Below are 110,775 nucleotides of genomic sequence, written 5' to 3'. Positions count from 1 at the left end.
CCCGGCCCCGCAGGCTGACACGGGGATCGGGGTGAAGCGGGGACCTGAGTGGCATCCCCGCTCCAATCTCCCGGCCCCGCGGGCTGACACGGGGATCGGGGTGAAGCGGGGACCTGAGGGACTGTCACGGGGGGGAGCGCTGGGGACAGGAGAACACCCCCGCTACCACCTCCATAACTGCGGGCAGCGGGAGCGCCGGGGACAGGGGGAAGGCACAGATAATACTTACTGTGTCCTCCATGGGGAAAGAATGGCTGCTCGTTGGGGGCGGGCTCATATAGAGCCTGGCCGCGCGCCCACAAAGCCTGGGAGCGCGCGCCAATCAGCTGTCAGGTAGGGGGAGTTTTTTTTTTTCCAGCCCGAGCAGGGAAATTTATAAAAAAACAAACACGTGTGCTGCTTGGGCCAATATTTACTCGCCCGGAGGTTAAATCCAACCGCCCCGGGCGTGTAAATGTATATGATTGTCGAACACTGTATATGTATGTATATATATATATATGTGCACATATAGTGCAGAATAAATGAGTTCTTCAGTATTAGGTGATACCTTTTTTATTGGACTAACAATTTGTCTTCCCTCTCTCTACCCTGTTTTAGCCATTGAATCCTTTGTATATCAGTATTGCTTGACCTGAAGAAGAGAGGAAAACTCTCGAAAGCTTGTCCTATGACATAAATTGTTAGACCAATAAAAAAGGTATCACCTAATACTGAAGAACTCATTTATTCTGCACTATCGCAACTGGACTAACACGGCTATTTTCTGCTTTGTGCATATATATGTATAGTAAGATAGAAAGTGGCCAGTCTTATCTTTTAACAGATGTGAGGAGCCAAAGCTTTGTGATCCCTATATATAGGTATACGTTACCAGCAGGAATGATGGCACAAAGACGACAGCACTCAAAAGTATAATCCAAAGTAATTGCATTAAAGAAATAAACAGCACAAAATACAACGTTTCAATCCGCACAGAGGGATCTTCATTGGGGGTGTGCAGGGATATCCTGAAAACCTGACCTTTGTGGGGGGGCGGGGGGGGGGCTTGAGGACTGCAGCGGAGACCCCCTTCCCTAACCGAGAAGATTTGCCTGTGCTTGTTGCCCATTCTCTCCCGATTTGTTCTTTTCTGTTTTTTTACATATATATTTCCTCCCATCCGGTAACAAAGTCAATGTGTGTTCTCTGCTCACTTCTGATTATCAACCTCATTAGATATTAAATAAATAACGCATTACGCTGGGGAACAAATAATTGTCCATTAGGTCTCATCAACGCAAATCAATCTCTTCCACAAGCTACCGGCGGCATCCGCGCTCTCTTCCCCCCCCGACCTGCTTAATTATTCCTTTTTTTCTCTTGAGGGAATAAGAAAAATGTTTATATTGACACTGGGATATTAATGATGTTTTCAGTAATTGGTGCTTGCCTTTAATTTGCCATATGTTTTAATGAAGAACTGTTAGTAATCAGTTTCGATATTCCCCGTGAAAGCTTGCCTCGTGCCATCTCCGCCCGCAGGCGTGTAATTTATTGGAATACCCGTTACCGTATTGCACTCCAAATCATAAATCATATTGAACAAGAAAAGCACAACAAGCTTGTCCTGCTCCAAAACAGTTTGACTTTAAACATGATGTACTGTCTTGTTCCAAGTAGTAACTGGAGACTTAACATCTGCATTGCCAGAGGGTGGACTAATGATGGTTTAAAGCCAAGCAAATTGCGGTAAGTATTTTCGGTTCTGACGAAACCTGCCAGCTGTAAATGTTAAGTAATCTCCGATGGGATTGATTTATTGTGCAGACAATGGTGGCCTCGTTGATTAACTTTCACTTACTGGATTTCAGTCTTTTTTTTTTATCAGGCTGCTCTGATGATACTAAAGTAGGTTTGTATTCTTTCTCCCTGCTTGAAGTTCCCGTTTCCCACAATAAACGTGAAAGGAAAATGAGGGAGATCTCTTATTTTTTATTTTTTTTGCCCTAACGTGGGGCAGTATGTGATTCAACAACAATGCCAATCTGAGAATTGGGCATTATTCTGTTCTGCAGCTGCTTGTTACCCGTGAATACAGTGCGTGCACAGTAATAGCGAGCTTGTGAAACGTGCAAAATGTGCGGTTTTCCCACCGCGAAAAATGTTGCACAATTTTCAACATTTGCAAGTCCACCCTCACACAGATGAGACCCAAAAGGTTAAAACGGCTGTCTCTGAGTAGGGTTACTTCTGAGTAGGGTTACTGGCTCTGCACATCTTTAACCCGGGCTGTGCTGAAGAAGCTTTGGAACACGGCAGGCATAAGCTTATCCATGTAAAATGGACAAGAAGCAAAAAGTGACACTCATTTGCATGTTATTACCCAGAATCCCTGGCTGCACTGGAAGCATTGTATGCTAAGATATAATGGGGAAGGGAAAGTTAGCAGACCTATCTGAGACGTGTGGCTGTGCTCATGAGCAGTATTATTATTTGTTGTACACAAGTAGTTCACCAAATAAAAGTTTTTTCTGCCCCAGAGACAGATAGAGGATTAGAATGGACTCTTTTGGAGGGTATATATAGTTAATTAATCCTCAACAAAATTGGTCTTTCCCTCTCTCCTCTCTGGCTCTCTCCCTGGTCCCTCTCTCCCCCTATCTTCTCTCTGGCTCTCTCCCTGGTCCCTCTGCCCCCCTCTCTCCTCTCTGGCTCTCTCCCTGCTCCCTCTCTCCTCTCTGGCACTCTCCCTGCTCACTCTCTCCCCCCATCTTCTCTCTGGCTCTTTCCCTGCTCCCTCTCCCCCAATCTTCTCTCTGGCTCTCTCCCTGGTCCCTCTCTCCCCCTATCTTCTCTCTGGATCTCTTCCTGCTCCCTCTCTCCACAAATCTTCTCTCTGGCTCTCTCCCTGGTCCCTCTCTCCCCCTATTTTCTCTCTTGCTCTCTCCCTGCTCCCTCTCTCTTTCCCTCTCCCCCAATCTCCTCTTTTTTTCAGCTCCCTCTCTCCCTCTCTCTCTTTTTCCATCTCTCTCTCACTCTCTCTCTCTGTTCCTCTATCACTCTCTCTATCTCTCTACCTGCTCTTCTCTCTTTCTCTTCTCAATAAAACTCCCTATTTCAGGGTTTGGTTATTGTTTGAATATAAATTTGCCAATTTCGCTAGAATTTAGACAAGATTCAGCAACATTTTTTTTAGAACTTTTTTTTGCCTAAACTTTTCACAAGTATCCCAAACTTTTTGAAAAGTTTGAGTGAAAGAGCAGTGAAGCGGATCTGGGCAAAGTCGGCACATGTCTACCCAGTAACTATATTCCCAGATTGACTGATAGATGTTAATCTGAAGACTCAGTCACAAATCCACATACAATGCAAGAAATGTGATTGAAACTGGGACTTACAAGGGATAAACTGATTAAATCCAGTGATCCATTCAGTCCTGTTAACACCAAAGGAAATCAAGTTAGAGCAAGACACCTGCACTTCTCTCTAAATTTCCAAAAATCTTCCCTCCAACCCCCACCTAATTACTACAAAATGATATGAAATAATTCCATGACTTTGGCCAGAGAGAGATTGCCTCTTATCTTTTAATGAAGGTGTTTTACATGGGATCGAAGGCCTGGGATCACAAAACTTTGGCTCCTCACATCTATTAAAAGATAAGACTGGCCACTTTCTGTCTTACTATACCTGTTAATAGCACGGAGAAGTAGGATGCTACGAATTAGTACAGTATGGGAGATTGCTTTGCGCTGTAACCCCTTCGGATGGGAAAGAACTTGCAAAGTTCGTTGCTGGTACTTCCAGTACTGAATGGGTTAAAGTAATAGAGAAAAAAATAGCCGTTTGAAAGCACAAAATTAATTATTATCAGGTGTTCTCACTTATCTCCTGAGAGAGGCAGCTTGGCTGGTACCTTAACATTTCACCATCACAGGAGTTTCTTCATTCTTATTGCCATTCTGGCGGGTCTCCTGCACACTCCTACACTGACAACTGGGAGATTCACCCAGCCATGACTTTGATGTAAAGACAATGGCATTCCATCTGTAACTCTGCTATACACATTTAATTAGAGGGCATCAAGGAGTGGAGGTGACAGTGTGACATGTGTGGAGGACGGGTTACCATCTATTGCCAAAGAGAGGCATATTGCGATGAAGGAATATTAAATCTGTGTCAAGACGAAAATGGCTACGCCTGGAATTAACCCATTCACCGCCAGCTGCTCCTCTCAACAGAGAGCATTTGAAGGAAACCACTAGTAAGCAATACGCAGAGGTCAACAGGAAGTATCCCAGTGCCATTTTGTAATCGTCGCAGGAGCTCAGGGATCTTTTGAGGGATCTTGTGTCCATCTGTTTAACTCTGGTAGTTGGTGAATGTGAACGAACTGAGGTGTTTTCCTGCCTCTTGTTGCTTAGTACCCGGTAGGGGGTAACCTTTCCTATAATAAAGTATCAGTTGAAGAATTAAGCGATGCTAAGCCATAAGACACATTCAGTTGCCAAAAGACCCTTTCCGACCTTATGGCAAAGTACTGGTTAGTAAATAAGGGACTTCAAGTTTTTTTTTTTAATAGGTTTGAAGCAGGGGTTCTCCGGGGCTGAACCGCATTTATTTCAGCTCCAGGGACCCCATGTTTCCTGAGATATTTACCCCAGTAGGTGCTCGTACGTCACATGGGCCAATAGGAAGACACAAGGGGTGACATCACAGCTTCCTATTGGCCTACTGAACACAGGACTTTTAAACCACCAGCCGGAGCTCCTACTTTTTCGCAACTCTTTATTTTGTAATACCGTCGATTGAAAAGCGCCTTTAATATATTGCTTTTACCCTGTAGTTATACATTGGACTAGGCAGTTGAGGAAATATGTTCAAGACATTGATAAACTCCACGTGCATCTTTTTATAAAGGCACAGCAAGTCACAACATTGGACCTCGATAATATCCAACCTCTGAACACTTCCCCAGGTTCCAGGCTATGGAGCATTGCAGAACAATCTGAATCGCTCAGTGAAGGGTTAAGGAACATGATGGGAAAGTTAATTGGTACCAAAGATTCCAAGAAGTGAGTAGCATCCAGGGCCAGGTAAATATATTAGATAGTACTTTATGTACATTTGTTAATAGCTTAAAGATATACAAGTGAATTAGGCATTACTCGCTTTTCTGTCTATAAATATATTCATCAGAACAACTTGTATATACTTTATCTGCATCATAATGCTCCATTAATTATCATGCATTCTATTAAATGGCAAAAAAACATGAAAGGTGGTGTTTAAAAAACGGAACTGTCTTACCCGCATTAGGAAATATTCATTAGGAAATATTCCCAGAATTTACTTACATCGTTTCTGAATTGATGTGAAATGATTTCAGGGGGAAAAAAACCCCTGAGGTGCGTTTAATAATATTCAACATATTGATTTATTTAATTTTCCTTTTATAATACCGCATGCATATAAAAGAAATCAGAATCGATTTCTCCTACTAAACAATGCATTATTTTGCGGCCATGAGTCACGATGGAGGGTATCCCACAGGATAACTCCGGATCAAGGGGCGCAGCTTCACGAAACTCCCCATTAAGGTGCTTATATTCTAAACTGCTTTCCACAATGGGAGGTATCCCTCAGCCGAGGCGCAACCTTCTGCCCTCCCTGGGGGCCCCCACTTTTAAATTAGCTGTTGCATCATCTCCCAGAAGTAATAGAAATGAAAGCTATGTAAATTAAATGCTGAATTCTAACAAAAATTGGTTAGGAAAAAAGATGACAACGTGGCAGATTTATGAAGCCCGCAGTATCTCACATAATCTTACATTAACTTCCATTGACTTTAAAAGCAAATAAAAATCCAACTTGTGAGCACATTCACGTCTCGGAAAAGTCCACAAATCCGGTCTGGGACGTTTGGCCGCGACCAAATCGCCACCGGCACTCCGCCGCCAGGACTACTCACCACAGGTCGCCTCACCGCCAGTCACCTCGCCGTCCTTCCACCATCTTTAAATGTCTTTGGATCTCCCCAGCCGCAGGGCACCTTACGCGGCCGCCGCTCCGACTTGGCTGTTGGGGGCCGCTCTGAGTGTCGTGGGGGTGGGGCGCGCTCACAAATGCAGTCAGAGTGGCATGAGGTGCCCGGCGGCTGTGGAGATCTGAGGACATTTAAAGATGGCGGAAGGTGGCGAGGTGACCTGCGGTGAGTAGTCCTGGTCGCGGAGTGCCACTGGCAATTACACTGCGGTCAAACGTTCTACTCCGCCACAACCCTGACCTTTCCCCATTATCTCTTAGCATAAAACACTTTCACTGCAGCTAGGGATTCTGGGTAATCACATACAAATGAGCACACCTTTTGCTTTTTGTCCATTTTAACATGGACCCCTATAAGGTTATGTCTGCCGAATTACACAGCTTCTTCAGCACAGCCTGGGTTAAAGAAATGCAGAGACAGTAACTCAACTTGACTTCAATGGGACTTAACGCCGGAACGGTTGCCCATAAAGTGTATATGAGAGAGCCTTATCTGGTTTGCATTATTACTAGCCGGATCGCTTCTTTTAAAATCCCAAAGAGTACAATACACAGAAGTTTCATAGGGAGAGTGTGGGATCTTCCCGAGCTAACGACGCAGCACCCACAGTGAGAGTGACTAAGGCTGATGGCTAAAACAATTAACAATTGCAGTGGCTGATAACCAAGCAAAGTAATATACGTATAAACAGTCGGAGGGCTGGCAATAAAAAGTAATGAACCAGGACATACTTGGGAACGAGAGGTAACTCTCAATGTACTTTTTCCTGGTAAAATATGTTAGAAATAATCTTAAAACCATTGGTGGTCTCCCGGGGGCTGGGGTCCGGCACATTGCAGAGCCGGAAGGTAAATTGTTGGGAACGGTTGGGAATGGCAACACATTGGTACCAAATATAAAATTAAAGGGCGATTAGGGGGTCCGCTAGCATAAGGCAAGGACCTCTAAGGTATTATGTTCACGAATGCTACCAGTGCCGTGTGCTACCCCAGGGAGGCAGTTGGAGCTTAGGTGGTAAATGCATGGCTATGAATTTAATGTAGCGTAATACTACAGTTTGTACTCTGCTATCTCTCTCCTATCCATGGGAGGGGTTTGCCCAAGGTTGGGCATATTGCCTTGATGGTGGATCACCAATGTAGTGCAGCAGGGAAGACTAAGCACCACACAAAGTGTGACGTCCGCCGCAGGAAGTACTTGGAGAGTACTCTGGTTATACTTAGTGTCAGTATATCGTGCACACTGGTTATACTGCTTGTCAATGTATAGCGCAGTTTCAGACTATGAGCAGACTGCACTATACACCGACCCTGAGTATAACCTACACTATACACTGACACTGAGTATAACCTGCACTATACACTAACTCGGAGTATAACCTGCATTATACACTGATGTTGAGGGCAGAAGGGGTGAAAGGGCAGGAGGTGGGTGGCTAGGAAGAGTTTATTCCAAATATATATATATAATATGCATGTAATCACCAGCAAAGTGATAAAAAAAGACAGCACTCACCAGGTAAAGTCCAAATAAGCTGTATTCAGAGTGTTCACACAAATTCCAACGTTTCGATCCTCTTCAAGGGATCTTTCTCAAGGTGGGAGACAAGGGCTAGAGATGGTAATGAAGAGAGAGAGAGAGAGAATCCACTCCAGCAGGAGCAGACACAAGACAGCACTCAAAGGTAACGAGGACCGAAACGTTGGTCATGTTTGTGCTATGTTTATTTTTGAATACAAGTTTTCTTACTTACCTTTGAGTGCTGTCTTGTGTCTGCTCCTGCTGGAGTGGATTACTTTTCTCTTACTATTGGTATAGGACATGCACCGCAAACTGTTTATGGTATTGGGAGTGCCAGCTGCCGCATTTGTTTTATATATATATACTAGCTGAGAGACCCGGCGTTGCCCGGGATGTAAATGCGTAATAGGTAGTATTATTTATAAATCGTGGAACAATAGGTGAGTATTTGTTGGAAAGGTTGGATAATAATGTTGAAAAGAAAGATGGAATAAAATGTAATACGATGTTGTTTAAAAATGGTTTATTGTAAACACACCACAGTACAATGTATATTTTGGTGACATAACAGATGTCAAAATGTGAGGCGTGTGTCCTGCTAGGGTGTGAGGCGGCAGGTGGCGCGTGGGTTGTGAGTGCTGTCTGTGAGTGGGGGTCCTGCTAGGGTGTGAGGCGGCAGGTGGCGTGTGGGTTGTGAGTGGGGGTCCTGCTAGGGTGTGAGGCGGCAGGTGGCGCGTGGGTTGTGAGTGCTGTCTGTGAGTGGGGGTCCTGCTAGGGTGTGAGGCGGCGGGTGGCACATGGGTTGTGAGTGCTGTCTGTGAGTGGGGTCCTGCTAGGGTGTGAGGCGGCAGGTGTCGCGTGGGTTGTGAGTGCTCTCTGTGAGTGGGGGTCCTGCTAGGGTGTGAGGCGGTGGGTCAGTGATGTCGGTGCGTAGGGGCGGGAGGCAGCAGGTGTGTGTGGCGGCAGGTATGTGTCGAGTGTGGCGGGAGTCTGTTGAGTGCATGCAGCGGCTGTGAGGCGGTGGGTGAAAGGCAGAGGCGGGCGGAGTAAGGGCGGGTGAAAGGCAGAGGCGGGTGGGCGCGAAAGCAGAGGCGGGGAGGCAGGAAGGCGAAGATTGGTGGGAAGGGGGGAAGGGGGTAGGATGTGGGAGGGGGGGAGGGGGGAAGGGTGTGGGAGAGGGGAAGGGTGTGGGAGGGGGAGGGGGGAAGGGGGAGGGGGAGGGGGGAAGGGGGAGGGGGGGAGGGGGTGGGAAAGGGGAGGAGGGGGGAGGGAAAGGGGAGGAGGGGGAGGGAAAGGGGAGGAGGGTGGAGGGAAAGGGGAGGGAAAGGGGAGGAGGGTGGAGGGAAAGGGGAGGGAAAGGGGAGGGGGAGGGAAAGGGGAGGGGGAGGGAAAGGGGGGGAGGGAAAGGGGAAGAGGGGGAGGGAAAGGGGAAGAGGGGGAGGGAAAGGGGAGGAGGGGGAGGGAAAGGGGAGGAGGGGGAGGGAAAGGGGAGGAGGGGGAGGGAAAGGGGAGGAGGGGGAGGGAAAGGGGAGGAGGGGGAGGGAAAGGGGAGGGGGAGGGAAAGGGGAGGGGGAGGGAAAGGGGAGGAGGGGGAGGAGGGGGAGGGAAAGGGGAGGGGGAGGGAAAGGGGAGGGGGAGGGAAAGGGGAGGGGGGGGGGAGGGGGGAGGGAAAGGGGAGGGGGGAGGAGGGGTGAGGGGAGAAGGGGGGAGGGGGGGAGGGGAGGAGGGGGGAGGGGAGAAGGGAGGAGGGGAGGAGGGAGGAGGGGAGGAGGGGGGAGGGGAGGAGGGGGGAGGGGAGGGGGGGAGAAGGGAGGAGAAGGGGGGAGGGGAGGAGGGGGGAGGGGAGGAGGGGAGAAGGGAGGGGAGGGGAGGGGAGAAGGGAGGGGGGGGAGGGGAGAAAGGGGAGGGGAGAAGGGAGGGGAGAAAGGGGAGCGGGGGGGAGGGGGGGAGGGGAGAAAGGTGAGCGGGGGGGGGAGAAAGGGGAGGGGGGGGAGGGGAGAAAGGGGAGCGGGGGGGAGGGGAGAAAGGGGAGCGGGGGGAGGGGAGAAAGGGGAGCGGGGGGGAGGGGAGAAAGGGGAGCGGGGGGAGGGGAGAAAGGGGAGCGGGGGGGGGAGGGGAGAAAGGGGAGCGGGGGGGGAGCGGGGGGGGGAGAAAGGGGAGCGGGGGGGGAGCGGGGGGGGAGAAAGGGGAGCGGGGGGGGGAGAAAGGGGAGCGGGGGGGGGAGAAAGGGGAGCGGGGGGGAGAAAGGGGAGCGGGGGGGAGAAAGGGGAGCGGGGGGGGAGAAAGGGGAGCGGGGGGGGGAGAAAGGGGAGCGGGGGGGGAGAGAAAGGGGAGCGGGGGGGGAGAGAAAGGGGAGCGGGGGGGAGGGGAGAAAGGGGAGCGGGGGGGAGGGGAGAAAGGGGAGCGGGGGGAAGGGGAGCGGGGGGGAGGGGAGAAAGGGGAGCGGGGGGAAGGGGAGCGGGGGGGAGGGGAGGGAAGGGGAGCGGGGGGAGGGGAGAAAGGGGAGCAGGGGGGGAGGGAAGAAAGGGGAGCAGGGGGGGAGGGGAGAAAGGGGAGCGGGGGGGGAGAAAGGGGAGCAGGGGGGGAGAAAGGGGAGCGGGGGGGGGAGAAAGGGGAGTGGGGGGGGGAGAAAGGGGAGTGGGGGGGGGGAGAAAGGGGAGCGGGGGGGGAGAAAGGGGAGCAGGGGGGGAGAAAGGGGAGCGGGGGGGGGAGAAAGGGGAGTGGGGGGGGGAGAAAGGGGAGTGGGGGGGGGGAGAAAGGGGAGCGGGGGGGGGAGAAAGGGGAGCGGGGGGGGGAGAAAGGGGAGCGGGGGGGGAGTAAGGGGAGCGGGGGGGGAGAAAGGGAGCGGGGGGGGGAGAAAGGGGAGCGGGGGGGGGGAGAAAGGGGAGCGGGGGGGGGAGAAAGGGGAGCGGGGGGGGGAGAAAGGGGAGCGGGGGGGGAGCGGGGGGGGAGAGAGGGGAGCGGGGGGGGAGAGAGGGGAGCGGGGGGGGAGAGAGGGGAGCGGGGGGGGGGAGAGAGGGGAGCGGGGGGGGGGAGAGAGGGGAGCGGGGGGGAGAGAGGGGAGCGGGGGGGGGGGACAAAGGGGAGCGGGGGGGGGGAGAAAGGGGAGCGGGGGGGGGGAGAAAGGGGAGCGGGGGGGGAGAGAGGGGAGCGGGGGGGGAGAGAGGGGAGCGGGGGGGAGAGAGGGGAGCGGGGGGGGGAGAGAGGGGAGCGGGGGGGGGAGAGAGGGGAGCGGGGGGGGAGAGAGGGGAGCGGGGGGGGGAGAAGGGAGCGGGGGGGGGAGAGGGGAGCGGGGGGGGAGAGGGGAGCGGGGGGGGGGAGAGGGGAGCGGGGGGGGGGGAGAGGGGAGCGGGGGGGAGAGAAAGGGGAGCGGGGGGGGGAAAGGGGAGCGGGGGGGAGGAGAAAGGGGAGCGGGGGAGGAGAAAGGGGAGCGGGGGGGAGAAAGGGGAGCGGGGGGGGGAGAAAGGGGAGCGGGGGGGAAAAAGGGGAGCGGGGGGGGGAAAAGGGGAGCGGGGGGGGGGAGAAAGGGGAGCGGGGGGGGAGAAAGGGGAGCGGGGGGGAGAAAGGGGAGCGGGGGGGGAGAAAGGGGAGCGGGGGGGGGAGAGAAAGGGGAGCGGGGGGGGAGAGAAAGGGGAGTGGGGGGGGAGAAAGGGGAGCCGGGGGGGGAGAAAGGGGAGCGGGGGGGGGGAGAAAGGGGAGCGGGGGGGGGGGAGAAAGGGGAGCGGGGGGGGGGGAGAAAGGGCAGCGGGGGGGAGGGGAGAAAGGGGAGCGGGGGGGAGGGGAGAAAGGGGAGCGGGTGGGAGGGGAGAAAGGGGAGCGGGGGGAAGGGGAGCGGGGGGGAGGGGAGGGAAGGGGAGGGGAGGGAAGGGGAGCGGGGGGAGGGGAGAAAGGGGAGCAGGGAGGGAGGGGAGGAAAGGGGAGCGGGGGGAGGGGAGGGAAGGGGAGCGGGGGGAGGGGAGGGAAGGGGAGCGGGGAGAGGGGAGAAAGGGGAGCAGGGGGGGAGGGGAGAAAGGGGAGCAGGGGGGGAGGGGAGAAAGGGGAGCAGGGGGGGAGGGGAGAAAGGGGAGCGGGGGGGGAGAAAGGGGAGCGGGGGGGGAGAAAGGGGAGCGGGGGGGGGGGAGAAAGGGGAGCGGGGGGGGAGAAAGAGGAGCGGGGGGGAGAAAGAGGAGCGGGGGGGGGAGAAAGAGGAGCGGGGGGGGGAGAAAGGGGAGCGGGGGGGGGAGAAAGGGGAGCGGGGGGGGAGAAAGGGGAGCGGGGGGGAGTAAGGGGAGCGGGGGGGAGTAAGGGGAGCGGGGGGGGAGAAAGGGGAGCGGGGGGGGAGAAAGGGGAGCGGGGGGGGGAGAAAGGGGAGTGGGGGGGGAGAAAGGGGAGCGGGGGGGGAGAAAGGGGAGCGGGGGGGGGAGAAAGGGGAGCGGGGGGGAGAGAGGGGAGCGGGGGGGGGAGAGAGGGGAGCGGGGGGGGAGAGGGGAGCGGGGGGGGGAGAGGGGAGCGGGGGGGGAGAGGGGAGCGGGGGGGAGAGGGGAGCGGGGGGGGAGAAAGGGGAGCGGGGGGGAGAGAGGGGAGCGGGGGGGGAGAAAGGGGAGCGGGGGGGAGAAAGGGGAGCGGGGGGGGGGAGAAAGGGGAGCGGGGGGGAAAAAGGGGAGCGGCGGGGGGAGAAAGGGGAGCGGGGGGGGAGAAAGGGGAGCGGGGGGGGAGAAAGGGGAGCGGGGGAGGAGAAAGGGGAGCGGGGGGGAGAAAGGGGAGCGGGGGGGGAGAAAGGGGAGCGGGGGGGGAGAAAAGGGAGCGGCGGGGGGGAGGAGAAAGGGGAGCGGGGGGGAGAAAGGGGAGCGGGGGGGGGAGAAAAGGGAGCGGCAGGGGGGGGGGAGAAAGGGGAGCGGGGGGGAGAAAGGGGAGCGGGGGGGAGAAAGGGGAGCGGGGGGGGAGAAAAGGGAGCGGCAGGGGGGGGGAGAAAGGGGAGCGGGGGGGAGAAAGGGGAGCGGGGGGGGGAGAAAAGGGAGCGGCGGGGGGGGAGAAAGGGGAGCGGGGGGGGAGAAAGGGGAGCGGGGGGGGGAGAAAGGGGAGCAGGGGGGAGAGAAAGGGGAGCGGGGGGGAGAAAGGGGAGCGGGGGGGGAGAAAGGGGAGCGGGGGGGGAGAAAGGGGAGCGGGGGGGGAGAAAGGGGAGCGGGGGCGGGAGAAAAGGGAGCGGGGGCGGGAGAAAAGGGAGCGGGGGGGAGAAAGGGGAGCGGGGGGGGTAGAAAGGGGAGCGGGGGGGAGAAAGGGGAGCGGGGGGGGGGGAGAGCCGGCGTTGGCCGTGAGTTACATGTAGCGCTAGGAAAAGGGGCTGGGAGAGGGGGGGAAAATGGGGGAGGGGGACGGGGGAAAAGGAGGGGAGGGGGACGGGGGAAAAGGAGGGGGGGGGACAGTGGACAGGAGGGGGGGACAGTGGACAGGAGGGGGGGGACAGTGGCTGGGGGGAGGGGGGGACAGTGGGCGGGTTGGAGGGGGGGGACAGTGGACAGGGGGGGGGACAGGTGAAAGGACAGTGGACAGGAGGGGATGGGAGGGGGGGAGAGTGGACTGGAGGGGGGGGAGAGTGGACAGGAGGGGGGGGAGAGTGGACAGGAGGGGGGGGGAGAGTGGACAGGGGGGGGAGAGTGGACAGGAGGGGGGGTGACAGTGGACAGGAGGGGGGTGATAGTGGACAGGAGGGGAGGTGACAGTGGACAGGAGGGGGGGAGAGTGGACAGGAGGCGGGGTGACAGTGGACAGGAGGGGGGCAGTGGACAGGAGGGGGGGGCAGTGGACAGGAGGGAGGGGGCAGTGGACAGGAGGGGGGGGCAGTGGTTTGCTTTAAATTGACGGGTCCCTCCTCTCTACTCCCCCTGTATCTTTCTCCGCTCCTGACCCCCCCCCACCCCCCTCCATGTGTAGCTCCGGTCCCCACTCTACAGTGTCTGAGACACAGTGTAACACACACACGCACACAGACACACAGACACACACACACACACACACACACTCACACACACTCACCTCTCCTTCTGGCCGTCGCCATGTTAGGTAGTCCGCTAGGGAGGAAGGGGTCCTTCCCTCCGCCGCCATCTTAGGTGCCGCGTGGCAGCGGTAGGCTGCCCTGGCCAATGCCTGTCCCCGCGCCAGGGAGGTGAGCGGGAGGGAGGTGAGGGGAGGTGAGCGGGAGGTGAGGTGAGCGGGAGGTGAGTGGAGGGAGCGGGAGGTGAGCGGGAGGTGAGTGGAGAGAGCGGGAGGTGAGTGGAGGCAGCGGCAGGCTGCCCTGCCCACTGCCTGTCCCTGCGCCGGGGAGGGAGTTGAGCGGGAGGGAGGTGAGTGGAGAGGGAGGTGAGTGGAGCGGGAGGTGGAGGGAGGTGAGTGGAGCGGGAGGTGGAGGGAGGTGAGTGGAGCGGGAGGTGGAGGTGAGTGGAGAAGGAGGTGAGTGGAGAGGGAGGTGAGTGGAGCGGGAGGTGGAGGGAGGTGAGTGGAGCGGGAGGTGGAGGTGAGTGGAGAGGGAGGTGAGTGGAGCGGGAGGTGGAGGTGAGTGGAGAGGGAGGTGAGTGTGATGGGGGGGAGAGGACAGAGAGAGCGGTGTGTGTGTGTGTGTGTGTGTGTGTGTGTGTGTGTGTGTGTGTGTCCCTGTGTGTCCTTTGGCCCGTCACTCCGCCTCAGGCCAATGAGAGGTGTGCGGGGGCTGGCCAAGGGACCAATGAGATTGCCGCTAGGGACGCAGACATACAGTGCTTTCAGAAATATATAGTATATATATATATAGTACACACACAAAAATATATGTACATGAAATAAAAAGAACAGGCACACTCCTAGTGTATTACCGATACACAATTTAATGGGCTGGATTATATATATATATACATATATATATATATATATATATATGTATATATATATATATATATATATATATATATATATATATATATATATATATATATATGTATATATATATAATCCAGCCCATTAATTTGTAAAAGAAAGAAAAAGAAAAGAAATTATAAAAGAAAGAGAAAGAAAAGAAAAAGCGCCTGATCCTGTGTGATACCGTTGAAAAAAATGTAATAATCTTGAACATAGACAAATAAAAACTCACAAACATCACGCTCCGGCATCAAACCGGAAACTGCGACACTTGTATCGCTCTGCTCCCACGATCATCTCGTCACGTGTCCTCCCGAATGGGTGTTGCCACTTGGAGAGTCCTCCGGCAACCAGAAGCAGGCCCGCAGTGCCCAGTTCCCAAACACTAGAGCAGAGTACACCCTCTCCGGCGCAGCGATTTGAATGATTTCCACTCTACTTCTCAGGAGGACGTCACCCGACGCGTTTCCTCAGTAAAGCTGATTTCATCAGGGGGTGGTTTCTGGGTACATACAACCATACTATATACCCTCTATATACTCATAACCCTAAAAGATACAGCTTGTTCTTTATCTTTTTCCTCCGTTTATCTAGCATAATATTATGTAATTGTATGCAATATATATGCTTTGATTATAGATTAATGTGTTTGTATTGCAACATTTTAATCCATTGTATCAACTTTCTGCTATGTTTATAACATTTGGAATGCAAGTGAAATTCAATTAACATACACACAGGTGGAGATCGGGCACTTGTTCTTCTTTTCCATTCAGGTTGTGTGAAGGGAGGTCATTGTGCCCACGAAGAAGGCTGCCAGCATCCTAGTGTTCCCAGATGTATATTTTATGGTTTTTCTAAACTTTTCATGGACATTTTATTTAAATATTTTATGGATATATTCATTAACTTCTCTTTAAGCATAAAGCATTGGTACTTGTATATATCCCAGTTATTCATCTACAATATTGTTTCATTAGTATATACATTTATTGTTGTGCATTTATATATGTTGTATATTTTTCATATTGACTAGTACAGTAGAATTATATTGCTTTAAATTTATTGGTCATATCCCCAATTGAGGGTTTTGGTATATTTGCACATATTGCCAAAAAACAGTTATAGGCGCAGTCTAATTCTGTTTTTGAGATATATATATATAGTCCTATAACATGTAAACACACACACATACACACGTATAAATATATATATATATACATATATATATATATAACAAACAAAGAATAGACTGCGCTCCTCAGGTGTAAAATCAGACTAATTACCAAATGATTGTATTAAATGGATATAGCAAAGGTGAATGGCAAAAGTGAATGCAACAGTATTATGGATGATTGACTCACACTAATAAAAATCTCCTGATGAAATCACTTTATGTGAAGAAACGCGTAGAGAAGAGCGTTTTTTAGCTGCTGTCACACTGTGATATATATTTTGACTCTATCCTCACTGCCCACCTCATTACGGACTGCCTTTGGGAGTGCAGAGAGACTTCTCTGATCAGCCCCTGCATCGCGGGGTCACGGACTACAGACCTCATATCCGGATACACTAACATTGTGGAGGACTTCCGGGTCACATTGTGGTGAGCTTTTTCCTGTATCCCCTGCTGGATGTCGGTTCAGCAGAGCTGAGAAAACCCAGACAGAGAGAGGGCGCGCCATCCAAGGCACAACGTGGGCGGTTGGCGAATGAGTATACTCATTATATGCATTTATTTATCCTGTGTTTGTGAGTTCGCATTTGTTGGTTTTATTCATATTCATTTTTATTAAATTGTATTTTTTCATGCTGCACTAGGATCGGGCGCTTTCTTTTCTTGTTGTTCATATATATATATATATATATATATATATATATATATATATAGATATAAAACGGAAATACAGTAGCCGTGTAAGTCTAGTTGCGATATGTATGTATGTGTGTATATATATATACATATATATATATATATATATATATATATATATATATATATATATATATATATATATATATATAAAGCAACTGTAAATATTACTGTATATTCATTTGCATGTCTTAGACAGGTCTGCAACCCTGTCTTTCACCATTATTGCCCAGCACACAGCACTTCCACTGCAGCAAGGGATTCTGGGAAATTACATGCAAATGAGCACACAGTGCCACCTTTTATCTCAAGCTCACATTACATGAACAACCCTTAGCCAATGCATGCTGCTTTAGACACAGCTTTTAAGCAAGGGCTTGGGAGATGCAAAGCCAGTAAACCCACTCACAGACATGTTTCAACCTTGATGGGTATCATCAGTGTGAGGCTGGTTGCTGGCATTTGCTCATTTTAGATTAAGTGTAGGTAATCACCACACATTAAGGTTATGGTGGGCAAAAAAAAGTGACAAAAACCCTCCACAGTAAAGCATAAAGCAACTGTAAATATTACTGTATATTCATTTGCATGTCATTTCCCAGAATCCCTTGCTGCAGTGGAAGTGCTGTGTGCTGGGCGATAATGGTGAAAGACAGGGTTGCAGACCTGTCTAAGACATGCAAATGAATATACAGTAATATTTACATTTGCTTTATGCTTTACTGTGGAGGGTTTTTGTCACTTTTTTTACCCACCATAACCTTAATATGTATATATACATATATATAGTGTGTGTGTTTACATGTTATAGGACTACAAAGGTGGAACTGCTTTGCACTCAATTTGAGACTCCTCTGGCGCTGAAAGGGTGAAATATATTTATTTGCAATAATAAAATGTAAACACACACATTCTATTCTCAAAAAAATAAATAAAAAGAAGTCCATCGTGGGGTGAAGATGCATCATTCCAGAACTGCCTGGTCTGTTTTTAGCAGCAGTTCATTAGCAGCACTCGGTCACATTCCTGAGCGTCCTACACACACAGTGACCTCTGCATCATTTGAGTATTTTTTGAGAAGTTGAAACTCGGCCTCCCTTCTAATTGGCAGATAATGTTTGGCTTCTGCCAATACTAAATGTTCTTGTTTTCAAACACAGATGACAGCTGGAAGGTAAACATTCATCCTGATTACTTGTCACCCGAGCAGGGCAGGGTACATGAGGAGGTCTCTGTGAGGGGCATTAATGCTTTTTTAACAAGAACTCCTGGGACTGCACACCTCCTGCTCTACAATCAGTGGGTCAGTGTCCCCATCGTCTGTCCTTTTGTCACTTCCCTGCAGCCACTTATCACTTTCCCCAGGGGTGGATATTGCAGCATACTCTGCCAATTTAAGACAAAGCATAAAGTGCCATCATCTAGGACACTGAACCCTCAAGCACTAATTGGAAGTGCAATTGTCAGACTTCCTAAAGGGTTCATGGGAACCTTTACCCACAGAGAAGCGGGAATCCCAAAATACTCTACTGTAGGGTTCCAGGGTCCTTGTGTGCTGGGTCTTTAAGTGTTACTATGGGGTCTATGCCCTAAGCGTTCATAAAACAAAATTGCAGGGCCATTTAAATCGCCGGTTTTTTAGCGTTGCTATCACGGTATTCAGAAAGTCTTGATTACCTGTGATAGCAAAATTATCTAAATGGGCGAGTAGCCAGTGGCGTGAAGATCGCCTCTCTGAAAAGGCCTTACCCGGCGATTCCTTTCTGCTGCAGAGAGAGCTGCTCAGAGAGAGCCGCCTCTCCCTGCGCAAATCTCACCCAAAATTATTGTTTTTTAATATACATTTTATTACTAGTGTAGATGAGCAGGGGGTCTCTGGAGCACAACCGCGTTGATTTCAGGTCCGGGGACCACCTGCTTCCTGAGATACAGGCCCCGTTATGGGGTGCCGGTATCCCCTATGCATTTATTTTCCATGGTAACGTGATGCGGGACATTTAAATGCATATGATATACCGGCACCCCATAACGGGGTCTGTATCTCGGGAAGTAGGGGGTCGCTGAACCTCCCATCAATGCGATTCTGCACCGGAGACCCCCTGCTCATCTACACTAGTAATAAAATTTATATTAAAACAGCTGCTACCCACAATAAACATTAAAAACACAACAACACTAATACCCACCTCCTCTACCCCCACATGATTGATACCAGAGGCGGGTGTCTGGGGGCCCTCGGGCCGCTATAGCTAACCGCTATAGTAATTAAGGGGTTAACTCACCTGCTACCCACCCGGGAGGCCTAACCACCGACCCCACTATACCCACCCTGTACCCATTGATTGGCATAGTGGTACATCATACCCATATAATATGGGCACGATAAGCCAGTATAGCAGTCAATGGTTACCCTAATGAAAAAGCATGAAGCCCAAAAATGCACAATAATAAAAGATATACAGAAGCACCAAAGCACCCCAATTAAATAAATGAAAGCATTAGCCAACCAATCAATTAAATACATAAAAGCACTAGCCAACCAATCAATTAAATACATAAAAGCACTAGCCAACCATTTAAATAAATACATAAAAGCACTAGCCAACCAATTAAATAAATAAAAGCACTAGCCAACCAATTAAATAAATAAAAGCACTAGCCAACCAATCCATTAAATACATAAAAGCACTAGCCAACCATTTAAATAAATACATAAAAGCACTAGCCAACCAATTAAATAAATAAAAGCACTAGCCAACCAATCCATTAAATACATAAAAGCACTAGCCAACCAATTAAATAAATAAAAGCGTTAGCCAACCAATTAAATAAATAAAAGCACTAGCCAACCAATCAATTAGTCCATTTTAAATACTAGCCAACAAAACAATTAAATAATTTAAACCACTCGACAACAAATCAATTAATTAATAAAAAACACTAGCCAACACATGAATTAAAATCAGTAGCCAACAAAAGAAATCATTAATTAAAAACACTAAACAATCGGAAAATGAAATAAAAACAAGCCATCCAAATTACAAACAATTTAAGACAAACAATAAACATAAAAATACAAAACAACAATCAATAGAAAAAAAGCCTTTGCCAAAAAAATGCATTGGCTGTCACTGTATTTATCTGTACATAAACGGACACAAATGAGTACATTATCAGTCAATGGGCAATGAAAAACATAAAAATAAAAAAATACAATAAAAAACCTGTAAAAATACAATTACATACATTCAATATTTTTCTTACGTTTAGAAGCGCTGACGATCCGAATCCCGGCATTTCATGAAGCTCTCATACTGCGACGTCATCAAAGTCAATCCAACGTCATCCACCTTGAAGATCCGAAACAGGTAACAAAATTCTTCTTTCTTTTATCTTCTATCACCTTCTATCTTCATCTGTCATTATTTCTTTGTTATCTTTAATGTTCTATCTTCTGTCTTCATCTGTCAATCCAACCCCATGGTAAGTCCAGAACAGGATGTTCTCTTGTCGTCTTCCTCATATATAAGGCCTGTGACGTCGCATTTTCAGGTCAGATGGTACAGCTTCAAACTGATTGGATGCTGTATCATGTGTCCACCTCTTTTTTTGTTTGTTTTTTTTTGTTTCAATCTTTTTATTGTTTTTTGAGAGAATGACATCATATAACATGTTTTAACATACATCTGTTACAACTTCACAGTGTATAAAAAGAAAAAATATTAAACATTATATTACAACATAAATAATACTCTTGTTGTCTTCTTTTCTTATATATTAACTTACATCTGTTGAGTTCTGCAAAACATTTGTTATATTTTTTATTTTTTGAGATTTTAACAACCTATTGAGGAAGCAGCCGCTTCCGGACATCTCTCTCGTCTTTTTTTGTTTTTTAAGGATGTGACGTCATCTCCAAGGGAGGTACGTCACATCCTTCAAACCACATGCCTATATCACATATTATTAGAGCCAATGGGATTGAAGACAATCCCATTGGTTGTTGTTCCATGTGATAGGTTACATTAGTTCAAAAGGATGTACAGAAACCAATGGGATTGTCTCAGGACCATCCGAGGGCCCCCAAACACCCGGGGGGACCACCTGAGAACACCCACGGGGACCACCTGAGGGTCTACAGACACCTGTGGGTACCATATGAGAATCCTCGGACACCACCTAAGAGCCCCCAGACACCCGCGGGGACCACCAGAGGATCCCCAGACACCCGCGGCCTCTGGTATCAATCATGAGGGGGTAGAGGAGGTGGGTATTAGTGTTTATTGTGGGTAGCGGGGGTGGGTCAAGGGGGTATTTGGCCCTTGGTGGGTAGTGGGAAGGGTTAACCCCTTCATTGCCTTAGCGGTTAGCTGGTAATGGGTATCAGCTCCAGAGACTCCCGGCATCAATCCCATGCAGAAAAAAGGCGTTTTTTTTTTTCTAAGTCCTGTCTCGCCGCTTCTCAGCAGGTTCTCACCACCTTCACGCCAACTTTTCCTGGCGAAATAAGTTAATCACGACTACTAGAATTGCACGAGTTTCAGAACCTGCCGAGAAGTGGCTTATCGCCGGTCACTCAGTGACTTTTTTTTGAAGGCCCAAAATGTTGGCGATTCAGTCTTTTATCGCCCACTTATCGACGCTTACAGGATTGTAGTAGGCATTTTGCCCGATAAGTGCTCGATAAGTGGCTTATGAACGCTTATAGCACAGGTCCCTATGTGTTCACCTTTCACCATCTACTGTGCGTTCAGCTACAAACAAGAAAAGACCTGAATGTGTCCAATACTAACAGCTGCATCTGCTGCTAACCTTCCTCATAATGTGTATGAGATATCGATCTTTCTATATCTGTCTCTATCGCTTGTCCGTGCATCCATCCATCTATTCTACCTACCCTTAAAGCAGAACCTGAGAGTTGGATAGAACTTTAGGAGGAAACAACGACGCTAAAAGGTTTAAGGAAATGACATTTCCACTGAGAAACCATCCTGGGACAATGCTCTGTGTAAAGGGGGTTAGCGTTATCTCAGTATTTTCGTCTTTAATTAATGCAGAAATAGCACCTGTAAGAAGGCGTTATGTTCTCACATTTCCTGCATTTTGCCAAAACTAATTAAATGAAGTATTTAGAAAATATATAACCCATTTATTCCCACCTGCCGTGGGACATTCCGTGGCTGAAGGATGCGTTCTGATTGCAGTGGCTTATGGCGTTGAAGAGGTTAAAAAGACTGTAGGAAGATTTCTTCCGCAGTATAGTAGGATAAAGAGATCAGAAAGCAGTGTTTTGCTGGTTATTTGCTTTATGCAGAGTGACACCCACAGTGAAAATCCTCGCTGTAGTTTGTCATTAGAACAGGCCCCAGGGGACGTTGCTTTGAAAATGATTGAATGCCGCTCTCCACTTATATATTAATATTATCTCCAAACCTACATCATCTGGGGGATGTGTCAGAACCCAAGGGCTTTGATACATTAAAAACATTCACCAGGACTTATCTTATTTAGATTTGGTGAGCTGCCTCCATGTGAAGATATTCTGAATATCAGAGCGATGAAGTGCTATGTTTGTTCCAAGCTGTAAATCTGCATTTCTGCCACCTGAGGGCCCCGGATTTAGTTTTTTTTATTTAGTTTATTTCCTTTCAATATGCCATCGCTTTCCTTTGATATATAGTTTGCTGGAAGGATCTTTTGAGCAGTTCACAAACACAAGTAGGTTTTAACCCCTTTGCTACTGGAGAGATGTGCAAGACATTGCAAAGCAACTGCAATATCTGTAGTAATGACGGGTAAACCAGCCTTACTAATGACTGTTAAGGCCGAGCTCATGGTTGCGGCGCGGGCGCGCGCTACCGTGCGTGCCACCGCGCGCACTCCTGCAGCCCCAGCGATGTGTGCACTAGGCTTTAGGAGTTTGGGGAGGCGATCGGGGGCGTGGCGAATGCATCACGGACGCGTCACGGAGCTGGTTCGCCCTCATTGGCTGAAATATCAAATTGACTTGTCTTGGCAAAATGTAGCAGCGTCGACGCGCTCAGCGCTGCGGGCTCTTGAGGAACTGCAATAGGAAATCAGGTAAGAGTCCCGAAAGTGTGCGCGTAATCAGCAATGCCCCCACCATGAGCGCGGCCGAAACCTGCCTGCCAGGCTCCTCGGGAGTTTACATGCCTCTTATCTTGCCTTGCTCAGTGTTGGTTACCATGTCAGGGTGCTGGATCCGTGCAGGCCGGGTGTTGGTTCCATTATCAGGGTGTTGGATCCGTGCGGGCCGGGCGTTGGTTACCCTGTCAGGGTGCTGAATCCATGCGGGCCGGGCGTTGGGTGCTGAATCCATGCGGGCCGGGCGTTGGGTGCTGGATCCGTGCAGGCCAGGCGTTGGGTGCTGGATCCATGCAGGCCGGGCGTTTGGTGCTGGATCCGTGCGGGCCGGGCGTTGGGTGCTGGATCCGTGCGGGCCGGGCGTTGGGTGCTGGATCCGTGCGGGCCGGGCGTTGGGTGCTGGATCCGTGCGGGCCGGGCGTTGGGTGCTGGATCCGTGCGGGCCGGGCGTTGGGTGCTGGATCCGTGCGGGCCGGGCGTTGGGTGCTGGATCCGTGCGGGCCGGGCGTTTGGTGCTGGATCCGTGCGGGCCGGGCGTTGGGTGCTGGATCCGTGCGGGCCGGGCGTTGGGTGCTGGATCCGTGCAGGCCGGGCGTTGGGTGCTGGATCCGTGCGGGCCGGGCGTTGGGTGCTGGATCCGTGCAGGCCGGGCGTTGGGTGCTGGATCCGTGCGGGCCGGGCGTTGGGTGCTGGATTCGTGCGGGCCGGGCGTTGGGTGCTGGATCCGTGCGGGCCGGGCGTTGGGTGCTGTATCCGTGCGGGCCGGGCGTTGGGTGCTGGATCCGTGCGGGCCGGGCGTTGGTTACCTTGTCACGGTGCTGGATCCTTGTGAGCCAGGTGTTGGTTCCATTATCAGGGTGTTGGATCCGTACGGACCGGGCATTGGTAATGAAGACAATACTTGCCGGTACCGGTAGTAGAGGAGGAGTAGTTATTGCCGTTGCCAAGATCAGGGATAGGAGAGTTGCGGATGATCGAAGGTATAAGCCGTGTTACAGGGATGGCAGAAGTCACGAAGTCCAAGTAGAGCCGAAGTCGAGAGCCAGAGGGGGTAGTCGTCCAATCCGCGTCAATACCTGCGGAGTCACTGAGAGAGTAGTCAAATGCTTCCATACAGAACTATGTCGAGCGACGAGTGATGGGAAGCACAGGCGTAATAAAGCTGGGCAGGCCAATGGGAAAAGGGGGCAGGCCTGGAGGACTGCAAGGAGTCCTCCCTGATAGGAGGGATGTGTTACAGCCCAGCTGAGTGTAATCCTTGATATGCATGGAATGTGTGATGCTTGGGGGCGACGCCTCACTGCAGGAGCAGTGGTTAAAAGTGCTCTGTTAGGCGTGTGCTCTGTAAGCTGGGAATGCATGCACATAACGTCTGAGGCTGGCGTGCGTGCAGGAGGGCGTGGGCGCGCCCGGTGCTGAGCAGAGGAATCGCCGAGGGGAGTGATCCCGCGACGGCGGCAGGGGCGAGGAGCCGTGGAGGACGGTAAGGCAGGATTGTTTTGTGGGTCCAGGGGCTCCCTGCGGAGAGAGGGATTGCTCTGTGTGGGAAGCGAGGAGAACGCCGATTCCTGACAGTACCCCCCTTTTCAGGAACGGCCTCAGGACGGTCCAAGAACGGTTTCTCTGGAAACTTCTTCCTAAAGGACTTAAGAAGGGCCGGGGCATGAATGTCCTTTGAAGGTACAAGGGATCTCTCTTCAGGGCCAAAGCCCTACCACTGCACCAAGAACTGGAGCTGACCCCTGGATAGGCGAGAATCCAAAAGAGAGTGAACTTCGTATTCCTCGTTATTTTGTACCGTAATGGGATCCGGTTTACGAGTCTGATCCGGAAAGAAGTGACTGGAGATAAATGGTTTTAAGAGAGACACATGAAAGACATTGGGAATCTTCATACTGGGTGGTAGTTGGAGCCGGAATGCCACAGGATTGATTTGTTCACAAATAGGGAAGGGTCCCAGGAACTTAGGTGCCAGTTTAGGAGATGGTACCTTGAGGTGGATATTCCTAGAGGAGAGCCATACCAAATCCCCTGGTTTGTAACTGGGCGCCGAATGACGACGACGATCGGCCTGTAATTTCAATCTGCGGGAGGAGTTGAGAAGCGTAGACTGAATCCTGGACCATGCGGTTTGGAGGGAAGAAATGCGTTCATCTACGGCTGGTACTCCAGAAGGAATGTTGGGGATGGGAAGACAGGGAGGGTGGAACCCATAATTTATAAAGAAGGGTGACTCCCGGGTGGACTCGTTTTTTGCAGAATTGACGGCATACTCTGCCCAAGAGAGGAGTTGAGCCCAATCATCCTGGAAATCGGATATAAAACATCTCAGGTACTTCTCCAGGGATTGATTGATTCTCTCACTTGTCCATTGGACTGAGAATGATAGGCGTAAGAGAAGGAAGAAGAGATGCCCAATCTCTTCGTGAAAGCTCTCCAAAATTTGGATACGAACTGAGAACCTCTGTCAGACACAATGGACGAAGGGATCCCATGAATCCGGAAAATCTGCTCCGTAAAGATATCAGCAAGGGCGGGGGAGGTGGGTAATCCTTTAAGTGGAATGAAATGGGACATCTTCGAGAACCTGTCCACGACCACCAAGATAGTGTTCATTCTACTGGACCTGGGCAACTCCACGATGAAGTCCATAGAAATGTGGGACCAGGGGCGGTCAGGAACTGGAAGGGGTAACAGAAAACCCTGAGGCTTTTGACGGAGAGTCTTGCTTTGAGCGCACGTGGGGCATGCGCGGGTAAACTCCAGAATATCTTGAGACATCCTTGGCCACCAGAAATTCCGACGAATGAGATCAGTAGTCTTCTTAAAACCTGGATGACCTGCAGATTTAGAGGAGTGACCCCAAGACAGGACCTCTGGAACAAATTTGGATGGAACAAAGAGCTTGTTGTCGGGAACGACCAAGTCCTTGGGAATGCGTCTCTGGGAGTGCAAAATCTTGTCAAGATTCTTGAAAGTAGACGTGGCGAGAATCCTCTCATGTGGAAGGATAGTCTCCAACGATTCCTCTGGCCTCTCTTCAGAAGAATGTATACGGGAGAGTGCGTCTGCCTTTACGTTCTTGGTCCCGGGAATATAGGACAGGTGAAAATCGAATCGAGAAAAAAAAAGAGCCCAACGAGCCTGTCGTGGACCAAGGCGTCGGGCGTTCTCTATGTAAAGAAGGTTCTTGTGGTCCGTGAGAATAGTAAACGGCTCTTTTGACCCCTCCAGCAGGTGTCTCCACTCTTGAAGAGCCATCTTCACGGCCAGAAGTTCCCTGTTACCCACGTCATACACTGGCGACACACTTTATTCGAGCTCGGCTAGTCCCACGAATTCGGGTATACCCAGGTGTATTGAGGTTTGTGACTGTTTTCTGCCCGAGTGCATTGGGTTATTTTCCAGGCAGGGATTGAAGCATTTTATTCCCGCTGGCTGCAATACTGCACAGTATATATATATATACTGCATTACAATTCATGAATTTATGCCATCTGGTAGACACGCGAAGCATTGCAGCCTATTAAATCCTAATCATTATCATTTAACAGATCAGCCACCCGTCAGCCAGGCATGAACCCAGGCTGGGAAGGCAAACGCAACGGGGCTTGTCAGAGGTGAGGAGCGGCGCATTCCAGGTATCTGCCAGGTACATACTGGGTATTTGCTCGAATAAAGTGTGTCGGTGCAGTAGTTCCTCTCGGCAGACGAGAATTTCTTGGAAAAATATGCACAGGGATGTAACTTATCTTGGGGCGTGGGTCTCTGGGAAAGAACGGCACCAGCGCCGCAATCAGAAGCGTCGACCTCCAGGACGAAGGGAAGTTCGATGTTGGGATGACGGAGAATAGGTGCGGATATAAAGGCTTCCTTGAGTGTCTCGAAGGCGGAGATGGCCTCGGGTGACCAAGCAGAAGGATCAGCTCCTTTTTTGGTGAGCGCAGTGTGGGGTGCCACAATGGTGGAAAAACTCCGTATAAACTTACGATAGTAATTAGCGAGCCCTAAAAAACGTTGTATGGCCTTGAGAGAGTTGGGTCTTTGCCATTCAGTGACTGCTTGAAGTTTACCGGAGTCCATCATAAACCCCTCATCGGAAATGATATACCCCAGGAACGGAGTAGAGGTCGTATGAAAGGTGCACTTCTCCAGTTTGGCGTACAAATGGTGTTCACAGAGATGGGAAAGGACGTAGGAGGTGTGGCGTATATGGTCCTGGAGATCTTTGGAAAAAATCAGGATATCATCCAAGTATACAATAACAAAAATATTGAGTACCTTACGAAAGACGTCGTTGATGAAATCCTGGAAGACAGCGGGAGCATTACATAAGCCGAAAGGCATTACTAGATATTCGTAGTGTCCACTACGCGTGTTGAAGGCCGTCTTCCATTCATCCCCCTTCCTGATGCGCACCAGGATATATGCACCACGTAGATCCAACTTGGAAAAAATCTTGGCCCCCTGTAATTTATCGAACAGTTCGGTAATAAGGGGAAGGGGGTAACAATTTTTAATAGTGATGTGGTTTAAACCCCTGTAGTCGATGCAAGGCCTCAATGACCCGTCCTTTTTCTTGACGAAGAAAAACCCAGCCTCTGCTGGGGAATTGGAGTGACGAATAAAGCCTTTCTTGAGATTCCCCTGGATATATTCATCCATAGCGTGAGATTCTGGTAACGACAAGGGGTAGGTCTTGGACTTGGGTAGGGAGTAACCTGGAACTAGATCGATCGGACAATCGTAAGTCCTGTGCGGCGGCAAGAGGTCTGACTGTACCTTATTGAAAACGTCCCGGAATTGATGGTAAACGGAAGGTAGAATAACTTCGGGAACAGAGGTATTGGCCAGCAGTTGATGAGTCTCGCCTGACCTCGGCTTCCAGTAAATGGGGGCAGAGGAAGTCCAGTCAATGAGAGGATTGTTAAGCTGTAGCCAAGGAAGACCAAGGGTGATGGGTATCCCAGGAGCGTGAATGGCATCGAGAACTAAGATCTCCTTGTGCAGATGTGAAGACAGAAGAAAGGGAGCCGTCTCTAAGGAGATGTGGGCCGGGGTAAGAGGACGTCCATCGATACCGACGAGTGCGATGGGAACCTTCTTTCTCACGAGTTGTATGCGGTTTAACCTGGCGAATTCAAGATCCACAAAGTTTCCTCCAGCTCCTGAGTCAATGAAAGCGGCGGTAGAAGTCTTGAACTTATCGCCTGAAAGGGAGACTGGAAATGTAAGTTTCTTAGGGAGTTCACCTTTAGAAAGAGGACGTGGAGGCATTACACCCAGAGAGAGCCCCTCTGTACTCACTGGGTGTTCCCGTCCCGGACGCAGTGGACACTCCCGAACCAGATGTTCCATGGATCCGCAGTAGAAACACAATCCCCCGGCGTGGCGGAACTGCCGTATCGGTGTGCGGATGCGTTGTACCCCCAATTGCATTGGCTCTGGCAACTCCAGTGCAGGAGTGTTGCTGGGAGTACTGGAGAACGGAACTTGAAAGTTATGGACGCGAGTGCGCTGACGCTCTTAGCGGCGTACCTGGATACGTTGATCCACTCGGACAGCCAAATCAATGAGGACCTCCAATTGATCCGGCCTGGATTGGCGAGAGAGTTCATCCTTGATGGGATCTGCCAGGCCTTGCCAGAACACGGAGACGAGAGCCTCTTGTCCCCAGTTAGTCTCAGCTGCTAGAGTCCGGAATTCCACAGCATACTGCGTCACCATTCGCCGTCCCTGAGTGATCTGGAGGAGGGAAACAGATGCCATCTCCCGACGAGCGGAAGAATCGAATACTTGTTGAAACTCGGCTTTAAATGCCGGGTAATCTTGGGTAAGGTCAGAACGTCACTCTCAAACCGGGGAAGCCCAAGCCAGGGCGCTGCCAGTGAGGAGGTTATAAATGTAGGCTACCTTCTTGCGATCAGTATTGTAGAGATGGGGAGCCATTTCAAACTGCACCTCACACTGGTTTGGGAAACCCCTACAATCTTGCGGTTCACCTGCATAAGGCTTGGGGGGAGGAATCCTTACATCTGAGCTGATAACTGCGCTTGCGGAGTGGGGGCTTACATCTGGCGGGGTCGCGGTCGGTTCCCTGTCTGAGAGTACTGCGCCCTGGCGTGGAAGTGTCACAATTTGATCCGCCATGGCCTGGTTATGCTGAAGCAGATTAGAGAGAAACTGTTGAAGTTCGGTCTGGTCTGCGTCTTGTGGGCTCGACATAATGTTACGCCGGTGCTGCCCGCAGACCAGACCCGTCCCCTGTGCTGAGGTGGGACGTAGGGATACACGCACCCGCAGCAAAGGGAGCGCGTCCGGAGTGTGGTGTTAGTGTTGCCAGGCCAGGTATAGTAATGAAGACAATACTTGCCGGTACCGGTAGTAGAGGAGGAGTAGTTATTGCCGTTGCCAAGATCAGGGATTGGAGAGTTGCGGATGATCGAAGGTATAAGCCGTGTATCAGGGATGCCAGAAGTCACGAAGTCCAAGTAGAGCCGAAGTCGAGAGCCAGAGGGGGTAGTCGTCCAATCCGCGTCAATACCTGAGGAGTCACTGAGAGAGTAGTCAAATGCTTCCATACAGAACTATGTCGAGCGACGAGTGATGGGAAGCACAGGCATAATAAGGCTGGGCAGGCCAATGGGAAAAGGGGGCAGGCCTGGAGGACTGCAAGGAGTCCTCCCTGATAGGAGGGAGGTGTTACAGCCCAGCTGAGTGTAATCCTTGATTTGCATGGAACTGTGTGATGCTTGGGGGCGACGCCTCACTGCAGGAGCAGTGGTTAAAAGTGCTCTGTTAGGCGTGTGCTCTGTAAGCTGGGAATGCATGCACATAACGTCTGAGGCTGGCGTGCGTGTAGGTGTGTGTGCAGGAGGGCGTGGGCGCGCCCGGCACTGAGCAGAGGAATCGCCGAAGGGAGTGATCCTGCGACGGCGGCAGGGGCGAGGAGCCGTGGAGGACGGTAAGGCAGGATTATTTTGTGGGTCCAGGGGCTCCCTGCGGAGAGAGGGTGCTCTGTGTGGGAAGCGAGGAGAACGCCGATTCCTGACAGTTACCTTATCAGGGTGCTGGATCCGTGTAGGCCGGGCGTTGGTTACCTTATCAGGGTGCTGGATCCGTGTAGGCCGGGCGTTGATTTCCTTGTCTGGGTGCTGGATTCGTGCGGTCTGGGTGTTGGTTACCTTGTCCGGGTGCTGGATCGGTGCGGGCCGGGCGTTGGTTACCTTGTCAGGGTGCTGGATCCGTGCAGGCCGGGCGTTGGTTACATTGTCAGGGTGCTGGATCCATATGGGCCGACATTGGTTACCCTGTCGGGGTGCTGGATCCGTGCGGGCCGGGCATTGATTACTTTGTCAAGGTGCTGGATCCGTGCGGGCCGGGCATTGGTTTCCCTGTCAGGTGCTGGATCCGTGCGGGCCGGGCATTGGTTTCCCTGGTCGTGGTGCTGGATCCAGGCAGGCCGGGCGTTGATAATGCAATGATGGGCGCCAGGAACTTTATTCATACAAACAGCATCTTTATTCATCACCATCAATAAAGTCTCAGTTACACGGTACACATCACTTTGTGTATTGTCATCATTATTCTCTGTGTGCTGTCTGTATACTCACCCCTAGCGGGCCCAGCGGGTGCTGAGGCTTAAATTAATTCCTGTTACCTAAGTGATCCCTCTGCTGTGTAGCGTCGATAGGGCTCCATCTTCTCTGGGCTCCTGCGGGGCATGGTACTGCTCTCCCTGTCTGTGATCAGTAACCCTGTAGCTCGTACTGAATCACGTGGCCTTCTGGGAGCTATGGACCCTCCGATGCGGCTGGTCCAACTATGCCTCGGGCTGCAGCTTGGTGAGCCCCCTCTGGGCATACGCTTCTTCTCTGTGATTCATGATTGTATTATGGAGCCTTTCCTGGGAATGCTATCTAAATAAGTCCTCATCCCTGTAAGAGACTCGTGCAGAGGTACACAATGGAGACCGGTTAAACTGAAACTAGAATGAGGTTTTATTGCGCCTGTCCCTTTAACACAGCAAAACATTCAAAATAAACAAAAGAAAGGCCTACTCCGCGTTGGAGAATATCTACACATTTAGTCCAGCCCTGTCTAACTGGGTGGATAGCTAAGCTACTTACCAACCCCAAAGATACAGTATATATATACAGATATACAACAGTCCCATAAGGAAGTCTCTTATCTGTTTCTTGTAGCTGTAGGGGAAGGTCTTTCTGCTCTCCTGGGTCCGCACCCTTGTGTGCTATGGCAATGTCTGTGTGCAGGTATAGAGGTCGTGTCCCCATAGTCTTGCTGTCAGCCTGCAGTCCCTCTGCAGCTCAAGACATCTGTTGTTCCCCAGGTCAGTCCAGTTGTGGACTAAGGACTCTTTGCAGTCTTTTTCCATGGTCAGCTCCCTTGTGAGCTAAGGAATCTCTGCAGTCTTTCTTGCCTTGGTCAGCTCACTTGTGAGCTAAGGAATCCTCTTCCTGTGTTTCAGATGACACTATTTCACAGAGCTGTGATTAGGCAGGTGGAGTCTGGTTGATTGCCTGTTGCACTTACCCAGCTCCCTGCTGGATTTAGAAGCCTTTTCTTTTACAGTCCCTAACTAGAAAATAATAAAGGGGATCCTTACATTATATTAGACATATTAACCTAGAGACACTATTCACAGTGAGATCCCTCTTCTTCAATGCTTCCTGGGATCTGGTCTTCTAACAACCTCTCCCCTCTATATATATATTTATATTGTGCCATGACATCACTATGACACTATAGCAGAAGACGGTGGAGCTATGATTCTGACTAGTCACCCAGCAGCATGTGATGGGGAAGGGGCGTTACTCTGTGGGTTGGTGCAGTTAACCCCTTAAGGCCATCGTAAGCCCAAAGGATGACAGTATATCACCCATAACCACCATTAGGTACCCGGAGCGGCCAGGCCTACCCTTCAAAATGAAAGCACTGTGTTTTCTGCTGTTTTGTCCTTCGTAATGCTTTGTCTATATATGTAAAACCACACAAATGTAATTCATATATCTTCTACTCCTGTTAACAGTTGCAATGTTTTTTTTTAGAGCAGAAGCATGCAACTAAATTCCTGGTTGAGCACCCCCAAAACCAGGCAGTTTTTCTTCAGCAAATAGTTATTTGTCACGCTGACACGGTTCTGGAAGTTTCCGCCAGGGAACGTTTTATACCAGCCAGCAAATATGCTGGAAATATAGTAAGAAGCTGCTGTGAAATGTTACCTGTCTTTCTTTATTTCAAAGATAAAAATGTGGTGATCTGAACAAGGCTCTGTGTGTTCCGGCTGCAGTAATTAATCCTGAGAAGTCGCTGCTTTTATTAAAAATTATCATTTACATGCAATGTGCCAACATATACCACAGGGCAGTACAAGGAACTGTGAGACAAGACAATGAAAGTGTCAGCACTGGTACAGAAGGTATGGAGAGCTGGGTAATTCCGGACTGTCGGGGCACATGTGTGGGCTTCAGACATTGTGTTTGCATGTTCTCAGTTAAAGGGACGTTGCTCTTGCTGGGAGCAAAGAGAAAACACTTTGGTGCACCCTAATAATACAAAAACATTTTAGTAACTAATTCATCTTTTTAGCGGACATTTTAAAGAGACCCTGCAGGAAATGTATTTACGTTCATGTTTTACCTAAGTGGAGACGTGTGTGATTTTTAAAAAAAATTAAGTTTACGATCAGAATAAAACGGGAAAGTAAAGGTGATTTTGTATATATTTTTACCGCCTACAAGTAAATGTAACATAGGTTGAACTTGATGGACATATGTCTTTTTTCAACCTCATCATCAACTGTGTAAAATCACATAATAATCATATGTATCAAACCAGGAATGAGATCCCCATCTACCCCTCCAAGAATATCACTCTCCTGGCTGCAGCCAAGGACTCATTTTAAAGTCCCGTCAGGTTTTTTTTTAAGTGTAGAACAGTTACAGACTGGGAGGCGTGACCTGCCTACAGAGTACCAGCACTAACTCCCAGCCACACGACACAGGAGCCTCGGAACAAAGATACAGCCAGGCAGAACAGCTCTGGGGACCAGACAGACACACACACAAAGGAGATACAAGGCAGAAAACAGCACAGGCTGCCAGCATGAGGTTAGTAATGACAGCACAAACTGCCAAGGTGATGGGCAAACTTTACACGCGCAGGAGAAGAGAAGGCGTTCTGATTCTCTGCGCTTGTTACTGCTCTGCTGGGACTCTGGGTAGCTGCAGATAACATAGTTTTATGTTGCTCTGAGGTATTAAAACCAGAGCCTGTGCTGAAATTACAGCAAGCGACCAATAATTTAACCCCGGTGCTGCCGGATGTGCCTGGACCACATTGCTTTGCATCAGGCAGCACCGGGGTTAAATTAGCTGCTTTTCCATCATTTTCTCGACATCCAAAGCAGCCCATATTAGGATAGTTACATAGTAGATGAGGTTGAAAAAAGATATATGTCCATCGAGTACAACCTATATTTGTCACTGTTTGGATAACGGGTGGAAATACATGTTGGATCCATTCAGGTTTCTCCAGCACTGAAGGGGTTAGAACGACGGTCTTTACATTGTCCCAAGTTTTGCCGCACCCTTTGAAGTTAGCGCCTTTGCAGCAATGTATTCTGATTGGTAATTACAGCCCCGGGCCCCTAAATGCTGCTAATCATTAACAGACGTTAAACCTTATTCTATAGCACCCATCAACTCTATAGTAAAGGAGGAATTCATCTGCAACTGACAACTTTGAAACGATCAGAGCACTTTTCTGTGCGCTGCGCGCGTCACTTCTTCAGAGAGAATTCACAGCTCGGCTCCTTTTCCTGCGCCCGATAATAAAATGAAACAACTGGGAAAACCAAGAGAACTTTCCTGTTTAAAACCAACTTCCCAAATTCCTGCACAAGTGCGACCTGCAACTGCACACATAGCAACGCTTAAAATGTTCCCAAAAAAGTTACCAACCTCCATGTTTTCCTTTGCATCATGCTACCGTGTGATAGCGGTGGTTCACATAGACAACATTACCTTGAGCGGGGCTTTCGGGTCAGAATCACCATATCCGCATACTAATACTTTATACTTTACTAATACTTTATACTTTACTAATACTTTATACTTTACTAATACTTTATACTTTACTAGTACTTTATGGAGTTTTGCTGCTGAAATGTGTCAGTTTATTTCTCTGCATTATTCCCCCCTCTTATGCCCGGGTCTGAGCTGGCGTAACTACCTCTAACGATGAAATACACAACGCACTTATCGGACGTATAAAATGCACACCGAGGCCTATATTTATTAATCAGTGCTATTCCGAAAAACAGCTTCCAGCGCCAGAATACCCCTTATGACTTGTTCAGGTGAATGCGTCTTATGGAAAGCGCTGATTAGTACGTGCGCGAAATCCTTCACTTTGTACAAACGTGACAACTAATTGCTAGTGTTTCATACTTTATGTATGCTTCTAATTATCATGTAAGTGTGTTATACTGTATACAAATGTAAATCTAAATCATTTATGGCACTGCTAAAACAAAGATGAATAATCTCATTTACATAAGAATTGTATTGGAGAACACTGACGTTCATAGAAAGAATGTAAGTGAAAATTATTCTTGCAAATGTCTTGAACTTGCTTAGAAATACTCTTTGAAATGCTAAATGCGGTGGAAATGTAATTTCAGGGTTATACCATTCCTGTCATTATACTTATACATTATACACTGGCATTGGAAGCCTCTAGTCCCACTTTCCGAACCTTTTTGAATTTGCAGTAACGTGGAAGCAGTCTGCCAGCAACATCTTGTATAACAGTTTCATGTTTCTTTCATTATTACTCTAATATAAAAATGCAGAATAAATTATATAATACAACTAGTTGAGTGATTGTTTCTAAATCAGACACTGATACAGTACCCACATAGAAACAAACACACACTAATACACAGAGACACTGATACACACACACACACACACACACACACACACACACACACTAATACACACACACACAGATACCGATACACACACACACATACACTAATACACAGAGACCCTGATACACATACACTAATACACAGAGACACTGATTCACACACAGACACACACTCACTGACACACACATTCACTAATACATAGAGACACTGATACACACACACACACACACTGATACACACATACACTAATACACACGCACAGATACCGATACACACACATACACTAACACACAGAGACACTGATACACACATACACACACAGATATTGATACACACATACATTAATACACAGACACTGATATATACACAAACACTAATACACAGAGACACTGATACACATACACAGATATTGATACACACATACATTAATAAACAGACACTAATACACACACACACACACACTAATACACAGAGACACTGATACACATACACACACAGATATTGATACACACATACATTAATACACAGAGACACTGATACACACATAGACTAATATACTCACACAGATACTGATACACACATACACTAATACACAGGCACTAATACACCATCTAAATACAGCCTCACTGATGTATACACCGTTATATAAGATTGTACATGCACACACATGTAGGAAGATACTCACAGACTTGCATGTGCTGTATAGTGTTATGTAAGGCTGTGATTGTGTGTTTGTGTGCTGTATAGTGTTATATAATGCTGTGATTGTGCGTTTGTGTGCTGTATAGTGTTATATAATGCTGTGATTGTGCGTTTGTGTGCTGTATAGTGTTATATAATGCTGTGATTGTGCGTTTGTGTGCTGCATAGTGTTATATAATGCTGTGATTGTGCGTTTGTGTGCTGTATAGTGTTATATAATGCTGTGATTGTGCGTTTGTGTGCTGTATAGTGTTATATAATGCTGTGATTGTGCGTTTGTGTGTTGTATAGTGTTATATAATGCTGTGTTTGTGTGTTTGTGTGCTGTATAGTGTTATATAATGCTGTGATTGTGCGTTTGTGTGCTGTATTGTGTTATATAATGCTGTGATTGTGTGTTTGTGTGTTGTATAGTGTTATATAATGCTGTGATTGTGCGTTTGTGTGCTGTATAGTGTTATATAATGCTGTGATTGTGCGTTTGTGTGTTGTATAGTGTTATATAATGCTGTGTTTGTGTGTTTGTGTGCTGTATAGTGTTATATAATGCTGTGATTGTGCGTTTGTGTGCTGTATTGTGTTATATAATGCTGTGATTGTGCGTTTGTGTGCTGTATAGTGTTATATAATGCTGTGATTGTGCGTTTGTGTGCTGTACTCACACTGGATAAAGACGTGGGTCTTTCAAATCAAATATTATGGGCCCTATCTTAACCACTTAACTGCCAGATACCGTTGCAAAGCAATATTTTGCTGGCCCCTCTCGGAGCAATAGGGCAAACGCCACCTTCAGTGTATATTCTGCTGAAGATAACAGCGCGTGATACATTATCTCACTGTCTCCTTCTCATAGCTCTGACTTGGTCTTTCCTGTCAAAGCCTCTGCACAAAGTCTCAGAAAACATAAAACTTCTCAAACTGACCGCCCGCCAGACTGTGCTTGTTCTTTTGTGTGTCCTATTTGCCTGGGATGTAATTCTTAGCTGTTTTACATAACTTTCAGACAGCGGGGAATCTTTCGAGTAATATCAGCTCGGAACACTATGGTCAGTTTGTTGGATCTGCTCTCCGAGGATCAGTCGTTAAAGTTCAGTTTCACAACATGGTTTTTATTTCTGAAAAACATCCTTTACTTTTCCTTATTTATTCTGGTCACGTGACTCATCGCTAAATTGTCAAGAATGTTTTCTGCTTCAATGAAATATTGAAAACATATTTTTTTTTTTAGCGGTAACTTCACCACAATGCGATGCTCTAAAAACAGCCCCTGCTATTTCTGCTGCAAATAATTAAACACATATTATGATTTGTACAAATGGGTAACACGTGTGTAACATGTACAGATTATTTGTCAGAGATATTTTTACCTCCCGAGGATATTTTACATAGTGAAAGGGAGAAGTAATTTGGTGCAGAGAGATTTGACACATTTGTGGAGCACAGCTGTGTCACATGTCAGGAGAAGTTTCCCACATCTGGGGCAGATTGTTAAATTATTGCATCACCTTCAATTTAGCAGATTTTTTTGACTGGGATTAAAGGGAGATGTTCTGCACAGAGGCTCTGAATTTTATACATTTTATAATCTGTGTGTCATATAAAAATTGCCTTAGTACAATGCTCTCCAACCTATTTTTGGTTAAGGAACCCTAAGTCAAATTCTGAGGAAATCCCAACCCTCTCTAATAGCAACTCTGAGATCAGATGCATTGTAAGGAACCCAAACCCTCTCTAATAGCGTGTGAGATCAGATGCATTGTAAGGAACCCCAACCCTCTCTAATAGCGTGTGAGATCAGATGCATTGTAAGGAACCCCAACCCTCTCTAATAGCGCGTCTGAGATCAGATGCATTGTAAGGAACTCCAACCCTCTCTAATAGCGTGTCTGGGATCAGATGCATTGTAAGGAACCCCAACCCTCTCTAATAGCTTGTGAGATCAGATGCATTGTAAGGAACCCCAACCCTCTCTAATAGCGCGTCTGAGATCAGATGCATTGCAAGGAACCCCAACCCTCTCTAATAGCGCGTCTGAGATCAGATGCATTGTAAGGAACCCCAACCCTCTCTAATAGTGTGTCTGAGATCAGATGCATTGTAAGGAACCCCAACCCTCTCTAATAGTGCGCCTTGTACATTCTTCTGTATTGGATACAATTGTCAAATAATCAGAAAATTGCAGGGAACCTTTTAGGGATGTCTGGGGAACCCAAAGGTTCCTAGGAACCCTGGTTGAAAAACACTGCCTTAATATTTATACAGTAGCTCCCATCATTTGATACATCCGATTATATAATGAGAACCTCAAAACGTCTTCATAACGCCTCCAACGTACACGTCCTACAGCACAAACTGGAGCGCAGTACTGTACCTCCATATACATTGTATCCCTCTCCTGCTTGTCCCTTAGGCTCGTGCTGCCCTTCTCTACCTTCCTGTGGCTGCTCTCGGACGCTCACGTCACGCTGCTGACCGGAATGTTTGGTGAGATTCAAACACCGAATTTTCCAGAATCTTATCCCAGTGACTCGGAGAGGACCTGGAACATCACGGTCCCCGAGGGATTCCGACTCAAACTCTACTTCATGCACTTTGACCTGGAGCCCTCGTACCTCTGCGAGTATGATTATGCCAAGGTAACACATTAGCACGTTATAATAATAAGTCGGTGTGATAATGGGGGTATCAAAGGGGCCACAGGGAAAAACACATTGTAATGGCCATTAAGGACAAAAGGATTGTGATAGGACTTGCACACATATATACACAGTCTCAGGTATACATTCCCCTGGGAAACTGTAAATAAATGCATACGTACAATCATACACATACTGCACATATCTGAAGAAGCTCCTCACCCCTACCACACGCAGCACTTATCACCTGAGATCTGACTCCAAAAGACTGTTCATGGTCTCAAGGTTCAGCAAAGTATCCGGCCGCTCCTCCTCTTACCGTGCACCCCAAAACTGGAACAGTCTACCGGAGACTCACAGCCGAAACCAGTCTAAATTCTTTCAAAACTAAAGCTGTCACACATTTTAATCTGGTCTGTAAGTGTTACATACGCCTATAATATATATTATCTCTAACTGTGCATGCAATGTCTTGTATATAATGTATACCCCTGTTCACTTATGTAACTATGTATTATTTGTTATCATAACTCTGTGCCCAGGACATACATGAAGACGAGAGGTAACTCTCAATGTATTACTTCTGGTAAAACATTTTATAAATAACATACAGATGTAGCTGGGGGGGGAGGAGGGAGGGGGAGGGGGTGCTTTGCCTCTCTGGTCAAATCAGACATAGAACCACAGTTCAATTGCACTTTAACCTCTGCCTAGAGATAGGTTACAGCTGGGGTGGCCAACTCCAGTCCTCAACGGCCACCAACAGGTCAGGTGTTCAGGATGAACCTGCTTCAGCATAATTGTCTTAGTCGTTGACTGAGCCACCTGTGCTGAAGCAGGGATACCCTGTAAACCTGACCTGTTGGTACATCGAAGACTGGACTTGGGAACCTCTGGGTTACAGTAACAATGAATATTTAAGTTGGACAAGTGGTGTCCAACTCCAGTCTTCAAGGGCCACCAACAGGTCAGGTTTTCAGGATATCCCTGCTACAGCATACGTGGCTCAATCATAATGACTGAGTCACTGATTGAACCACTTGTGCTGAAGCAGGGATATCCTGAAAACCTGACCTGTTGGTGGAGTTGACCACCCCCGAGTTAGACTATTTTGAGAGTTGTCAGAGGGGCACTCGTTGTTACTCTGGTTCTCAAGGAGTTATATATTAGTACAGACACAAAATATACCAAGTGCAACAGAATTATAATATAAGGACATTGTCATTGCAATGTTTCAGTGCAAACAAGGCATTTATTATTTATTAGAACCCCATACATGCAAAATAAAGATTTCACTACAGTGTACGTGGGAAGTCAGGAAATCCATGGCCGTTTATTTACAGTGTCTGGGTACTTATCTCTCGCAAGGTCCGTTCCAGGGAATGTGGCACAGAGAGATGTCCTCAGCCCTGGAATAAACACAAAGGTCTCCGGGCTCAGTTAATATTTGCTCTTTCTTGCTCACTGATTGATGTTCTGTCCGGAGAGGAGGCCGCTAATGAAATGTTTTTTCTTGGGGTGGATAACGGTGTAAACATTTTTCGTATAATTGACAGCTTTACGAAATCACTTCTGGAAGACTGTCCTGTCCTGCAAACTGAAAGAGAGGGTCAGAGAGAGTGAGGGAGAGGGTCAGGGAGAAGGTCAGGGTGAGGGAGAGAGGGTCAGAGAGAGGGTCAGAGAGAGAGTCAGAGAGAGAGTCAGAGAGGGAGTCAGAGAGAGGGTCAGAGAGGGAGTCAGAGAGGGATCAGAAAGGGTCAGAGAGAGAGTCAGAAAGGGTCAGAGAGAGGGTCAGAGAGAGGGTCAGAGAGAGGGTCAGAAAGGGTCAGAGAGAGGGTCAGAGAGGGAGTCAGAGAGGGATCAGAAAGGGTCAGAGAGAGAGTCAGAAAGGGTCAGAGAGAGGGTCAGAGAGAGGGTCAGAGAAAGGGTCAGAGAGAGAGTCAGAGAGGGTCAGAGAGAGAGTGAGAGAGGGTCAGAGACAGAGTGAGAGAGGGTCAGAGAGAGAGAATATAGGCAATACTGAATTACTTCATATAGGTACAGCACACTGGCAATCTTAAAATAGTTTGCCTAACATTACTTGGGACATTTAATGCTAAATATCAATGTAACCCTTTAAATGACAGATTATCCTCACTGCGCATGTCCCTTATCTGTATAGTTTATTTGCACCATTAATACCTCTTCATACTGTCACTCTCCCTCTCACAAACCGTCTGCAATCACCACAATAGTATTCGGCATAACATTTTCGCTAGATAACAGCTAAATTTAGTGACTTCTGCCCGAATTTAGCAAACATGGCAGTACAGTATATAACGGGTCATGTGACACACCGCCATGTGCTTCTGTGTTGGTGTTGGGTGGGTTAGGAAGCAAAAGGGCATAGGAGAGAGTGTCAGAGAGAGAGAGTCTGAGACACAGAGAGAGTCAGAGAGAGTGAGTGTCAGAGAGAGAGAGTCTGTGACAGAGTCAGAGAGAGAGAGAGTCTGAGACACAGAGAGAGTCAGAGAGAGTGAGAGTGTCAGAGAGAGTGAGAGTGTCAGAGAGAGTGAGTGTCAGAGAGAGTGAGAGTGTCAGAGAGAGTGAGAGTGTCAGAGAGAGTGAGAGTGTCAGAGAGAGTGAGAGTGTCAGAGAGAGTGAGAGTGTCAGAGAGAGTGAGAGTGTCAGAGAGAGTGAGAGTGTCAGAGAGAGTGAGAGTGTCAGAGAGAGTGAGAGTGTCAGAGAGAGTGAGAGTGTCAGAGAGAGTGAGAGTGTCAGAGAGAGTGAGAGTGTCAGAGAGAGTGAGAGTGTCAGAGAGATTGAGAGTGTCAGAGAGAGTGTGAGTGTCAGAGAGAGAGTGAGTGTCAGAGAGAGAGTGAGTGTAAGAGAGAGAGAGTGAGTGAGTGTCAGAGAGTGAGAGAGTCAGTGAGAGAGAGAGCTTGTTAGAGAGAGAGCGCATCAGAGAGAGCACCTGCGAGAGAGAGCGTCAGAGAGTGTGAGCATCAGAGAGAGCATCAGAGAGAGAGAAAGCGAGAGTGTCAGAGAGTCACGATGAGAGGCTTATGAGTGTGCCTAAGAGACTAATTGCCCCTAACTTGATGAGATTGGGGTAGATGTTGCTGTGCTAAGTGCCACTCTAGGAGATGTCCTGCTCCTCCCCTATTGGTGCTATCTATGCTGCACCACCCACCAAATATTGTCACCTTCGCCATGGTACTCCTCTCACACCTGTCCCTAGGGTATGTGCCGACATCATATGCAGCTTCCTATTGGCCCATGTGACCCGGGGGCTTTAAACCCTAAGGTTGTGCCTCAGTTGTTGACTGAACCCCTGATTGCGTCTCCTGTGCTGAAGCAGGGATATCCTTAAAACCTGACCTGTTGGTGACCCTTGAGGACTGCATTTGGCCACCTGTGAAGTAGTGTTTCTAGTGTGGGACTCGGGAGTACATCCAGCGATAGGTTCTTCCCTCTCACTTACGAGGTGCCAGTAACACACAGTTCTTTCTGGACAACCTGTTCTGCCCTTGTGCCCTGATTTTCACACAACCTCCCCCCCCCCCCCCAAACCCCCCACCCCCCAACAACATCATGACTACTTTTGGGAGCAGAGAGGGGGATGCAGACGATGATAATAAAATCTCACTTTGAGTTTAATTTCTCTCAGGTCTAGAAGGCTGCTGGTGTCCACCTAACACGGCTGATTTATTAGTTGTAGCAGAATGTTTTCGCTAGGCTCCCACTAGAGTCCTTTTCTGTCATGGCTAGAGATGGGCGAATTTTTGGGGCGCAGTTGGATCTGCAGCGGATTGGCCGGTTGCTTTGGTCCGATGATTTCAGCAGATCCATTTCAAAAACGGTGATTTTTGTTTTGCGACTTTTTTTAATGATTATTACCAATACACTCCGTGGATTCTACAGATACGTCCACGGGTTGTATCCAATGGCGGATTCTGATGACTCCACGTGGTTTACAACCGACCACGTCCGTTCGTGGTTCTTACTCCGCAAAACGGATTTTGGGGGGAAAAATGCGAGAATATCCGGGTAACTGATTTGACGGATTCATCCTTCTCTAGTCATCACCATCAATACCACCGCCACCACGCCCACCACGCCCATGCCACCTTCCCAACTCTCCCCTTTTGCCAGTATCTGTATTAATACCCCCAACCCGAATGGTGTGTGCCCCCAATGCAGTAAGATAAATTGATGCAAAATGTGAAGAAGAAACAACCGCTGGATAATTTAAGAGCGGATCTGGTAATGTGTAATAATGGACGATGACTTTTTTATGCTTGGTGATCTTTTTGTGACTTGTACATTTTCTGAATTATTTTTGTGAAAAGTGATCAGGGAATTTCGCCTGATTTGCTAAATCCCGCAAAAGATCACACATAAACTCGCTAACCCACAGCTGCGCACACCCTTATAAACGGACCTCTTTAGCCTTTTAACTCGGAGTCCCCGTGCAGAGAAACCAATGGAAACTGTAAACGGTTTCCTGCTGAGCTCTGACAATACTCCGGGCTTAGTCCTGCCGGAATGGAGCCCCCCTCCAAAGCAAAGCTCTATTATTCTCTTTATGTCTCTCTCTCTCACAGCTTGTATAACCCTTGCCCTTAAAACATTAGTTGGGCCTATGTATATCAAGCCGGGCTGTATAATTTCTGTGATAACAAGTTCCCATAGAAGCAAAACAGGCTCAATATCAGCCGGCTCCCTTTGTCTGCCTCTGCTCTCTCTGCCTTGGGAGAGACCTGTAAATCCATCCTTTGTCCCACTGAGAGATATTAGCTTTATTGGCTCTCCCCGGCCAAGCCTTGGATTTCTTTGCAGGTCTTTGTGGAACGTGCTTGAAGCTAAAGCCTTCATTTCATTTTATGGATAATATTGTGGGAATTTTTCTCCCAGGGTTTGGGAAAGATTTGAGGAGCCAGTAACAGAGGCTAATAGAGCATGGAATAATACCCTGAAGGAGTGGCTGGGTGCTGGTGACGCTGCCTTTAAAGAGAGTGAGACCAGTTGGAAACCTAGGGTCAGCTCCTTGTGACCAAAAGTAGATTTTAAACTGTATGGGGCAGGGACTCCCTAGTACAATTCTATGTACTGAGCTGCGTATATTGCCAAGAGGGCCACCAACAGAGATCTTGGGGTCCAGGACAAATAAAAGGGAGCATGACCACCCCACTGTTAATCCCTCCACCCTATGGTAAATTCGGGTCCCATGGGGGGTAGTTATAGACCTGGGGTATGGGGGTAGTTATAGACCTGAGTGTGATCCTCACAGAGGCTCAGGAACCCACTATACTGCCTGGAATCCACCATTACATATTTATTTTGGTGAACCCCTTAGAAAACACTGCTATAGACACATACTGTAGCATCGGGCGAGGTGAGACACTTTCTACAATAAATACCTTTTTCTTTAAAATAACCCGAAATTCCGCGGACCATTTTGACAAAACCAATCCCATACTAAACATTCACATGCAGATTGCATACTTAAAAACCAGGGCGGATTTATTCAAAGCAGTCATTGAATACAACCCATGAAGAAAGAAAAACTGGGCACCGCTGGTGCTAGAGAAGGAGGCTGGTCTGGAGTAAAATCAATAAACTTTATTGGGCATGTATGCCAAGGTTAAAACAGCACATAAATGTTCCCTGACGCGTTTCCCACATCTATTTATCTTATTTCCCCCTCTTCTCTTCTCTCACACATGCTATTCTCTTTATTTACTCCCCCATGTATTTATCCCCCCCCCCCCTTCGACAGCCTTGCTTGCAGATATACTGTTAGTAGGCAGTGTGCACTGCAACCCATCAGCTGGTTTGGCTCACACTGATAGAGCTGTTATACTGAGTAACGGAGATTGTGTGGGGTTCAACTTCTGATCCTGTTGGGTCTAACACCATACCTTATTCCTCATATGTGCTGGGAGAAGCCAGCGGAATCACTTCCTGCAGTTAGTACAGTTTTATTTATTGTAAAACTAGCTGATATACCCGGCGTTGCCCGGAGGCCGTGAGGGGGGGTGTGAAAGGCAGGGGGGGGGCGTGAAAGGCAGGGGGGGGCGTGAAAGGCAGGGGGGGGCGTGAAAGGCAGGGGGGGGGCGTGAAAGGCAGGGGGGGCGTGAAAGGCGGGGTGGGGGCATGAAAGGCAGGGGGGGGCGACACACACACAGTGTGACACACACACACACACAGTGTCACACACACACACACACACACAGTGTCACACACACACACACAGTGTCACACACACACACACACACACAGTGTCACACACACACACACACACACAGTGTCACACACACACACAGTGTCACACACACACAGTGTCACACACACACACAGTCACACAGACACACAGTGACACACACACACACACACGTCACCTAGAGCGACACACACGCGACACCTACCTCTACTTCCGGCCGCTGCCATCTTCTCACTCGGCGCCGCGAGGGAAGAAAGGTGTCCTTCCGGTTGCGCCGCCATCTTAGGTGCCGCGAGGGAGGAAGGGGGTCCGCTGCCTGTTCCCCCGCCGGGGATGGAGATGAGGCGCCGCGAGGGAGGAAGGGGGTCCGCTGCCTGTTCCCCCGCCGGGGATGGAGATGAGGCGCCGCGAGGGAGGAAGGGGGTCCGCTGCCTGTTCCCCCGCCGGGATGGAGATGAGGCGCCGCGAGGGAGGAAGGGGGTCCGCTGCCTGTTCCCCCGCCGGGGATGGAGATGAGGCGCCGCGAGGGAGGAAGGGGGTCCGCTGCCTGTTCCCCCGCCGGGGATGGAGATGAGGGGAGCACCGGGAGAGGTGAGCGGAGGGGGTGTAATGTGCGCGCGTGTGCACAGGGACAATAAAGGTAATGGACGCGTGCGGGCGGTGTAATGTGCGCGGCGGCGGGCATATATGAGCGGTTTACACGGGTATGTGGCCAGAGAGCGGGATGAAAAGAGATGATGTGCACAGGGACAATAAAGGTAATGGGTGAGTGTGAATGTGTGGAATGTGTAAGATGTGTGTGTGTGTACACAGGGGTGAGAGTGTGTGTGTGTGTGTGTGTGTACACAGGGGTGAGAGTGTGTGTGTGTGTGTGTGTACACAGGCCTGACAGTGTGTGTGTGTACACAGGGCTGACAGTGTGTGTGTGTGTGTGTGTGTGTGTGTGTGTGTGTGTGTGTGTGTGTGTGTGTGTGTGTGTGTGTACAGGTTGTTGTTTCACAGGGGTGAGTGTGAATGTGTGTGTACACAGGGGTGACAGTGTGTGTGTGTGTGTGTGTGTGTGTACAGGGTTGAGTGTGAGTGTGTGTACAGTGTTGAGTGTGACACTGAGTGTGTGAGTGTGAGGGGGTGACTGTGTGTACAGGGTTGTGTGTGAGTGTGGGGGGTGACAGTGTGATATGTCAACTTACCAAAGAGTCCTCAGAGGTTCTGGGCGTGTGGTGTGACTGCATGTGTGTGAGAGTGAAGGAGGTGATGTCACAGTGGGGCGTACCTCTTGGCCAATGAGAGTCACGGACCAATCAGATTCACCGCAGATAGCACTAACCTCACTAACCATTCGATTTTATATATTGTAAAATAAAGTATTTTAATTCAGTATGTGTGTGGCAGATGGCACAGTGAATATTTTTGTCCCTGTTCTGTTATACCGTAGCCAACTTTGTGCATATCCTTCATGTAGCACCAGCGTGAGTGCTCATACCTGTAGTAGCTCCCTCCCCATGGCTTCCTTTAAAAGCAGGCCACTTCCACTTCCTGGGTGACAGGTTACTGTTCCTTGTGGAGCACACCTGAGATACCTGTGAGATACGCTAATAGCTGGATTAGTTACCTGTGTGCGCAGTGAGCAGCTCAAAAATTTGATGTGACAAAATACTACCCAGCAGCTTTTTTAGCTCACACTGCTAGAGCTGTGGTCTAGGAAATGCTGTGACTGTGGGTTCTAGTCCTGCTGGGTCTGACACCATTCCAGTCATTAGGTTGGTGCCTTAGGCTTATTATCGACTCTATCTAGTTGGTATGGAAATCCTTTTAGGACGGGTGGGACGGGACTCATTTAAATATACTTTGCATAGTCATTAGCATATCTCCCAGGGTACCTCAGGTGTGCTCCTTTTTCAGCACAGACATCTCTCCCTAACAGATTCTTAAACATCCGTCTGGAACGGATTGTTCTTTGTCACTGATTTTTTTTTTTAAATGCGGGTTGCTCTTTTGGAGAGTGATTCGTGGATCCAAAGGAACCGGCGGATCCAAAGGAACCAGCTGATTTGAGGCGGATCCTAATCCGCAAAAAAAAAATCACCCTTCTCTAGTGGAGAACATAAATTGACAAGAGTTGTCATTTTCATTCTCCTCTCACATTCTCCCCAGAGGTGGCTGCTGACATCATTGTAAAGTGTGTTGGATGTGAAAGATCCTTTATGGTATTTAATAGGATGCTGTCCACATGTGTAAGGACTACAATTGTATTTGAATATATATGCTGGGTGATAATGGTGAAAGGCGGGGTTGCAGACCTGTCTAAGACATGCAAATGAGCACACAGTAATATTTCCATTTTCTATATATATACACACACACACACACACACACACACACACACATATTGTGATGTCTCCATCACAGCATAGGATCTTGTGTCCCAGATTAAGGCAGGAAACATAGTATTTCTCTATATGGCGTTTATTTACAAGGATTAAATAATACACTAACAGGCCCACATCCCTTTAAGTCAAAACAAAATCATAAAACAAACGCCTACTCCTCTTAGGAGACTAACTACACATTCAGCTTCAACCCTTACTAACTGGATGGACAGCTAACCTGGTTACCACCCCAAAACAGGTACTATTACAGTTAACCATATATATAGTCTCTGCACACAGCAATATAGGGTTTCTCTTATCTGTTATTCCAACGTTTGGAGCAGACATCTCCGCTTCAGCACAGTCTCACATCCTTCCTTTCTAGGGGAGCTTGGCCCCACGAGAGCTCAGAGAATCTCTCCTCTGTAAATCCAATGTTAAGGACAGGACATCCGCTTAAGCACAGTCTTGCATCCTTCCTTCTTCTTCCTGGGATTAACAACCCAGGCAGTCCAAGAGGACAGTGATGGTATCACATATACCCCTACCCATCATACCATTGTCCTGTGACGCGGCCCGTGCACTATTCCCGTGCACCAGCCTCTTGGTTAGAGACGTCTGACATCATCTCTTCTTTTTCCTTGCCTTCCAGTTGAAGAGTTTTTCCTTCAGGGCAAGAACTGGGTCTTCTGGGCCTGCAGACTGGTACTTCGATACTTTCTTGTCTTTCACTTGTTTGATTTTAGCGTTGAAGCGCTGCTTTTGATGTGTTACTTTTTGGAAAAGTTCCTGAGCATCCTGCAGTCTGTTGGCTATCTCTGCAAGCACAGCCCGGATTCTATCCCGCTCTGTGACCTTGATCTGCAAATCCTGAAGATGCATCTCCGTCTTCTTCCTCCTGTGCTCAGAGTCTCCCTTACCCTGCAGAAGAGCCTTGAACTCATTGGTCAGCTCATTGCGTTCTCTCGCCAGTGACTGTTTGACCTTCTCTTGTAAAGACAGTAACAGTCAGCATTGTTTAGCGGCGATGGCTTTTGGACCTTTCTCCATCAGCGTACCTTCAGCGTTTGAGACTAGAGACCGGTCATTCACCACAAGTTCTGTGTTTGGTTCCACACTATTTATCTTCAGCACTTCAACTTGGGCGGGATTCTTATTAACCCCAAGTGCCTCCCATCACTTGTCCCATCTGGCCTTTTGTTAGAATAAACTGCACTCACAACTCTCTGTTCCTCGATGGGTCATCAGGATGTTATTGATGCCGATACACGGAAACTCTCCTCCTCCTTTGCACCACGCTGATGAATGAATGATAACTGACTGACCGTTCTGTTCTGACTGAAGAATGATAACTCCTCTTAGCTTCAGCATTTATAGCTCCCTAACACTCTGTGCATTATGATGTCCTGATGAGCTCATGTGACCTGACAATGCTGTGATCAGTTGCCTAGCTATCTAAAGGCAGCCTGTATTCTGACCAATGAATACTTCTGATCCAGGCAAATGGCAGCAGCTGAAACTTAGCCACACCCTCCCATTCTGATGTCACTGATGACCTCATTGTGTTCGGGCCATAATGTTCCGCTCAGTTGCACGTAAACTAGCTAAAGTACCCGGCTTCTCACGTTGACTTGAAACTGTGACTCAATCGATAATTGTGTCCTCTTTAACCTGATCAATAATTCCACCTTCCAATAAGTGAGGCTGCACCCCCAACCCCCAGTCACTGAAACTCCCACCCCAAATGATAGTGACATACACTCTCTTCACTGACACTCCCTCAGTGACCTTCCCTCTCAGTGACACTCACACCCCTTCAGTGACCTTTCTCCCTCCCCCTGTTTCTCACTCCCCCTTTTCCCCTCTTTAACTCTTCCTCCCCCCTTACACCCTCACCTCTCCCCCCTCACTCCCTTATACCCCCACCTCTCCCCCTCACACTCTTACACCTCCACCTTTCACCCTTCCTCTTACACCCCCATCTCTCTCCCCTCTTATACCACCGCCCGGTCTCTCCCCGATAGGAATGTTCGGAAGGCCGCTGGCTCAGCGCGGTGACCAAATACATGCTTCACTGCAAAGCAAAAGTCAATCAGCTGCCTCCCAAAATAAAAAAATAACCCTCAGGTGCATGCCCCTAGGGTGTCCTTAGTACGCATGCATCATTTCGGGTCTCTAGGTTTCATGGTTTTGGAGGTATGGTGCTGACAGACAGACAGACAGACAGGCTCTTTTATTACAGATAGAAATAGCCGTGTTAGTCCAGTTGCCATAGTGCAGAATAAGTGGAGTACTTTAGTATTAGGTGATTATTATATCATACAATATCAATTGTTAGCCCAGATAAAAAAGGTATCACCTAATAGCAGGGCTGCCACCTTCTACTGAAGGCCAACCCGGAGAAAATGTAAAAAAAAAATCCCTTACTTGGTGCGGAGTGCTGCGCGTGGTGCGGAGTGCTGCGGCTTGGTGCGGAGTGCTGCGGCTTGGTGCGGAGTGCTGCGGCGTGGTGCGGAGTGCTGCGGCTTGGTGCGGAGTGCTGCGCGTGGTGCGGAGTGCTGCGGAGTGCTGCGGCGTGGTGCGGAGTGCTGCGGCTTGGTGCGGAGTGCTGCGGCGTGGTGCGGCGTGGTGCGGAGTGCTGCGGCGTGGTGCGGAGTGCTGCGGCTTGGTGCGGAGTGCTGCGGCTTGGTGCGGAGTGCTGCGGAGTGCTGCGGCGTGGTGCGGAGTGCTGCGGCTTGGTGCGGAGTGCTGCGGCGTGGTGCGGCGTGCTGCGGCGTGGTGCGGTGTGGCGTGGTGCGGTGTGGTGTGGCGTGGTGCGGTGTGGTGTGGCGTGGTGCGGCGTGGTGCGGCGTGCTGCGGCGTGGTGCGGTGTGGTGTGGCGTGGTGCGGTGTGGTGTGGCGTGGTGTGGCGTGGTGCGGTGTGGTGTGGCGTGGTGCGGCGTGCTGCGGCGGCGCATCTCGGCATCCTGCTGGAACTCCCCCTCCAACTGCAGTGAACATGGCTGCGCGGCATTGCCACGACAACAGGACACTATGTGACGTCGTGACACTACACGGCGTCACGTAGATTCATGATGTCACGTAGCGTCCCGTTGTCATGGCAACGCGGCGTCAAAAGCCATGTTCACTGCAGTTGGAGGGGGAATTGCAAAAGAATACCAGAGAATGCCGGAGACGCCGCCACAGCACGCCACACCCCGCCGCCACTCGGAGATTGACAGGCTAAACCCAGTGCCCGAATGTTAAATGTCCTTAAATTCGCTTTTTCTGTAGATTCACATCAGTATAACAGAATTCAGCATTCTTGTCGTTTGCACACAAAAACAAAACGTTTATTTTGAAAATAATTACTTACATACAAAAATAGTAAGAATGACGATGGTGATGTTTCAAATAGATTGATATTCTTAAGAATAGTTGCACATAGTAACCTTCTTTCTGTTAATATTCTCTTCAGGTATTAACATGTCCTTTTCTCCTCTTCATGGTATTATCAATCTGGCCTGGTCTTTCTGCGTCTGGCCTATCTTCTCTCCATCCTTCCTTTCTAAACTCACTAAGCTCACTGCTGTATTTATCCATAAAGACCCACCCAGTCAGCCATTTTAACCTTTAAGATGTTATATCCCAACATGGTATTCACCTACATTACTGATGTCATATGAACTACTTCTGAACATATAAGTAGTTTCAAACTTACTGAATTGAAAAGTCTTATGCAGCATTTTTCCCAGTTAGGACTTGCAGCTGTTCAACAACTTGAGGCCACGAATTGACCTTTTGGGTCAATTCTGTCTGTCAGAATAGATCTGACCTTTCACTTAGAATACTGCACATGTAACAATAACTGAATACACAATCAGATAATATATAGATATGAAGGAAAGTCCAGACTATTATACTGTATACTTTAACATTCTGCCTTTGATAACAGATTCATTCATTACAATATAATTATTGCTAAATTGGATTTCTTACACCGAAACCCGGAGTTTCCAGGTCAATCCCGGTGAGGTGGCAGCCCTGCCTAATACTGAAGTACTCCTTCACTCTGCACTATTCCTCCCTTAATAGCACGGAGCCTGGGGCAGCTCGTGAAGGCTTCTTTATAAAAGATTTCTCAATAGACTCTAGGTGGCAAGTTATGAGATAAATGAGTGTAGGATAAAATAGTATTATTACCACAAATCTCATTGGCTGAGGCCCTGTCCATCACAAGTCACATCCTCCTGTATGGGAAGTGTCCCCCTGCTGCAGCACAGCATGCTGGGAGTTGTAGTTTCCTATTGCAGCCAAGAGACGGTGTATGTGTGTCAGCTGCCTGCACTTACCAGGGGGTTACAGTTAGCATCCATGCATTGCTTTAAAACACATAGGATGAAGTGGCTGGCCCTTAGTTTGGCCACCATTGCTACAGGGACAGATCTATGGGAATATGGGGATTGGTTCTATGGCTGTTGCAGAGGAAGATGGTGACGGGATCAGTTTCCAAGTGAGCAGCTGATAGGCTTTATCTACATTTGACTCCCAGTGTTTGCAGTAAATGACAATGACCTGAAGGTTGATTCCCTTCCAGGAAGAGCACACTGTGAACCAATCGAACTCTTTGGGATTAACCTCTTGCTGCCAAAATATCTTTTAGGGGTTGTGTAGGAGGTTGTTGCACGGGTTTTTTTTCTTTCACTTTGCACATCATAACCACATGTCATTTATAGTGTGACGTCCTGACACATTGTATCGATGCGTGATATATACTTTAACGAAGGCTGGTCTGGACACCATGGACAGATCGAGTTTAGACATAATCGCAAATATAACGGTGGTAACATTTTAGCACCATCGCTACTTCTGGAATTAGGAGACGATTTGGAGTTAGCCACTCTACAGAGTCATTAGCAGCTAATAAGATAATAAAGTCTTAGATTAGTTTAATTGGCTATGTGCAGTCATACAGCTATGCTGAATAATTATATCTGGATAATGTTTGTACTTAATTGCTTCAGCACATGCCCTTAAAAACTTGACTTTTGGGGGACTGACCTTAGTCTGCATCAACTGAGCTTAGATCATTGGAGAGAGAGCTGTTCTAATGTATATTTTAGGCTCTAGATAAGCCTGAGTAAACTCCAAAATATCCGTGATGATGTGAGGAGTTAGGCTGTACCTCCACAGCACCTTATCATTAGGCATTCCAAATATATTACCTCTAGCCCCATAAATGACTTCCCTTCATCTCCAGAGTCTTGGTCTATACTGAAGAATATCCTGCTAGCGGGTACCAGGCAGTGTCAGGGCATCAATAGAGCAGCAATTGCATCCATGGTCACTGAATATGTGTGCTGCAAATGCTGGTTTCTTTTAGTGTATTCTGATTAGCACCTGGTCCCTATAGGTACATAATTGAGAAGGGCTTTCCTTAAATACAGAACATCTGTTAATCCAACGCTAAATAGGATGCTAAAACAAGACAGGTGTTATTTGAAGTGAGTCTGCGTATGCTCATGTTGAGCTCATTTAAATAAATGAGTATTACAGTAGGCATGCCTCCCCTCGGCCTGTCAAGTCATTATGTGAATGACCCTCATGTAAATTGGCTTTTGAGCCAATATTTGGCCAACTCTAAATTGAGATCTTATATTTACAAGTCACAAACCGTCCATCTGCCCCATGAAATGAGTTTGTGCTGCGATTCTGCTGTTGTCAGCCAACTCTAAATTGGCCCTATTGTATCCAGAAGAAGTTGCACACCTCGTTGTAGATACTGTATCCATGTGTGTTTTATACTGTCAAGAAAATGACTCTGACACTTTATATCCATTTGTGCTGTATACAGGTGGAGACTGATGAGCAGGTATTGGGCACTTTCTGTGGGAAGGACAGCACAGACACTGAGCAGGCCCCCGGGCAGCGGGTAATTCTGTCCCCCGGTAACTGCCTGAGTATCACCTTCAGATCAGACTTCTCCAACGAAGAGCGTTTCACCGGCTTTGATGCGCATTACAGCGCAGTGGGTGAGTGCCGCCCCGTTTCATGTGTGTAGATGAACACATTGTTGAAGTTTGACAAACAGGCTCCGGTTTCTGCATGAATAAAACCTGGTCTGGAATGTACAGGTAGTGGAATTTTTCTTTATTATGATTGTTCACGTATTATTCAGTGCTACATGCAAAATATACATACAACTCTGAGACAGAAACTGTCTGCAGATAACGACTAACTGGCCCATCTGCTCATATTCTTATCTGTAGTGACATTAGATTCTATTTGCTCCCTGGATATTTTCTTTGTGTCTATCTAAAGCAGCTTGAAATGCCTTTCCTTCATTAATCTCTACAGATGATCACACAGAGGCAGGTCCCGGCTGTGTGTATAGGTGATCTCACAGAGGCAGGTCATGGCTGTGTGTGTGTACAGGTGATCACACAGAGGCAGGTCCCGGCTGTGTGTATAGGTGATCTCACAGAGGCAGGTCATGGCTGTGTGTGTACAGGTGATCACACAGAGGCAGGTCCTGGCTGTGTGTGTGCAGGTGATCACACAGAGGCAGGTCCTGGCTGTGTGTGTACAGGTGATCACACAGAGGCAGGTCTTGGCTGTGTGTGTACAGGTGATCACATAGAGGCAGGTAATGACTGTGTGTGTACAGGTGATCACACAGAGGCAGGTCCTGGCTGTGTGTGTGTACAGGTGATCACACAGAGATAGGTCCTGGCTGTGTGTGTGTACAGGTGATCACACAGAGACAGGTACTGGCTGTGTGTGTACAGGTGATCACACAGAGGCAGGTCCTGGCTGTGTGTGTACAGGTGATCAGACAGAGGCAGGTAATGGCTGTGTGTGTACAGGTGTCACACAGAGGCAGGTCCTGGCTGTGTGTACAGGTGATCACACCGAGGCAGGTCCTGGCTGTGTGTGTACTGGTGATCACACAGAGGCAGGTCCTGGCTGTGTGTGTACAGGTGATCACACAGAGACAGATCATGGCTGTGTGTGTACAGGTGATCACACAGAGGCAGGTCCTGGCTGTGTGTGTGTACATGTGATCACACAGAGGCAGGTCAGGCTGTGTGTGTACAGGTGATCACACAGAGGCAGGTCCTGGCTGTGTGTGTACAGGTGTTACACAGAGGCAGGTCCTGGCTGTGTGTGTATAGGTGATCACATAGAGGCAGGTAATGACTGTGTGTGTACAGGTGATCACACAGAGGCAGGTCCTGGCTGTGTGTGTGTGTACAGGTGATCACACAGAGGCAGGTCCTTGCTGTGTGTATAGGTGATCACACAGAGGCAGGTCCTGGCTGTGTGTGTACAGGTGATCACACAGAGACAGGTCCTTGCTGTGTGTACAGGTGATCACACAGAGACACGTAATGGCTGTGTGTGTACAGGTGATCACACAGAGGCAGGTAATGGCTGTGTGTGTGTACAGGTGATCACACAGAGGCAGGTAATGGCTGTGTGTGTACAGGTGATCACACAGAGGCGGGTAATGGCTGTGTGTGTACAGGTGATCACACAGAGACAGGTCCTTGCTGTGTGTACAGGTGATCACACAGAGACACGTAATGGCTGTGTGTGTACAGGTGATCACACAGAGGCAGGTAATGGCTGTGTGTGTGTACAGGTGATCACACAGAGGCAGGTCCTGGCTGTGTGTGTACAGGTGATCAGACAGAGGCAGGTAATGGCTGTGTGTGCTCTGTGTCTCCGCAGATATAGATGAATGTGCAGACAGGAGCGATGAGGACCTGGTGTGCGATCATTACTGCCACAATTACATCGGGGGCTTCTACTGTTCCTGCAGATTCGGCTATCTGCTCCACACAGATAACAGGACATGCAAAGGTGCTTCATCAGGTCTAGCATTGCAGAGCAATTTGGTAGCAAACAGGCAAAAGGTGCAGCTCCCCTGGCAAGTCCATTTGCTTTATTATTTTATGGATTTTTTACCCATACTTACAATATTGCAGCTGGTTTTCCCTCTTTTTTTCCCTGCTCACTGAATTTTAATTGTGCATTTTATTTCAACAAAAATGAGCTAAACACCTAAATTAAGATGGCTGCTAATCCACTCTGATTTAGTGGCATCATTCAACTTCAAACAACTTGATTAACAAGCTCAGGATAACACAGCTTCTCTGATAGGCATCCTTGTAGTCTGCGTGGAAAACAGCTCTGTGCTGCCTGTTGGATCGGATCACGTAAGTATATACAGCAGGCGGTTACCATGGGAACACTTTATTGCAGGCTTTGTGCCTTTACAAATAATGATACAACTACAAAAAAAAATAAGGTTGCTAATCTGCTGTATGGGCCTCAGATTGAGCTCACTTTCATGACCGGTAATTTTTAGTGAGAGCTGCACCTTTTAAGGCCTCTATTCCTCACACTACATTCTAGCATCTCATGCCTCTCTCCATGGTCCTGCTTTCCAGTGGAGTGCAGTGATAATCTTTTCACTCAGCGGAGCGGGTTGATTTCCAGTGCAGACTTCCCCAATCCGTATCCCAAGAGCTCAGACTGCCTGTACAGGATTGAGCTGGAGGAGGGCTTTGTAATCAACCTTCAGTTTGAAGACAGCTTTGATGTTGAAGACCACCCGGATGTGTCATGCCCCTACGATTACATAAAGGTACCTTGGTGTCCATCAATAGATTATTGGAGGTAACATAGTAATATTTAATGTAACCATGTATTATCCTGACTCTGTGCCCAGGACATGCGTGAGAACGAGAGGTAACGCTCAATGTATTACTTCCTGGTAAAACATTTTATAAATAAATAAATAATAGGGAGATCTATTAGCAAAAGACGTGTTTCTTACATGTGACGCAAATTGTTAGACAGGAAAGATTACGCCGCCTTAGTCCTGGCAGATTAATTTTATTCACACACAAGATATTTTAGTGGCGCACGGAAGCGCAGAGTTTGCTACATCTCATTACAATCTGTGCGTCATATAACTCCTCCCTAACTCCTCCTACTGTAATGTTACTCCCCAAATCGCAAAGTGATGCAAAACAGTGCAAAACGTGGAGCAAACACCATGATACATTGATGCAAAGAGACGCAAGGTGTAAATAATGCAATTTGCATCCATTTTGCTTACATTTTTCTATGATACTCCCACCTCCCTCCCAAAGACTTTAAGCCAGGCATTGATAGCAAATTTCTTTGAAAGTTGTATCATAGGAATATAAATGGTAGAGAAGGACCATTACAATGTATACCCTGCTCACTTAATGTAACTATGTGTAACCATGTATCTGTCATCATAACTCTGTGCCCAGGGCATACGTGAGAACGAGAGGAAACTCGCAATGTATTACTTCCTGGTAAAACATTTTATACTGTAAATACATAACATTATACCCCATCTGTTGAAATATATCATTAATATTGTTATTATGACAATATGAAGCCAAACTAATGAGATATTGGGAAATAATTCAGTAAGAAAGCCAATGTATATCTATGAACAAGTCAGCAGCGGTGGAACTAAATGTATAACAAGCTCTCTTATCAGATGGAATTCCTCTGTTCTCCCAATATAAATACAGCATAAGCCCATGAAATGGCCACTGCAGTTTGGGATGGAATTTGTGTCTGTTCTTTGTCAGATCAAAGCTGGAAGAAGAGAATTTGGTCCTCTGTGTGGGGAGAAGTCTCCGGGAAGAATAGAAACGGGAAGCAGCAGTGTTCAGATTCTGTTCCACAGTGACAATTCCGGGGAGAACGGAGGGTGGAGGCTGTCTTTCACTGTCACAGGTGAACCATGCCAACGACCTTGATATTCAACTGCCTTAGACACTGATTCAATGAGAGGATTTATATAGAAATGGGGATCATCTTCAAAGACCCGAGCTCTCTGTCCTAACAGAAAGACCTGAGACAAGGGAAAATTCTGGGAAGAAATCCCAAATCTCCGTTTTATATATTGGATTCAGATCCATCCAACTCTCTCATGTTGGGTTCACATGGCGCCAATAACGGGAACCAGAGCTTAATCGCAAGTAACTGCCATTGACTTGAATAGCCGTTAACTCCAATTAATCTCTGATATTCTTTCTCTGAGCTACGTGAATCCCTCTCTCAGTATTATCAATCATTGTTTTTATTGTACTGTATTTCACAATAAAGCAATTAATCAGTAAGTAAGGGAGGCTTGGAATAAGTGTGATAAACACAAACAAGTCAGGTTCCATTTGTATGTGGGAAACCAACTCTTTAGTCTTCTTTTCTCACAATTGGACAGTTCACAGCAGAAATAAATATATAATTGTAGTTGTTAAGTTACACTCATTAGAATTAGCTATTCATGGAAGGTTTCAAGGTACACAAGAGAGCAGCACAGAACAAATCTTTGCAACAAATGGGATATTTTTCTTTAATAAATCTGGTGCTGTGTTTGGGACCAGGCTGTAAAACATAACCTTCCTGTGGGTTTACAATGAAGCTTTAACTAGCACAGAGAATTCGTTCAGTGGAGCGTAATGGGGTTTGTTCTCAAAGCCTTGCTAACTGTAACATGCCCATCGGTCCTGATCTGTTGTGAAGAAGACCCCAAATCTGAAACTGTTACAATCTAACGGTAATAGAGTCAGTCAAGCAGGCAGCAAATATTTGTGCAATACAGTTAGACAGAACCCATAGATTCTTTCATTTTTCCTTTTATTGCGTTCTCGGTATCCCTAAACCACTTACTTTTGATTGCTGTGAAAAGAGAAACCGTTTAGAATCTCAGAATTACCTTGGGGAGAATAACGCTGTATCGTGATGTGTGAATACAGGAAGTTTAGGTGGTGGAATGAAACTGTTCTAATATGGGTTAATTTATCCAAGTTCAGGTTTATTGTCATTTTTAATAACAAAATACAAATTCACATAACTGAACAAGTAAAGATTTAGGGAATGGAAAGTGACTTATCTTCTTTCCTATTTCAGGAACCTCATGCCCAGATCTACAGGCTCCACTCAATGGGAAAATAGAACCCACCCAACTCAAGTACACATTTAAAGATCAGGCTGTAATTAGCTGCAACCCTGGGTACCATGTGCTGAAGGTGAGTAGTATATTTATACACAGTATATAACACTGCCAGTAAACTCAGCACTTCCCAATGTAACACCCAGCATTACAACAATAAGGTATCTATACAGCTTGGCAGTATTAACCTATTGGTGGGATCCAACAATATTGATAAGGTTTCCAAGATAGGTAAAGATGGGTGAGTAACCGTGCTGGTCCTTTTTCCCATCTGGTAAAATAACCGAGGATGGAGAAGTAGTAGGTAGTGTGAAAGTTTTTATTGGACTATTGGATTTATGTTACCAGCTTTCCAACCTTTTAGGGTTCTTCATCAGGTCAATGGGTATCCCGCTACCTACTCCTTCTCCCTCCTTTATTATTTCACCATGAGGTTTCCAGTCATTATTAACAGCTACATGCGTGTGTTAATATACCACGTGTTGCCTTACAATGCAGCGCGTTGCTTATCTGGGGGGTGGCTTTGATGACATCAGATATACAAAGTAGCAGGGTACAAGTTTTTCCACTGCTTCCGCTCCCTTTGTCAGCATATTAAGGGTAGGAATATGTGTAGCATCTTAAGTAAGCTGAATGCTGTTATACTTTACTAGGACAATGTGGAGATGAACAGTTTCCAAATTGAATGTCGAAAAGACGGAACATGGAGTAACCAGATCCCGCCGTGCCAAAGTAAGAGACCACATGCCATGGTGTGATTTTGTATGACGTCTCTAAAAACTTGAGTTTTACTTTCCTCGTACAGTTTGAATGTATTATATCCAATGGAGGAGTTGTGTAGAAGATTCAATAGGTCCTGGATTGCATGATTGCAGTGTATGTGTATGTGGGGTCATGCCATAGGAACGATCATCGTCTATGAACCATGCCGCTGGGCTTCTCATGTTCTTATTGTTAACCAACCAAGGAACATCTCTGGAATAGGGTACATATTTACGGCCTAGGACCTTTAGTTGTGGCCGTCCCGCCCAACCAAGTCACCGCCAGCGTTTAGCCATAACTCACCTCCCCGCAGGGACATCTCGCTGCCGGCCGCATCATCGCCAAGGTAAGCCACTAATCTTAGCCCTTACCCTAAAGTTAACCCCTAATACTAATAAATGCTAGTGCACTTACCTAAGCGGTGGCGATTAAATGGCTGCGACGGGGTGACTGCGGCGAGATGTCCCATTCCGACTTATTCTTATGACTTGTACTCTTTGAGAAAATGTAACAGTCTTCCCAAGTCTTTTGATGTAAAGTTTCAGGCCACCATTGTTGCTTTCTTTAATGTTGTTTCTTGTTCCTGCGTTTCTCATGACCCCGCTCTCCTGGTTTCTCTTCCTTCGGTGAGGTCCTTCATCCCTCTCTTCTGCCTTAAACAAACATTGGAACTGAAATTCTCTGTTTTCTTGACATTTGTTTCTTTTCCCTGCCATTCCCTGGCAATTTACCTTACTATTGTTTCAAAAACATTTTTTTACAATTAGTTTATAACCCTCGCCAGCCCGTCTGGCAGCAAAGGGGTTAATTAAATCTGTGTGCCGGTAGTGGGTTTTCTGCATGAAATCTATTTGCATGAAAACTAATTTCCTCCTTTCCTTTTCTCTCTTCCTCCTTTTGCCTTTATCTCTCTCCCCACCTGTCCCTGCCTCTCTCCCTCCCTCGCTTTTATTAAGCTGCAGAAAAGGATGTCAGGATGAGCGGAAGATTGGAGTCAGAACGCGTGAATCAATGAGCTGTTAATCTTACAAAGGACTGACCGTACTTGTGCATATTAGCGGCAGGAGCCGGATGTGTGTGAAACACGACTAGAAACTACACGCGGTTTCAGTGTAAACATAGTATGGACAGGAGCAGGAGAATAAGGGATCGGCCATAATCATACAGTCCAGTTTGTTGCGGTTATTTGCCAGAGGAAAGAAATCCTAAATTATTACACAGATTGGACGGCATTTCCGCGGACTGCTTGCGCTGCGTTCTCTACTGAACTGTCATCTGCATACGCCTAGCATTGCTTTTGTTTTATATATACATATATATATATATTCAAGTATCATTCTTTCCAATAAAAAAACAAATCTTTTTTTAACCGGGCATTTTAAACGAAAACTCGATTCTTAACATTTCATACGTGTGGTTTCAGAAATGGTTTTACCCTCAGGTTCTGAACGCCAGTCCACAACACCCCGCACGGGTCCGGTTTTAAGGATATCCCAGATTCAGCACAGTCGACTCAATGAGTGGCTTAGTCTTCAACTGAACCACCTGTGCTGAAGCAGGGAGCCACTGACTGAGCCACCTGTGCTGAAGCAGAGATATCCTGAAAAACTGACCCGTTGGGGGTTCGCTGGAGCTGAGAACCCCAGGTTTAACACCTTCCCTGCCAGAGGGGTCTGCAAACCATGCATGGACCCTATAGCAGTGGAACGTTTACTTAACAAATATATGTACAGCTAACCATAAACCAAAATCCTACGTTTACTAGTATTATTGTGGTACTGTAAGTATCAAGGGGGCAGCGATTTTGTAAAACCTACAGTCAGAAAACGAAAGAATGCACCTTATTCTAAACCAAAGAACAAAGCCGATAAAAACTAGTATTTCTCGTCCATGGGCTGATTTATCAAAGTCTCCCAGCTGCAAAAGTGAGGCAAAAAAGGGCATAAATGTATCAAATAAAGAAATCATTTGGGAACGATGGGAGTTTTGTATTGATAAATTTAGTGCACTTTTTTTGCCCCACATTTCTGGCTCTGCTTTTATTACACAGTATGACCCCTTATTGCATTCTTACTTATAGTATTGCTTGATGCACTGCATCTTCGTTCTACATTATACTGTATTATATAGGTAAGGGTGCACAGGTTGATATATATCTGAACCTCTGTTACAATGTTGCTAGGCAACATACAAGTAGTAGTTAGGCTACTATTGGCTTTTCTTATTGTGTCTCCCAGGGTGAGAGAGACGTATTCTCTGTGTGATCTCTCCAGCAGTCTCAGGGTGTCTCCCTGGGTGAGAGAGAAATAGTCCCTGTGTGATCTCTCCGGCAGTCCCAGGGTGTCTCCCTGGGTGAGAGAGAAATAGTCCCTGTGTGATCTCTCCAGCAGTCTCAGGGTGTCTCCCTGGGTGAGAGAGAAATAGTCCCTGTGTGATCTCTCCAGCAGTCTCAGGGTGTCTCCCTGGGTGAGAGAGAAATAGTCCCTGTGTGATCTCTCCGGCAGTCTCAGGGTGTCTCCCTGGGTGAGAGAGAAATAGTCCCTGTGTGATCTCTCCAGCAGTCCCAGGTTGTCTCCCTGGGTGAGAGAGAAATAGTCCCTGTGTGATCTCTCCAGCAGTCTCAGGGTGTCTCCCTGGGTGAGAGAGAAATAGTCCCTGTGTGATCTCTCCGGCAGTCTCAGGGTGTCTCCCTGGGTGAGAGAGAAATAGTCCCTGTGTGATCTCTCCAGCAGTCCCAGGTTGTCTCCCTGGGTGAGAGAGAAATAGTCCCTGTGTGATCTCTCCGGCAGTCTCAGGGTGTCTCCCTGAGTAAGAGAGAAATAGTCCCTGTGTGATCTCTCCGGCAGTCTCAGGGTGTCTCCCTGGGTGAGAGAGACGTAGTTCCTGTGTGATCTCTCCGGCAGTCCCAGGTTGTCTCCCCGGGTGAGAGAGAAATAGTCCCTGTGTGATCTCTCCAGCAGTCTCAGGGTGTCTCCCTGGGTGAGAGAGACGTAGTTCCTGTGTGATCTCTCCGGCAGTCTCAGGGTGTCTTCCTGGGTGAGAGAGACGTAGTTCCTGTGTGATCTCTCCGGCAGTCTCGGTGTCTCCCTGGGTGAGAGAGAAATAGTCCCTGTGTGATCTCTCCGGCAGTCCCAGGGTGTCTCCCAGGGTGAGAGAGAAATAGTCCCTGTGTGATCTCTCCGGCAGTCTCAGGGTGTCTCCCCGGGTGAGAGAGACGTAGTCTCTGTGATCTCTCCTGCAGTCTCAGGGTGTCTCCCTGAGTGAGAGAGACGTAGTCTCCGTGTGATCTCTCCAGCAGTCTCAGGGTGTCTCCCTGGGTGAGAGAGACGTAGTTCCTGTGTGATCTCTCCGGCAGTCTCAGGGTGTCTCCCAGGGTGAGAGAGAAATAGTCCCTGTGTGATCTCTCCGGCAGTCTCAGGGTGTCTCCCTGAGTGAGAGAGAAATAGTCCCTGTGTGATCTCTCCAGCAGTCTCAGGGTGTCTCCCTGGGCGAGAGAGAAATAGTCCCTGTGTGATCTCTCCAGCAGTCTCAGGGTGTCTCCCCGGGTGAGAGAGACGTAGTCTCTGTGATCTCTCCAGCAGTCTCAGGGTGTCTCCCTGGGTGAGAGAGACGTAGTTCCTGTGTGATCTCTCCGGCAGTCTCGGTGTCTCCCTGGGTGAGAGAGACGTAGTTCCTGTGTGATCTCTCCGGCAGTCTCGGTGTCTCCCTGGGTGAGAGAGAAATAGTCCCTGTGTGATCTCTCCGGCAGTCTCAGGGTGTCTCCCTGGGCGAGAGAGAAATAGTCCCTGTGTGATCTCTCCGGCAGTCTCAGGGTGTCTCCCTGGGCGAGAGAGAAATAGTCCCTGTGTGATCTCTCCGGCAGTCTCAGGGTGTCTCCCTGGGTGAGAGAGAAATAGTCCCTGTGTGATCTCTCCAGCAGTCTCAGGGTGTCTCCCTGAGTGAGAGAGAAATAGTCCCTGTGTGATCTCTCCGGCAGTCTCAGGGTGTCTCCCTGAGTGAGAGAGAAATAGTCCCTGTGTGATCTCTCCGGCAGTCTCAGGGTGTCTCCCTGTGTGAGAGAGACGTAGTCTCTGTGTGATCTCTCCAGCAGTCTCAGGGTGTCTCCCTGAGTGAGAGAGAAATAGTCCCTGTGTGATCTCTCCGGCAGTCCCAGGGTGTCTCCCAGGGTGAGAGAGAAATAGTCCCTGTGTGATCTCTCCAGCAGTCTCAGGGTGTCTCCCTGGGCGAGAGAGAAATAGTCCCTGTGTGATCTCTCCAGCAGTCTCAGGGTGTCTCCCTGGGTGAGAGAGAAATAGTCCCTGTGTGATCTCTCCGACAGTCTCAGGGTGTCTCCCTGGGTGAGAGAGAAATAGTCCCTGTGTGATCTCTCCAGCAGTCCCAGGGTGTCTCCCTGGGTGAGAGAGAAATAGTCCCTGTGTGATCTCTCCAGCAGTCTCAGGGTGTCTCCCTGGGTGAGAGAGAAATAGTCCCTGTGTGATCTCTCTGGCAGTTCCAGGGTGTCTCCCTGAGTAAAAGAGAAATAGTCCCTGTGTGATTGTGACGGGAGACGCATTTAATAACACATTTATATTTCGTGGATCCTGATTGAGCAGAACAGGTTGAGCAAAATAAACTGCGATTTATTCCCTTGATAGGCAAACACACGACAACTGCAGAATAAACTTAATAATTACACTTACGGGTAGAGAAACAGAGGATAATGTCCAGAAAGGTGCAAAGCACCAGAAGATTGTCTTTTAAAATGTAGTCCTTTTGCAAATTGCCAAATAGCCAGTCCAATCCTTCTGTGAATGTGCAAAGTCTTTTCTGGTAGTTTTAAATGCTTGAAGAAATCAGGTAACAACAGCAACAACAACCGCACAGCACCAACACAGGAATGAGGGGTACAGGTCACATGGGCAAATCCTACAGCCAACCCAGGTAACTCTGAGCATGCTCAGTAAGCAGCTTGGTAGCACTGCTAAGTAAAAAGGGGCCACTCATTTCTGGGGACGCAATGTCTGGAGTTTGGTCCCAAGGTGTGAAATATCTAGGATGAGTAACAGGATCTGCTACTCAGAAACATCCTGATTAAGTGACACTTTAAGAATCTGGGGTCTTTCATCTATGCATAACATTTGTTCCTTAATGCATTACAAAGGCAGGCAGAAAAAAATAGTATCCTGCCAGTACATTTTAAAACTGCACAGAAAGGCACTTTATCAAAAATATATGTTTCCCTTATGACAAAGTTATATTTTTAATATGTGTGTGCTTGGGGTGTTACACTTAGGCTGCACACCAAAAATCAGGGTGCTGGCTCACTCCGTTCCTAAATTAGCAGTCTTAATGGAACGGCTCCTGTTATTCAGCACGGCAGGTAGTGACTAGCCTGCAAAAAGTGGACAACAATGCATATAGGGGAGAATGGTACAGGGGAACAGCATATAAAATTAACCCCTTCATTCCCAATACGAAATAGGGGTAACCAGCCGAGCCCACTGCCTTTATTAATGCGCTGATTACCCCCATTTTCACCACAGTGATCTCTCCAGCAGTCCCAGGGTGTCTCCCTGAGTAAGAGAGAAATAGTCCCAGTGTGATCTCTCCAGCAGTCCCAGGGTGTCTCCCTGAACTAGAGATCTCCCTGCAGTGGATGCTACAGGCTTTGCAAAGGAGTAACGAGCCAGCTAAGCAGGTTAATTAGGACAGTCTGCTCTGATTTAACTGACTTAGTGCTGGGCTCAAGCTCTGCCCACAGGTTTTCCTGCAAAGCTATTTATATAGGGAAGGCACCCTGTTACATTGACCCAATATAAAGCATTCAATATAATTCAAAGGTAAGTCCAGGTAAAACGACTGCACAAGCAAAATACTTATATTTCCTTGTGTCATTATAGAGAAAAATGGATGCATCTTTTATCTTTTCATATTGGTTTTCGAGTGCTTCACAGTGTATCCAATAATATACATTGCCAAAATAATTTATGGAAGAAGACCTACCAGTTGGACTATACAATGACATGCATGTGAGGGTGGGCTGTGTCAGAAAGAGTGATGTTCCCTTGCAGTGGGAGTAATATTGAGGGGCATGTAGAGTGCTCCTCTAACAATGAACAATTCTGATTTTCTAGTTGTTGACTGCAAGTTGCCGAAGGAACTAGAGAATGGGTTCATCGCCTTCTCTACGGTGAACAATTTCACCACGTACCAGTCAAGCTTCCAATATTCCTGCCGGCAACCTTACTACACAATGATTCCCAACATTACCAGTAAGATTTTGCTATATCATGAATATTATCTAACAACTGTTTGGCTATTAACAGATAAGTGTGGGTTACGTGGCTATGTTTAAAGCATTGGTTGTAAATTTACAAGCTTAAGAATATGATGCCTGCCTCTTCCACTTTGGTACGCAGCTAATTCTGTACTTCTCCCTTCTTTAATTCACAACAAAAACTCCACCAGGTTTTATTTAGATGCTGTCAATTCATCTTCTCAATATTCAACGTCAAGTTTTTTGGGCCCCCTGTAGGTTTTTTTAAAGCCCCCCCCCAAAAAAATGCTAAATAAATCCAGTTTCCACCGGGGTGCCCTTTGCATGCCCCCTCCTCCCTTTTCTCTCACACTGCCCCCTCTATTTCTCTCCCCTACTCACTGTCCCCCTATCTCCACCCCATCCCTTTCTCACTGTTCCTTCCTCTCTCTCACTCCTCCACCCCTCTCTCTTACACCCCCTCCTCTCTCTTCCTTTATCCTCTCTCTATTCCTCCTCTATCACTCTTCCCCCACCTCTATTACCCACCCTCCTCTCTCATTATCTCTATTTCTTTCTCAATTCCCTGCTCATCTCACACTCAATCCTCCCCTCCTCACATTCCACCCCCCCTCTCACATAGCCCCCCCTTCCCTCACATTGAATCCTCCCCACCACACTCAATTCCCCCTCACCCCACTCTCAATTCTCCTCCCCCCACACACTGGGGGAGTTGGGAGCTAGCTGCAAACAGTGTTGGCCAGTGACGGATGGCCATGTGGGCGGAAGACTGGGCCTGACTGACTTCCGGGGACGGGGATAACAGACAGGGGGAGGGAGAATTGCCCCCCACAGAAAGCAGAGGACCCAGCACCAGCAGCTGGGTGTGGAAGAGATGGACCTCTGACCACCACTAAGCCCAACTTCCTGCACCAACCGAATGGACCACCCAAGCTCTCAGTTGGCATATGGCAGAAGACTGCTTAGTAAACATGGCCTAATGTGCATAGTAACCGTGAATGGAGGCTGCTATATTTTCTCCTATGCGAAAGATCTTTCAAAAGTATCACAGCCTACGGGACATCTACACAGGACCAAAGTGACTACTAGAACTTTGACCTAAAGTACCATCGTAATCTATCATTAAAATATATGTAAAATAAAATGTACAGAATATCCTCTTTCCAATGATAACTCATGTACATATTTGTATTTTAGGTGTGTATACCTGTGATGGAAGTGGAGAGTGGACCAACCAAGAGATGGGAGCCAAACTTCCAGTTTGCCAGCCAGGTAGAGCTTTTTTCCTGTATTAGGGAAGCCCCTTGATATTGTCACATTGTGTTGCGGGTTCATCGAGCAGTGAAAGCAAGAAAATAGCTATTTTAATTTAATTAAAATTAAGCATACTGTTTTTTTGGGGGGGTCTGGCAAGAAAACGTCAATTTGCTATTATTTAAAGTGTAGAAAAAATATTGACAGTTCTAAAAAGTCCAGAATATAAATAATTATACCAACATTTTCTTTGCTGCAGCTCAAGCCTGAAATCGCAGTAATGAACAAGTGTATTAATTTTCTAAATTATTTTATTGCTGTGCGCAAAAGTGTTTAACGTATTCACTCTTATAATGAAAATCCTATAGCTCACACGAATATAGAAATGCGAGAAGTATACGTATGGTAATTTAACATGCTGATGTGTTTATGTGAAATAAACTATAAACCATCATAAAATATATGAGCTCACAGAGTGCAAGTTACATATATTTTCTCTGAACTGGCTTCTATCATTGTAAGCTGCAGACCAAGCAATATCCCACATGTGTTTTTTTTTTGTTTTTTTTTTAAATAAATCAGTTCTGTAATACGAGGAAATACTTGAAGCCTTTAAAAAAAAAACAGAATGACATTTTTAATGTATTATAATGTAACAAGCATTTTTTGTTTCTATAGGAACCATTTATAAAGTCACATCCCCTTCCTCTTCTGAAACCGGCTCTGGCACAACCCTGTTTGAGCCCTGCCCTCTTTTTAACAGTGCACCAATTGTATCTAGGGACTGCCTGGTCACATGATCTTCCCCACAGAAATGTGCATCTTTGGTCCTCTTCCGCTGCACTGACAGCCATTTAGTGAACCTTGAGCCAAATCTTCGCCGATCGATCGGCAACTTAGCTAATTACTTATCATTGTGTGGATTATACTGATGCACATATTAAAGGGAAATAAAATTAAAAAATTATAAAAAACGGCAGTTTGGATTGCTGCTTATAATAGTTTCCAATAGATACAATAGATACAAATGTATTTAGTGCCTTTGTTTCAAGTAAATGGCCGATGTGGCAGTGAATGCACCATCCTTTTCTTTGGTATTGAGCTAATATGAGGGATATTTTTGGTCTCTGCTGGTGTAAGTCTTACACAATAAATCAGAGAGAAATTCAGAGTATCTGTATATAGCAGCAGCCGCCGCGGTGACAATCTGGAATACTGTGATAATTCTTCAAAGGGCTGATTTCATGTGAGTAACATGGAATTGCTTAATGCAAATGGTCTATGAATAAAATAAAGCAGCATGTCCTTAATAACTATCCATGGATACAGGTGAAGCAGCAGTACTAAAAGCCACAATCCCTTTATAACATTGTAGCATGTGGTCTGCTGATTTTTTATCCACCACTACCTGTAATTCAATAAATATTTTATCATTTAGAAAATGCTTCGAGCTACGCATTATACTTTTCATGAGTTCATTAGATACATATTATATTTTTACTTATTTACTTTGTGTCGTGTGTGTGCGCGTGCGCAATACTCATTTTCTCTTCCAGAAGCCAAAGTGCGGTATATATGAAGCGTCAGTGTGAGTGTTGTGCGGTATGTATGAAGCGGCAGTGTGAGTGTTGTGCAGTATGTACGAAGCGTCAGTGTGAGTGTTCTGCAGTGTTTATGAAGCGTCAGTGTGAGTGTTGTGCGGTGTGTATGGAGCATCACTGTGAGTGTTGTGTGGTGTGTATGAAGCGTCACTGAGTGTTGTGCGGTGTGTGTCACATAGAAGATGGGGAATAATACAGAGTTTAGGTGTTTGTGGTGCACATATGTACATGATATGTAATATTAAACGCCAGGCGTGCACCACTATTGTATGTCAAAATTCAGTCGTTTTTCCTGTTGCAAAAAAACAAATGTAAGTTGACGCAAACAATGAATAATGTATACATACATATATATATATATATATATATATATATATATATATATATATATATATATGAACATGACGCAAACAATGAATAATGTATACATACATATATATATATATACACACATATATATGAACATGACACACGCCATACAAAGAATAGGAAAGCGTGTGCCAAATGTAAGAACATAATGACATATCAACATACTTAGCTAATGATCTAAGGTGGGAAATTGCTTTTTTTTATAGGCAAAACACCCTTTTAATTTGCTATAAAAAATAATCCTTTACACATAGCCCCATAGTTCTCCTTAAGGGCAACCGATCATTTTTTGCCAAGAACAGTATTTCAGTACTCACTGCAGAAGCATTTTAGTGGTCTTAAACCACGAAGTAATGTACAGTAATAATAATGTCTAATAATGTCTGACAGTATAAGGTACCCTGAGACATCCAAGAAAGTCTCTACCCCAGGCAACTTCAGGACCACTTTTCCCAATAATTCACTGTTTCCTCGGTAACCTCTGTGTTTATGAGTGACCCTCGGTCCAGGAATGCTGGAACATAGCTGTGGCTGCAATGGATGTTCCAGCGGTGAATGTGCGGTTCTTGCTTTCCTTAGCAGTGGGTGCAGATCACGCTCAGATTACTTGGAGGCACCGCTGCCCTTTTGTGACTGCGGTTTCATTCTCTTGCTGCTGTTGTCTCTCTGTGGGCCAATTCCTTTGGTGCAAGTGGAGCGTAGGGAACATAATCCATGAATATCATCCCTTCATCACTGAGCGTGGGCTTCAGACACTGATTTTGAAGATCTTCTTTTACTTGGGCATGTTGCTCTTCTCCTGGAGCTGTGAACCATTTCAGTAAAAATGAGGTTTCTTGGTGGAATGGACCATGCTCTCCGCTGGAAGGTATTTTAGGATCTTAATATGCAATGATGGATTATGCCGATGGGCACAGATGCATCATTGCTGGTAGATTATGCCATTAGCCATTTCTGTGATAGCTTTCAGTTTCTTGAAGAAGAGCCCTGTGAGGTCTCCAAATATTGTCTATGTATACTGTATAATGCCCTTTAATTCTCTAAACCTATTAAGCAAGCTGACATATTCCTACAATTCTCAGGACAAATAAAATAGAACCCTGTATTACTGATTTGGGTTATTGGTTTATATATTTGTTCACTCAAAGTCACTACATTGTAGAATAAATATGCACGCTAATTCTGTCTGTGAGTCAGCTAGATAGCCCAGACACAGGCATTTCCTCTGGTAATTTATATTAAATAGCACATTACATTTTGATTATGGAAAGAGTTTGATTCATTAAATGCTACTGGCATAATCTATAAGGTAATACTTTATTTCAGTTTTTCTTTTCAAATGCAGTTTATTGATGTAATTGTGTTTCCTTTTCCTTCTTTGCTCTGACAGTATGTGGGAAGCCAACCCGCCTGCTCCCCGGAATAATCAAGCGTATCATTGGAGGGCGTAATGCAGAGCCCGGATTCTTTCCCTGGCAGGTCCTGATCGTGGTGGAGGATATGTCCCGCGTACCCAAAGACAAGTGGTTTGGCAGCGGGGCCCTACTCTCAGACTCCTGGGTCCTGACAGTTGCTCACGTCTTAAGATCCCAGCGTCGCGACAACACAGTGATATCCGTCTCCAAAGAACATGTCACCGTCTACTTGGGGTTACATGACGTGAGAAGCAAGACAGGTGCCGTGAATAGAACCATAGAGAAGATTATATTGCACGAAGGGTTTGACCCCAAGATTTATAACCATGACATAGCATTGGTGAAGTTGAAGGAGAAAGTCACCATGAATCAGTATGTAATGCCGGTCTGTCTACCTGAGCTTGAGTATGAGTTGGAAGGTGCTCCAGCCAACACTCTTGGCCTTGTGGCAGGTTGGGGCATCTCCAATCCTAACATCACTGTGGGTGAAGGGATAAGCTCAGGGATGAGAACACTTTCTGATGTTCTTCAGTATGTCAAGCTGCCAGTGGTGCTTCATGCAGAGTGTAAGACGAGCTACGAGTCCCGCTCAGGGAATTACAGTGTTACAGAAAACATGTTCTGCGCTGGGTATTATGAAGGTGGGAAAGACACTTGCTTGGGAGACAGTGGAGGTGCGTTTATTATACAAGATGCTGACACCAAGCAGTGGGTGGCCCAAGGTCTTGTGTCGTGGGCTGGACCTGAAGAATGTGGAAGCAAACAGGTGTATGGAGTGTATACCAAAGTATCTAACTATGTGAACTGGTTGGATGATAAACTCAGGTCCTGAACAGGTTCACTTTCTTACCACTATAGCTCAAGTGATCCATGTAAACTATCACTCCAGTAACAGCTTGCAACGCTTCGATTCCTAATCGATGATGTCCAAGGTATACCCTTTCCAGTAGGTTGAAAGGTAGAGACGGTATAATCCACACCACCAAAAAGCAGCCTCAACATATGTATTAAAAAAAGGCTTCCTCAACCAGTATGCAACACATGTCATTCTTTTACTTACATTTTTAGTGACGCATCATATTATTGTATAATTTTAATAAGAAAATGATATATTTTCCATACTGGTTGAACACACGATTTTTCAGTAGTATGCAAAAGTACATAACTATTTCCAGACGTGGCATATATCATTTTACTTTTCTTTCTCTCTTCAGATCAGTCCAAGAAGAAATATTCCCTTTTCATATATCAGCTGTGAGTTCACTAAGCAACAACAAGGCCTGTCTGTACAGAGAATGGCCTGGCGCTCATTCCTCGCTCATGTATTGCTTGTTAACTAAGGCAAAACATAAAAGTAAAAGCACAGACTGAAAGTCAAGTGAACTGCAAATTAAATACAATTAGACGATCATTGGCAGGGGCCGTAGCTAATACGTGCATGCTAATATGTATGAATTTATGAATGTCCTAAATTCAATGTTTTTCCGCTCACTGCTGGAAGAAACAAAGCTGAATATAGCGGGAGATTCTAGATGGGGTCAGTATGGCTTCTACTCCAGGCAGCTCTCAAAATAAATAGCTGTCCTTATAGAGGGGCAAGGTATAGCATTGGGATGAGTATGTCGAATGCTGTCTGATCTCTCAGATGTTGTCCTGGGTTTAACCTTGACTGTTATTTTTGTATACTGTACTTAAGACAAAAAGCACAATGTTGCAGTCACAAGTTTCCCAGTCATTTCAAGGCGTGTCCAATGTGAATTTACAGCACACCTTGACATGATGCGGTTTTGTAATGGTATTTTTGTTTAGATGTGTAAATATCTTTAGAACGCTGCAAAGATGCTATTTCCTGCTACAATGTAACATACTTGTAAAGTACACACCTGAGGCACTCAGCCACACCTGTTGTCAGCTTCTTATGTCCTCACAGCAGGTATCTTCTACTGGAAAATGTTTTAATTTTGTCACACACTCCGTTTTACCCTTTGTGAATTTGTGAAAAATCTACAGTCGTTAAACTTGAATAAATCCACTTTTTTTTTTACCTTTAATCTCAATCAAAAGATTTTAATCCATCCAATAGTTACTGATACTATTAATATTAATACTAAGCAGTCCAACAGTACTGAAACCATTTGCAGTATTGTCTTTGTAGGGGACAAAATATCCAGAACCCTACACAAAGCAAAACATATGTACTGAATATTCGAAACGACAATAAATTATCCAGGCTTAAAAATTGAAATGTACCAGTGAGTTGTAGGGGGTGCCACCTCAGGGGTGTCCCTGAGAAAGTCCCACTATGGGACCAAAACGTTGGATTTGTGTACTAACATCATCAATACATTTTGATTTGTTCATCAACTCTGAGTGCTGTCTCTTCATTACCTCCAGGTAATATATATTAATACAGATGTCATCCACCTTATCACCCACATTAATAAGGAGATGTGAGTATGATTGTTCTTAGATACAGTCTTTCTCCCCTTTCCGATCCTTACCTGTGATCATGCGATATTGTAAGAGGCATACAAGGTCTCTGCATGTAATTCCAGCAATACGGAACTAATGCTGCAGTATGGAATGTTACCCAAGTGTTTCATTGCTTATACCTTTTAAAATGTCATGCTCTGATTTTAAGAGAAGTTTTTGGCACCTACAAAAGAGAGATTCGGTTTATTTTATTACACAGTGTTCAGACAGTTTTATGTTATTTAAGCTGAAAATCAAATTCCCGTGCACTGTAACAGTATATTTCTGGCAAAGAGAACAAGAACAGACACACCAGCACAGGAAAATGTGGCAGATATTTCCAGACGGACAGTATATCCTGTACTAGAACGTAGGAACAAATGGTCTATTTATATATTAGAAGGACTAGACCCCATTTGAGGTTAATACTAACATGCTATGTTAATCTAATACTAACATGCTATGTTAATCTAATACTAACTATTTATGCATCATAAAGGGCTTCTAGAATTCTTTTTGTTGTGGTGAAGTGCAGCTAATATTTACTGAGCATTACTAACCCATAGAACATATTACAACCTATTGAGGGCTTCGCACTAGTTGGTAGATATGGCCCATTGGGGTTATTGATCAAATTCTCTCAATTGCAACAGATTTGTCAGAGGAGAAATTCCCATTGATTGCTGAAGGAATCCTTTTCTTCGGTAAGGGGGGCAGCTTTGTATTATGCTGATTCTGATTATTAACCCTTTTTGTGTCCAGCAGTTGGATCCGCAGATCCTATGGTCCAGACTGGCTTTATACAGAATATTTCCCTCTGTTTCACATTATGCAGAGTTGTAGCTTTTATTCCTAACACACTCCCCGAGGGTTATTCACTAAACTCTGGGTCAGTGTCTGTGCAAAATAATTGCACCAGATTTAGCAAAGAAATAATTGCCATTGCTTTCAATTGGGATTTAATCTTTGATGAGCAGGGCTCTGCTTATTGCGCTGCTTCTGCCCGACGCTTACAGCCGGGAGACTTTACTATATACAGTACATGCCCTTGTGTCTTCCTTTTTACAGTATACTGCAGGACACGCTCGGTGTGCCTAATAACTGTGAAGCTGCTTCCCAGTGCTGGAGAAGTGTTCAGCTCTAGTCACATTAATGAGAAACGGTTGTGCAGCACATGGACTTAGGGCCCCAGACTCGGGATAACCACGGTTTCTACACCATGTTGTTTGAGAGACTGGAACTGTTGGCTCCCATTCAGTGTGCTACGGCTAGAGCTGCATGTCATTGTCCGTTCATATGATTGGAGCTTAGAGCTTCCCTGACATGGAAAAGCAGCTACATAGTATATTGCGCAGAGCCTTTATGAGATGTGTGACACTTGTTATTTTTTGCTCTGTAATCCCCCCCTCTCCCCCCAAAGGAAGTGACTCCGATCATTGCAGTCCAGCATGCAAGCCAAGCCTTGAGCCCTGCATGGAATGGCTCGTACAATCTGTTGTGATGGGACAATGATACCAGGTGGCCAATGCCAGAACTTACCTCTTTTGCACACATGCAGCATTCTCTAGAGAGGGGGGTGGGGGGCAACTTCAGTCATTAAGAGCCACCAAGAGGTCAGGTTTTAAGGATATCCCTGCTTCAGAACAGGTGGCTCAGTCAACGACTGAGCCACTGATTGAGCCACCTGTGCTGAAGCAGAGATCTTTAAACCTGAGCTGTTGTTGGCCATTGAAGAATGAAGTTGACCACCACTGCTTTAGAGGATAGATTGAGCCACCTGTGCTGAAACAGGGATATCTTTCAAACCTGACCTGTTTGTGTCCCTTGAGGACTGGAGTTGGCCAACTCTGCTCTAGTCTAGAGGATAGATCGGCTTATTTCTGCATGATTACAATTCCCCATTGGCACACATCTTCTATAAAACAGAAGTAGCCTCCTCTTTTTTTATCAGGAATTAGGGTTGTGTTCCCTGAAAACCAGTGCCACTGCTTTATAAAGCATTTTAACCAAGGACTGTTTAGGTATCTAAAGTGTATTTTCCTGCACAAGTGCAATGGTTACCTTCCAACTGGGAAGAGCAGCTTGTTCTGCGCTAATGCAACACAGTATCTCCTAATATATTATTACTGTAACTGTATTTTCTGTCCTGATCCTTTTGTGTGATGTTATGTGATATATTTTTGCATTTTATCCTTACCATGTAAAAGATGTACTGATGAAATAAAGTATAATATGATCAGAAAAATGAATCAGGGTTTAAAATCATTTCTCCAAAGGATTTGAAATCTAACATAGCAAATGTAAGTACTGTATGTATTTTATTATTTCTACATAAAACCTACTGTACCCCGGAGAAATCCTTTGCATGAGATTGTGTTTTACAACTGTGTTGTGATGTGTGGGTTTGATACACATACTGTAAGATGTTGGTGTTATAAGAAGTCTTTGCCCACTCTGTATTACTGTATGTTGTTCTCTAGTTTGCACAATACAAGAGGTACTTTACCAGAATGGCTTTGCTCACATCTGTAATGCTGCTTCCATGACATCTGCTGGTCACACTGAATATGTGCAGTCACATCTCAAAGTGTGGCTCTTATTCACTAAACCTCAATATCGTGGGGGGGTCTGAGGTTTGGGAAGGAGGTGCAGCTGTGGGGGGGAGGGGGCTGTCCTGGTGGTGAGGATAGGAGGTGCAGCAGTGGGGGGGGGGGCAGTCCTGGGGGTGGGGATAGGAGGTACAGCTGTGGGGGGTTTGTGGGGTTCAGGATAGGGGGTGAATACGTGGGTGGGGGGCTCTGAGATTTGGGATTTCTTATATTTATTTATTTATAAAATATTTTACCAGGAAGTAATATATTGAGAGTTACCTCTCGTTTTCAAGTATGTCCTGGGCATACAGTTACGATTACAAATACATGGTTACAAACACAGTTACGTAAGTGAACAGGGTACTGTATACATTATATACAAGACATAGCATGCACAGTAAGAGATAATAGATGTTATAGGCATATGTGACAGTTACAGACCAGATTAAAATGTGAGACAGCTTTAGTTTTGAAAGAACTTAAACTGGTGGTGGATGTGAGTCTCAGGTAGATTGTTCCAGTTTTGGGGTGCACGGTAAGAGAAGGAGGAGTGGCCGGATACTTTGTTGAACCTTGGGACCATGAACAGTCTTTTGGAGTCAGATCTCAGATGATAAGTGCTGCATGTGGTAGGGGTGAGGAGCTTGTTCAGGTACACGGGTAGCTTGCCCAGAAAGTATTTGAAGGCAAGACAGGAAAGATGAACTCTGCGCCTAGACTCTAGTGATGACCAATCTAGTTCTGTGAGCATTTCGCAGTGATGTGTGTTGTAGTTGCATTGGAGAACAAAACGGCATTTTGAATTGTAGAGGGTGTCAAGTTTGTTAAGGTGGGTTTGGGGTGTCGAGCCGTATACCTTGTCTCCATAGTCGATAATTGGCATTAGCATCTGCTGTGCGATACGCTTTCTGACCAGCAATTAGGGAGGATTTGTTCCTGTAAAATACACCTAGGTTTGGCAAAGGTTTTGGATGTCAGGGTATCAATGTGCATTCCGAATGTTAAGTGGGAGTCAAACCATATGCCCAAGTATTTAAAACTAGTAACAGGAGTTAGGGTGGTATTGGCGTTGATTCTGATCTGGAGCTCAATCATTGGAAGCTTTAAAATGTTAGCCTTAGTCCCAAATACCATTGTTACAGCCTTGTCAGTGTTTAAAAACAGTTTGTTTTGGGAAATCCAATTTTCAAGTCTCAAAAAGTCAGATTGAAGTATGGATAGGAGGTGCAGCTTTGGGGGGGGGGGGGTCTGAGGTTTGGGATAGGAGGTTTCAGCTGTGGGGGTGGGGTTCTGAGGTTCGGAATGGGAGGTGTAGCTGGGCGGTCTGAAGTTCAGGATAGGAGGTGCAGCTTTGGGGGGGGTTCTGAGGTTTGGGATAGGAGGTGCAGCTGTGGGTGGGAGGTCCTGAAGTTCGGGATCGGAGGTGCAACCTTGGGAGGTTCTGAAGTTCGGGACAGATGTGCTGCTTTGGGAAATGGCTCCACAGCTTGCTTATTCTATATACAGTAACTGCAATTTGGCAATTTACTAAGGAACATCTTTGTGTTTAAAGACTCGTCATTAAGGATCAGCTCATTTTCACCTGGCATTTTAAATATCTTTCCAATTCCAAGAACTGTGGTCTACATCTGATATTCACAAAGCCCACTGTGCAAGTGAAAGGGGCAGCGCCTTGTACCAGCTCCATGACGCAATATGGGCTCACACTCGCCACGCAGAACACAAATACTGTTTAACCCCGTTGCAACGCATTGCTTACTTGCAAATTCCTGTTTGATTTGGGCATCCACGTCTTAATAAATCTACTGATTTTTGGATGTATTTTATTTTTAGTGTGCGGGCTGCCACGTTTTTCGAGGACTGCGCAGCCGAGAATATCCCGCGGAAGCTCTGCACAGAAAGGGATCTCCCCCTGGATCGCAATGTTTTCCTTTTCCCAAAGTGGGCGCCCTTTCTGCGGAGGGTCACTGATCGGTAAGAAGGACAAAATTCATACAACTGTCTCCCCGCTCAGAATGGACGTTCAATAAGGAAGGGTGGGCTTTTTGTGTGTGTTTTCCAGAATCAATATGGACATTATACACGGTGTCCGCACTAAAAGTTGTGCATTTCCTTTCATGTCCGCGCCTCTTTTAGTGTGTACACCCTGTATTATATGTTGGAGGTAATGGGATATTTTCTGGCAGCAATATTGGAGTTTCTCCATGTGTCTAATTCAGGAGTGGTCAACTCAAGTACTCAAGAGTCACCAACAGGTCAGGTATAAAGGATATCCCAGCGCCAGCACAGGTGGTGCAGTCTTCGACTGAGCCACCTGTACTGAAGCAGGGATATCCTTAAAACCTGACCTGTTGGTGGCCCTTGAGGACTGGAGTTGGCCTCTTCTGGTCTAATTTATAGGTAACCGATGGATTGTCACCGCTGCCCACTGCCTGCACCAAGAGTTGGATCAGGAAAACCCTGTGCTGAACTCTTCCAGCATGTTCAACCCCTCATCCTTCAAAGTCATTTTAGGTAAGTGCTTTTCGCAGGATGCCAGCCTGCCACACACGTACAGCAGCACCTAACACCAGCATTACAACGTGTGCCAGTGCTTTCATGGGTCAATGATGTCTGCGTAGATATGCACAGACCCTACGGATAATGATTACAGTATCAAACTTAGCTGATCAAACACAGTCTCAGCTATACACTTGTTCAGTGACTTACTCGCCAGTCGTACAGAGTTGCTCTTTGACCTTTTAAGCCAGGTGGGTTTGCATTGTTAAGCTAAGCGTTGTATGTTTTTGTTCACTTTGGCAGTGGATGGGTTAAGTGGGTAGCTATTGTACAGATTATCATGAAGTAATTCCACTTTCTGGGTACGTTTGATCTGGATTCCTGTAAATCAGCCTTCTGAGGCCCGCACGCCTCCTGATCTGGCCTGCTTGTTTTTATCTGTGTCTGGGTGAGAAGTCAAAATAACTTAGAATTGGAAGAGGAAAGGGAGTTTGTTTTGGGAAACACCTGTGGGAAGCATGTAAAATACCTGTGGGAAGCATGTAAAACACCTGTGAGAAGCATGTAAAACACCTGTGAGAAGCATGTAAAACACCTGTGGGAAGCATGTAAAACACCTGTGAGAAGCATGTAAAACACCTGTGGGAAGCATGTAAAACACCTGTGAGAAGCATGTAAAACACCTGTGGGAAGCATGTAAAACACCTGTGAGAAGCATGTAAAACACCTGTGAGAAGCATGTAAAACACCTGTGAGAAGCATGTAAAACACCTGTGAGAAGCATGTAAAACACCTGTGAGAAGTATGTGAAACACCTGTGAGAAGCATGTAAAACACCTGTGGGAAGCATGTAAAACACCTGTGAGAAGCATGTGAAACACCTGTGAGAAGCATGTAAAACACCTGTGAGAAGCGTGTAAAACACCTGTGAGAAGCATGTAAAACACCTGTGAGAAGCATGTGAAACACCTGTGAGAAGCATGTAAAACACCTGTGAGAAGCATGTGAAACACCTGTGAGAAGTATGTGAAACACATCACCTGTGGGAAGCATGTAAAACACCTGTGGGAAGCGTGTAAAACACCTGTGGGAAGCGTGTAAAACACCTGTGAGAAGCGTGTAAAACACCTGTGGTGAAGCGTGTAAAACACCTGTGAGAAGCGTGTAAAACACCTGTGAGAAGCGTGTAAAACACCTGTGAGAAGCCTGTAGAACACCTGTGAGAAGCATGTAGAACACCTGTGAGAAGCATGTAAAACACCTGTGAGAAGCATGTAAAACACCTGTGAGAAGCATGTAAAACACCTGTGAGAAGCCTGTAGAACACCTGTGAGAAACCTGTAGAACACCTGTGAGAAGCGTGTAAAACACCTGTGAGAAGCCTGTAGAACACCTGTGAGAAGCGTGTAAAACACCTGTGAGAAGCCTGTAGAACACCTATGAGAAGCATGTAAAACACCTGTGAGAAGCATGTAAAACACATGTGAGAAGCCTGTAGAACACCTGTGAGAAGCATGTAGAACACCTGTGGGAAGCATGTAGAACACCTGTGAGAAGCGTGTAAAACACCTGTGATAAGCGTGTATAGAACACCTGTGAGAAGCATGTAAAACACCTGTGAGAAGCATGTAAAACACCTGTGATAAGCGTGTAAAACACCTGTGAGAAGCGTGTAGAACACCTGTGGGAAGCCTGTAGAACACCTGTGAGAAGCATGTAAAACACCTGTGATAAGCATGTAAAACACCTGTGTGAAGCATGTAAAACACCTGTGTGAAGCATGTAAAACACCTGTGATAAGCATGTAAAACACCTGTGTGAAGCATGTAAAACACCTGTGTGAAGCGTGTAAAACACCTGTGAGAAGCGTGTAGAACACCTGTGAGAATCGTGTAGAACACCTGTGAGAAGCATGTAGAACACCTGTGAGAAGCGTGTAGAACACCTGTGAGAAGCGTGTAGAACACCTGTGAGAAGCATGTAAAACACCTGTGAGAAGCCTTTAGAACACCTGTGAGAAGCCTGTAGAACACCTGTGAGAAGCCTTTAGAACACCTGTGAGAAGCCTTTAGAACACCTGTGAGAAGCCTTTAGAACACCTGTGAGAAGCGTGTAGAACACCTGTGAGAAGCCTCTAGAACACCTGTGAGAAGCCTTTAGAACACCTGTGAGAAGCGTGTAGAACACCTGTGAGAAGCCTTTAGAACACCTGTGAGAAGCCTTTAGAACACCTGTGAGAAGCGTGTAGAACACCTGTGAGAAGCCTTTAGAACACCTGTGAGAAGCCTTTAGAACACCTGTGAGAAGCGTGTAGAACACCTGTGAGAAGCCTTTAGAACACCTGTGAGAAGCGTGTAGAACACCTGTGAGAAGCGTGTAGAACACCTGTGAGAAGCGTGTAGAACACCTGTGAGAAGCGTGTAGAACACCTGTGAGAAGCGTGTAGAACACCTGTGAGAAGCGTGTAGAACACCTGTGAGAAGCCTCTAGAACACCTGTGAGAAGCCTTTAGAACACCTGTGAGAAGCGTGTAGAACACCTGTGAGAAGCCTTTAGAACACCTGTGAGAAGCCTTTAGAACACCTGTGAGAAGCGTGTAGAACACCTGTGAGAAGCCTTTAGAACACCTGTGAGAAGCGTGTAGAACACCTGTGAGAAGCGTGTAGAACACCTGTGAGAAGCGTGTAGAACACCTGTGAGAAGCCTTTAGAACACCTGTGAGAAGCGTGTAGAACACCTGTGAGAAGCGTGTAGAACACCTGTGAGAAGCGTGTAGAACACCTGTGAGAAGCGTGTAGAACACCTGTGAGAAGCATGTAGAACACCTGGCCCTTTTAGTTCTAGGCATGAAACAGGACATCTAGGGAGCTGACCTGTGTTAATTTCAGCTCCTGGGACGCCCTGCTTCCGGTTGCCTTGGGCCCCGCGCTCCCTCCTCTCCCTTCTTCTGTTGGGCCCCGCGCTCCCTCCTCTCCCTTCTTCTGTTGGGCCCCGCGCTCCCTCCTCTCCCTTCTTCTGTTGGGCCCCGCGCTCCCTCCTCTCCCTTCTTCTGTTGGGCCCCGCGCTCCCTCCTCTCCCTTCTTCCGTTGGGGCCGGGCTTCAACTTCCGCCCGACCGGAGGAGGGAGCTGGGGAGTCCCTGGGCTGGCGCAGGTCCGCTCCTCGCCCCGTGGTGAGAAAGTGTGTGTGTGGTCTTACCTTCTCTGGAGCGGCCTCCTCCTGCAGCGTTGCGTTGTCATGGCGACCCGTTGTCAATTGACGCTGCGACGTCACATGACAATGCATCATGACACCGCAACGCTGCAGGAGGAGGACCGCTTTTCAAGGTAAGTACCCCCGCTACTTCCACCGGAGGGCCCGCTGCCAGCGGAACGCGTTAGGCCCTGAAAAAGCTAAGGTCGGCCCTGATATTTCCTCCAAAGTGGATGCTGATATCTCTGTGGAATTTAAATGTTCAGGTCATGCGGGCCAATAGGAAGCCACACGGGATGATGTCACGGCTTCCTATTGGCCAGCATGATGCGGGATAGTTACTGTAAGCCACCATTTCATTAGGACCACAAGCTCCCTGGCTGCAGAGATACTGGCACCCCTTCCGAAGTATGTATCTATGGAAGTTGGGGGTCCCCAGAGATGGAATTAACACCGTTCAGCTCCGGAGACCCCCTGAATCAATCCTAGAGCTAACAGAGAACAAAAAATGTAGTGGACGGTGTTTTGCTGCTTTAAGTTTCTTGCCAGATCTGAGTCTGCTTTTGTTGTTACATAATACCTGCCCCACATGACCCAATGGTTGTTTTTTACTTACCTTTTCACGACCTGTTTATTCTGCCCGTGCCCACGTATGAATGTGAAACTCGAGCCCTAACTGCAAAGATAATTCAGAAGCTTCAGAAAACACAAAGGAGCACGGAGAGATGCATGCTGGGTATTACCCAAAGAGACAGGAAAGAAAGCAACGGGCTTTGAAAGCAAGCAAAAGTCTGTGACATCATCACAAGAGAGAAAAATTAAAATGGCGGTGGGCATATCACAAGAAGAAATAGCCATTGTTGGATGCTCACCTGCATTCCAAGTGATATCAAAAGATTAGGACGACAACCAAAAGTTAGATGGGAGCATGAAATGATAACATTTGTTAGAGCAGTGGATCAATAAGAGCTAAAGATTTTATATATATCTATATCCATTATATATAATATAATATAGTACTGTGATATATAATAGATGGATATAATAGTTCAAAGGAAACACAAATTGAATTGAAAATGTATTTATTTTTTACAAATTCAAGACCAAAAGCGATCAAGTTTTCTCAAAAACAAAAAAACAAAACCAATGAGAGAAAATAGATTGTCCCGCACTCACACTCCTGTGTAGTATGGAATTATGGTTTCCCGCACTCACACTCCTGTGTAGTATGGAATTATGGTTACCCGCACTCACACTCCTGTGTAGTATGGAATTATGGTTACCCACACTCACACTCCTGTGTAGTATGGAATTATGGTTACCCGCACTCACACTCCTGTGTAGTATGGAATTATGGTTACCCGCACTCACGCTCCTGTGTAGTATGGAATTATGGTTACCCGCACTCACGCTCCTGTGTAGTATGGAATTATGGATACCCGCACTCACGCTCCTGTGTAGTATGGATTTATGGTTACCCGCACTCACGCTCCTGTGTAGTATGGATTTATGGTTACCCGCACTCACGCTCCTGTGTAGTATGGAATTATGGCTACCCGCACTCACGCTCCTGTGTAGTATGGAATTAGGGTTACCCGCACTCACGCTCCTGTGTAGTATGGAATTATGGTTACCCGCACTCACGCTCCTGTGTAGTATGGATTTATGGTTACCCGCACTCACGCTCCTGTGTAGTATGGAATTATGGTTACCCGCACTTACGCTCCTGTGTAGTATGGAATTATGGATACCCGCACTCACACTCCTGTGTAGTATGGAATTATGGTTACCCGCACTCACGCTCCTGTGTAGTATGGATTTATGGTTACCCGCACACACGCTCCTGTGTAGTATGGAATTATTGTTACCCGCACTCACACTCCTGTGTAGTATGGAATTATGGTTACCCGCACTCACGCTCCTGTGTAGTATGGAATTATGGCTACCCGCACTCACGCTCCTGTGTAGTATGGAAAGATGGTTACCCGCACTCACACTCCTGTGTAGTATGGAATTATGGCTACCCGCACTCACACTCCTGTGTAGTATGGATTTATAGTTATCCGCACTCACGCTCCTGTGTAGTATGGAATTATGGTTACCCGCACTCACACTCCTGTGTAGTATGGATTTATAGTTACCCGCACTCACGCTCCTGTGTAGTATGGAATTATGGCTACCCGCACTCACACTCCTGTGTAGTATGGAATTATGGTTACCTGCACTCACACTCCTGTGTAGTATGGATTTATGGTTACCCGCACTCACGCTCCTGTGTAGTATGGATTTATGGTTACCCGCACTCACGCTCCTGTGTAGTATGGATTTATGGTTACCCGCACTCATAACTCAAAGGTTCTTAATGGTACAAGTACAGGAATGGCCAACTCCAGTCCTCAAGGGCAACCAACAGGTCAGGTTTTAAGAATAGCCCTGCTTCAGCACAGGTGGCTCAGTCATTCTGACTGAGCCACTGATTGAGCCATTTGTGCTCAAGCTGGGATATACTTAAAACGTGGCCTGTTGGTGGCTCTTGAGGACTGGATTGGCCACCACTGTACAAGTACATAGTGAAGAGGGTTACGTGCAGGATGATGATTCTGGCCATCCTTGGAAAGGGCTGCATTTACAGCCGACACATTGTCACATTATAAAACAGAGACTGTTGTGCCCTACTCTCTTCACAATGTGCTAAAAGCAAAACAGGAACACTTTTTAGATCCGAATTACCACTTGCTAGTGACACCCTTACATGATACATATGCCCTATGAAAACTATCCTGCCACTGCTCTGACTTGGTTTCTGTCTGTCCAGCGAACACCCCGTACACAACTTCATCTTGTGTGTTTTCTAACTGGGTTCTTTTCTTCCTCCGGGCAGGTAAACACAGGACAATGAGAAAGGATGATACTGAGCAGGCCTTCCAAGCCAAACATCTCCTCGTCCATCCTGACTATAACAGCAAGACCTTTCAGTACGACATCGCCCTGGTGGAGCTGTCAGACAAAGCTTTCCTCAATGACTATGTGATGCCCATTTGTCTGCCGGAGGAACCAGTGCAAACAGGTTCTTTGTCTTCTTTATTCTACGTACCGTGAATACTTGTTCTGTCTGAGAAACCAACTGCTCAGTGGCCTTGTGTGTCGAGGGAACAACCAATAAAAGGTGGAACAGTTAAAAACAGGAGAGAGAAAAACACCGGCCCCAAAATAAAAGAAGAAAGAAACCCCTAGGTGAAACACCCCAAGAGTTTCCCTTTAGTATGAATACAACGTTTCAGGTGTCTAGGCTTCATGATCTTGGAGCTATGGCTGTGACAGACAGACAGACAGATAGACACACCGGCTCTTTTATTATCATAGGTACATAACGCTGTACTCCCTTTGTACCGCGCTGTGGAATATGTTGGCACCGTACAAATAAACAATAATGATAATTCAAATAAATTGGCCATAAGGTGTCTTCCATCACAGAAAGGGTCTTCTGGGGTAGCATTTCTTCTTAAATAGAGCCCAACGTCCTCCATTCTTCACCATTTACCTAATAATTTGCATTGTCTCTTTTAGAGGACTCTGTGCTTGTCAGTGGATGGGGAAAGCAATTCCTGACAAGGTTACCCGAAGTCCTCATGGAGGTAAATATTACAATTTCATTTAAGCCTTATCCGCTTTGGTGCTATAAGGCACATCTTTAACAACTTGAAAACGAGCAAAATCCTGACATTTTTTCCTGCACTTGTCAAAAATAATTCACTAATAATAGCATGTTCTTGTATAGCGCTGCTAGTTTTAGGTTGCGCTTTACAGAGACATTTTGCAGACACAGTACCTGCCCCGTAGAGCTTACAATCTATGTTTTTGGTGCCTGAGGCACAGGGAGATAAAGTGACTTGCCCAAGGTCACAAGGAGCCGACACCGGGAATTGAACCAGGTTCCCCTGCTTCTAAACTCTGTGCCAGTCAGTGTAATCACTCACTGAGCCACTCTTCTCCCAATGAGATCCCGCTTAGTTTTCACATGTAAAAATAAGTGTTGTATGAGCGAGTGCTTTCGCTGTATTGCAGAATGTACTGAAGATTTGATGGGCTAGCTCATTGTGGAACCTAATCAGAAATACATAAGGAGTCCCTGGCTCTACGTCACCACTTCAGCATTACATTACTGATTAAATATTGCTTTGTGACGTCATTAGCTGCCCACATCAGCACCGAGGAGGCTTCCATATTCATTGGCTTTCTGTTTCGATTGAGTTAAATTCGTACATTTAAAAAGGTAGAAAGCCCAAATTAAATGGAAGGTGTTTCAATACAGGAGCCACCGAAAATGTAACAGAGTCTCCCCGCTGGTGCAAGATCCCCCCAAAAAGAATAGAAAAGGAAGCGAATGCCAATGGGAAATGTGTAATTACTGGTGTATAAAACCAAGGGCAAAGAAAGGGAATCCTTCAACTTGTGCCATTTTTCTGTTGCACCCTTTTCCATGTTTTTGCAGCTGAGATACGTTGGGGGTTTTTCATCAAGGGGCAATAGTGGCGATTTGGCATTACTGCCTGGTATCTCACATGACATTTAAGTCCATGGATGTTTTTGTGCAGTAACGTGGAATTATCGCAGCCCAATAAATTAATCCTAGTAGTGGCCAACTCCAGTTCTCAAGAACTACAAAGAGGTCAGGTTTTCAGGATATCCTTGGTTCAGCACAGGTGGCTCAATCAGTGGCTCAGTCTTCAGCTGCACTACCTGTGCTGAACCAGGGATATCCTGAAAACCCGACCTGTTGGTAGTCCTTGAGGACTGGAGTTGGCTACCCCAGAATGATCCCATTTGATACACGGGAGTCAGAATGATGCGTCTCTGTTCATTGCGTGTCTCATCGGGTTTCAGATGAAGGAAGAAGGCAGTGCACTGCCTGAAAAAACAGGAGGAGGCTCACGGATGCAAAAGAAAAAACACTTTATTCCATTGAAAGGATCAGACAAAGCCCCCCATAGCTACAGCAGGTGTCCCACCTACGCATTTCGGGCCGGGTGCCCTTTATCAAGGTGACACCGTGAGCCTCCTCCTGTTTCTTCAGGCAGTGCACTGCCTTTTTCCTTCATCTGTTCCTGCTGTTCGCCTGGGTGGATTGCACGCCATTGAACTCTGCTGTGGACTACTCCTATGGATCTTGGGACACCAACAGTGAGTTGTATCTGTGGGTTTCCATACCCTTATTCCTCACTTTATGGGACAATGTTTGTACTGTTTATTGGTGCTGTATAGCATTAGGTACTAGTCCCTTACCATATTAGGGCAACCATACTATATACATACAGTTTATGGGGAGTGATCCGATTGCAGACCCTTATATATTCAAGGGACTTGTTTATTCTGATGCGCTGGTAGTCTGCAAATCCTCATCTGGTTTCAGGTTGAAATCCCCGTGGTGGATCACGCTGTGTGCCAAGCTGGCTACGTAGCGATGAACAGACTGGTGACTGAGGACATGCTGTGTGCAGGAGAAAAGGAAGGTATGCATTTATGGACAGAGATAAGAATGACTAATAATGCTAGTTTCTTTCTTTCTGTAATGTATTTGTTTGTGGATTTTGGCACTAATAAGCATTTAAACACAGATGCCCCTACGTATTTAATGAGAAATGGTACAATTCTGGGGCAAAGAGTTGCACTCAGAGTATGAAAGCAAAATTCCTATTGCTTTTTATTTCTTGGGGGGTTTCCCTCACTACTTCATCGATTTTGCCTTGACCCATACACACCAGATTAATACATGGAATAATATAATTTGCTGAGATAAAAATAGGCCTAATAGAAGCTTCTGCCAATATGGGAGTTTTACCCAAATCCCATATTACTTGGTGTATGTAACACGTTTGTAATTCACACAGATTACTGTCATATTATATCTCATATTAGATCTATCGTATAATCATTATAAAATTCTGTTATATAAAAGCTTTGAATAGCAGAATCAAAGTCCCTTCTGATTTGATGTTTGTAAAACGTTGTGGTCTTGACTAAGGAAATTTACAGGCTTTAAAAATATACAGATATTCATTCTATCAAAAGTGTTCGGCTCATGCAAGAATAAAGTAGTTTTCTCTTGGACGAATACAGCATTTTATCTCCCTACTTCATTGTAATGTCACATTGGCAAAAGGACCAGTGAGACATCAATCTGGTCTAACAGAGTCCTAAACAACATTATGGTAACACTTTCAGTTCCTGGACAGCTCCGCAGTGGTCCATGGTCTGCACTGAAGATTTTAGGAAGAATACTGTATGGGAGACGCTGATATTGTAGCTGTAATTCAGCTGCTGATTCAATAATATACTAAAGATAATAGCAGAAACTCCTTGCTGTTGGGTGGGCTGTGAGTGAGTTAATTGGGGGGAGTCCTGTGTTCGTGTGCTCCTGTCCTGGGGGACACTTTTGTCTGGGAACTTGGTTGGTCCTGTACCATCAGGATTAGAGTATACAACTCCATACAACCTCTTTAAAAGAAGTATACATGTAACTAATATCTTTACTTAGGCCGGGAAGGAGATAGTAACAACGCGCAGGGCTTTCAGCAGGTTTTGCATACATACCGTACAAGATATTTAGAAATGACTCCTGTTTTTTTACAAATAACTCCCATTAAGCACATTCCTCACATTAACTATTCTCCAATGAGCTGAATTCGGTGAGGTATTTCTGTTAGAATAATTAGTCGAGGCGCATTCCTTGTTTGATTAATGTAGCGTTTTCACGGGTTTATCGCTGCTTAGTGAATCTGGGCCTCAGTGAATTAAACTAAATGTCGACTTTAACTGATACATGTATTTTCTCCACCTCCGTCTCTGCTGCTTTGTTCCTTTCCTTGATGTTTGACTCTGTTTTCCTCTAGGAGGGAAGGACGCCTGTTCTGGTGATTCTGGAGGTCCAATGGCTACTCTGAGCCAGCACAAAAAGCGCTGGTATCTGGCTGGGGTGGTCTCGTGGGGTGTGGGGTGTGGGGAGAATGATCGGTATGGAGTATATTCAAATGTTTACAAGAGCCTGGCTTGGATCAAAGAGAAAAGCGGGGTGTTATATTAATGCTGGGGGCTTCTCCTCAAACATAAAGGGCTATTTGTAAAATCTCCTGGGGGGGGGGGGAGAAACGGTGCCAGATTTATCAGAGGAAGAACTCTGCTTTTAATCGGATGACTTTTTTGGATGATTCTGGTGCTGTTTCTCACACCGGTTTTGTACTCGGGGGACTTTAGTAAATAGACCCCATACTTCTAGACCAGGGCTGGGCAACTCCAGTCCTCAGGGGCCACCAACAGGTCAGGTATTCAGGATATCAATGCTTCAGCACAGGTGGCTCAATCAGTGGCTCAGTCAATGACTGCACCTGTGCTGAAGCAGGGATATCCTGAACATCTGACCTGTTGGTGGCCCATGAGGACTGGAGTTGCCCACCCCTATTCTAGAAGGTAACATTAACCCCTTTGCTGCCAGAAGTTATTGCTGGTCCTTTGGCAGTGACGGGGTTGTTTTATTGCTGCTTGGTCATCGCCTGAGCCTCTACTTAACCCATTCCATGCCGCAGTGTGCAGCAATGCATTCCCAAGCAGCACCGTGCTGCCCTTTAGCAAATTCAAATTCAAGCCTTAGTCCCACTTAGCAACATCTATGGGATATACAATGAAACGAAAGCACTCAGGGATGTGACGCCTCATCTACATTTTTTTTATTGCGTGTTTACAAAAAAAACAACAACAAAATGATTTCATGCCAATACTTCTCAGGAATTAAAACTTTGCTGGAGGACAGTGACGTGTGGGATTTAGATAAACAGGGAAAGGTAAAGGGAAGTCGCAGAAGGAGAATATGTTAAAACCTTCTCAGCAGCGAGAGATCTGCCCCAGATTCTGAGCAGACTTCATTCTAATCTATGAAATTGGCCCCATCGGTGTATATAGAATTATAGAAGTTTTGCCTCTGGTTCAACCCTATGGTACCAGAGCAGAACTCATACAAGCAAGTACCATTTGTTACTGCAGGCTGGGAAATCCCACATGGGTACTCGGATCAGACTCGGATCAGACTCGGAGTGAGACAGGCCTCCCAGCTGAACGTTCTTTACCCTTACACTTTCCTAAAGCACAATCACCTTTAAAGTCCCGCCCGCAGGGAAGGGGTTAAGAAGCCTTATTCTTCGCACTTCCTATATCAGTGATAAATGTGTTGCAAATAAGATTGAATCTTGAAAAAAAAAAAAACTGGATATGGTAATTATGCTGATTATTTATGTAAATGATTTGACTTTTTGATTGTTGGTGTTATTAAAATGGGAACCTTGCTTAAAAGTGTATTATGTGTTATTGTATGCTGCTGACCCCCCATCCCCACATAACCCCTTCGCCCCAAGCAATGAAGATGTTAAAGCTAGTCCAAAAGTTGGCCATTATTATACCGTAGCATGTAGTATATACCGTATTTCCTCGATTTCCCCTCCCCCCCCCCCATCCGTCTTAGAATCGATGTTTAAAAAAAAAAAGTCTGCAAGTGGGCGCTGCTGGAGCAGCCACAGCGGGGGATGTTTTCAGCGCCCCACAGCAGCTTGGCAGTATTACCCGGCTCCAACCCCGGCCCCCCCATTCCGCCCCCCCCCCCAGCGACTCTCAGCCTGGTTAACGGGACCAGAACTTGTCCTCACCCGTCGGAGGTAGTGGGAGGAAGAAGTGCGCAGAGGTGCAGAGGGAGCCACTAGATCGTGGCAGATCCGTTACACAACGTAAGTATAACATGGCAGCAGAAAGCAGTACTGTAGTGTAGTGTAAAACAATGTATGCTATTGTCTGCTAGTAAAAACATTTTTTTCTGAACATTTAATGTAGTGTTTTTATTTTTTTTCCAAAATGTTTTTTATTAAATCAAGGGTGTGTCTTAGAATCGAGGAAATACAGTATATATTTTTTTTTTATATATATATATATATATATATATATATATATATATATATATATATATATATTATATATATATTATATATATATATATATATATATATATATATATATATATATATATATATATATACACACATACACACACACAAACACATTTTCCTCATACTGTATATATAGTCTTCTCCCCAACTTTTAATAATGACTTTATTTATTGTGATTTTACAAACCCCAATATATATTATCCACCCTAATTCATAATTTAAACCCTCAAATAAAAAGTGATATTTTAACACCTTGTATACCAAAGGGAGCTTTGGCACTGTATGGGGTTAAGTTCTTGATTTGTACATGGTTGCCCCTGGAAAGTAACCCCCCACCCCCTAACATGGGCAGTTACATCATTGTTAATCCGATGTGTGCTGTCACTTTCTGGTCATAATGACATGTCCTGCTCCTGCCCTGCTTGTTCCTCTGAGAAGGAGGAGCGCTAACTACATAATAATAACCAAGGAAACCGCTTCCTGACAACCGGCCAACATTGCAGATTTCCCGCTGTAACGGGAATGTTCAAAGAAACAAGAGAAAGTAAATGTTAACCCTTTTAGAGATGGTTATTTCCAAATATTGTTACCCTCTATCCTGTCCCTTGCAACGAAGCCAAGAATACTACAGGGTTAATTCTATATACGGTATGCCTCCAATGGGGAATTTCGGCTGGAAACATCCCGATCGGCTGCTTCGGCAAAAATAGAATCGGCCCCAAAATGTACAATCAGCCCCAACATATACAATCAGCCCCTAAATATACAATCAGCCCCAAAATGTACAATCAGCCCCTAAATATACAATCAGCCCCTAAATATACAATCAGCCCCAAAATATACAATCAGCCCCTAAATATACAATCAGCCCCAGCATATACAATCAGCATAGTTAAGCGGCAGAATACTGCGCTCTTCAAACATGGTTACTAAGAACCCTCCCTGCTACATTTGCCCAACTTGCAGGCTTCACACAGAGAGGCCTCGTGAGGTTTGGTCACATGTTAAGGACATGATGATGATCGTTTCCCATGTCCTCGTTATAACAGTTCTTCCTGATCTTGGAGATTAGCCTCATCAGGACCTCCCTCCGCTTGTCTTCTTCAAACGCTGCCGTCAGCAGAACCTCCGGCTTCTTACAGTTTCGGCATATCTGTCTGTAGGTTCTCAGGTGGACCTTCCCTTCCGTGGAATGTACACGGCGGTAGTGAAAGGTGAGAGAGACACGAGCCGAGTTCCAAGAATGGCGGCAGTCCGGGCAGGTGAACCTAAACAAGGACCAGAGTGAGCGTGAGACAAACAGCCGTTCATGTAATGTCAGTGATGTGGTTTCATTTCAATTCAAATCCCAAATGTTCGGATTTGTTGCAGGTTGTTATAACTTTTAGCCAGTGCTCAAAGTGGCTTACAAAAGTAGTAGCACTGTGCCTTATTTAAAAAAAATATTTACATTTACTAAAGATTGGGGGAACGCTATTTGGGCTGTGAGAGGCTTTCAAAGGGAAAGTGGAATTGTAACTCTTCTTTAAATAAGACTGTTAGTGGTACTCTTGGTGTGAAGTAATGGTTTACACCAAGGGCGGCCAACTCCAGTCCTCAAAGGCCACCATCAGGCCAGGTATTTGGGATATCCCTGCTTCAGCACAGATGGCTCAATCAGTGGCTCAGTAAGAATGACTGCACCATCTGTGCTGAAGCAGGGATATCCCTAATACCAGGCCTGTTGGTGGCCCTTGAGTACTGGAGTTGGCCGCTCTTGGTTTACATACTCCTAGTATCCATCAGATACTGAGCACCATTATTAATGGACCAATATGAGGGTGCGTTATATCTGTAGTACAATTCTTCAGAAGTGGGGGTTCCTGGCACATGGCTCAGCAACTGGACCCTACTGTCCAGTGGCTTCTAGTTCTCAGGTTGCTGCAGATGAAAAGAGGGAAGCGAAGAGTAAAACAAATAGAATGGGATTCCATTTTGTTTTCTCTTTAAATCTGGTGCCGGTGTTGCAGTGGGGTAGGCCCAGCTCCGGCCGCCAGGGGACTTTAGTAAATAAAGCTCAAGGTTCACACTAAATGTATTTTTATGCTTACACTGCAATGATTAACTAGCAGCAGAGGGATAGATAGGTCTGATACAACTGTACGGTAAAGTATAGATTATGTGACACCGTTGCAAACAGCAGGTTTAAATAAGGCTGGTGGCTTGTTCTTACAGTATGGAAGCGTGCCTACATCTACACCTGCACCTCTCATATTGGCCCATTCAAAGATAATACAATCTGCCCCAAACATAAACTGGCGGCCAGATCGCCCTCCCCTGAATATTCAGTGCTCTGTTCTTATCCTGCTCTCTCCTAGATACACATCACCTTGTGCCCATCACTTTCATTCAAATCCTTTGAGTTTCAAGCTATTAGTCTCTTCTCTCCTTTCTCCCTCCTTGCTGCTGTCATTTGTCGCCCCCCTGTGCCAGCCGCTCAGTCCCTTTATAACTTTGCTGCCGGCATTCCCTTTCCTCTCATATCCCAACCCTTGTTTTAGGGGATTTTTACATATATATTGGCAACCCTTATGTCTCTGCTGCCTCACACCAACTCCCGCTTAACCTCCTCCTTTGTTCTTTCTCAGTGGACCAGCTCTTCTACCCATCGTGATAAAACCTCCCTTGACATTGTATGCACTATCCCTACAAACCACATTCTCTGTAAATATTAATGATTCCACCAATACCCAAGACCGATGTCTAGGAGTCATTTTCGATTCCTTCCTCTCCTTCGTCCCACACATAGTCTTTCACTAAATCCTGCCACTTTCACCTCTTCAATATTCCCAGAATCCACCCCTTTCATACCTCTGTGTCCACCTCCAATCTATGCCCTCATAATATCCCGCCTTGACTACTGTAACCTCTTAGCTAGTCTTCCTCTCTGGAGTCTTCTCCCCTCTATGCAAGTACCTACACTGGCTACGAGTACCGTCCAGAAACATATGTAATATCTTAGTCCTCGCATATAAATCTCTCCCACAATGTGGCCCGTCCATTCATTTCCAAAATCATCTCAACATACTCCCCCACATTGCCTTTTTCCTTTGCTCTTTCCTCCCTCCCCCATCGGATTACCTGCCAAACGAGGAGGATATATAAACCTTCCAACCCTCTTGCCTCTGGTTAGATGTCAGCTCGTCCTCTAAATCGCTCTTAATCTGCAGAGTCCAGTTGTTGCCATGCCGCTGCTGGAGCTCTACCTCTTGGAGGGGCTGGAATACAGCTGTCCAGCTGTGGTTGCTTTGTGTATCTGCCATGTGTCCTGGGAGAAATGGTTAAGCGTTTAGTAGAGGTGGGAGAAATGGTTAGGCGTTTAGTAGAGGTGGGAGAAATGGTTAGGCGTTTAGTAGAGGTGGGAGAAATGGTTAGGCGTTTAGTAGAGGTGGGAGAAATGGTTAGGCGTTTAGTAGAGGTGGGAGAAATGGTTAGGCGTTTAGTAGAGGTGGGAGAAATGGTTAGGCGTTTAGTAGAGGTGGGAGAAATGGTTAGGCGTTTAGTAGAGGTGGGAGAAATGGTTAGTCGTTTAGTAGAGGTGGGAGAAATGGTTAGGCGTTTAGTAGAGGTGGGAGAAATGGTTAGGCGTTTAGTAGAGGTGGGAGAAATGGTTAGGCGTTTAGTAGAGGTGGGAGAAATGGTCAGGCGTTTAGTAGAGGTGGGAGAAATGGTTAGGCGTTTAGTAGAGGTGGGAGAAATGGTTAGGCGTTTAGTAGAGGTGGGAGAAATGGTTAGGCGTTTAGTAGAGGTGGGAGAAATGGTTAGGCGTTTAGTAGAGGTGGGAGAAATGGTTAGGCGTTTAGTAGAGGTGGGAGAAATGGTTAGGCGTTTAGTAGAGGTGGGAGAAATGGTTAGTCGTTTAGTAGAGGTGGGAGAAATGGTTAGGCGTTTAGTAGAGGTGGGAGAAATGGTTAGGCGTTTAGTAGAGGTGGGAGAAATGGTCAGGCGTTTAGTAGAGGTGGGAGAAATGGTTAGGCGTTTAGTAGAGGTGGGAGAAATGGTTAGGCGTTTAGTAGAGGTGGGAGAAATGGTTAGGCGTTTAGTAGAGGTGGGAGAAATGGTTAGGCGTTTAGTAGAGGTGGGAGAAATGGTTAGGCGTTTAGTAGAGGTGGGAGAAATGGTTAGGCGTTTAGTAGAGGTGGGAGAAATGGTTAGGCGTTTAGTAGAGGTGGGAGAAATGGTTAGGCGTTTAGTAGAGGTGGGAGAAATGGTTAGGCGTTTAGTAGAGGTGGGAGAAATGGTTAGGCGTTTAGTAGAGGTGGGAGAAATGGTTAGGCGTTTAGTAGAGGTGGGAGAAATGGTTAGGCGTTTAGTAGAGGTGGGAGAAATGGTTAGGCATTTAGTAGAGGTGGGAGAAATGGTTAGGCGTTTAGTAGAGGTGGGAGAAACTGTTCAAATCCGTTTAGCGGATTAATCAAAAACCGCCATTGGATACAATCCGTGGATTCCGCAATCCGCTGGTGGAGTTTAAGATTGGATTGTCAATAATATAAAAACAAATCTGGAAAAGGTGAATCAGCGTTTTTTTAATCGATTCGTGGGAAATCCAAGTCCGCCTAAAAAGTTCACCCATCTCTAGTATTTAGGTTAAAATACTCGTAGGGGGGAAAAGAACATGCATTTTCAGTGTGATGCCTTCATATTTGGGGGGAGGGGTTATTGGGGGTTGCTTGGTATATAACACATGGCATATTATGCAGGCAGCAGTTTACTTTAACTTTACTCCCCTATAGTCAAAGTACAAACATTTCAATAAGCACAAGAAAAGAGAAAGTCACTCACAAAGTTTCTCTGCCTATTAAGAATATGTGATAAGTGGCTAATTTATAATCCCCCCCCTCCCCCCTCCCCATGTGGTGAATGTTGCTTCTTTACCCAATTTCATACGGTAAAAAGTAACAGCAGCAACTTATGTGTAGGAAAGAATTGACACGTGCACCAATGGCAGCAAAGTGGCCAAATTTCCAGAGACAATGTGCTATTCTGTAACGGAATTCAGAACCCACAGTTACAGTACAGTATTTTCTCACCTGTTTGTGGTCCAGTGGTACAGCGCCGCGTTCACAACCAGTCAGACCAAGATGATAACTGCAGCTGGTTATATTGATGCAGAGTGCTTCCTCGTATACAGTATCAGCGTGATGAGGATGAGCCTGTGTAAATAGCCTGCTCTTCTCTGTCACTGCATGTCCTGTTATATAGTGTAGCTCAGGCCCACACCCAGAGCAGACTGTGTGTGACTTATCTCCTCCTCCTCCCATTTCCCAGCTGATCTGCAGGAGAATTGAAACTGAACTTGTCCGAGGTTGAAGAATAGAAACAGCTACTTTTCTATTTACAAACAGGCAGTGCTATGTTACATCTTAAATAAGGGTTCGTTTTCAAGAACAAGGTTTCCTTCTGTCACGCAATGAGGGTCTCCTGGCACAATGAGGGTCTCCTGGCACAATGAGGGTCTCCTGGCACAATGAGGGTCTCCTGGCACAATGAGGGTCTCCTGGCACAATGAGGGTCTCCTGGCGCAACCAGGGTCTCCTGGCACAATGAGTGTCTCCTGGCACAACCAGGGTCTCCTGGCACAATGAGGGTCTCCTGGCACAACCAGGGTCTCCTGGCACAACCAGGGTCTCCTGGTACAATGAGGGTCTCCTGGCACAATGAATGTCTCCTGGCACAATGAGGGTCTCCTGGCACAATGAGGTCTCCTGGCACAATGAGGGTCTCCTGGCACAACCAGGGTCTCCTGACACAATGAGGGTCTCCTGGAACAATGAGGGTCTCCTGGCACAACCAGGGTCTCCTGACACAATGAGGGTCTCCTGGAACAATGAGGGCCTCCTGGCACAATGAGGTCTCCTGGCACAATGAGGGTCTCCTGTCACAATGTGGGTCTCCTGGCACAATGAGGGTCACGTGGCACAATGTGGGTCTCCTGGCACAATGAGGGTCTCCTGGCACAACCAGGTTCTCCTGACACAATGAGGGTCTCCTGACACAATGAGGGTCTCCTGGCACAATGAGGGTCTCCTGGCACAATGTGGGTCTCCTGGCACAATGAGGGTCTAATGGCACAATGAGGGTCTCCTGGCACAATGAGGGTCTCCTGGCACAATGAGGGTCTCCTGGCACAATGAGGTCTCCTAGCACAATGAGGGTCTCCTGGCACAATGAGGGTCTCCTGGCACAATGTGGGTCTCCTAGCACAATGAGGGTCTCCTGGCACAATGTGGGTCTCCTGGCACAATGAGGGTCTCCTGGCACAATGAGGGTCTCCTGGCACAATGAGGGTCTCCTGGCACAACCAGGGTCTCCTGGCACAATGAGGGTCTCCTGGCACAATGAGGTCTCCTGGTACAATGAGGGTCTCCTGGCACAATGAGTGTCTCGCATCCAGCACAGTACAACTACTTTAAGAATGGCACTATGGCCTAGATTCAGTGACATTGACTTCAATGGAAGTTGATGCTGGATCAGGGTGCGATACTCCGCATTGGCGCTTAGTAAATCTCCCCCTATGATCTAGTAGAAGGGTGACCCTGCCCCCTATACTGACCGACCCTTCCTATTGATCCCTGAATTTTAACTGAAACGTGTATCTTATTTATTCGTCCGCCCAGATAAATGTTCCCACATCCCAATTGCTTTTATTTCTCACATGCCCTGTAGGGTTTCCTTCTGTGTGCCCCAATCATTCTTGACTTCTTTAGCTGTACTTGCCTTCACCACTTCTGCTGGGAGGCTGTTCCATGGCATATACTACTCTTTCAGTAGAGAAGAAATTCCTCACATTTCCCCTGAGTCTGTTGCTCTTCGCCTTCAATCCCAAAGTTCACTTTGCTGCATTATTCCTCCCATATTTCCATTTGTTTGCAGACTGTGATCCTTTTTAACCCGTTGGCTTCCAGAGGGGAGGAGTATCTCATTGTTTCCGTTCTGTGCTATGTGCTAGCTCCCCAGATTTCTGCTGCCCGGTGGATTTCAGGGGGTAACAGTTGGAGGGAGAGATATCTGCCAGTGTCATCTTTTACTAGATTGACTGAGATGGCAAATTGCACTGCCCCATTAGCAGTTAAAAAGGCCTATCCCTCCAAGAACAAAGGGAGCTGAGCCTGGTGACACGTTTAACACTTTAAATGCCGCTCACGATCAGACTAGCAGGTATTTTTAAATCTTTTTTGTTTTTGTTTTTTGCTTGTAACATTTCCAGGGAAAACAAGAGCTTCGGGTTTTTGGTGGTGGGTTTTGTTATCTTTATCTCATTTGTTTTGGTGATAAGACTGTTTGTAAGTCCTTGTAGCTCCAGGTAAATAGTTATCTGTGCGTGGTCGTCACGGTATCAGCATTATATAAATAGATAAACATCGATAGCCTTTCTGTACAAGAAATTGGACGTGTGTTTGTGTTTGCTGCATTTGTTTATTCCTTTACGTTCTCAGCAGTGGCCGGTAACTGAGTTAGAACGGTGTGTACGCACACAGGCCCACGCACACAGGCCCACGCACACCGGCCCACGCATACAGGCTCACGCACACAGGCCCACGCACACAGGCCAACGCACACCGGCCCACGCACACCGGCCCACGCATACAGGCTCACGCAAACAGGCCCACGCACACAGGCCCACGCAAACAGGCCCACGCACACAGGCCCATGCACACAGGCCCACGCACACAGGCCCACGCACACCGGCCCACGCACACAGGCTCACGCAAACAGGCCCACGCATACAGGCCCACGCACACAGGCTCACGCAAACAGGCCCACGCACACAGGCCCATGCACACAGGCCCACGCACACAGGCCCATGCACACCGGCCCACGCACACAGGCTCACGCACACAGGCCCACGCACACCGGCCCACGCACACAGGCCCACGCACACAGGCTCACGCAAACAGGCCCACGCACACAGGCCCACGCACACAGGCCCACGCACACAGGCCCACGCACACCGGCCCACGCACACAGGCTCACGCAAACAGGCCCACGCACACAGGCCCACGCACACAGGCTCACGCAAACAGGCCCACGCACACAGGCCCACGCACACAGGCCCACGCACACAGGCCCATGCACACCGGCCCACGCACACAGGCTCACGCAAACAGGCCCACGCACACAGGCCCACGCACACAGGCCCACGCATCCCACAGGGATGGGAACATAAACTACATTTACATCATACTTTTGGGGTCTTGGGATCATCCTCTGTACCGCTGCGAGTGGCTCTGCCTCCGGGGGTAACTCTTCTGTAAATGTATTGATGGAATTGTTCGCATCTTACCCGATGGCAGCATTCCTCTCTCCGTCTGGGCATAGTTACGCTGCAATGGGATCGTTTATCTAGAGCAGGGTTGGCCAAACTCCAGTGCTGACGGACCACCAACAGGTGGCTCAATCACCTTGTGCTGAAACAGGGATATCCTGAAAACCTGACCTGTTGGTGGCCCTTGAGGACTGGTGTTGACCACCCCAGCACTAGAACCATCACTCTCCGATTACCGACTTCCCCTAATGGTCTGATTCCCCTTTAGTGCCAATGCAATGTGTTGCAGGACCCTCTGGCCCTGTGGGGGCTGGAGCTCTGACCTGGGGCCCCAGGTGCACCTCGGTTTTAAACACTTTCTATAACTTATATTTAACTGAATTTGACAGCCCTGTACGTACGTAGATTTTACTGGCAAGGTCATTTCCAGTGATGAAGAGCTTGCCGTCTAATTGTCTTTTGCACTAGTTGCAAAACCATGCTCCACCAGTATAACGGTGTTATTGGTCTCTCCCATCCCACCGCTATACTTGATTGATACCATTTACAGGACTAGGGAGCTGGGATTAAGTCAGGAAGCTTGTGATCGGGTTTTGACCCGCAAAGGAAAGAAATTCAAAGGTACAAATCATGGACGGCCCGTCCATTAGGCGAACCTAGGCGGACGCCTGGGCGCAAAGGTCCTAGGGGCTCATTAATAATACATTTTCCTCGGACAGCTGGCGGCAGTAGAAGACCATGTCAGCCGAGGGAAGAAGTTAAAACCGCGGGCAGCGGTGGCATGGCGGCAGCGGCAGGGGAAGACATGCAATCGTACCAGGAGCAGAGCAGCACAGGAGTCGGCAGGGAAGGAGCGCTCTGTAACACCGGAAGTTGACCAGAGTCTGACTTCCAGTGCCGGCACAGGAAGTCAGACGCCAATCAACTTCCGGTGTTACAGCGCGTTCCTCCCCTGCCGACTCCTGTGCTGCTCTGCTCCTGGTACGATTGCATGTCTTCCCCTGCCGCCGCCGCCGCCGCCGCCGCCGCCACCACCACCGCTGTTTCAACTTCTTCGCTCCGCTGACATGGTCTTCTACTGCCGCTAGCTGTCTGACTACTGTGCCACTCTGCTGTGCCGCTCCGCTCCTGCTGTGGCGCCAGTAAGCGAGAAGGTGGTGTGGGGGGGGGAGCCTTTTTGGGTCGCAAATTTAAAGTTTCGCCTAGGGCACATGAAATCCTTGCGTCGGCCCAGGGTTCACGACGTGATATAAGAATGACGCGGGAGACAGAAGAAGAATCTGAAATGATACGGAATTAACAATCTTTATTTTTATTCTCTGTGCCAGACATTGTGCATCTTTACTTGTTAGGATAACTCAATCTGCAGAGAAGACCTTGAGTTATGGGAGTGACGATTTATCGAATGCTTCGTACTGGAGAGTGTGGTGCATTAGGAGACCTCCCGGTCTCTGTTACATATGCCTTCCATGCAGGCCTCACACAGCTCCTTCTCATGAGGTTTGGTTCTGAACACTGGTTGGTTTGGACCCGGGACATCTGAGTCTATGTCCTCTTTGTAACAGTTCTTTCTAATTTTTAAGATGAGTCTGTTCAGGATTGTCTCTACGTTATCCTCCTTGAATCTTGGCTTCACGTAGAAATCATTGTCTCACTCTCGGCAACGCTGTTCAAATGGGCGCAGGAAGACGATGCCTTTCTTAGGTCTCCTGAGGCAGTAGTGAAAGATCAGGGCAACTCGGGCAGAGTTCCAAAAATGGGAGCACTGCTCGCAGGTAAAACTAGAGAGAAGAGAGGACAGAGGGAACTTGAGATAAAGATATACAGTACATGTCTGCACTTTGTTTAATGATAACATTGCACACAAAGTGATTGACTCATTTCCACAGCACAGGTGGGTTATACTGTAACTCACTGTGATGTTATCAAATCAAGATTGTCCTTTTTAGCGGAAAACACTCATTCATGTTATCTGGAGGGGTTACTGGAAATGAAGTATGTCTCCTATGTGTCTTTCCTCCGTGTTTGAATATTATTGGGAGGACTTCCATGTTACGAGCAGAGAGCCCTTGTACCTGGATTTTGTCTCAGGTTACCTGGCACGGTGAGAGGCTTGTGAGATCTTCCAGCCCTTCTGTTTCATATCTGGAGGTAGTATGTCCTTTATCTGGTAGTTAAACTGCAGAGTCCAGATGTGGCCATATCTCTCTCCCAGCTCTGTCCTTTGCAGGTCATGGAATGTATCTATCCAGATGTTGTTGGATGGTGCCATCTCTCCTGCAAGAAATGGTCTGTTTTTAGCACACTTTGACCACAGATACCCCCCTGCCCCCCACCCTCACACCTGGCTCACATAGGGGGTTATGCACAAAGCAGTGATAACTGTTTTTAAGTGAGATAAAGGCCTTTATGGTGCAATATTGCGTGCAGCGCAATTCACAAAGCAACGATAACACGGCAGTATCGCACTTTAACGGCTTTTTATCATCAAAACACAGTCATTGCTAAAAAAAAATGCGCCATAAAGCATTTATCTCACTTAAAAACACTTATCACTGCTTTGTGCACAGCCCCCATAGAATCAGAAACACAGCCTTGAACAACTGCTGACCCCAAATTCTCCCCAATAAACAATCCAATCGTGTTTCCTCCGGGGCTAGTGAAGGATTAGACCAGAACAGTGTAAGGATTCTGCACAAAATGTAATTATTTAATAGGAATAATGCAAATAATTTGTTAACATTTTTATTATTATTTCTTATTTGTACGGCACCAACAGGTAAAACGTTAACATTGTTTCAATTGTAATGGTAAATAAGTGGGATCATCTAACAATATCGTTTTCCGAGCTTTTTATGGCTCCGTATGAGTAAAGGGAGGCCCATCTCTAAAAGAAAATATTGTTTTATTTTGTGCTGTTATCATTTTAACATTCTCATTGGTTTTACCTCACTTTTGTTAACCTGGGACCTGAGAAAGGGTTAAATGCATTAGTGAGAGAGGTTAAGCGAAGAGTTGCGTGATACACAAAATATCAATGAATTTAGCGATTCGAGCACCAGCCATTTTTGTGGGTTTAAGTAACTGATCGGTCTCGGCATTAAACCTGTAAAAATCAATGTTTCTCAAAGTTATATAGGCTGGAAGCCCAAGTTATTATTCCTGCGGTATGTTATGTCAGTGCCGTGTCTCCTCCTCCCAGGGAGGACCAGCTGTTTGTACAGGAACAGAAACTGCCTGCATCTGTTTCGCTCTGTGACTCAGGCTGCAGACATGGGACTGTTACTAATTACTATCCACACACGAGAAGGGAACTTTGGAGACCAAACATATCCAGAAACATCTACAGTTTGTTTTTAAAATCTGTTGCTGGGGACATAATCATGTGACAGGTGTCACTTAGATTGTAAGCTCTTCGGGGCAGGGACTCGTTTTCCACTTTCTTTACTAATATGTTTTGAAGCGTTTTTCCCCAGTATATATTACACCCCATGTTATTTTAATGTGAGGCACTATGTACATGGATAGATACATGGGGGGACACACACTGAACCCAGGCATCGCAGAATGAATACTGCACTTTAATAGTTTATTGTGGACATGAATGTTTACAGTCTATTCTATCATTAGTGGCTCAGTGACCTAGATCAGTGTTTTTAAACGGGGGTTCCCCAGGCACCCCTAAAGGGTTCCCTGCAATTTTCAGGTCATTTGAAAATTGTACCAAATACAGAAGAATTTACAATGCATCTGATCCCAGACGCGCTATTAGAGAGGGTTGGGGTTCCTTACAATGCATCTGATCCCAGACGCGCTATTAGAGAGGGTTTGGGTTCCTTACAATACATCTGATCTCAGACACGCTATTAGAGAGGGGGTTCCTTACTATTCATCTGATCTCAGATGCGCTATTAGAGGGGGTTGGGGTTCCTTAAAATGCATCTGATCTCAGACGCTCTATTAGAGAGGGTTGGGGTTCCTTACAATGCATCTGATCCCAGTAATGCTATTAGAGAGGGTTGGGGTTCCTTACAATGCATCTGATCTCAGACGCGCTATTAGAGAGGGTTGGGGTTCCTTACAATGCATCTGATCTCAGACGCGCTATTAGAGAGGGTTGGGGTTCCTTACAATGCATCTGATCTCTGACGCACTATTAGAGAGGGTTGGGGTTCCTTACAATGCATCTGATCTCAGACACGCTATTAGAGAGGGTTGGGGTTCTTTACAATGCATCTGATCTCAGACGCGCTATTAGAGAGGGTTGGGGTTCCTTACAATGCTACATCCAATGTGACAAAATATATAGTAAATAGTATATAGTTAAATACTTCAATAATAATATTCTCATGAATAAGGGTAATTTAGTTCAACCCTTTGGCCAAAGCGTTATAAGCCTCCAAGCCGTATCAAGGCATAACCAAATTTTGCAGGTCCTAACACTAAACTGTTGAAACTTCTCTTTTACCTCTGTTCTGATTGAGCCACCTGTGCTGAAGCAGGGAATGATTGAGCCACATGTGCTGAAGCAGGAATATCCTTAAAACCTGACCTGTTGGGGGTCTTGATGACTGGAGTTGAGTCCCCCTGTGTTAAGTGATAAATTAAGCTATTTACATATTTTTTTTAAATTGACAAATTGTAGCAAATGTGTTACATGTCTGCGTGCTTTCCCTTGTTTAGGTGCAGGGAGGGACAGGACTGATGCAGCAATATCTATAAAAAAAACACAGGACATCAAAGTGCACAGTATTCAGCAATGGGGTTTTGTTTTGTTATATATTTTTTCCTTACAAATCACATGGAATCCGTGTATTCTGCAGAGAAGCGATCGTCTGTGTGATTCACTCGTTCCAATGTCTGACACTTACTGACGTCCTCTGTAATGTGCTTTTATGTGAAAACTCTCAGATTAAAAGTTTTTTAACGCAAATGATTTGAAGTTATATAAGCATTAAACATAAGGATGATAATTTTGTAAATCAGAGTTTAATAAGAAGCCAGAGAGGGATTTCAGCAGGGGATATGCTGAGACAGATTTAGGAAAGAGTAGAGTGATTCTGGCAGCAGTGTTTAGGATATGTTGTAGGGGAGACAGGTGAGAGGCAGGAAGGCCGGACAGCAGGAGGTTACAGTAATCGAGACGGGAGAGAATGAGGGCCTGTGTCAGAGTTTTAGCAGTAGAGCAACAGAGGAAAGGGCGTATCTTTGTAATGTTATGGAGGTTTTGGCTACATTATGAATGTGAGGGAGTAGAGTGTGACCCCTAGGCAGCGTGCTTGTGCTACTGGGCATATGATAGTGCTGCCAACCAGTAATATAGAAGGAGGTAGTAGGGCCAGGTTTGGGAGGAAGTATGAAGATCTCTGGCTTTGCCATGTTAAGTTAAAGTCGGCGGAGGAACATCCAGGATGATATAGCAGAGAGACATTCAGAAACTTTGGTCTGTACAGCAGGTGTAAGGTCAGGGGCTGAAAAGTCCATTTACATAGTGATTGTCACTTCCCCAACAAAAACCAAAGCTCCAGAAAGTCTGGCGACCGCAGGAAGATTCCGGACTCTAGTTTCCATTTCCCGGTCTTCCTGCACAGGAATTGAAACTGATACTAGGTCTGATTTATCCCTCCCTCCCATCTCTCTCCCTCTCTCCCATCTCTCTCCCTCCCTCCCATCTCTCTCCCTCCCTCCTATCTCTCTCCCTCCCTCCCATCTCTCTCCCTCCCTCCCATCTTTCTCCCTCCCTCTTTCTCTCTCTCCCTCTCTCTAATCTCTCTCCTATCTTCTCTCCCCCTCCCTCCCATCTCTCTCCCTCCCTCCCATCTCTCTCCCTAACTCCCTCCCTCCCATCTCTCTCCCTCCCTCCCTCCCTCCCATCTCTCTCCCTCCCTCCCTCCCTCCATCTCTCTCCCTCCCTCCCATCTCTCTCTCTCCCTCCCATCTCTCTCCCTCCGTCCTATCTCTCTCCCTCCCTCCCATCTCTCTCCCTCCCTCCTATCTCTCTCCCTCCCTCTTTCTCTCTCTCCCTCTCTCCAATCTCTCTCCTATCTTTCTCTCCCCCTCCCTCTTCTTTCTCTCTCCCTCTCCACCTATCTCTCCCTCTCTCTCTCCCCCTCCCTCTCTCCCCCCTTCTCTCTCCCCCTTCTCTCTCTCCCCCTTCTCTCTCTACCCCTTTTCTCTCTCATCTCCCTCTCTCAATGCAGTATTTATTTCTTACAAGAAACAGTCCATCACACATTAACCCCTCTGCTACCAGAGTGGGTCATACCTCCATTTTTTCTTTCACAAATGTGATGCAGTGCTAGTTAACATGGGTGTCACATATACCGACTACCTGTGTGCACGTGTGTATGTCACGGGTGGCCAACTCCAGTCCTCAAGGGCCACAAACAGGTCAGGTTTACAGGATATCCCCGCTTCAGCACAGGTGACTGGTGAGCCACCAGTGCTGTAGCGGGTATATTCTGTAAACCTGACCTGTTGGTGGCCCTTGAGGACCGGAGTTAGCCCCCCCCCCCTGGTGCATGTGGAAGGGGTTATTAACACCCAGCTATCTCACTCGCCTCCCCGCAATAATTCCCCAAAACCCGTCACACAACCTCAATTACACTGCAGCCACCTCCAAGGATCATTAAGGCCTTAATCTCAGGAATTCTTGTTCCCCTGTTTCCTATTGTAGCCTAGTGCCCCTGGCTATAGCCTTCTACTGGCCTCAGCACTATAAGTCCTGATAGGAACAGGCAGTGTTGGGGTTAAACTCATCCTGTTCATCGCTCTATCGTGACAAGGGGTCAGGGTACCTGTTTGGAGGTGAGAAGGCGTGGGCCCTGCTCAATATGCCGCCAGGGGTGTAACAAGCAGTATATTCCAGTGTTTAATCCTAAGAGCAGGGCCTCCGACAGGGGGGGACAGAAGGGACAGGTGTACCGCGCCCGGGGACTGCGGGGGAACCGCCCGGCGCTGCAAGTTGGCCGATACATATTAAAAGACCCCCACTCCATACGGGGAGGCTGAGGGATCTGGAAGGCATAAGCACTATTCAAACATTCACGCAAATTCAGGCCGACAAAGGCATCCCCAACACAGAATTTTTTAGATACCTCCAGATCCGGGCATTTTACACAAATACAAGACCGTCCTAAAATGACGAATTTCGAATCGCTCTGTGCACGTGGGCACAACATCTCGGGACTTACATCTAGACTGTATAGAGAAGTAATCGATCATGGGTTTGGACCCAAGCCACGTCTTGACTACATGACCCACTGGGAGAGGGACTTAGGGAGACTTTAGAGGACGAGGACTGGACAGACATACTTGAGGCAACAGCAAAAACCTCGATCTGTATGACGTTGAAGGAGGACTCATATAAGGTGTTAATGAGGTGGTATCTCACCCCAGTTAGGTTCTCGAAATTTGTCACGGGTTACTCCCCCTTGTGCCCTAGACAATGTGGAGAGCCTGGGGACCTGCTGCACATGCTGTGGTCTTGCCCTCGACTGCGCCCAACATGGGAACAGGTTCAGAATTGGCTGGAGAGGATCTTGGGCCTCGAAATTCCTCTGGATCCCTGGCTATTTCTCCTGAATCGGCCACTAGAGGGCCTGTCGAGAGCAGGAAACAAATTGGTCGCTCATTTCGCGACGGCGGTGCGGTGTGAGACGGCGGCATTGTGGAAGCAAAATACAACTCCATCGTTAGAAAAGATTCGGAACAGAATTTGGTTTGTCTGCCAGATGGAGAAATTGACAAGTTTGGTCAATGACACTGGCTCAAATTTTCAAAAAGTCTGGTTCCCCTGGCTGGCACAGACTGACATTGTAGGGGTGAGCAATGCCACCATTTGCTATAATAGTGGAAGGTGAGTTCTCCTATAACGCGTTCCATAGTATAAAACTGTATATTTAATGATGTATTGCGTAATAACGCTCCCTGACGAGAAAGTCGCCCGAGTGTGACGAAACGCGTCAGGGAGCGTCATTACGCAATACGTCACGTACGGACATTACGTCATCACGTGTGCGCATGAACAGGCAGGTTCGTGCGTCTAACAGCTTGAGGCCATCCAGCAAGGAGATTCTCTGAGGACTCCAACACGATTCCGGTATTACTTCTTCCACGCTCTGAAACATCCTGATGATCACGGATCCTCCATCATCCAGAGACTGACGGACATCAGAGTCAAGTAAAGATACGGATGGTGGTGATTTAATCACGACATGCTTTTAACTCTTTTACCCTTGTGAGTGATATTCTTCCCCCCCCTCCCCCTTCCCATCATTAAATATACAGTTTAATACTATTGGGCGTGCGCTCTCTTCTCTTTCTCTATATATATATATATATATATATATATATATATATATAGACGAACAAAAAGAAAAGGGACTGAGCTGCGCCTCTGCAAATGGTTGCTGATATACAGTGTGACTCACTAGGAGTAAAGCTCTGTGAATTAGGTGTACATAAACAAATTGAAATATAACAATAAAAATGAAAAAAATATATAAAAATGAAAAATATATATGAAAATCAAAATGAATGATAAATCAATTATAATAGGACAAAACCTAAAACCAAGCTTACAATAAAAACAAAATATAAATACTCATACAGCAAATGAATATCTCCACAAATAGGGAAAAAAGAGGTATAAAAACCAGTCCTCAAATAGTCCAATGAATCCAATAAGTTCTGGTATAGAGGGTCTCCGGCTGCTCTCAAAGTGGACAAACCACATCCACAGGGAATCTAGAGAAAAGGGGGAAGAGAGAGCGCACACCCATAGCGTAAAATTGTAAAATTTAATGAGGGGAAGGGAGGGTGGGGAATAAGAATTGCACTTACAAAGGTACAATGTAAAAAAGCATTCTGTGATATATAATCACCACCATCCGGTTTAGAACTGCAGCCTCATGGTCTGTGCAGTCCCAGGGTGACGTCCCAATCCAAAGCCAGGATAGTAGTTCTTCTCTGCATCAATGGGGGAGTCCTGTGGAGTGGTTCCAAGCTGGGAAGCCTCTGCAACAATCGCGCGGGTCAGTGAGTCCCAGCGCGCGGTGATGATGTCAGTGTCATGCGTCTGACGTAATGACGCTCCCTGACGCGTTTCGTCACACCACGGGTGACTCTCAAAGGGAAGTCAGGAGAGGGGAAAGGTCCGGTATGGTGGTGATTTAATCACGACATGCTTTTAACTCTTTTACCCTTGTGAGTGATATTCTTCCCCCCCCTCCCCCTTCCCATCATTAAATATACAGTTTTATACTATGGGGCGTGCGCGCTCTCTCTCTCTCTCTCTCTCTCTCTCTCTCTCTCTCTCTCTCTCTCTCTCTCTATACACACACACACACACACACACACACACACACACACACACACACACACACACACACACACACACACACACACACACACACACACACACAAACTCGGTGTGTGAAAAAGAAAATACACCCTCTTTGAATTCTATGGTTTGTTTCTTAGCAGGTCTTAAAATTAGGTAAATACAACCTCAGATGAACAACAACACATGACATATTACACCGTGTCATGATTTATTTAACAAAAATAAAGCCAAAATGGAGAAGCAATGTGTGCAAAACTAAGTACACCTTATGATTTAATAGCTTGTAGAACCACCTTTAGCAGCAATAACTTGAAGTAATCATTTTCTGTATGACTTTATCGGTCTCTCACATCGCTGTGGAGGAATTTTGGCCCACTCTTCTTTACAACGTTGCTTCAGTTCATGGAGTTTTGTGGGCGTTTGTTTATGCACAGCAATCGTAAGGTCCAGCCACAGCAATTTCAATCGGGTTGAGGTCTGGACTTTGACTGTGCCATTGCAACCCCTTGATTCTTTTCTTTTTCAGCCATTCTGTTGTAGATTTGCTGGTGTGCTTGGGATCATATGTCATATGTTGTTGTTCATCTGAGGTTGTATTTACCTAATTTTAAGACCTGCTAAGGAACAGATGATTGTATTATGTCCTGATATGTAAGACCATAGAATTCAAAGAGGGTGCACTTCATTTTCACACCACTGGGATATATGGGGTGTTCCCCCCTGGTTCCCCCTTCCCCTCGGTCCCCGTGGCTGCTCGCATAGGGCGGGAGATGGTAGCGGGGGTGTTCCCTCCCATATTCCCCCCCTCACCCCCCACGGTCTCTGTGGCTGCTCGCGCGGAGTGGGAGATGGTAGCGGGGGTGTTTCCCCCCCCCAATCCCCGCTTTCCCCCCCAATCCCCGCTTTCCCCCCCAATCCCAGCTTTCCCCCCCGGTCCCGTGGCTGCTCAGGCGGAAGATGGTAGCGGGGGAGTTTCCCCCTCTTCCCCCCCCCCCCGGTTCCCGCCTCCCTCCCCTGGTCGACGCTTACCCACCCCCAATCAACGCTTTCCCCCCCGGTCCCCACTTCCCTCCCAGTCCCCGTGGCTGCCCGCACGGGGGGGAGCGGGGCTGTGGTGGTGGTGCTCGGTCACGGCCTATTCTCTCTTCCCCCCTCCTCCCCCCGTCCCGTGTGAGACAGTGTGTATGTATGGGAGAGAGAGTGTGTGTATGGAAGAGTGTGTGTATGTGCAGGACATCAGAAGTACCCCCCCAATCAGTCACACCCACCCCCCCACCCAGTCAGTCACCCTGTCAGTCACCCTGTCAGTCACCCAGTCAGTCACCCCACCCCCCACCCAATAACCCAGTCAGTCACCCCATAATCACCCACCCAACCCCCCACCCAATCAGGCACTGATCACCCCCCCCATCCAATCACCACACCCCAAAATAACCCCACCCCCCCCACCCAATCACCCTGCCAGTCACCCCACCCAATCACCCCACCACCCTTTCTCTGTCTCTCACCCTCTCATCCTCTCTGTCTCTCACCCTCTCTCTTTCCCTCATCCTCTCTCTGTCCCTCACCCTCTCTCTGTCCCTCACCCTCTCACCCTCTCTCTGTCTCTCACCCTCTCTCTTTTCCTCATCCTCTCTCTTTTCCTCATCCTCTCTCTGTCCCTCACCCTCTCTCTGTCCCTCACTCTCTCTCAATCTCTCTGTCTCTCACCCTCTCTCTGTCTCTCACCCTCTCTCTGTCTCTCACCCTCTCTATGTCTCTCACCCTCTCTATGTCCCTCACCCTCTCTCTGTCCCTCACCCTCTCTCTGTCCCTCACCCTCTCTCTGTCCCTCACCCTCTCTCTGTCCCTCACCCTCTGTCTCTCTCACCCTCTCTCTGTCTCTCTCTCTGTCCCTCTCCCCCTCTCTCTGTCTCTCTCACCCGCTCTCTCTCTCTCACCCGCTCTGTCTCTCTCACCCGCTCTCTCTCTCTCACCCGCTCTCTCTCTCTCACCCGCTCTCTCTCTCTCACGCGCTCTCTCTCTCTCACCCGCTCTCTCTCTCTATCACCCGCTCTCTCTCTCTCTCACCCGCTCTCTCTCTCTCTCACCCGCTCTCTCTCTCTCTCTCACCCGCTCTCTCTCTCTCTCTCACCCGCTCTCTCTCTCTCTCTCTCTCACCCGCTCTCTCTCTCTCTCTCTCACCCGCTCTCTCTCTCTCTCACCCGCTCTCTCTCTCTCTCTCACCCGCTCTCTCACCCGCTCTCTCTCTCTCTCTCACCCGCTCTCTCTCTCTCACCCGCTCTCTCTCTCTCACCCGCTCTCTCTCTCTCACCCGCTCTCTCTCTCTCCACCCCGCTCTCTCTCTCTCACCCGCTCTCTCTCACCCGCTCTCTCTCTCTCTCACCCGCTCTCTCTCTCTCTCACCCGCTCTCTCTCTCTCTCACCCGCTCTCTCTCTCTCTCACCCGCTCTCTCTCTCTCTCACCCGCTCCTCTCTCTCTCTCCCCGCTCTCTCTCTCTCTCACCCGCTCTCTCTCTCTCTCACCCGCTCTCTCTCTCTCACCCGCTCTCTCTCTCTCACCCGCTCTCTCTCTCTCACCCCGCTCTCTCTCTCTCTCACCCGCTCTCTCTCTCACCCGCTCTCTCTCTCTCTCACCCGCTCTCTCTCTCACCCGCTCTCTCTCTCTCACCCGCTCTCTCTCTCTCACCCGCTCTCTCTCTCTCACCCGCTCTCTCTCTCACCCGCTCTCTCTCTCACCCGCTCTCTGTCTCACCCGCTCTCTGTCTCTCTCTCACCCTTTATCTGTCTCTCACCTCTCCCTGTCTCTCACCCTCTCTCTGTCTCTCACCCTCTCTCTGTCTCTCACCCTCTCTCTGTCTCTCACCCTCTCTCTGTCTCTCACCCTCTCTCTGTCTCTCACCCTCTCTCTGTCTCTCACCCTCTCTCTGTCTCTCACCCTCTCTCTGTCTCTCACCCTCTCTCTGTCTCTCACCCTCTCTCTGTCTCTCACCCTCTCTCTGTCCATCACCCTCTCTCTGTCCATCACCCTCTCTCTGTCTCTCTCTGTCTCTCTCTGTCTCTCTCTGTCTCTCTCTGTCTCTCTCTGTCTCTCTCTGTCTCTCTCTGTCTCTCTCTGTCTCTCTCTCTCTGTCTGTCTGTCTCTCTCTCTCTCTCTGTCTCTCTCTCTCTCTGTGTGTGTCTCTCTCATCCTCTGTCTCTCTCTCTCTGTCTCTCTCACCCTGTCTCTGTCTCTCTCTCTCTGTCTCTCACCCTCTCTCTGTCTCTCTCACCCTCTCTCTCTCTGTCTATCTCACTCTCTCTCTGTCTCTCTCTCTCTCTCTCACACCCTCTCTCTCTGTGTGTCTCTCTCTCATCCTATCTCTGTGTGTATCTCTCTCTGTGTCTCACCCACACTCTCTCTGTCTGTCTCTCACCCCACACTCTCTCTCTGTCTCACACTCTGGATCTGGATATCTTATTTACCATGTATATCTTAACTGCCTTATACTACACCGAAATAACCTATACTGGTTACTTCCATATCTGACTCAAGCTTCACACGGGAGACATCGGAATCCCCCCTAACCCAGAAGACAGGTAAGGAACACCTCCCCTCCAATGTATAACATTGCGGGAATGAGGGTACCTGGACATTGAGGGACTGCGGATCAGGTAAGATCCCAGGTGGGATTGCTGCTTTAGATATTGTGAAGCGGGGACGTCCAGACACTGGTTAAGGGGTTCAGGAAACTAGTCATTCACACCTGGCTTTTATTTCTAGATCCAGCATTCACACACACACACACACACACACACACACACACACACACACACACACACACACACACACACACACACACACACACACACACACACACACACACACACACACACACACACACACACACGTAACAAGGACTAATTGTAGTATAATGTAATACAATAAATACATTTATGTCAAAAACTAATGTTGTTCTTACTAAGAATTTATTCAATTTATTTTATTTATGTATTTTTTTTAAAGCGGGGCTGGGGGTGGGACTAGGGAGGGTTGGGGTGGGGACTAGGGGAGGTTGGGGTGGGACTAGGGGAGGGTTTGTGGTGGGACTAGGGGAGGAGTTGGGGGCGTGACTAGGTGGCGAGTAGATTTTTTGGTTCGGCGAGTAGATTTTTGGTGATTTGTCAAGCACTATATATTGTGACAAACGCCCCTCTTTTGTAGTGCTGACGTCTGTCTGGGTTCTTCCGACACAGTCTTCTAGGGTTAATTATACAACAAACAGGATCATGCAAAGTATTATGCTGCTTAACTCAGGCTTCTGCCTGCTTTATTTTCATCCAAGTAAGGTACTGCAGCTTTAACATGTGAAGGTTAGAGGTACTCAGATACTTTCATTCAGCAGTTCACATATTTCAGTGTTACAATATTTCCCACACTGTTATTTCAAGAAATAAAACCAAAATCATATAAGCAAAATCCTATCCCTTTCAGGGATCTA

At 47.0% G+C, this 110,775-nt stretch overlaps 3 protein-coding genes across 5 annotated transcripts in view; 1 reads left to right on the top strand and 2 right to left on the bottom strand.

The window, feature by feature from the left end:
- Positions 1-32,370: 32,370 nt before the first annotated feature.
- Positions 32,371-87,999, top strand: MASP1 (MBL associated serine protease 1). 3 transcript variants are annotated; one of them, XM_075571022.1, is made up of 16 exons: positions 32,371-32,524; positions 37,463-37,688; positions 52,096-52,273; positions 53,976-54,107; positions 54,698-54,894; positions 55,883-56,030; positions 57,207-57,325; positions 57,903-57,981; positions 64,125-64,262; positions 65,465-65,539; positions 75,803-75,943; positions 76,370-76,483; positions 82,541-82,726; positions 83,227-83,294; positions 85,070-85,169; positions 86,550-87,999. In XM_075571022.1, exons 1-16 carry the CDS (start codon positions 32,520-32,522, stop codon positions 86,738-86,740), a joined length of 2,097 nt encoding a protein of 698 aa, XP_075427137.1. In that variant the 5' UTR covers positions 32,371-32,519; the 3' UTR covers positions 86,741-87,999. The 3 variants fall into 3 exon arrangements, with proteins under 3 accessions (XP_075427137.1, XP_075427136.1, XP_075427138.1); XM_075571021.1 differs by lacking the exons at positions 75,803-75,943; positions 76,370-76,483; positions 82,541-82,726; ... (1 more) ...; positions 85,070-85,169; positions 86,550-87,999 and adding an exon at positions 68,882-73,627; XM_075571023.1 differs by lacking the exons at positions 64,125-64,262; positions 65,465-65,539; positions 75,803-75,943; ... (3 more) ...; positions 85,070-85,169; positions 86,550-87,999 and adding an exon at positions 58,974-59,293.
- A 708-nt stretch (positions 88,000-88,707) lies between these two features.
- On the bottom strand, positions 88,708-93,879 carry RTP2 (receptor transporter protein 2). The gene is made up of 3 exons (XM_075571024.1): positions 93,713-93,879; positions 91,764-91,950; positions 88,708-89,911 (listed from the first exon to the last, which is right to left on the bottom strand). Exons 2-3 carry the CDS (start codon positions 91,943-91,945, stop codon positions 89,641-89,643), a joined length of 453 nt encoding a protein of 150 aa, XP_075427139.1. The 5' UTR covers positions 91,946-91,950; positions 93,713-93,879; the 3' UTR covers positions 88,708-89,640.
- A 4,394-nt stretch (positions 93,880-98,273) lies between these two features.
- The window catches only part of LOC142465509 (receptor-transporting protein 3-like), an 18,465-nt gene continuing 5,963 nt past the window's right edge, over positions 98,274-110,775 (bottom strand). The window contains exons 2-3 of the mRNA XM_075569461.1: positions 99,045-99,225; positions 98,274-98,729 (exon numbers count right to left, since the gene is read on the bottom strand). Coding sequence (XP_075425576.1) covers positions 98,600-98,729; positions 99,045-99,225 — 311 coding nt within the window. The 3' untranslated portion in view covers positions 98,274-98,599. The remainder of the gene's footprint in view (positions 98,730-99,044; positions 99,226-110,775) is intronic.

The sequence above is a fragment of the Ascaphus truei genome, chromosome 14 (genome assembly GCF_040206685.1).
Source record: "Ascaphus truei isolate aAscTru1 chromosome 14, aAscTru1.hap1, whole genome shotgun sequence".
Lineage (NCBI taxonomy): Eukaryota > Metazoa > Chordata > Amphibia > Anura > Ascaphidae > Ascaphus > Ascaphus truei.
The sequence above is the reverse complement of the archived record's forward strand: the minus strand, read 5'-3'. Positions and strand labels throughout refer to the sequence as shown.

Excerpts from the sequence above, each read along its gene's own strand:
- MASP1 (XM_075571021.1), top strand. Across the intron at positions 52,274-53,975 it reads TGCGCATTACAGCGCAGTGG|ATATAGATGAATGTGCAGAC; the intron begins GTGAGTGCCGCC and ends GTGTCTCCGCAG. Across the intron at positions 57,982-64,124 it reads CCAGATCCCGCCGTGCCAAA|TTGTTGACTGCAAGTTGCCG; the intron begins GTAAGAGACCAC and ends CTGATTTTCTAG.
- RTP2 (XM_075571024.1), bottom strand. The coding sequence starts at position 91,945 with ATGGCAGATACACAAAGCAACCACAGCTGGACAGCTGTATTCCAGCCC. Across the intron at positions 89,912-91,763 it reads ATATCCTCCTCGTTTGGCAG|GTTCACCTGCCCGGACTGCC; the intron begins GTAATCCGATGG and ends GTCCTTGTTTAG.